At 39.1% G+C, this 125,936-nt stretch overlaps 8 protein-coding genes and 2 long non-coding RNA genes across 13 annotated transcripts; 2 read left to right on the forward strand and 8 right to left on the reverse strand.

Moving 5' to 3' along the window:
• Positions 1–1,327: 1,327 nt before the first annotated feature.
• LOC129408953 (uncharacterized) lies at positions 1,328–6,112 on the reverse strand. Its single transcript, XR_008632199.1, has 3 exons — positions 5,907–6,112; positions 2,963–3,037; positions 1,328–2,280 (listed from the first exon to the last, which is right to left on the reverse strand). It is a non-coding gene; the product is annotated as an uncharacterized LOC129408953 (long non-coding RNA).
• LOC110160485 (inactive tyrosine-protein kinase PRAG1) lies at positions 4,989–15,041 on the forward strand. The gene is made up of 6 exons (XM_020925132.2): positions 4,989–5,250; positions 7,640–7,963; positions 8,036–9,681; positions 11,971–12,113; positions 12,455–13,206; positions 13,378–15,041. Exons 2-6 carry the CDS (start codon positions 7,715–7,717, stop codon positions 14,479–14,481), a joined length of 3,894 nt encoding a protein of 1,297 aa, XP_020780791.2. The 5' UTR covers positions 4,989–5,250; positions 7,640–7,714; the 3' UTR covers positions 14,482–15,041.
• A 779-nt stretch (positions 15,042–15,820) lies between these two features.
• Positions 15,821–18,104, reverse strand: edf1 (endothelial differentiation-related factor 1). Its single transcript, XM_020925133.2, has 5 exons — positions 17,855–18,104; positions 16,956–17,007; positions 16,589–16,749; positions 16,385–16,478; positions 15,821–16,292 (listed from the first exon to the last, which is right to left on the reverse strand). Exons 1-5 carry the CDS (start codon positions 17,930–17,932, stop codon positions 16,231–16,233), a joined length of 447 nt encoding a protein of 148 aa, XP_020780792.2. The 5' UTR covers positions 17,933–18,104; the 3' UTR covers positions 15,821–16,230.
• A 3,679-nt stretch (positions 18,105–21,783) lies between these two features.
• Positions 21,784–23,103, reverse strand: LOC129408952 (uncharacterized). The gene is made up of 4 exons (XR_008632198.1): positions 22,760–23,103; positions 22,537–22,688; positions 22,240–22,332; positions 21,784–21,930 (listed from the first exon to the last, which is right to left on the reverse strand). It is a non-coding gene; the product is annotated as an uncharacterized LOC129408952 (long non-coding RNA).
• Positions 23,104–28,588: 5,485 nt separating this feature from the next.
• prrc2b (proline-rich coiled-coil 2B) lies at positions 28,589–45,305 on the reverse strand. Its single transcript, XM_020925261.2, has 30 exons — positions 45,141–45,305; positions 43,718–43,895; positions 43,468–43,642; positions 43,267–43,369; positions 42,467–42,674; positions 42,027–42,340; positions 41,834–41,958; positions 41,583–41,746; positions 41,407–41,494; positions 41,174–41,330; positions 40,549–40,888; positions 40,270–40,457; positions 38,895–39,084; positions 38,625–38,826; positions 36,574–38,550; positions 36,297–36,454; positions 36,111–36,226; positions 35,881–36,022; positions 35,736–35,812; positions 35,380–35,667; positions 35,206–35,307; positions 34,927–35,119; positions 34,758–34,855; positions 34,564–34,691; positions 34,221–34,461; positions 33,801–33,968; positions 33,639–33,718; positions 33,474–33,546; positions 31,566–31,799; positions 28,589–28,724 (listed from the first exon to the last, which is right to left on the reverse strand). Exons 2-29 carry the CDS (start codon positions 43,830–43,832, stop codon positions 31,572–31,574), a joined length of 6,438 nt encoding a protein of 2,145 aa, XP_020780920.2. The 5' UTR covers positions 43,833–43,895; positions 45,141–45,305; the 3' UTR covers positions 28,589–28,724; positions 31,566–31,571.
• A 1,008-nt stretch (positions 45,306–46,313) lies between these two features.
• Positions 46,314–50,006, reverse strand: LOC110160617 (inactive phospholipid phosphatase 7). Its single transcript, XM_020925292.2, has 2 exons — positions 48,334–50,006; positions 46,314–47,358 (listed from the first exon to the last, which is right to left on the reverse strand). Exons 1-2 carry the CDS (start codon positions 48,794–48,796, stop codon positions 46,970–46,972), a joined length of 852 nt encoding a protein of 283 aa, XP_020780951.1. The 5' UTR covers positions 48,797–50,006; the 3' UTR covers positions 46,314–46,969.
• Positions 49,981–58,362, forward strand: fam78ab (family with sequence similarity 78 member Ab). Of its 2 annotated transcripts, XM_055154177.1 has the most exons (3): positions 49,981–50,360; positions 50,986–51,289; positions 54,285–58,362. In XM_055154177.1, exons 2-3 carry the CDS (start codon positions 51,027–51,029, stop codon positions 54,808–54,810), a joined length of 789 nt encoding a protein of 262 aa, XP_055010152.1. In that variant the 5' UTR covers positions 49,981–50,360; positions 50,986–51,026; the 3' UTR covers positions 54,811–58,362. The 2 variants fall into 2 exon arrangements, with proteins under 2 accessions (XP_055010152.1, XP_055010151.1); XM_055154176.1 differs by having other exon boundaries at positions 49,981–51,289.
• A 3,701-nt stretch (positions 58,363–62,063) lies between these two features.
• Positions 62,064–80,755, reverse strand: nup214 (nucleoporin 214). The gene is given in 37 exon segments (XM_020925110.2): positions 62,064–62,527; positions 63,334–63,367; positions 63,450–63,595; positions 64,080–64,251; positions 64,963–65,115; positions 65,249–65,420; positions 65,485–65,549; positions 65,910–67,352; positions 67,433–67,485; positions 67,685–67,748; positions 67,839–67,905; positions 68,201–68,276; positions 68,608–68,737; positions 69,325–69,483; positions 69,563–69,877; positions 69,959–70,045; positions 70,128–70,213; positions 70,308–70,478; positions 73,562–73,665; positions 73,745–73,903; positions 74,002–74,151; positions 74,235–74,318; positions 74,973–75,061; positions 75,138–75,274; positions 75,349–75,488; positions 75,490–75,749; positions 75,863–76,021; positions 76,756–76,879; positions 77,014–77,080; positions 77,149–77,255; positions 78,246–78,349; positions 78,432–78,495; positions 78,569–78,639; positions 78,720–78,918; positions 79,769–79,920; positions 79,986–80,181; positions 80,584–80,755. Coding segments are annotated over 37 exon segments (5,832 nt in total). The 5' UTR covers positions 80,626–80,755; the 3' UTR covers positions 62,064–62,496.
• Positions 80,756–81,921: 1,166 nt separating this feature from the next.
• On the reverse strand, positions 81,922–104,160 carry LOC110160480 (nucleus accumbens-associated protein 2). Of its 3 annotated transcripts, XM_055153346.1 has the most exons (8): positions 103,606–104,160; positions 100,442–100,498; positions 88,643–88,824; positions 87,801–88,559; positions 86,861–87,037; positions 86,603–86,708; positions 86,286–86,383; positions 81,922–86,202 (listed from the first exon to the last, which is right to left on the reverse strand). In XM_055153346.1, the coding sequence occupies exons 3-8, from the start codon at positions 88,752–88,754 to the stop codon at positions 85,679–85,681; spliced, it is 1,776 nt and encodes a 591-aa protein (XP_055009321.1). In that variant the 5' UTR covers positions 88,755–88,824; positions 100,442–100,498; positions 103,606–104,160; the 3' UTR covers positions 81,922–85,678. The 3 variants fall into 3 exon arrangements, with proteins under 3 accessions (XP_055009321.1, XP_020780785.1, XP_055009322.1); XM_020925126.2 differs by lacking the exon at positions 100,442–100,498 and having other exon boundaries at positions 103,606–104,156; XM_055153347.1 differs by lacking the exons at positions 100,442–100,498; positions 103,606–104,160 and adding an exon at positions 89,746–90,197.
• A 1,714-nt stretch (positions 104,161–105,874) lies between these two features.
• On the reverse strand, positions 105,875–107,016 carry LOC110160619 (transmembrane protein 250). Its single transcript, XM_020925293.2, has 2 exons — positions 106,888–107,016; positions 105,875–106,649 (listed from the first exon to the last, which is right to left on the reverse strand). Exon 2 carries the CDS (start codon positions 106,484–106,486, stop codon positions 106,067–106,069), a length of 420 nt encoding a protein of 139 aa, XP_020780952.1. The 5' UTR covers positions 106,487–106,649; positions 106,888–107,016; the 3' UTR covers positions 105,875–106,066.
• Between the last annotated feature and the right edge of the window lie 18,920 nt (positions 107,017–125,936).

A 125,936-nucleotide genomic window follows, 5' to 3' on the forward strand; every position in this document is an offset into this window, starting at 1 on the left:
CCAGAACAAGTGCTCCTCAAGGACAAGGCTCAAAAGCTAAAAAAATAAAATAAAAAGTGAAGGTGGCTATGCTATATAGCCCCATGTAACCAATAAAAGACTTCTATAATATTTCCAACAACAGAGTGCCTCAGACATTTTTTGAATGTTTTTTTTTACTCTATTGCAGTAAATTTTTATGGTGGTCACCTTCACTGTTTAAGTTTTAAAATATAGTAAAGTAACTCTGAATAGTTGTATTAAAATGTATTTTGTAATATATTCTATTACAAAACGTTACAATATTTTACAATATTCTTTTTTTATTCAGTATTCTGAATATGTACATGTATTTTATGTACATTTTTTAAATTCCCAACACTGGTAATAGTAGCTGACAAATTGTTAAATATAACTGTCAGAAGTAGTAAAGAAACAGCAGCAAAATATAATTTTAGAAATTATTTAGTTAAACAAATTAATACTAATGTTATACAGTTGTTTCCTCATCACAAAGTTGTGTTTTGTTTCATTCACACAAATCCTGGATATTTAGTCTTTCCTTGTTTCCTTTTCTTAAACAGAAAACGCTCCACCTTATAATGTCATGTGGTAATGCAGGAAGTGCTCCACTGTGTATTTAGACTACATACACCTTCAGTAGAATCATTTGGATCATTGCAGTCCTGGAATTGCCAATCTCTAAAACAAAAAGTAAAAGGTAACTGTTAATTTGAAAACTACTGCTTCATGACCTACCACAAAGTGGAACAGAGCATTTTGAGCTTTGGAGATGTTACCCAAACATGTTTGAATGAAACAAAACTTGATGAGTTAACAGCCTTATAACATGGCTTAAAGATCATAGTCAACTTGTGTAATATAGGACCTTCAATGTTGGAATGCCAGTTGATGACATTTTTCCAACATTTTTCACCTACTTGTCAAAGTTCAGAATCTTTCATAATTTAGCTCGATACTCTATTGTACCATTTGAGTAATCCGGATGATGAAGGAGGATTACATAAAACCCTGTTAATCTTATAAAGGAATTATGCGTTGGGTGGATGTGGAAATGAAAAGTGGCAGTGTAGTGCACTTCATAAACCCAGATCTAGCCTGTAGGGGCAGGTGCTGGAATGTGACGAAGGAGCAGTCTCGTCATCAGTGTATGTGGGTGATTCGACTCAAAGGAGGAGGGCTTGTGTGTGCGAGGTGCGGCCTGCTGTTGCGTTATCTTTGGTTTACCCACCTTACACAGTGCCATGGCAACAAAGGGCACAAGAACAGAAACGTCTCTGTACACTGGTGTATTGACATTAGCAAATATGACAAAAATGTGGTGGTCAGGAGGTTAACAGATTTAGTATAGACAAAAATCCCCCAATTAAAAAAAGTGACTTAATTACACAAAACTTTTGCAATTCTTACTTGTAAATCTCAGCTATTGAATATCACATTGATATACTTTATAAAATAATGCAGTACTCCACTGGCTTCTTTAATTAATCAGTGAAGATTAAATATTGTATTTTATTTTAAAATTAATAGATCAGTTCTGTGTTAGAGCAAAAATGTACTTTGTTTAAGACCATTAAATCAGCAAAACCAGTTGCATTTTTTTGTATTGGCTACATTTTGGTTGAAATGTTTTTATATAGCTTGTAACTTGTTGTACCTATCTATCCTGCTATTGGCTTTGCCTTGTGTGGTCCTGACTGTCTCAGTAAATCAAAAGTGATAATTTACATGACGACTTTCCCCCTACTTTAGTCATTTTTGCAGTACAGCAACTAACAGTACTTCTTGATAATTGCAAGGCAGCTCCTTCTCCTCATAGAACTGCCACGTCGCCAAAACACCACTACTGTACCAGGCAGACAACATCATTAGATCCAGGTGGCTGGCTCTCAAAGGCATACAGTTACACAGCGAGGTCACCTTTAAACTTTAAGAGGGACAACCTGTGGAGAAGAAAGCAAGTCCTGGGGGGCAGGTGTACATTTTGGCCTTCTTTTGTCGTATTTCTGAACAGTCGTAAACATGGGCAGACTACAAACAGCTTGTATCCTTTCATCCCAGTCTTCAAATTACACTTGAACCCAAACTCTAGCCATTTCACAGTAGATTTCCATCAGAGGTGAATTGGAGAGCAGCATTAGATTTCAAATGGTAAGTCGTGAGTATCGAGTAACGAGATTAAAAGTATTCTTGACATGTGGGCCAATTGCAAACAAAGGCTTTTTGGTGTTGTGACAGGATATCTATTATGGCCCTCCTGCAGAAGAGGGAAGTGACTTGCTGAAACAGAAAGCAGAACAGAAACGTGGTTCGTCAATCAGGGCGAATAAACATAGCATGGGGCAATAGGTTTCTTCTCTTTTAATGGAAATACAGAGGGTAATAACTGGAAATATTATTTTTAAAAAAGGGTTCAGCTGACACAAGTTAAACAATTAATTGCAATTAATCAGTAACCAAAATTATCATAAAATAATGTATTAATCAAATGATTTCAGGGACTATACACAGACTGTAGAAAATGCCACATGCTGAAAGGAGATGTTTATGACTCAGACAATTACATCAAAATGAAGCAGGAAATGTATAATACTGTTGTGTTTTGTTCATATATCATATTATATCACTAATATACCAACTTCGACAGGAAAGGCTCCAGGGGCATCACTTTAGATTTATCTGTGTCAATTTTAGCAAATTCATATCATCCATCTGATTGGATATTTGAGGCATTGTAATCTTCAAACGTCAGTTGTGGTTCAATGTAGAAATACTGGGATTTTTTCAAGCAAGTACCATCAAATTGAAAACAGCTTCTGGATGGGAGCCAAAACAACTGGATCACAAAAACAGCTGAAATGCTCTCTACATAAAACGACCATTTGTTATTGCCTTTATTCATACACAGGATACCCTTCCTGGTACAACTTCCTCCCATTTCCCCATTTACCTCATGACCTACCTTAGCCTCTTTGACAATCAAAGTCCAATTTCTCTAGCAGAACAGGAAGGCTGACTTGCAGTGCACGTGTCCTTCCTAAAAATACAGTTGTCTTTGGTCATGTTTCCTGAAACTGGAAGTTAAATGAAGGCTGTTTAACTCTTGCAACCGCACTGTTTGCTTTTGTGTGTTGGAACATGTAAGAGCAGGAGAGTGAAACTAGCATCATACATCACTGCATTGCTCATATTCCTGTCTCCTGATGCTGCAGCTGTAGCAGTGCTGGCTCTTATCCAAAGTCATCCCATGTTGCAGTATTTGCTCATTGGCTCGTTTTGTATAAAAGAAAAGTTGTCTAAAAAAAACTTCTCTGATATGCATTTTTTGCAACATATCTTTTATTCTTTAGAGTTACAAAAGGGATTACAAAAGGGATTTTCTTATAGCCTACAACATGCCCTTCCACAGTCCCTTGCATTTCATTTGGCTTTTACAGATTTGATATGGAATAGAAATGATGAAATATTTGTGTGTGATTCAGAAACAAACAGTCCCCGCATGTAATTTGAGCAGAAGAAATTATGTGGTGAGAGCCTATAATGGATGTAGCTCTCGTGGCTCTTCTGTAATTATAATTCTCACAGCATCAACAATTATTTGGAGATTTCCATTTGCATTGCTGTGTTTATAAAGGCTGATTTATGTCCTGCCTAAGTGTTTGTAACCTTGATTATCATAATTATTCTCATGATGCAGAACTAAACATGTGATATGAATCAGGGTAGAACTTCAATTTATTGCATTTTTCCCTTTGTTTTTTTAATCTAGATATCAGTGCTCACTGGATCAAGCATTTGCTGTATAACACTGTTATAAATCTTCTGGTGAGTTTCAGGAAACTGGGAGGGGCTGCATATCCAATTGATCCACACACATGCAACCATGTCCTTCAGAGAAAGTGGGTGCACAGTGGGCTGATACTATCTGCTTTTGTCCTTTGCCTTTTGTTACAATGAAACTGCATCAGTTTCATTAGTCTCGGCTGTGCAATACTAGTTTTTCTGTTGTAGTACAACATTACAAGACATGAAATATCAGAGTGGTTATAAGGTTAGGGTGACCAGATTTTCAGGATAAAAAAACTGGGAGAATCCTGGTTTGTGTTGGTGGATAATAATAAAATTGTGAAACAAGTATGTAATAATTAAGGAAAATTGTTATGCACTAAGCACTAATTGGAGTCAGTATAGTCAAATTTTGTTTGTGTTTTTGTCATTTTTAAGCAGCGTTTCTGTATTTTACCTAAACAAATGGAAATTTACTGCTGACAGGTATCAGATTGGCAAAAATAGGGCCACTTGTGACATTTCTTGGTAAAACTGGGACAAATCAATGGTTTTGATAAATCTGCTGGGACAGGGGACAAGGGGCTCAAAACTGGAACTATCCCGTGTAAAAAGGGACGTCTGGTCACCCTAGATAAGCCAACAAATGTGTCCAAAATTACTGTTTTGGTAATGCTGCCATATCCACTGCTTCACTTTTAATGCAGTTCTATGCTTAAACATTCCTCAAACAAAATCCACTAATCATCTTGGCTGGCCTCAAAAAAGCACTGTGTGAGTGACATGTGGATTTACCTACTCACCAAACTTAAGTGAACTTTCAGAAGGTTTTTCTACACATTTCATGTACCTTTTAAATAACTTTGGTTGTATGTGATTCAAACGACATGAGTTAATGGGAATAACTAGGCTAATTAAATACCGTAAAACGTCTAGGAAACACGGTGCTGTTATAAGGCCTATAGAGCTAGTAGCCACTACAAACTGGCCTATGTATTTGGATTCAGCTCGAGTTAGCCTAGGTTATAGGCCGACAGCACGAATCAAATGTGTGTCCGCAGTGCTTGTATGAGTTGTAAGAGGACAACCCCGGCCGCCTGTAAACTGTGTAAACTGCGAAAGCCACTGGGCATAGCGGCGCATGGCTATCGGCTCCTCCCACCTCCTTGTGCGGCTCCAGTACGCTGCCTGCTGCTGCAGAGGAGTCCCGCTACTGCTCCGCCTGTTTCACTCACTCCAGTCCACCTCTGCACCGTGCACCAGTGGCAGTATGCCCGGGCCGACAGCTACGACCAGCCTCCTGCGTCTACTGCTGCTACACAGCGCTCAGCCAATCTGATTTATCCATTTTAGGACGCTTGAACATCGCATTGTCTACATCTGGAATTACATGAGTTTTTGGTCTTTATTTTTCTCGCTTCATTGAAGATATTTCCGTGTTGCCAGGGAAGAAAGTCCAAGCAGGTAAGCAGGCAGTTTGCACCAGGCAACCTTCAGGCTACATCAAAAAGATTACACATCCACTTCTGTTTCAGCGTTTAGTCTAAACGTAAGATATTAGGAATTATATAGCCTATAATCTTTTTTAAATTCGTCTCTGCAAGATGTTTGACATTCTTTTCTTGAATATTGATTAAACCTGAATTATCAACGTATAGCCAATAATAGATTGTTAGACGACTTTTACACTAACAATGGGACGTATACAAGCGCTCGTCCATCCAGGCTAATGTTAGGTTTAGCCACTGAAACAGGTGGTAGCTGAGCCAGCCGCTTGTACTGGGCTACTTTGTCTACCAGGCTATGCCGCTTTAGTCTATCAACTTTTGGCGGAAATCTTTTGCGACTTCTGGGGGAAACAGACTTTGACTGAATGGACCGTGAGAGTGGACTGGACAAGCGTGACAGATTTTGCCCATAAAAGAATTTGTATTCAGTATGCGTGGCTGACTGCGCGCTGATGGAGCAAGGCAAATAAACCTAAAAATCACATCCAGTGCAGTCTTCAACGTTAAATTATGTCCAGGCTGTACTTACTAGGCTATCAGGTCTATTTTCTTACGGTTTTACCAAAGTATCATGTTTTAAAAGCAAATGTTGAAGCCTGGGCGACCACTAACCTTTAAGCTGCCACCACATGGTATGTTGCTCTTGTTTTGCCTTGGCTGTGTGCACCCCCTCTGCAGAAAGACTTGGGCTGCCGTTTTAACAGCTGTTGGATGTAGATAACCTTGCTAATTAGGCTACTTTTCATTCATTGACTCTTACTGTCCTATAGTCTTTATATTACCATTTTTAAGCCAGACAATGCTTGCAATAGGCTAAACTAAATGGATTTGAGAAAGAAAATTAAAATAAAATATGATAATAATTCCTTGGTGGTGATGGTTGAATTACTGAGGACATAAAACTACTGCTGATTCTGTGATGTTTTTATAAACGGAAGTGAGAAATATTGGACCTTGAGCTTGAGAAGGTGTGGGGAATGTAGACACCGGGGTCTATCTCAGTTCAAACAAGCACAACTGAACATGTCAACAGGGACTGCAGTTAGCTCTTAAGACCTATACTTCAGTCTATTGTAGGCCTATAGATATGATATGTCTTTGAAACTAACCTGTCATCTGTTGTCGTTTTCTGCTGGGAAAGTGGAAGAACAGAGCTATGTATATCTGTCAGCGTGAGTTGGCTTTAATTTACTAAACAGACACCTTTCGGCCAAAGGGCATGCTCTGAATGACTTGACATGGTTTTTATAGCCCCAGTTCCCCCACAAAACTCCCTTCTTTCTGCCAGTCCTGATTTTTTTTGCTGTGAAGACTTTGTTGTAACTGTGCGTCTCTGATCATTCATCAGTGGGGATGACTCATACAAAAGCAGCAAAAGATGTGTTAGGCAAGTTTCCCCTGTGGGTGCAAGCAAGTTATACAAACAATGGGTCAGTGGGTGCTTCCCTGCTTTAAGTGAGTCAAACAGATCAAAGAATATTATAAATACTAATTGTCTGACAAGAAAGATCTCAAGATGTCATAGTGACTCAAGCTGTGCATTGCCATTGCAATGCACATTAATTCTCTACATGCATGTTGTCCTGTTTTTAACTTTTTCAATAAATACTTGGGACATTCCTTATTTAAGCTCTGGTCAACCCAAGTTGAGTTTGTCCCTACTTATCTCTGTATGAATAAGTTTGAGTTTAGGAGTTGGGCTAATGTTCCTTGGATGTTGTTGCAACACCTTGTTGAGAAGCAATTAAAGCAAAGCAAAGAACATAAAGTGGGATGCCCTGCCACTGGAAAACAAGGAAAGACTATGAAGTGGTGTTGATCTTTTCACTGTCAGAATGGTTAAACAAGACACAGCAGCAGAAGAAAGAGGAGGATACACAAGGAGAATAGGGTTTTTAGGTGACTGTTTGTGGAGAGAGGAGGGGGCAGGGGGTTGTTGTGGGTGTGAAATTCACCCTGGTGAGACCGGCAGCTTCAGACATTCCTGACATTCCGACCTCTAGGATGCTTGAACCTTCTTCTTATGCTCAATGCAGCGGGGGCAGTGGAGGACTCAAGAAGGACTTGCTGTTTTGGTGAACAGGAACCACATACCCTCTAATTTAGGAGACCCTGGGAACATGTAATGTAGCACCTCTTAGGTTACCAGATCTTCAGTTAACTCTGCAGAGCAGGACATGACTGCTGTGTGTAAAGGGATGCTTTAGTCACCATTTTTCATTCTTTTCATTTGAGAATCCTTCTCACTAAAAGTGCATTTATGAGCATCAAGTAATCAGTGTCAGAATATATCAATATTTCCATGTTAACTGTTTAAAATGTCTTTATCTGTCTCTCTCTTTTAGCAATGACAGGGCTTCAGATCATTGCACCATCAATCCAAAGCCTCTTCTGACCAAACGTCACCAAGTGCATCAAAGATGTCTGCCTGCAGTGACTTTGCAGAACACGTGTGGAAACCCGGCTCTTGTAAGAACTGCTTCCACCCGCTCAGTGCACACCGGGGAGGCAGTGGGCCCTCCCTGAGAAGAAACAGCCAGAGAGGTGATGAGGAGAGTGCAGTAACAGCACCTTCACCTTATAGTAAGCCGACCATTGCTGTCAAACCTACTATGATGAATCTGGAGTCCAATGAGACAATGACAGATATCAACATGAACATCGAGCAGGTGAGGATATTAAATCTCATGGTAAATATCTGTGAACTGTGTGATTAATTTTGTGTGTGTATTGTTTTCTAGGAAAGTCCCAGGAGTCCAGTAGACCGATTTGGATTGAAAAAGCTCCTTGGCCTGTCCTCACTGTACATAGATAAAAATGGATGTAACAAGGTTCCCAAAGAAACTGGTCTGCGTAGCCCTGAAAATAAATGCTTCTCTTTGAGTGCTTTATCTCCAAGTAAGATCTCTAAAGATTCAGTGCTTATCAGCAACATTTTTGTTACACAGGAAGATGGCAAAACTTGTCAGAACTTTAGAAAGAATGACATTTGCAGACAGATAAACTCTACAGAAGCTGCCCGAACCAGCAAGAGCACTTATATTGGTAATGGCGTTAAAACACACTATCAAGAACATGATCAAGCTTCACGGGGCATGGATGTTAGTGTTTCTAGTCCTACCAAAGTTCATAATGGTTATGAATCCACAGACTTGGTCATTACTGAGGCTACCAGCACTTCCTTTAGCACAGTCTTAAACGTGAACACTGATGACAGCACTCCATTGTCTTCACAGTCCCCTCCCAGTCCGTCGGAATCATCCTGCTCCTATCAGAGCAGTAATGGTTCACTTTCAGATGGTTTTGGAAGTAAACATGACCTTGGTAGACCCCAGACGCCTACAAGCTCACTATCAGTATCTAACTCTCCCACTGGGCCTCTGGACAAAGAGCCTATATATGCAGAAAGCACTAAGAAAAAGCAAAGAGCACATGAAAATTTGAAATCACCAACCAAAATCAAGAGGACTCCATGTCCTCCTGAAGGCTCGGTGGAGTGTCAGCGGGCTACCATCACTGTAATGGCCGCTCACACAGAGGAAAACAACAGGACATTTTATCTGAGCAGTCCAGATTCAGCCGTGAGCACCCAGTGTCACTTTAGTCCTTCTGCCCGAAAAGACACAAGCACCCCAACCTTCCTCTGGCCCAGTCCCAGCCGAAGTGCCCCATCTTTGACACCAGAGACAGCTGCCTGTCTCCCTGTTCTTCCCAAACCCCAGACAAGCCCACCCATTCCCCCAAAAAGAACTAACCGGACCCCTAAGCTGGGTACTTCTAGTCTCACATCATCCATTTCTTCTCCCGTGCCTCTGCCTGAACTTCCCAAACTAAGTGCCTCCAGTCTTAGCCCATCCACCTCCTCCCCTGTGCCCCTACCAGAACTTCCTATGCTTTTTCTCGTCACATCCAAAGAGTGTCACTTTAAGGTCCACACTAGCAACCAGAGCATGGCTGTCGATCGGCACAAGTCTCATCACCACATTCCTGGATGGAACTGTCGCATTGAGGAAGAGGAGGAAGATGAGGAGAAAAATGTCAAAGAAGGTGAGAAAAAGCATCCAGCTAAATGTCAGGGGACTACTGCCCAAGAGGATAGGCTGGTCACTGGTGAAGCTGCAAACTGGAAGGAGGCCAGGACATGTAAGGCCCAAAGCAGCCCTCCACCAATCACAGAGCCAGGCACTGCCCCCTTTGCTACCACCAACAATGGTCCTTGTCAGGATGTTCTGGATGGCACCGGTGCAGGAAAGGAAGGCAAGCAGAACGGCAGCATGCCAGCCAAGCAGCCATCACATGTCGGCTCAACTGAATTACTGACAGTAGGAATGGGAGCATTCAACCATGAGACCAATCCCCCGCCACCCCCACCCAAGAAGTTACACAGGTAAGAGCAAATATACACTCACAAGACAAGTGTGAATTTGGGTTATTTATTATTATGTACTTTTAATAATCCTGTTGCTAGCAAAAATGCTGGATTCAATATAAGTTTATAACTTCACCTTTTTAATAATTGAATTGAATAAGCTCTTTAAATATTATTTCATGACTCTCAAATATCTCTTATACTTGCAACCCAAATCTGTGGATCACACTGGTGCTTGGTGGTGCTCATACAATAAGTGTGTGTAGATGTACACACTCAGATCTGTTATTGGTTCACTGCAGTCTTGTGTGCAGTAACTGTTGTTTTCATTCACAGCATCATTCTTCCTTCACTCTTATGACTTGTGATCATTGAGCCTGGTTCAGTTGAGGGCTCAATGCATGCCTTGTTCTATTCAGGACAGTAATGTGACTTTTCAATTCATCATTGCCACACAAAAAGAATAGTTAGACCCAGTTTCTGCTGTGTCACTATATAATGACTGACAAACAGGTTGCTTAATTTTAACTCTTGATTTTATTTTGTTACTAGCACTGACCAGGTCAACTATTTGCTGTTTCAAGTAACACATGGAGGTGATATGTAGGTATTTTTGCGGCTAAGTATACATATGCTGCTGTCTAAGTGGGTCACTCAAATACGTACCAGAAGTGAACTTGTTACAGTTTTAAAACTTAGCTGATATTTGTGATAAGTGCTTCAGGACAGTATAACTTTGGACAGATGTTTTAGGCGAGTGTCTACCTCTCAAATCAAGTAATGGCTGATCACATTTCAAGGGTCCTTATGTTTATGGTAATTCTAGAAAGGGGCTAACTCTGCTGTTATGACATTGCAAACATTCTGCACTGATAAAAATACACCTTGTTGAGACACATGTGGCCGTACGCCTTTAGCCAAGCTACGACTGTTGTTGCCCTGTGTTTATCAGAGGGATAGGTGGTCTATCAACACATTCTGGTGATTGTTGAAAATAAATAAACAGATATTTTGATGATTATGGGTCTGATGGAGAAGTAACTTTGTACAGTGCCATAACAGTATTCTTCAGTTACTGACCGTCATGCTGATCCAACCAAACCAATTAGTTAAGCAGTTTAGTATTCATGTGGTGAACAGGTTATTTGAACTAAAAATGTTAAAGAAACCTGTTTTTGATGGTTGTAAGTAGGCACGGATGAAGACAAGCAATGATCAGATGTTGCCCATACGGAGAGGTTTTAGAGAGCAGATTGTTGCCCATGGCGACTCACAAACAGTCCCCCTTTGGCACTTAGTCATCGGCAATAGAAATACAGCACATTTATAGACGGGGCATAGATTCTGTTTCAGAGGGTCTCATTTGGATCAGAGTCTTTAATGTTTCATTGTAGGATCCTATGCCCCACCCACCACTGTGCCACTTTGTAACCTCTCTGCTACACTACAGATAGCATCTTGATGCAACTCTAAATCAAACCCCTTGTTTTGTCGAATACTATGAGGGTATTTTCATTTTGCGGACAGTACCTTAAAATACACTTATGACTCGTGTGGATGCAGGGTTGTGTTACTACTTTCAGGCTTTAGCAAAGCACCACTGTGATCCAGGGGCATTCTCAGTCTGACACCTGAACAAGAACTTTTTCTTTTTCAGCATGAGGTAGGTTACATGTATGTTTCAGATTATTTTCATTTTGTCAAATTAATGTCTCTGCCTTTAGTGTGATAATGTTTGACAGGGCCAGGCGATCTTAACATAAAATTTGTGTGTACTTTGAAATAGAGTGATGGTATAGTTGGACACCGTTGTCATGCCTCTACATATGTACTCATTCTAATATCCCTTCAAAGGACATCTGTTTTGGATACAAAACTGAAGGATCTTTTAGACTGTGCACATATTGGACTTTTAATCTCTTTAGCCTTTAGCTTTCCTCCACTGCTTCAGCACTTCTCAAGCATTTCAATATTGACATTTTAATATATACCATGTCTGTCCCTGTGCTGAGTCTGATCTATTACCATTATAAATGGACAGAGGACATCATGCCTAATACAACACATTGATTTAAAATGTGTTAATTTCATGCAAGTGTAGCGCTTGACAGTGTTTTGATACAACAACATATAGAAATTAAAAGGGGAATTGGAAAGTGTGCTTTGCCATCACATGATGCCACAGGAACTGTTTTTGTATCAGGTTTTATATCACCACCAGACAAATGTGCGCCCTAGGTTTGAAGTGTTTCAAAATGTTCTTTTTTGTTTAAATGACTTTTTTTTTTTTTTTTCTTACCTTTTTAGACTATGTGGAAGAATGAGTGGCAGTAACATGGAACTAGACCGCTGCAGTAATCCAGGGTCAGTAGAAAGCTGTGCTTCATCTCTTCGAGGCTTGGGGCATGTCAGTTTACCTACAGCCTCCACTGACAGTCTTGCTGATTCTGGTAAGTATCCAATGTTCGTTGTAAATAAACTTTTGGACAGTTTTAAGATGTGTATATGTTATATGTACCTGTTATTTTCAGGTTGAAATGTGTTTATACTCTAGTATACTGGTATAATTCTATGCTATGAGTGACATGAAAAGATTTGGAAATTTGTGTTTAATTTCTGAGATTTGCATTTCCATTTGATTTGCTTAGTGTTTTTACGCCAAATAACTTGCCTACCAAATTAGTAGTTTGTACTTTTGATGAAAGTGATAAAATGAATGTGTGTCTCTATTCCTAATAAATCTATCTATCTGAAGACAACCATAACTGAAATGTAACTTCTGCTTACAAAGGGCCCCGAGATTCTACACAAATGTCCTGCTCCTCTCCATTTCCTCGCAGCCCATTGCCATCAGCCCCGGGCTCTCCTCATCCGAACACATGTGACAGCACAAGTAACCAGCCTCCTCCTCTCCCAGAGAAGAAAATGGTCAACAGAACCATGTCTGCTCCTGATAGTGGAAAACAGTTCATTCGGTCCTATCCAAACCTTCTATTGACTGGTTCAGAAAGCCCAAGGTGTCAGCCTGAAGCCAGCTCCCAGTCCAGTTTACCATCCAGTCCTGTGGACCCAAAGTCCATGTTCTCATCAAATGAATGTCTAGAGCGTTGCCATGCTCCCCTCGGTAAACCCTCCAGATCTAGAACTTTAGATGAACCATTCAAAAGACGGCTTGGGGTTCACTGTCGAAGCAGCATTACCTGCTCCTCCTCCCCTCAGCTCAGCGGCCCTCTGCCAGCCACTGAACTAGGAACTGCTACAAATGTAGGCTCTACTCTCCAGCTACAGACACTGCTCAGTAATATCGACAGCAGGGAAGGAGTGTACTCCAAACTCGGAGGACTATATGCAGAGTCTCTGCGAAGGTTAGCTCTAAAATGTGAAGATCACTTCACTCGCTCACAGAGAAACCCTCTTAGGTTTGAAGAGAGCAACTGGTCTCTGTTTCGACTCATTTCCAACAAACCAAGCTGCAGTGGAGGAGATGCAGTGTACTATTCAGCTGCCTGTGCTTCAGACCCCAGTAACTCCTATGCTGTTAAGGTAAGCAAGCACACACTCTTTTAAATGATTGATGAGTCTATGATAGTTACCGTAGTCACATTACCTTAGAAACTGAACTTGATTTGATCTTGAAATTCTAACAAGAATTCCCATATTTTTTAAATTCCTGTTTATTATTGGAGTTTTACCTTTTAATCTCCTTGTCTTTAGATCTGCAAGAGTCCGTCTGTGGAGGCCAAGCAGGGTCATCTCTACGGCCTGTCTGTGCTGCAGAGCATGCCTACACACTTCAATCTCCAGCAGGACTGTGGACACTTCATGGCCTGTGTACCACAGAGTATGTTGCCCTCAGAGGAGGTAATCAAGCCAGCAGCCTCGTCTACTGCTCAGCCAATGGACAGAGAAAGAGTGGTGGTCATCACTCCGGATGTCCCACAACAAACTGCAGCAGATTTTGTCCGTGAGTGGGGGGCATTCCATAAAGAACAGCCTGAGGTGTACGAGAGGAGAGTGTGCTTCCTTCTTTTGCAGCTGTGTAATGGACTTGAGCACCTAAAGGAACATGGAGTGACACACAGGGACCTCTGCCTGGAAAACCTTTTGTTGGTTCCACATCACAGACCACCTCTCACTTGTGCTGACAGTGATTGCAGCCCTCTAGCCATTCAGCGCCACCTCCCTCGACTTCTCATTAGCAACTTTGCAAAAGCTAAGCGTCGTTCTGCTGAAGATGGTGCTTTCCACAGCATAGATCCTAGAACCAAACGAGACCATGCCAGACTGGCCCCAGAAATTGTCTCTGCTGCTCAGTATCGCAAATTTGATGAGTTCCAAACTGGCATCTTAATTTATGAGCTTCTTCACCAGCCCAACCCATTTGAAGTTAGCCCAGCACTAAAAGAACAGGACTACCGGTGTGAGGACTTGCCTTCCATCCCGTCTGTGTCCCTGTATTCAGATGGTCTCCAGAAGCTGGCCCAGCTGTTGCTCCAACCAGATCCCATCAAACGCATACACATCCAGGAGGCAAAGCGTATTCTCCAGAGCCTGCTGTGGGGCCCAAGGAAGGATCTTATGGAGCAACAGAAAGAGAGGCATGGCCAGGGAGCCAACCTCATGGATGCCTCCAGACACGAAGGTCTTCTCAACTGGCTGGATGTAAAGCGAGCCTTGCTCATGATGAAATTTGCAGAGCGCTCCCTGGAACCAGAGAGAAATGCTGAACTGGAAGACTGGCTCTGCTGCCAATATTTCTCCTCAGCTCACCCTCTGTCTTTGTGCCATACCGCCGAACTGCTCTATTCTCTCAAATAACTGACGTCAGTGAGGACTCTGGAGAACGTGCAGCCCTGTTATAAATGTTAAGGCTCTTTTCATCATGTAGTAAATAATGTGAATCTGCAGTGTTACTTACACAGTAAAGCGTGCCACAAACATGAATGAACAAAGACGCAAAAAGTTTTTATTGATCAAGCTGAAGAGCTGTGAATGTTTGTGGTCTGGCTCTGGCTATCAATAAGGTACTAATGTTTCACCCAATTAGTTTACAGTATGTTGCTTTGTAAATGTGCAGCTAAACCTCATGTCTTACATGACTTGTCTGTTTAAAAATGCAACTAACACATCCTCATTAGCACATGTTGTTTGTCACGTCATCTGTAAAACATGTTTTGGCTAGACTTCATTATGAAACGTCATTTAACTGAATTACACTGAAATGTAAATGTCATGACATTTGTGACGGTGCCTTTTGGTGTTTTGTATGTAACAGCAACTTTGACACAATGTAAATATATTAGTTTTGTGAAACTGGCATTTCACATTCTTGTACACTGATTTTAAGTTATAGATTAAAAGAAGATCAACAAGCCCAAGCTGGTCTTAAGTTATATCAGTATCACAGTATCACTTAAGTATTTATATTGGTTTAATTATCTGTAAGTATCAGTGAAATGTTTTTACAATCATTTTGTATTCTAGACACAGAACTCAACCAAAAAATATTATTTTTCACACCCTGTTTAAGATTGGATTCTTTCAGGTACTTTTAATTCTGGTCTGATTTAAAATTAAACTCATTTGGTGATAAAGTGCCATTTGTTTTCGTTTTAAAACAAATGTGTATTATTTCTATTCTATAATTATTATTGTTGTGAATGTTTCCAAGAAGTTACTCAGTAATCTGAGGCAGTTTGACAAAGCATAGCTTTATGCGTCACTTGTTCAAAATACTGTCTGGCCCCTCGTTATAGGTTGGAACTTTGTTGCTAAGGCATTTTGACCAATGGAAAGGCAATGCAGGTCTGTTTTCACGGAAAGAAGTGTTGGCAAGAATCCATAAAGCATTTTTAACAAAATCGGCAACTCTGGAGCCGACTATTTTATTTTCTAAACGGTGCATATTTGACGAGTACAGACGTGATTGTTTTTCAATAGGTACAATTGTGTCAAGCCGGCAGTAAACATAGTCCATTAGTTCCACAAAAGGTATAGTGGTACTGACATCTAGTGGTAATTCTAGATCAAGTCTGCCGCGTCAATGCTTCTGCTCAACTCGAGCACCTCAAAGGAAAAGAAAAATTGGATACTGGTGACATCTGGTGGTTAAATACTCCTATAAAAATATCTCATTTTAGAAAAGATAAATCACACAGTGATTTGCTATCTTTATTGTGTTGTTTGAAAGCAGAACAAAAAAATCCACCCATTGTGAGATACAATCAAGCACTTTTGGCAGAATATTAAGTATGTGATCATGAAACTGATTAATGGACATTAATCTTTAATATGACTGAATCATACAAATGCCTATGGCAAAGAATAATAGTCTTCACAAAGCTTTTCAATCTGAAAATGCATTCAATCATTCATTTTAAGTATAACAGATTTTGTCAATATACAACGAAGCACCAAGTTCTAATGCAGAACATTGGTGTGATCAGCCCAGTAGGGGGACAAGGAGGGCAATTCAGGTCAGGGTATATGGGGCAAGGTAAGGATGAGATTCAAAGGACATTAGTAGGAACAATGGGTGAAGGGAGGGCTGATTTCGAGGCTTTGTGTTCATTTCTTTTTGGGGTTTGCCTCTAGAGGTTGGCCAATTTCCCTCCCACGTAGTTTGAGCCCTGTAGAAAGATAATATTTCACAGTTCAATCACAGTTTGTAACAAACTTGAATCAATACATTTGTGAATCAGAAAGTATGCACGGTCCTCACCGATCGCCCTCTCTATTTTGCCCATAATCTGGTTGTTGGGGATAGCTTTCCCAGCCTCATAGTCTGCAATAATCTGGGGTTTCTCATTTATTTTCTACAGTGCAAGAAATAATGGTTAAGAGTGGATCAAAACATAACATTTTATAAAAAAAGATTAGTGCCACTAGTAAAGTAGTAAGTAAATTGTGATGAGAAAATACTCACAGTGGCCAGGTCTTTCTGAGTCAGGCCTTTGTCTTGTCTGCCTTTCATAATTACTTTCCCCACCTCAAGTGGAACCCTGTCATGGTGCAGCTCCTCAGTCTCTCGATCCAGTTTGGCTGTGTTCTTTGTCACTAGGTGCTGCTTGTTCTGTCCCGCAGACCCTAAATAAATAAAATAAAGCATGCTGAAACACATTCATTATCTGTGGCTTCCATTACATACTTGGCCAGTTTCAGGTAGATCAATTTTCACTCACTTTTATAATGCTCATAAACACTGAGTGTAAATTGTATAATTAAATATACTAACTTTAAAATAGACTGGGTGATTTCAACAAACAAAACAGATTAAAACTTCTGTTATTTACATTTCTTGGAAGTCTCGACCTCTTCTCCACGTCTCTGGGCAGCAGTGATTGCCTGGACACAACAGAACAACAATGTTAATATTTTATTAGTAGTCGCAGGCTGTGTGTCAATAATTGCCCAATCTATGATCACTACTGAGTGGCGCAAACCCTAGGAAACCTAGGAAAACGCGAAATCTTAATTCCAGCCTTTCAGCATTATAAATGATAATACATAATTAAACAGGAAAGTAATATAGTCGGTTATTTTTGGTTGTAACTAATGTGGAACGAACTAACTAAGTGGAAGGGTTATCCTGCATGTAACAGTTCGCGTTCGTTACAGCAAGTTAGGATAAGGATTCAATACCACAACAAATGCTGATAACTTTCTGCAAGATAGTTAATCTGAAACATATGGTTAGCCTATACTGGCTAAAAATGTGACTCGAGTGGTTCTTCTGAATAGATACGCTTAACATAAAAACCTGAGGTAAAAATTGGACTGAATAACAGGACACAGGCCGACGTGTTGTACAAACGACTGCGAATGAAGCCCATAGGCAGTGTTAACTTCACTTAGGCTTAACATGGTCGGCATTAGACTGTATGGTAGAAGTCCAACTAGCAAGATACCATTCTTACATTTATTTTTAAATAAGTGTTTTCAAACGAATCTACGGAAATAATAACTTTTAAGGCTTTTTTTTAACAACAAAACGGATTAGCTCATCTTTGGTGACTTAACACGTAGCATAGAACTTGTCGGAATTGACCATTTCAGCAGGAATTTTTCCAGTATTTTCGCATTCAGTGTAAAATATAGTTTAACAATAATGCCCGATACTTTCAAATTGGACTTAAATTCGGTCCATATATATCCGCGTTAGTAGTTAGTTCACTGTAGCCACACTGCTAACCTGTTTGGATCTGGCCTGAGCAGCGGTCGGCCCCTTCTTCCGTAAGACCGTCACGGTGTCCCAGTCGCTTTCAGCCATATTTTTTATATTACTCGGTACTCGTACAATATGTGATACAAAAAAGCTTGTAATTGGCCTGCCTAATATGGTTATTGTCTCGGATCGGGACGTTACGCCGTCCTTTCTAGAAGTCTCACCCACGCGTCCAACGCACGCAGCACGCTCGGCTTTATTTACAACAGACGAGATCATGAAAACGGTCACTTTAGCGACACTAGGTGGCGGGGAATGGTACAACAATGCAGGCCTTTTGGCTGCTCAACAGTAGTACCATGGATCTATTAAAGTAACAGAACCAAAATCAAAGATCATTACAATGATTGCTTGCCAATGCAATTCATGAATTGGTATTAATGAACACGAAAAAGCTAACTAAAATGCATTTACAATCAGGATCTGTAGGCCTAAAATTAAAGAAAGATATTGAATCTACAGAATATACAGTCCTACTACAAACAGATTTCAAAACAAACACATGCGCCTATATCTGAATGATTTTATCATGTAGCTTAGTGGGCCTAGTCACGTCACGTGTAAGTGGACCATTTCATGCTGAAGTGTTACTCCCCTGTCCTCTGTTTGCTAATAAGAAAGTGAGGAGTAAACATGTTTAATAATACACCTAAATTTAGTTTTTACTCATTGCTGATTGTTAAAAACAGAAATTAGTCAAGCTAATTCAATGTATTGCCCAAACATACATTTCCCAATAGAGCCTGCTAAAAAGTATTACTCTGACGAAAAAGACCAAAGGTCACCTGTCCAAATCTGTTCATTAGTCAAAAGAAAAATGTAAACTGTATTTGTCTAAAAGTTGGAACAAAACTCATTTCATTTTAATAAGAAAATGTGCGCATTTCTTAAGATGGCGACATTTGTGATATGCACAACTGTGCCTGAAATACATAATTTATGCCTATAAAAGGAAAATAGAAAACATGCATATATAACTGAGGCTACGTTTAGACCAATAGCCTTTGTCATGGTCCTGGAGCAAAGGGCGTCACCAGTTACTGGACATCTCAGAAGCAGCATCACTGTTCCTTCGAGTGGGAGACCAGGTGTATTCTGAGCGAGCATCATTGTTTTGGTGAAAGCGACTTCTGTGGGAGTGGTGTTTTGTGTCATGTTTCCCAGTCCTCGCACAAGGCTTCAGATTGATCTGTAAACAAGAAAGAATTTAAAAATGAAATAAGATTATAGATATATAGATATGTATTTCAGCTTCCATAGGCCCAAAAAGCTCTTTATATAGGCTATAGTCATCCTCATTTCTGTGCATTTTATCAGGGAGATAGAGGCTCAGTGTCCCTGAACATTAGTCCTTCAAAACTTAATACAATTAAAAAAAAAAAAAAAAAAAAGCAAAATGAGAGAGACACAGGACAGTTTATTCAAATATATACTCATGAGGAATATGTAGAGACCATAGACCATATGCTGTAGCATAGAACTCGTTTGTGTATGTTAATGCAATAGGGAATTTCTATTTAAACAATTTACAAACATACAATCCCAAATTCTATAATTTTAGAACTCTTTTTAAGAAACTGCTATAATCCATAGGCTATAATGTAATGAAATCACCTGAACAAAAACAGTTGTATTCATGTGAAGTGTGTCCAAGCGCTCCGACAAGTCATTTAACCAGTCCAGATGGTCTGAAATTGCCTCATTTAAGTCAGTTCTATTTGTCTGTAAAAAAGAAAAGCGGAGATCTTAGTACAGTCAGTCTATTTAGACCACTGGTCTTTAAGGCTACTACCGCTGAAAGGTTTTCCTTAATGTCTAGAGTAGTGAGGTGCACATGTTCAAGTTTATCAATCTGCTCCTTAAGGCGATCCTCCAGCTCCTGCATCATCATGAGATTTTCGTCAGGACTAATTGCACTCTTTGAAGCCATTCTGAATCAGAGAAGAAGACAATTAAAAGACAGTTAAGAGTTATTTACTGCCAGGGAATCCAAGAACAGAGGGAGTCACGATCCCTGGGGCGCACTGGGCCCTTTGGCTAAGGGTCGTGGGTAGAAATAATTTAAAGATGAAAAAATATCCTCTTTGAATGGTGAAAAGTCCTCAGAATATTACAGATAACATTATATCATATAATTTATTTATTTGAAAAGGCTGTGAAAAGCTAGTAATAGGGCAAGCAAATCAAGTCAAATATGTGCATGTCAAATAGTATACAGTAGGGTGACCAAACGTCCGTTTTTCCCCGGACATGTCCGTATTTTGCGTCCTGTCCGGGGCGTCCGGGTTTTTTTAAATAAAGTGATGCAAATGTCCGGGTTTTCAGTACCGTTCACTGGGGACATTATACTGAGCGTCTCTCGTAGCGTCTGTGACTCAGAAGGAGCGAGACACAAACAGTCGGTCAGTCTGCAACATGCAGAAACGAAATGCACATTTAACAATGGCTTGTACAAGAAATTCTCCGTTTTCCGTCCCGGTCGGGACAAGTGAGAGGCCATGTGCACAGGTTGAGGTGTGAGTACAGTGTCCCTCGTTTATCGAAGGAGTTACGTTCTAAAAATAACCCGTGATAGGTGAAATCCTTATATTTTACAATTATTCTGTCTGTTTTAAGGCTGTAAAACCCCTCAGCACACACTTTATACACTTTTTTCAGACAGGAGAGGTACAACCCTCTTTGCATCCTTCTAAAACTTATTGCGGCTGTCGTCTTTATGTTATTTTCCTCCTTCGTAACGAACCAAAGATTCATTTATTCCGTAATGGAGTCAACAGCGCAGAGTCCTGCACGGCTACATTTTTGGAGACTCCCAGTACAGTACAGCACCGCACCCGCCAGAACAGGACCACACCTGCCCGTTAACCCGAGATTATATCAAACTTTTGCGCTGCACACGCCACGGACTGAACTAAGACTAAACCAGGACTAACCCAGGACTAACCCAGGACTGATTCCAGGACTGAAAAGGAGGACTAAACCAGGACTGAAGTAGGACTAAACCAGAAGTCAAACAGGACTCACTGTTGGGACGAGCTCAGAGTTGACCGCACGAGACCGGGACCGATGGAGATCTCCGCACCTCACTGAGGTAAACGCGGCAATTGCCCGATCGTGCTTTGCGGACAAACTGCTCGGCGTTTTCTCTTTTAAGTCCAAGATTAGTCCCCCCCAAAAGTGTCCGGGTTTTCACAAATGGAAAAATGGTCACCCTAGTATACAGACATAGACAAAATTGTTGGTACCCCTCTGGTAATGAAAGAAAAATCAACAATGGTCACTGAAATAACTTGAAATTAAGAAAAACAATAATAAATGGGGGGGGGGGGGGGGGGGGATCCTTAAAAATAACCAATGAAAATCAGACACTGCTTTTGAATTGTTGTTCAACAGAATTATATAAAAAAAAAAAAAAAAAACTAATTGAAACTGGCCAGGACAAAAATGATGGTACACTGTAAACCCAAATTAGTAATCATTACTAAAACCGTGCATGGTAAGTGATTGCACTGGGATGTCTAGTTTTTACAATATCAAAAACTAAACAAATCAAGCTCTGTTTACATAAAATCTTCTGTCCAAGATAACCCATTACTAAAGAACTTAAGTTTCTAAAACTAATGTTTACAAGTAATTAACTAACCATTACTTGTGTATTACAGTAATCATTACTTATTTTTATCAGTATGTATTTCTGATATTTGAGTATTTATTGAATATGTTTATTAATTATAATAATTAGATGCAAATTATACATCATTTTTTTTTTTTTTTAATTGACATAAAATGACAATTTTTTTCTCACAAATTTATTGCAAAAATAGTGCAATAATAACATGCTTAAACCTGAATAAAGTGCAGTCTTTTTTACATTTCACAATTCAAACAAGGGGTTATAAGGGTTGTCAGCTTGTCCATAACAATTTCACCCTCAATGATGATTTTCAGGCTTGCTGGGTGAAGATCTGGTGTTGGAAGAGAGACACCTTCAGATTTACTAACAAGATCCCAATGTCCATTTGGCGAAAGGATTCATCACCATCCTAAAGAAAAACTAAAAAATTAATGCCAGAAACATAACCATTAGTGAATGAAATTACTGAACTAGAACAGACTCAATAAGAATGACAAAACATAAATTGTATGAAATTAAATTTATGCTGACATGATGACTGATAAATGTTCAAACAAATATTTGAAAATCAATAATAATCTGACTTTAAGATAAATAATATTCATGGAATGGCTGAAGCTCGTAATGTATAGACTACTTGTCAGTTTTGGCATATTCAAATTATACAATAAATGTCACATTCTAAAAGTTTCACATTACAAACAAAATGTACACTTACAAAGCTAGATTTGAAGAATTCGGTGGGACTGTCTCCGAGTAAGTAAGGAAGACCTCTTAGTGTGACTGTCCTTTTTTCAGTAGAATCCAGTGACTGTAAGACAGAAAATGGATACTGTATGATAAATTAAAAGAAATATAAAGAGACGCAAACACTTTTGTAAATATACATTTAACCATTAACATGAACTATGTATTTTAATAAAAATGAATTATCTTTTAATCCATTTTAGATTAACTGTTATGAACTTATGCTTTTACTACACATGTATTTTTATCCGGGTTACAAAAGTTTTACCTGTATTTGCTGCAAAAGCTGTGCCAACTGTCACCCACGTTGCCCCTCTTAGCTTTAAAACTTTCAATAAAATGGGTAGTGTGGTTATCAAGGGCAGAATAAAATTCCTGGTGCAGGTCTTTTCCCACAATCCTTTTGAATTCCAGACAAATCTAAAAAAAGAAAGAAATCTGTGTTCTGTAGGGTCTGAGGTTGTAACCTCTCTTATCACAGCTGAACTCACAGTATTTACAGCTCCACAGCATGTTGGGTAGTCACCTGTAAAACAGAAAATATGTTTTAGTGTTTAATTCCAACCAAAGCTTTTATGCAATTTTGTGGTGATAATCTAAAAACTTGAACTCCAAACTCTCCATTTGCACCCACGATTTTAGATTTTAGAACAATCATATAGCAAACAACGAAAACGAGTCTCGATTAAAAAAAAGGCGCGGTGCACACGGTGTATGTGAGAAGACACGGTGTACGTGAGGAGTTCTGTGGGTCCATGCGTCGTTAAACCGCCACCCGCCCGAATTTGATTAAAATAGTATTTTTCGTCGCGTCATCCGCCCGAGCCGCGGTTTAGCCGCGGAGTCCGCCTCCGCGCATCTCTACCGGGCCGGTAAAGATGCCGGTAGTACCGGCTCAGACACCGTTAACTGTTAGCATTAGCTGTTCTCTGTTAGCGGCTAACAGATGATAGCGAGCGCATCGTGACCACAAGTTAACTTCACGTTAGCCTTATTTGGCTGCAAGCGTCAACCAATGTCACCAACTATTCAGTCTCACGGGAACAGAAACCATATTTATTCACTTACCATATGATGATAAAAAAGACTGACGCTGAATTGCAGCCAACAGTCCGAGCAGAAGTCAAATGTGGTTTGGTGCAGTTTGGGAGTGTTCAGGTGCCACGCCCCTCCCTTCACCGGTAAAAACATACAAGTGTGAGCCGTCTCCACTCAGGGCCATTAGTACAGCAAATACTAGTTTAAAATAGTTTACAATTCACACTTTGTTTAGTAATGGTCCCGCCTTTTGCAAAATATTAAAAAGATTAGTAATATTAGCATGGCTTAATATGTAAAAGAAAATTTGGGTTTACAGTGTACCCATAAAAAAAGATTGCAAATAATTTGACAATAGGGACAATTGGGTTAAACTTAGGTGTGTCCTTTAATTAGCGTCACAGGTGTCCTCAGTCAGTCTACCTGTTTAAAGGGGGACATGTGTCATTGTGCTGTTTGGAGACATGATGGATACAACACTGAACATGGACCAGAGAAAGAGAAGAAGAGAACTGTGACAGGAGGTTAGAAAGAAAATGATAGACAAGCAAGTTAAAGATAAAGGCCATAAGACCGTCTCCAAGCAGTGTGATGTTCCTGTGATTACAGTTGCACATATTTTTCAAAAGTTTAATGTCCACAGGACTGTAGCCAACCTCCTTGGACGCGGCCGCAAGAGGAAAATTGATGACATATTAAAGAGATGGATCATACGAATGGTAACCAAAGAGCCCAGAACAACTTCCAAATAAATGAAATGTGAACTTGAAGGGCCAGGTACATCAGTGTCAGATCGCAACATCCGTCACTGTTTGAGCCAAAGTGGACTTCATGTGAGGACACCACTGTTGAGAGCAAATCATAAAAAAGTGAGACTGGAATTTGCCACAATATATATTGAAAAGCTATAAAGCTTGTGGAAGAATGTCCTTTGGACAAATTAAACAAAACTGGAGCTCTTTGGCAAAACACATCAGCTCTATGTTCACAGATGCAAAAATGAAACACACCAAGAAAAGAACACTGTCCCTACTGTGAAGCATGGAGGAGGCTTGGTTTTGTTCTGGGGCTGTTTTGAGATTCTGTTGTACCTTGCACAGATTCAAGACACCCTGTTCCAGATGCAGCAAAACAATGAAGGTATTTTGGACCAAAATGTGTTGCCTAGTGTCAGAAAGCTTGGTCTCAGTTGTAGGTCATGGGTCTTTCAACAAGATAATGACCCAAAACATACAGCTAAAAACACCCAAGAATGGTTAAGAACAAAACACATTTAACTGTTCTGAATTCTTCTGTGAGGCCAGATCTCAATCCTATTGAACATCTGTGAAATGATCTGAAACATGTTGTCTGGAGAAGGCACCCTTCAAACCTGAGACAACTAGAGCATTTTGCTCACGTGGATTGGGTCAAAATTAGTGCTGTCAGGTGATTAAAAAAATTGAGAGATTAATTAATTATGATCTGTAATGAATTAATCTAATTAATCTCTTTTTAATCTCACCTAAAAAATGCTGAGAAAAGCCTTCAACTTGAGGTATTTTCATTTAAATTCATTATTACATTATTATTATTACATATGAACCAGGAACACTCTAGAGCCACATCAGCTCGTTTGACATTATAATGTGTTTAATGCTGATTTGCGCAAGTCTCACAGAAACGAAACTTAAAAACCGCATGGCTAATTTGCATAAACTAAGCAGAAAAAAAAAAAAATGCTCGTGTGTCGCTGATGCGGTTCAGCTTCTGTGGGACTGAAGGACACGACTCAGTGGAATATGAGTGTTCTGACAGAGTGTTGAAGGTGAAGGTGAGTCTGTTCTGTGTTTGTGTCGTGATGTTTTCAGAGATCAGACGTGTGCAGGTTTATCGCAGATGCGGCGAGAACGAGAAAGAAAATCACAATTGTTTGCGGAAGCGATGTGTTATTGTCCCAACAACACATAAAACAGATTTTATAGTAAGGCAACTCACGTACAAAAACAGTAAAGTTAGAGATTAAAAATGAGATTAACGCGATTAAAAAATATAACGCGCTAAATATGACCGTAATTAATTAATCGCAATTAACGCGATAATTTGACACCCCTAGTCAAAATACCAGCTGACCGGCATAGAAGTCTCACAGTTACAGAAATTGTTTGATTGCAGAGTTTGCCTCAAAAGGTTATGTAACAGTATCAAGTATCAAGTAAAGGGTACCATCATTTTTGTCCAGGCCAGTTTCATTATTTTGTTTTTTCTAATGATTCTGTTGAACCACAGGTGAAAAGCAATGTTCAATTTTCACTGGACAATTTCAGTGTGTATATATATATATATATATATATATATATATATATATATATATATATATATATATATATATATATGATTTTTTTATTCCTATTGCTTTTATTAGTTTCAAGTTATTTCAGTGAACATTGTTGATTTTTCTTTAATTGCCAGAGGGGTACCAACAATTTTGTCCATATCTGTATGTAAGCCAGGACACACACACAACAAATATGCTTTCATGTTAATTGTGGGTGTCTTGATTGATTAAGAACACTGATTGTGGCTGTGGTTACATGTACAGTCAAAACCTGACTATCATCAGATCATATTAATTATATTATATTCAGACTATTAAAATGACAAGTAAAAAGCAAAATAATAATTTTTTCCTATCATGGTCCCTTAGATTATTCACATCAGATTTTTTCTACCACTTGAATAAAGGTCCAGCAATCATATTAGAATTGGATTGTGGTGTGCATGTAAACATGGCCAGTGACATAATCTAAAGAACAGTATTATGGGGACACATTTGGTTGACCAACAGAAAAACAAGTGTTGCCGGGCCAGGTAAAATTATTTTCTAGGTGTATTCCATACAAAGAGTTAGTTTACTTGGCAAAATAAGTGTACTTTAACAAGTTAAAAAAAAAAAAAAAAAAGCATTGTAAAATAAGATCCTGTATCATTTGGTTAAGGTTTCTTCATATAAACATTAAAAACATGCAAATTCTTAAATCCCCTTCAACTGTGTAATCTAAGAAAACTATAATGAGTAATAACATCAGCAGCAGTAAAGCTAGGAGGAAACGCTTATGATACCCTTATGATATAACAATAGGCTGCAAGTTGTCTACTCCTTTGGGGATTTTGTGAAAAATATACCAGGGCTCTTACTTTAGCAAATCCAAGAGTTTTAAAAGACAGATTTGTGTGGTAATCATAACAACAGAGATAAACATACCTTATTAAATGCAATGTTGAGTTTACCTTGCAACTATCAATTTAGATTATAATATACAAGTAATCCGGTATCCAACAAGCGGTTGATTTGCAAGTCCTCTGGCCGATGGCGCTGCCCAAACAAGCCTGTGTGTGATGTAGGCTAGTCTGCAACAAGAATCTTAAGAATGTCTTATAGGAGGCGGGTCAAGCCTTGAGAGATCGTGGTTGACACACAGATAACTAATACACTGGGTTCATTTCACAAATGAGAAGACTGCTTTGCTATACATTTAAGAAATCACCACTGCTTTATTTCTTTTCTTTCAATTGTCGCTTTTTAACAAGGGAGCGCAATAACCAAGTATATGAAAGGATAAAGATCAGTAGCACAGAGTGCTGAACCAGCTGTAGAAACTGGTAGTACTTTGACAATGAAATAATGAGTCTTAAAAGTACAAAAAGTTGGTAAAACATTTTGATACAATGAGAAGCATGAAGATCTTTTGCAGTAATAGAGAAGAGGCAAAGCACTTCAAGTCCCGCCCAAAACATGAAAAGCTGTCCATTCTTAAAACACAGTGACCTTTAAATGATCAATCCTTTATAGTGCCACAATATTTATTTAAAATGAAATGTGTGCAATTAGGCCTCTTCTGAACCATTCAACTGTACATTTAAGAATGCATACACAATTAGTGAAACACTGTAGAAGAGAAATTGCAACATTTTGTAGTGTCATGAAGCATTTTAGTAAGCAACATTTAAACGGTTTGACATGATATTGTGAGTTTTAAAACAAGTGATCATTACAAAACCAAAAATGATTAATTTCAACAGCTTCACATTTTGAGAGAAAAGGTTTAAAAGTCCTTCTTTGTCCAATGAAACGACACTGCTCACAAAAAAAGAACAAAATCCCAAATTTAGGTAATGCCAAACGACCGCTTTGCTCAGACTTCTTAGAGAAAGTTCCTTGGACCCTACATGTGATTATATCTAGGCAGCATGTTATTGCTTGTGCCACTTAAGAGAGAAAAAGCTGAATAAACACTGGCAGAGCTATCCTTGAAGCACATATAAAACAATTTGTTGAACAAATTCTGACCTTAAACAACAAAAAGGAAAGAAAAAGTTGAACCCCAAATTATATGTAAAAATCACATTTTTATGTGGCAGTAGAACTCCAAAAATCATAATTATGCCAGCAATTCAATCAGCTATTGTGTTTTACAGCTATGGTGGATCAGTTCAAGACCCTCTCCCAAAAACTGCTGTCACCACATTGTTTGATCACAGTATGTGGCTCAATTTGAGTTAATGTTTTTTTTTTTTATGTTCAGCACATCACATGCACACATTGTTTAAATGTCAGAGTTGTTTTCATGGAAGCAACATGATTTTGGTAAAATGTTCTCAAGCAAGCAACAGCTGAAAAGCCCCCATATCTTCAAAAAGCCAAATAACAGGCAAAAAAAGATCACCCAGGAAAAAAAAATGCATTGACATGCAAGTGTCCACAAACTAGTTTTCTGTTCTGATTAAAAATCAGTCCTTGGATTTTACAGTTTGAGGCTCTAATATCGAGCAAAATGCCCAATAAAATGTCAAAATACCTCTGCACTTTCCAGAAAATTAGTTTTGCTTAATGTTATAAATGCATCCTATGTTTTGAGGTCTAGATGCTGCAATAGTGGACGCTGCAATAGTGATATTTTGGCAAAATATTATGAAAATCCCAGTCTTTTCCCCCACTTTAGGAACACACACACAAAACATATTTTCTCTATAGCATTTTGCTCTTAAAATGACTAATAATAAATTAAAGAGGACATTGAATAGATCTGCTTAAAAGACTGTTTATTTCTATGTATATATATTTATATATCTCTATATGTGGTGTGGAATAATGTCCAGTTCTGAAAGTCTGTGAGGACATTTTATTTTTGTCAGTCCCTTGCTCTAAGAAAAGAGAGGGGGCAAGGGGCTGTGTGTTTACAGGCTGTGTAATGAGGATTTTAGGGTCCATTTTTACGCCTTGCCCTCCTCTACTTTAACAGCCTGGGGTTTGATAGCTCCAGTGCGTGCTGGTTTGGCTTGCCCTGTAGGAAGAGGCTCCTGTAGTTTGCTGGTTAATCCCACAGGTGTTGCCTTGCCTTCACCAACTGCCTTGCGCACATCTCGGATGGTTTTGGTCTATATAACAAAAACAAAACAACAAAAAAATTAGATGGAGTCATAAACACTGAAATGAGCAATTATTCTTGCAATCTCAATGGTTTGTTTTATTAACAGACTGAGCCCTGTTTCAAGAAGCTGGTAAAAGACACACATTAACCCTTAAAATAAATTTGGAAAGTTTTCAGTTTTCAAACAGAATGTTAACCTACCTTGTATCTCACTTATCTGAACTTATACCTATTCATAAAAATATGTAAGCACTCAAATATATATATAATATAATATAACATAATATAATATAATATAATATAGAGATATGCATATTGCCCTGCTTGACTTTTGTCATGGTAACTCTTGACTATTGATAATGCTTTTTGCCCTCTACTAAACTCAAGTTTAGAATCTATTATGAATTGGCTCAGTGCACAATAATAGCTGGCTAGTTCTACAGTCATCCCTCACTATATCACGGTTCACCTTTCGCGGCCTCGTGGAATTTTTTCATGCTTTTTTTTTTTTTTTTTTTTTTTTTACAGTGTATGAACGCGTATTGCGTTCCTCCTACTGCGTCCTGATTGGCTAAGGGACTCCTGTCTCCTGTACAGTACAGAATGTGTTCAGCTGCCAAATTTCCATAAATGTTCGATGTAGATGTCACTGACAACATATTAAATGGGGGACAGATCTGTGTATATAAAGATGTGCTTTTTGTGTTGGGGCTAATGCTCATTTCAAACCCCAATAAATATTTAGTCACAGTCTAAAATAATCTATACCTGAAAAAAAAAACAGGTAATTGTTTCTACAAATATACTGCTCAAAAAAATAAAGGAACACTTTGACACATCAGATTTCAATGAGAGAAAAAAAAAATATATGTTGGATTTCTATAAAAAAATATTGACAGTTCAAAACCAGTCCTGTTTTAGGACAACCCCTAAAACAGGACTGGTTTTGCATGTTGAGGTCAAGTTTCTCCCTCTTTGTCTTTTTGGGTAGTTTTCCACTAATGCTGGCTTTGGCTAGAGTGATTATCACTACTGGGAGAATGAGGACATTCCTTAACCCTACAGCAGTTGCACAGATTGCCCAACTTCTCCAGGATGGCACCTGTGATAGACGTGAGTCTGGAGAAGACAAGAAGACTGCTCTGCTGCCTGTCACATGGTTCAGCATGAGCAGGGTGGTGGTGGGTCAGTGATGGTCCGAGGAGGCATAGCAATGAAGGGACGTACAGAACTCTACCGCCTTGAAAACGGCAGTCTGACTGTCATTAGGTATCGGGTGAAATCCTTAAACCCACTGTCGGACCCTACGCTGGTGCAGGAGGTCCTGGGGTCCTCCTGATGCATGACAATGCCCGGCCTCATGTGGCAAGAGTACACAGGCAGCACCTGGAGGATGAAGGGACTGATCCAGTTGAACGGCCGTCATGAACCTAACTTCAACCCAATAGAACATCTCTGGGACATTATGTCTAGGTCCATCTGATGCCGTCAGGTTGCTCTCCTCAGTGATGCCCTTACACAGATCTGCCACGTCGTTGTCAAACATGTACACAAACACATGGGGGTCACACAAGATATTGAGGAATATTTTGAGTTGCAGAAATTAAATTTTGGCAAAGTGGACTAGCCTGCCACGTCATTATTTCACTTTGATTTTCAGAGTGTCTATAAAATTAATCCCCTGTAGGCTGAAAATTTTATTTCCATTAACATTTTCAGGACTGGCATCCTGACATTGCCCTATCCATATTTGTATAGCTATAGAGCTTGTTTCATATTGAGATCTGATGTGTTTTCCAAGTGTTCCTTTAATTTTTGAGCAGTGTACAATTTTACTATTATGTTATGTGAATAACTCTCTTAATAAGAGTTAGTACCATATTTTCCGGACTATTGAGTGCACCTGAATATAAGCTGCATCAAGTAAATTTTAACAAATTTTTAAAATTGTACATTATATGCCACACCTGAATATAAGCTGCAAGTGTCCATGTCTTCAAAAACGTTTTCAAGTTTGGGCTGTCTGATTTTCTCGCCTCTGAAAGCTTTTGTTGTTTTTTTTCTGCAGTCGCCAGAATCTCACCATTGACTCATTGATGCTGAGCTCACATGTAGCAGCTCTGTTCCCTTTTTCCACAGCCAGATCAATTGCCGTTAACTAATAGCTGCATCATGAGTGTGCTGACAATATCGTTAGCTAGTGTAGCAACTTCATGTTAACCCTAGATCCATGTGTTAACCACATAGACAGTGGCGTTTTCTGCACTCAGGTTGCACGTATCAACTGTGCTGCTAAATCATAGACCTTATATATGAATGGACAATGTGCCAAACAAAGAATCCGTTCATATATTAGCTGCATCGTTTTATTAACTGCAGGGTTCAAAGTGTGAGAAAAAAGTAGCGGCTTATAGTCTGGAAATTACGGTATTAGCACTGAGACAAAAAGACTTATAGAAGTCTCCTTCGGGATGTTTTTTTTTTTTTTTTTTCATTTGTTAAGTGTTGTGTCAGTGACATCCACCCGCAGCTCCCTGTCCACTGCCTGAATTGTCAGTATTGACACAGAAAAACCTCATAAATTACATTACAGTGTAAATGGCTGCACTGACCCTCCCTCTGACCAGAAATAGCCAGCTGCTGTGTGTGGAACCTAGTTTAAAAGTTAACTCCTCAACTGACAATTAAATTCTGGGTTGCTTAAAATGCTTTGTGAAATATATGTAGACTGTATAATCAATGGCTTTGAATACCAAAAACATAACACAGACATGCTTAGAATTCTCTCATATCGAAAATGAAATACAGAACTGATTTATATGGGAGTGGTAAAAAATTATTGAATTACCTATATTTACAGTGGGTGGCTCACCTTCATGCCATCCTCTGGCCCTTTGATGGAGGGCTCAGGGGCTGAGGGGGGTGCAGAGTGAGGCGGGTCACGACCAGGATTGGAATAAGGGGGGGAGCGAATGATGACAGATTTGTTGACCTGCATGACTGGTCTCTGTATGGGGTTAGGGAAAGGGCCAGTGGTGGGTGGGCGCATGTGCATCATCATGCTGCCCTGAGCAGTAGGAACCTGGAGAAAATTTTAAAACAATACGTTAACATTGAAATGTCCAATATTATATATTTATTAAGCAATGACTAAAAGTCATTGCCTTATCAACTTGGACAGTCCAGGTTTCTACGTGTGAAATCATTGTTGTTTTCTGAAGCTCACAGGGAGTACACCTACTTCATAGGCTTCCTGAAGCAGGCATGAATCAAATTAAATACATTTCCAAGTATGTCAATGAGGGAACTAGGTTATAAAATGGTTAAAAAGCTCAAAAAAGTAAATTATGCACAATGTCTGTCCTAAAAGGTACAGTGTGTAAAGTTTTGGTTGGGGGTCTGTCACCTGCTTGTTTCTATGGAGAAGTCATTGCTCTGCCTGGAATGTCCCACAGTATGGCATTAAACAGCTCTAGCTTACATTTATTCAATTACAGGTGGTTTAATAGCTCAAAAAAAACAACTAAAAACTAAACAAAAAAACAACAACTTAGACTTTGGTCTCCATGAAAATAGAAAATTCTAATCCCATACTGTAAAACATTTCAGACAAAGCAATAACACCATGAAGAAAAGCATTTGATGGACCATCCACCAGAAAAGTTATAAAATTTTCTAACTACACGTCGAAAAGACACAGACAGCAGGGGAAGAGATGCAGACAATAAAGGCTGTGACTGGTCCTCTCTACCACCACACTACATACATTTCTTGTACTTAGCTTTCCTTTCTTTCAATATACATTGAGTAATGTCTTTAATACAGATTTGAGCATATTTGTTTATGTTTTACAGAAACAAAACTTAAAAGCGCGTGGCTAATTTGCATAAACCAAGCGCTCAAAAAACAGCTCGCTCCTATTGGACTTAAAAAGGACTAATGGTGAGTCTGTTTTGTGCTTTTATCACGTTGGAGATGGTTCATATTACAACTTTTCACAGATTATACGTCTGCAGGTCATACACATAGACCGTATATATGAAAGGACATATTCTAGCCCCCTAGCATTTTAGCGGTGAATTACTTCGCGGCGCATAGATCTTGATGCAGATCCATAAATCAAAAACGATGGCGACAAGGTGATGACGGCAGTGTGCGTTGAGTTGACGCAGAACTATTCTTCGCCGTTTAAACATGCATGGATGACATCTAAAACCTCTTCAGGTATGTTTTAATAAAGGAAAAACTTTATAACATGGTGGAATGATATAAAAAGTCGATTTTGGTCTACTAACACTTTAAGTTCAATGCTGCACTGTGGAATAGTCCTGGCAAAGAAATACCATCTCAGTGGAAACAAACAAACAGAATGGTGTATCTATAATATTATGTAGACATTTTGGAAATCATTGTAAATCTTAATTGGTATGAAGTTTCTGTACACAACCAACACGGAGTGCTAGGACTACATCATAAGCAATGAGTAGTTTATATGAAGCGCAAAACAATGGCTACTATAGTCAACAATGTTTAACTGCATAATGTAAAGTATGTTGGAGCTTCATGACTGCGATTCAAATGACATCACTATAGGCCAATAATCTTTAACAGTATTCCATTTACTGCCCTGTTTTAGTATTATCTTGTATTTTTTTTGCTAATTACTTTTTATATACCTAAACTAAAAACACTAATGCATTGCCAATGCATGGTAAAAAAAAAAAAAAGGGGGGGAGGGGGGGGGGTTAAATTATACCTGTTGAGGAAAGTGTGTGGCCAGAGGTCCTCCAGGACCAGAGGGCTTCCCACTGGGACTTGCAGACCCAGGCCTAAAACAAAATTAGATTTAGAACATATCCTAAACTGCAAATGTCCTATAATGTAATAATAATAATTATTATTCTTATTATAATTAGCACACCTATATGTTCCTCCAGAGATACCCGGGGAATGACTGGGTTTTTCAGAGAACTGAAAATTCTTCATGTCCATCTGTGACCCCTAGGATTAAATAAACCAAAAATGCAAATATCTGCCTGTAAAATTTGACAACACTAACTTGCTGTGGGGGACATGTAGGTACCTCTCTACTACCGGGTATGACAGGGGGCTGTGAACCTGGGGGCATCATCCGACGTGGAGCACCCACAGACAAGTTCTGCCCCTGTTGCAACTGTATGGACTGGGGAAGAATCAGATGCTGCTGCGCAGATCCGTAGCGTAGCTGGGAGCCAGGTAGAGGCATGGTTACCTGCAAGATAAAGGTACTTTAAAAAGATGGATTCGAAAACATTTAGATCAATCAGACGTTGTTTCAAAAACACTGTCTAGATGAATACATTAAAAAAACATTTCTTCAACAGACCACTCATAGATGAATTTCATTAATTAAATAGGTATCCTGCTAAGAATCATCTATGAAGAAAACTACTACTAAAAAGCATATGAATAAGTCATTATTGCTACTTTATCAGGAAGTTTCTATGCAACTTTATTAACTGACCTGGATGAGTTGAGAGTCCATTAACTGGGAAGACCCCATTCCAGGACCCTGATTCATCTGGTTATCATACACCATAGGCTGGTTGCCATTCATTGGCTGATAGTGAGAGTTTGACTGAGGCTTCACCATTTCAGAAGGCTGCATACCAGGAAAACTTGAGTAGGGCCCTTTGAGAGGGGCTCCACCAGACAGAACCATAGGGTTGGGCTGGGACAGATTTGGGTGCATATAAACCTGGGATCTAAAAAAAACAAAAGCATATATGTATGACATATGGGCAACAGCAAGTGATACATGGTACCATTTACATTTCCAAAGTTGTACAACACAGGGTAAGTAGTACCTGAATGGGGGAATTGAACTGAACATCTCTTGAGACTGAGAGACAGGAAGACCCCCTCGAAGCCCCAGCTGAGCCTGAGCCTGAAGAGATGTGTGCAAAGAGATAGGAATCTGCTGGGCTGCAGCCGCCTGAAATGAACAACAAATGTAACACACTGACAAATTAGAACCATAGCTAGTTTCTAGTCTATATACCTGTTGATAAGATTGTTGTTGTGTCAAGGTTGGTGGCACAAGGCGAGGTTGGCTAGGAAATACATGACCATCCAAGTACAAAGGGGGAATATGGTTTCCTACAGAGACAAATCATTACATTATTTGTGTGAAATTAAAGATTACGTAATAATTACTTCTTTTTTTTTACCTTGCATTGACATGGAGGGTGCAACTGATGCTACAGGCATTGGAGGCATGGACACTCCACCAAAAGAGCTATAGCTGACACCACTAGATGAACCTACACTGCATGGAGGCTGAGGGCCAGAACTACTACCTCCAGGAGATCCCTGCTCAGGCAGTGACTGGGAGTTCTCCCATGCTTTACGAGCAGACTCCATCTGAATGGTAAAAGAAAACATTATTTTTTATCAAAAATTGAGAAAGGTAAATAAATAAAAAATGTAATGTTAGGTAAAACACATACTTTCAACGTCAAGTCAGCAGAAGGAAATGATAAGGGATTGAGGTTTATACCAGGCTGCAAATGGTTCGAACGGAGCATTGGGATAGTCTGATTAAGCGCAGTCTAGAAACACACATATTGGTGTATGTTACCCTTTTGTGTATAAATTTGATTTTAACAGTTTGAACCACTTACATTGTTGGTAAGTGCATCCTGAAGCTTGTTTACAGGATTTGACACAGGCACTGCAGTAGAACCTGGCTGTAGACTAAAATCAGAGTCTTTGGCACTGACACCAAACTCAATTGGAGGCACAGGCAGTACACTGTCCACATGAAGATCCACACCATTGACTGGTGTAATGGGACCACCTTCAAGCCTATCAACACCTTCTGAACCTTTGCGGTTTTTCAATGAGCGTTCATTCCCAATAGGGCCTGGCTTGTGTTGTTCTTTGCTTTGATCTGGGCTTGCATCAGAGTCCTGATTCAAGAAAGAAAACAAATTTAAGAATAAATATCATCTTTGGACAATAATTTAAAGGAGTGTACCTCAGAGTTGGGCTCACTCCCCGTGTATGAGACCTGTTTAGTCCAAGAATCTCCACCTGAAGTAGGAACGGAAAGAGCTACAAAAATGGAAAAATGAAAACATGCTCTAAGTTTCTATGCACTGTAAATACTGATATCAAACTACCTGAGCTATTGGTTTCCCAGATTTCTGTTCCAAGATTATTTGAAGAGAGTGCTTCCTCTGGGTGGTCAATTGTCACGCTTCCTTGCTTTTTTGCAAAGCGTGGAGGAATCTTAGATGCCATAACCCTGTTCTTCCCTGGTATCTAAAAAAAAAAAAAAAAAAAAAGGTAAAAATTATAAATTTACAAATTATACAATCAGATTGCCACATTGAATAAATGCTCAGCTTACTGTAGCTCCCTGTTCCTTTCTCCTCCTTTCTTCATCTTGTGGACGTCTCTGCTTCTTAGACAAGGCTTCCTGGTAACCATCTGAGCTTGGCACTGGTCCTCCTGTGTCACTTTCAACTATTGGAACACAAATGGTTAAATATACATTCTGTTATAGAATAAAAAATACATTTGAAATAGAACTCACGTTGATAGCTACCAAGCTCATACTGTGACAAGGGTTCAAGGTCGGTCTTCACAGGTCCTTGCTTTAGGTCCTTGTTTAATTTCTTCCCAGTGGACTCACACGTATCCCTTTCCTCAGACTGATCTATGCCATAAACTGATCCGGCCTCTTCTGGGGTCCTGGGTTTAAAAACAGTTAGGCTAATACATATAAACCCATGAAACATGCAATACAACAGAACAATATTGCAGAAATATGGTAAATCAAGTTATATGCTAAACAAAAGGTTAAATCTTACCTCCTACATACACTTCCATTAGGCCAATTGTCACTTCTGTTTGATGAAGTTGGTGGAGGATTTTCAGGTGTACGTGAAATTTTGTTTGTTTCCAGGACAGGTGGCTCTCCTTTTCTGTTCTGTCGATCTACAAGAGGTCTCTGACTGGAAAAGCTTCTCTTTGAAAGTTCTCTTTTCTCACTGGCACCTGGTTCACCATGACCTGGGTCAGAAGGGATATCAGAGAGGCCCTGTTGAGCTGAGCTGCTACTTCCACTCCTCTTGTCCCGCCAGTCCCCAAAGTCACTGGTGTCTGAACCAGTTTCCCATTCCTCTGCTTGACCATGTTGTGCAGAACGCACAGTATAGTGTCCACTGGGCCAGCTGTCATCTCCTTTGGAGCGTGAAGGCCAGTTTGCAAAGTCACCATTTAAGTATTCATCACTTGTCCACTGGTTTGAGCTGGGGTCACGTTCTTGCCTTAACCTTCGGAAACGTGGGGGTTTGTCTTGACGAGGTGGTCTGCGTCTTCTTAAAACTTGTCTGTCAGGGTTGTCATTGTCAAAGTAGTACTCCCCTTCACGCTCTTCTGTGCCATTTTCATTTAAGGATACTGTAAATTTAGGGGTGTATTTCACATTCTCAACAGCAGATCTACGCGAGTAAACGTTTTCATGTCCTGGATCATAACCGTTTTCTTGCCCTGACCCACTGTTAGTAAACTGAGTTCCACGGCCCCTCCATGACGACATGTCTCTAGAACCACCATAGTTTCGATTGTAGCCTCCACTTATGTTCAGCCTTGGAGGAAGGGCACGACCCCCAACACCTCTTGCTTTGGGTTTTTCTCTGGAATCAGTTGATGCTTGGTCATCAGTATACACCTTGTTTGATCTCCAAGAATCCCTGTCAGCTTTCCGGACTTCAGGTTCTGTGTATATTTCACTATTTTCGGACCCCTTCTGACGGCGTCTCTTGGGCATTTCTTCATATTCTGAAGCTTCGCTCAAGGTTTCACTAACATTGCGTCTCCTTGGCTTACCCCTTTGGAATTCTTCCATCTTTACATGATCCCTAGGGACTGCACGGCCTCTGCTTGCCCGGTGAGTGACACTTCCACTGTTGTTATTGTTGTTGTAAGTTGCTCTGAGACCATCTGCAGTTCTTCCACCTCTCCCTCCTCTTGAGTTAAATTCCCTAAAACCACGACTGCCACCTCTACCTGTGACCCTCACACCACCAAAGGCCTGCTCTTCGTCAATAAAAATCCAATTATTACGGCGATGTAACTGTGGCTCACGATTTTCATGGCCATCTCTAGGTGAATGAATCTTGCCATTCTCCCAGCTGTTGTCTTTTGGAAAGTCCTCATTGTTGGTGCACAAAGATTTGTCAGTTTTAGTTTGAGCAGGGGACTGTCGCTGCTTCTCTTCAGATTGTTTTTCAATGGGTGAAGCAGAGCGCCTGTTGTTTGCTGGTTGGTTATCTTTCTTCAAGTCATACACATTGGTGAGAACTTCTTTTTCAAGGCGATATGGTACAGGTTTCTCATCAGGCTCTGCTTTAGGCTTTTCGTTTTCCTTATCTTCTACTTTTAGAGCTTTGAGAACTGGCTTTTTGATTGGTCCAGTTCTGCGAGTAAGCATTCTTCCACTAGTCTCAGAAGGCTGTCCAACACTGCTGCAGCTAGAACTGGGTTCAGACCACTGACCATTGTCTTTCTTCAGTGAATCTCTCTTCCAAATATCCTTGTCTGATGCATCATCATGTGACTCAGCTGCCTCCCTCATGTATTTGTCTCTGTGGTCCACTCTTTGATAATCAGCGTCTCCATGGTGGGGAGGGTGAGCTGGAGACAGTAATTCATCATGGTGTCTGTTTTCCCTGTCTGGTCCTCTATTGTGGTATGAATGACAAGAGAGATTATCTTGAAGACGATCTAGGCGTTCTTTAGCTCTCTCTTCATAAGAGTCATGTTGGGGGCATGTCATATCACCTCTTCAAAAAGAAAAAAAAGAAGACAGTTAATTACATGAAAGTACAGGGTATTGGTATCAGCATAAATTATTTGCCTGTCATCGTGGCGCAAACTCTCAGAGCCTTCATGTTGTCTTTGATAGGGTGGAGTGAAGCTGCGCAAGGGATAGCTTTCTTGGTTCCACATGGTGCAGGATTCGGTGGAAGGTGCTCTCCTCTCTGGATGCAAACTTGAATGGCAACCTTCATCAGACACAGGGCTGTGATCCTGGGCCATCATGGGTTTTATCATCCCTGCTAAAAAAAAAAAAAAAAGTTACTAAAAGTAAGCTACATTCACAGTATGTGCAGTAAGCACTACCAACCTGAAGATGAATAATATTCCACAGGAGATCTTCCTTGTGTCATTCGGGGATCCATATAAGGTGGCATCATCATCCAGCGAGGGTCAAATCCAAGAACATGTGGGGGATAATAACCCCGCTGAGCATGACTTGAGCCAGTGGTGGATGGATGGCCTGATTGTTGCCAGTGCTGCATTTTGTATGATTGTTCCTATTAAAACATAAAACATGTTACATTTGTGTTTGGCTTGGCAAGGAGGTGGACCAAAGTTGTTAATGTACATGCACAAGCTTTGTCATGTGGGCTGATAATTCTCATAAGAGAAAGCTTCAAACAACACAGCTGTTCCACATTTATGTTCAGCAAGAACTGTGGACAGTGACTGAAGTATTGTCATCTCTCTCCCTCACACTTTTTAATCCAAATCCTTACGAAGAAGCGCATGTCACAGCAATATTCATGTGCCTCACAACCTTAGATATACGTCATGACACTAGGTTTATTTTCTTCACTATGGAGTTAGCATTTAATGTTAACATTGTTCACAAACAGTGCTGCATGATGAGGTCACTGGGCAGCGGGTCAGTTTGCCTGTGCCAGTAAGTACAGGCCACGGAACCCTAAACAATTATGTGCACCCTAAACATTTACTTTCTGGTCTCTGATCTATCCTTTAAGTTAATGTTATAATTATTAAAATACCACAAAGTTGACCTTATAATGACCTAATACACAGAAAGATAAGGCTTCTTAAAAGGTGGAGCCAGGGATGGTGGAAAACCCATGGGGAAACTTTGTTGGAACATGATGGATAAGTTTTGAGCATAACAACAAACCCACAACACACACAAGTGTGGTGTAAATCCATCTGACTGATAACAAAGGAAAAAGTATGGCAGGTGTGCCAGCTTTTATCTCTGTCCCCAGTCTCACACATCTTTTCTGGGTTTAGGGCAAGCCATGGCTGTGGCCAGTGGCACTATACTATGCACTCCTCTGCACTACTCTCTCTCCTGCATGTAAAACTTACATCACATGAGAAATTGACCCCTCAACTTTTCTAATGTCTAATGCAGACTCCAGCATAAAAAATGTGCCAAACGCATCTAGCTAGATGCTTTTGGACTCAAGTGTATATTTTGCCGCAAGTTAGTTTTTCTTAAACATGGTGTATCAAAATTCATGATGCGACACATAACTTCTTGAAACACAGTGTTGAGTGAACCGAGATGCGCATCCCCCATAGAATCTGCATGTAATATGGAGAACACAGGATGCACCAGAAAATGTTTAAGACACATGCTGTCGAGGTTATACAGTGAAATGTTTTTGTTCATTCCTACAGTCTTCCTAGACACATGGGCAAGAATTAATGTATTTTCTGAATAAATTCACCTGTTGCTGGTGATGTGGCTGCTTTTGAAAGCGGGGAGGAATTGGTTTAGCTGTATGGCGAACAGTATTGTCTCCTGGGGGGGAAGAGGGCTCTAGACCTTCCTCGTCACTTCCACGATAACCAGAGAAGCCCGATTCCTCTTGATAGCTATGCGCAGAAGTGTTATCAGTGGCACTCTCATTTCCATCTGTTAGGTGAATGAGAAGAAAACATGCAATGTTAGCATCAATTTGTCACATAAAAGACCATTATTTTAAAGACTTTTTTTTTTTTTTTACCCTTTGTGCTGTATTGCCAGGTGTCATGCTGGCATTTATTTTGATCTCGGTTGGGAGAAAGAGTAACATCCCTTCCCTCTAGATCTTTGTTGCTGTCATCTGTTTTAGAAGTCTGTCTCTCGATTTTGCCAAACTTTTCATCCAGTTTTTTAAGTTTTTCAGCACATGCAGCCAATCGTTCCTCCCGTGCACGTCGCTCCTCCTCCTCTCGACGTCTGCGTGCTCTTTCAACAGCTTCAGACAACTCAGCGGGCACAAACTTCCCCCTGCTTGGAGGCTGAACATGAGATTGCCGTTGGTGGTCCTCTTGTTCCCCTGCAGGGTCACCATGGTGTTTCTGCTGTGGTTAGTAATGTAAAGAATAAAAAAAAAAAGTATATATTGTTATGGCCGTATATGTTACAGTTAACAATAGGCAGTCACACATCGCTATAGTAACAACAGGGTCATCTGGCCCAATTCACAAAGGCTCAGAGACGTTGTGCCTTTCATATTCCCTTCAGTGTAGGTCTCTCAGGAATTTTAATCCTTAATGTGTTCACTCTGTGACTAACAACGTTAAGAGTTAAACTTAGACACGTTGTCTCAAGAGAGAGTAGAAAAACAAGATGCCATATGGACTGACCTGACTGTCTGCGGAGATGCATCTGCCACTGGTTTTCCTAGGAGGTTCATGATGATGTTGGTAGCGATAGTTATCTTCTGGGCTCTCCTGGGGGTGAGAATCTTCTAAACTTAGGGAGGAGTGGCAGTCACGCTGGTTTTCGTTTTCCCAATCAGTCCTGTGATATTGTAAACACATACAATTAGAACTATAGTCATGGTATTTCTTAAAACTGTTCCAAAAAAAATGTTTACCATGGTTTGTTTTTCTCACAAGGAGCATGATCCTCTTCATCATCACTAAATTTAAGTTTTTCACTATAATCCACCTCTTCATGGAGTCCTAAGGCAGATACAAAAATAACATTTGTAATTTCTTTTAAAAGTGTCCATGTTTTACCTTGAAATCACAGTTATTGTGAGAAAATTACCTGCCCATCCATCCTCACAGTCATTGTCTAGATCATCCAGATCCTTCAGGTCTTCGGGATTAATGATAGCTGGCCGAAGTGGCTTGTCACCTGGCCTGCGGATGGGTTGAGAGGAGACCCTTGGTGGTGCACGAACAAAGCGGTTCTCTCTCCTCAAGTCTCCACTGCATTCAAAAATAAGTTTCAAATTAGTAGTGCTCTATTCAATTGTGATATAATTTTCAGTCTATGAGCCATGTATATGCACTTACTTTACCAACTCTGGTTTAGCATAGTTGTGTCTAAAAGTTGGTTTACTTTCAAAACGAACAGGGGCTGATATAGTATTATGTGCATGGTCTGGTCCTGGGGCCTCCCGTGTTTCTTTTGAGCACATCTAAGAGAACAAAAACTATAAATTGTACCTGGTATACCAAAGAGCAGCACATACTTAAATGTACTTACAAAAGCAGGTAACATATCATGGTAGACCGCAGTAGAAGTATGTTGGAGCTGGTATTGCAGGGCTGTAGGGACCGCTGTTCTGCGAACAGGCTGAGCTGGTCTCAGGGAAGGCTCTTTAGGATCAAAGCTTGGTGGTGGAGTTATTGTTGAAGTGGATGAAGTGGTAGCAGTGGCAGAGGAAGGGTGAGATGAGGCTGAGAGTGTCCCAGACTCACCGATGGCAGTAGGCTTCCCCTCAGGATCTGCTGGCAGAGCGAGGGTCAGAGATGAAGGTTGAAGGTTCCTGCCACCACCTTCCCTCCAGCTTGTTACATCTAGTGAGAAACAGATTGGATAGATTGGAGAAAAAGAGTATTTTCACGCAAATGCAGTTCAGAAGAGTGAGTGTTGAATTAAGGGAATGGTTCTAATATTACTGTATATTATAAAGGAAAACCTACTCTGGGGGCGGAGGCTTGGTCCTGGCCCATACGACGGATCGAAGCCGCTTCTTTCCTTGCCAGCCTTGTCCTGTTCTCCAGCTGCTTTCAGTGTGGGAAATTCCTCGTGAGAGAAGGGTTGAAGTCGGCTTGAGCCCCTTAAACCATCCGGCTCTACTCCCTTTCCATTTAGCTGGGCCCATTGCTTTGGTCCACCTGTGTTTGTGTTCTATGGGACACAGGAAAATAATCACCAACTACATTCGTTGACAAAGTACATTAAAGATGCTGGCTTACCACATGTAATAGAATAACCAGTCCAATAACGTATCATTGTAGACAGTTTTACAAATGCATAGATACAGATTACGTATCAGGTTCTTAATATGGGTTAAAGGCTAAACCAGCTTATTAACTTTTTAGAGTTTATGTGGAACATCTTACAGTTTTCACTTAGTTTAATGTCATTTAATAAGTGGTAGGGCTGTGAAATTAATCTAATAATTTGATTAACTAATTTGAAAAACTGTAAAATTGTGAAATCAATGATTTTGAAGAAACAAGTTACTCCTGAGTTTCATACATGCAAAGCAGGGTTATTGCTCAATAAAACAAGTGACAATTGCAATTGTCCAGTGTGCAAAAACAATTGAGATTTTATTTTTGAACATATCAAAATTAGTTGGATCAGTTCAATGATGTGTTCACCTGCTAACATGATCAGTATGATCACATCTGACAATGCAGCCACCACAGTGGTCACATATAGCCATTAGGTAAACAGTATTCCACACTGAGCAATACAAAACCATAAAACACACCTCTGGGTTGGCTATTGGTGATGGTTTCTGAAGATTGGAGACAGATTTCTGTAAAGCCTGCTGCGGCTGCAACTCCTGCAGCTGTTGTATTGATACAATAGAACTGTATAAATAAGAAGAAAAAAACTTGAAAGTCTAGCACGTGTCAGTCAATTTTTAATTTCTCAGATGACACTGAAACCAAATTTTGCCTCCATTTACCTCTTTTGATCGGGTTGTTCCTGCTTGTTTGCCCATCCTGTTCCGTCTTTAGGCACAATGACCACGTTTGGATCGTTTCCTTTGTTTTCAGATTTTAAACTCGGCAGAGCAGGTGGGGGCATACGCCGGGCTGTTGCCACTTTGCCAAGACTCTGTAAGCCATGTCGAGGAACTACTACATTTTAGGTGAGAAAAAAATACTTGAAACTAATATTTCATATTTTCTGAAATATGAACAGCAGCAAATTACCTGTATTTTTAGGGGTTTCTATTGATTTTCCCTTGTACTTGTCAAATAGGCTGAGCGAGGAATACTTGCTTTTCCCATCCTTGGACTTGGTAATTTGCCCCAAACGATCGGACATTGCGATGTAATGTCATCGAGTATGGAAATTTTTCTTTTCTCCTCTTCCCAATGCCTTCTGATACTTCAAGAAAAGAAATGTACAAATGAAAAAATAAGAAATTAATAACAAAAAAGCCATATTTTTGCAGTATTGCAGTTGATTATTTCAACCTCCCAACCTCAAGTGTACGTTTGGCCAGAAATATTTCTTACTTCCATTGCCATTTTATTAATTCAGGTTCTAGTTTCACTTGTAGAAATTCAACACTAAAGTTGGCAAATGCACAACTAAAGTAAAATTGTCCAAATCCACTTGATGTGTGCCTCCATAATAATTTACATAGTTTATAATGCTATTTTTGACAAGTGAAGAGTGGAAGAAACTTGAAATGCTGACACAGTTTATTTAAAACACATGGAGATATGGCAAACTGGGGGATAGCTTGAATCACAGCGTTAAGACTGGTGTATGTGATGTAATCGAGTTTTCATATGGCTAACCATTACAAAAGGTACAATTACGCTGCTTTTGGGTTTGACAGACACAACTGAATCTATAATACCTTTACAGCCCATACAGCACTGGAAAACACAAAACATATAACATGATGTACAGAGACAGGCCCTAGGTTACACTTACACTCACAACTAGACTAGCCCGATCTGAACAGCGTTTGCTTTGCTTTTGAAACAAATGTTTATTTGAAAGACAAATATCACCATCCAATACGCTATGTATGCCCACATTATATAGTGAGCCCTCACGATCACAGCGCAAGAAAGAAGCAGCCCTTGCTAGTGGAAAATGCTAGCCAGCCAGCAGCTAGGCTAATGGAAATGGTAATGTAAACATCAGAAGCTGGTGGCTACCATTTTCATGTTCGCCATTCTAAAGACAACTCATCATGCAATTTAAGCGTACACTTCACTATTATCGGAATATAATACTTGGTCAAAATGTCACAACATGCGCCAAAGCACGCATTAGAGGTTAATCGCAGGTTGTCCACAAACTAGCGAAAGGGCATTCCCATTAAACTAGCCGCCTACTAGTCTCCCCAACAACAACCATGACAGGCCTTGGGGCCAGTGTCTTTATTTGTACGCACCATAATAAAACACACAGTGTGTTTTGGACATTTTAGAGCCTCTCCCCTTGTGACTGTTATTAACCTCAACATTAGCAAGCTATGGAGACAGAAAAGGGAATGTAGGGCAAGGCGATTAAAAATGGCTGCTGCCCAGAACAAAGCAACAATAAAACTAGGCAGCGAAGAAAACACCAAAAAGTGTATATTTCACTTCATCAACTGCGTCAAATACTTACCCAGTGAGTGACTTAGTTTGTATTCCAAAGAATGGTGGTTATATATTCCCACAAAATGCTGTTTAGTCAAAGGATGGAAGGCGATTGTAAAACCCGATCTACATAGGTTGAATTGATCGCAGAGTTGTTGCTGGGGTCCTACCCGGCCTGAGACTGAGCGGGGTAGAGTGAAGCACAAGCGGCTGTGGAAGAGCGTCATGCGTCACCACAAACGGAGGGAGACGTCCCAACCAAACACCCGTGTGGTTAAACAGAGCAAATACAGCCACACGCACGATAACGTACACAACAATTGTCACTAGGTGGGGCAATTGCTACATAAATGTCAGAAGCTGTCACGATAGATTTCTTTTACCCTCTGTTGTCATTTTAAATGGTGGCTACCTGTCCTTTGGTTAGACCTACTGCTGGAATTAAGGCCAGATTCAGTACATATATTACTACACACTGAGTAAAGAGTAAAAAGGTTTGTCATGTGAGTAGAAGGTGGAATATCAGAAAGCTTCTTTCAATGTAAATTTAAATTGTTCTGCATTTTTCACTGTTGAGCCTTGAAATAAAAGGGCTCGTCATATTTAACATTCAGTTTGATCAGACAAAATATTTTATCCTTCAATTTGGCCTCAGTTTAGCAGGTATCACAGGTACCACAAGTTATATTTTCCTAAGTTCATCCCTATGTCCCACCAAATGGTCCACTTTTATTCAGTTCACTTGGGTGTACGCATTTCTAGTATGTTAATTGTATTATATTATTTAAACTAGAAAAAAAGTAAAATAGTATGTCCTACAGACTACAGGGTCTGTCCAGGAAGATGACACTTATCACAACTGATCACAAATGAATAAGGTTCCTGACTGAACACACTGTGATTATTTCAAACATGCGTTTTTTTAATAAAACATTCATATACTTGATCTTATGAGGTTCTACACCCAACAGCAACTGTCATTGCATCAGACGCTAGGCTTTCATGTATGGGCAAAAACACTTTCTGTTCCTCATAAATTTAGCGTTTCACCATACCACTGTTTCCGGGTACATGCTTCTACTGTAAGCTTATAGGGTAAACAGAAGATGCAACAACAAGTTAAAATAAGGTAATAGAAAATTTGTAAGGTGCTTACTGTTCACATGCATCAATAACAAAATAAATAAATCAGTCATTGTTAAATAGCCAATAATTTTATTAATGCATTAAATAGAAAAAGAAAAAAAAACTATGTAAACCTGTACAGACAAACAAAGCTATACAAACACAAATAAAGCATTGTAGATATTGACACAAAAGTTTAATTTTATATCTATAAAAGAAATTTGTATCAAACATTTATTTTTTTCAGAAAAGCAAGAAAAATGCTGGATAGATGGACCTGCATAGACATTTGCATCAGTATAATTAGTTTATATTTTTTTAAGGAAAACATAACACAATGTTTGGTGCAAACTTGCATCAAGTTCCATCTGGGAAAAAAAAAAAAAAGATTTTGCCAATATGAAATGTAAAAAATAAAATGTATCTTTGCCTACTGTGTGTGCAGTGTATTTGCACACACTTTCATTTACATATCAATATTATGCAAAAGAGTTTTAGAAGAAAAAAAAAGAAAAGGGATAAGAGGCACAATACAATCTGAATAAGCAGTCTATGAGAAACTGATGAAATCAAAACACAAGCTGTTTTATTAGAGGCTCCTTGCTTTGCCAATTTGTATCGTTTGCCAGAGTGTATAGCTGCTGTATGTATTATCAATGATATACATGCAACGTAGGCATCTGTTGCAACCAGCAAAATATCAGGCAGTGTAAAGACTTATGAAGTAGGAGCTCAGGAAAAGGGACTCCAGCTCAGTGTGCTGATAGAAATAAGGGTCTGACAGGTGCTTGATGACAGCCACACAGTTTCCATCAGGCTAAAATGGAGCAGGCCTAATGCAAACCCACACACCATGTCAGTGAGGTGATGTCTACCTAGAAGCACTCGGGACAGGCCCACCAAAAAGGCCCATAGCACTAGAAGGATGCGAAGGGGCACAGCCAGCACCAGATGAGACAGAAGAAACTTAGACACCATGGCAGCCCGGCTGGCATGAGCAGCAGGAAAAGAGTATATGTCCATGGCAACACAGTCAAGGAAACCAGGGGCCATCTCCCACGGTCCTTTCCGCTTTACCAGTCTCTGAACCCCAGCTACTGTCATCACGTCCAGGAGAAGGGCTGTTGAAAAAGAAAATAAGTAAACAAGACAGTATTGGACATAAGAAAGCAGATATAATGACCAATTCTTTCAAATGCTGATTTAGAAATATAAGTTGTAAGTTTTTTTTTTTTTTTTTGTTTTTTTTATCAGACACTAAAATTCAAATTACATTTTCAAATTTTCTCAAAAATCCTCAATCCTGAGATAATATCTTCTGCAGATTTCCATACATTCCATATTGCTTTGGTGAAACCACAGAAAAGAAAATACAGTAAAAAGCAAAGGTGAGGTGACATACCGCTCTATTAAAATATTGGCATTTCCCATGAATCTGGTGCTTCTTTAATCGTAATTCCAGTTGTCAGCTTTTGATAGTTGCTGTTGTTTTTACTCCTAATCAGACTAAAGACCACCAAAAATATAAATTAAATGATTAAATAGTTGTAAAGCTGTCTACAGGGGACATGCAAAAACACTATATGTCTGAATTTCTGACCACAAGTCATTTTTAATCTTGTTAAAGATTTGCTTACAAGTACAAGAACTTTTACAACCCTTCTGACAGGCAGTGGTTTAATTTTGACTTCTGAAGCATGAATAGAAAATATTGTAATCATATACTAGGCCTACTAAGTGTTGCAAAAATAACTTCCCCATAGTATCACAATTCCGAACATTAAAAGTCATAATACAGTGTATGAGCCACAAGGAGAAAACTGGATCAGACATTCAACACAACTCGGTGTCCAAGTGTTATAGGGCAGCCTACTCATAATTAAGTGTATAGGTCTATGAGCTGTGGGAACGTCCATTGAACATATTAATGATTTCAATGAAACCTGTTCCCCAAACCTAATGAGAAAAAGTGAACACTCGTTAATACAAGTATAGCTGCATTATCCATAAGGGAAGGGTTAGCAGTGATGATGGTGCAGCTTTTGGCACAAGAGGCATTTGGTACGATGCGCGTAAATTTGTTGAGTGACATTTACCCAAAAGCAGATTGACCAGGACCTCTTGTCCGGCCAATGTGTTGCTCCTTGTCAGACACACGATAGTGCCAATAATCCACGTGATTCCGTGACCAGTGAGAGCCAAAAGGTTGACCATAGATCTGCATCCTCCCCAGGACGAAGACGTGTTGGCACACACCCCCATGCGTTTGGACAGGCAGATATCAATGGCAAGCAGAGAGTTCATCGCAATGCCTTTGAATGAGGGGTTGAGCTGCATACAGTCTTCCTCCGGCAGTTTGCCAGGCTCTTTTTTGTCCTTACTAGAACCCTCGGGTGGCTCCTCACCAGGCTGGCTTGTTTGGTGCTTGAATGGAGGTCTCCGTGTGCTACCTCCCCTCTCCGGCTGCCCTCCGCGCACGGGCTGGTTAAGGGACATAAACTCAGCTCTATTCAGTACATTGTTCCTTTCACGCGCTTTAGATCTTGCTTTAGCGGGCATTTTGCGTTCGGGAGAAAACTTGTACTGAACAATCTTCGAGCGTTAGCTGGTGCGACTTAACCCAGTCAGTGAAGTCCCTGGATAGAAAGGGGTACAGCAGTCCTCCCCTTCTGTGGCCTAATAGATATATTTAGACCCCCAGGAATGTGTGCTGGCCATGCTGTTTACCAGACCCAGTGAGGTGTACGGCATCTGCCTGGCCATCATGTGAAACCTGATCCAAGTCAAGCTATAAAATAACACCAGTGCGTCGTGTTACGCGTCAACATTGTACAAAGCAACATACAGATGCTTCACTGTAAATAACAACACGGTTTGGACAATTAAAACAAGGGCAAGAGCCTAGTTACGCTGATGTTGTGTCGCCATCACAAGCAGCCACTGGATACAAAGAAGCCTCGAACGCAGCATCCTTCCTTTCTTTTAACAGAAAGACCTACCACGTTAATCTATAAAGTGATGTTCCAGTAAGAACGTATTGAAACACAAAGGAACATGAGCTAAGATACAGGCCTCAAAATTCAATGCAGCATCTGCTTCTCCCTCGATGGTCTTACGCAGTTTGCGTAATACACGATTCCTTACTACGTTCAGGGCAGAGTTGTCCAAGGTACTTAAAAGGGCTGGCAAGAGGGGGAAAAATGTGAAGCGTAGACCTACTCCTGATCAGTAATAGCAATAGACGTAGGCAATAGCATTCTAGACGTAGTATAAAACTAGATTTTGAGGATTTCTTTTTGAAACCGATAGAGTGAAAGGTTATTAAACTAGAAAATCAGAATGCCCGAAATATGTTTGGGTAATTAATTTATTTTATGTTAGAAACTATTTTGGCCAGGAATATATAGTAGAGACTAGTTTCCTAAATCAAACTCTTTTGCTAAACCCTAGACTATTTTGTATGATAGAATAAGGTCTAAACATGGGTCTAACGGGATTCAATAAATAGGCCTACACACAGATCAAAATTTGACCCTGTTTATGAGATTCAGCTTCCAGATAGGCAACAATTTGAGAACTATTCTATATTCAAATTATATAATATTTTCTTTTCTTTTAAATTGTTAATTGTTATGGCAGGGGAAACAAATTCCAAAATGTTCATAATTATGAGATCCGTGGCCTACATTTCCCATCATACCAACGTCCTGAGCGGAAGTGTCGTCTCAAAGCCATCTATAAAGCCGCTTCCCAAGCAGCTGACAGCCCAAAGCGTAGCGGGGTGAACCTGCTGTGACGATGGGGCGCGCGCTGAGCAGCGACTTCTCGCGTGGGGATTTTTCCTGAAATCCGTCCCTCTATTCTTCCTTGTCACCGCACACAGGGGGGTGCATAGACCCCTACGGCACCCAGACAATGCACGGCAATCTCCCAACGCAACTACTTATGTTTTCGTTTAAATGTCCTTAGAATGGATGCGGTCAAATGGCTGAAGTTAACCCCACGGTGCTTTCTTTTGGATGACACAAGGAAATGCGTGCTCTCGGGCAGCGACAAAACAGTATTAACTAACGGAGCTGGTGCAACGTGGAGATAACGGAATTACCTGTGTGACCGAACAACTGTGAGTGAGACGCCATTCATTCTGTAACATCGGAACTCAGATTGAAGGAACTCTACACTTAAGCCTCCAATAGGTAGACCTTTGCATGCATTACGCACAATACAATCTACTATATGCATGTATATTATTTAATCTGAAGTTAAATTTGATCTGCAGCACTTATTGTCGAGGCTATAACTTCAAGACTGACACATTTCCACGAAACGCACCACTTCCTTTCTTGCACATTATTTAGCATGTTCATGAAAAAGTCACGTTACAAAATGAGGCTAGTCCCACATGTAACCTGAGAGTTGCCTGTATAGAGCCCTTATTACTACTGACATGAACTTCAGCGCACCGTATGGCGTAGAGCGCACGTTGGCCAGTCTCTTTCTTTTGGTGGAGCGACTCTCCACTGCATGATATCGGCTCCAGGATAACAGTTGCACAAGAAGCATGCACCCTTCACGGTGAAGATAAACCTGTCTTGTATCTGACAGTGTTTTAGGATCAAACATGCATGGCTGCTATAAATACATGCTTTTTACTATCTGAGCTATTCTTGGGCATCGTGATGTGGAGACAGCTGTGGTGATTACATTTTTTTATCTTGCTGTTTCCATGCGTCTGTCTTCCTCCCCAGACCGCTGGACGTTGTTGTGGACTGTGTTGCTATTTAATGCAATGGGCTGTATCCAGAGTATCAGGTGTAAGCCCAAAAGTTTCCGAGACAGTATCATCGTCCTGGAGGTGAACACTTCAATCGATTCCAACCCCACCAGCATCGACGAGTCGTCTAGTGTGGTCCTGCGTTACCGGACACCGCACTTCAGAGCGTGTGCGCGCGTCTTGGTGCCCCCTGTGCCTGGAAAAGAAACATGGACCATTGGCTGGATTCAAGCATGTAATCACATGGAGTTCTACAACACATATGGGAACAAAGGAATGTGAGTAACATAATTCATAGGCTAAGAATTAGGCCTATAACTAAAGTTAAAGTACATAAGACAGGCTTAACTAATTTAACGTAGGTAAACTAAAAAATGTGCACCCCATAGTTAAAAATTTTAGATAAAGTGTATTATTATTATGTAAAATTCATGTCTGCAAATAAATTTGGTTACGTTTGAAAGGCATCCCTCTATACTATCAATACGTTTTAGAAGTCAGAAAGTACCACCAATGTAACTAATAACCAGAAAAATATGAAAACCTGCAGTATTTAACAAGCACATATTTTAGTTATAATTCCAATGGATGTTGGTCTTGCCTTAAAAAAAAAAATGCTATTACTGCTACTTTTTTTTATAAAGCTCATGGGCAGAATAATGCATTTTTTTGTCACTTAATGTATCAGTATATTTTTTCACCTTCATTTCAATGCGTCCTCTCGTGTTCAATTCAAGGACAAGCAATGTTTTTCACCTCATAATAAATAGACAAAACATTTAGGAGAAGCTCATGGCCTCCTGACCATTTAGACTGAAATCATGCTGTTTTCACTTCTGCAAAAACAAGAGCTCCAAAGTTCAAAACCTGACAAATAATTTGCAGTTGTAAAAAATTGCAGACAAAATTAAAGTTTGGCTGTGTCCTCTGCATGTTCCATTGGTTTGATGTCTGCAGCTTGATAACATTTCAAAGTGAACTGAGTGTGGGACAATGTGATGGAAAATAATGATCGTGACCTTTTGGCAGTCAGTACTTATCAATAGTGTGTGATTGACTGTCATTAAAATAGACAAACAAACAAGTCCAACACTTTCTTTTAGTCTTGCATGTGTATGGATACCGCTTGGTTCAAATGTTGCAACAATAAGAGCTAATATCATGCAGCCAACCTCAGACTTGTATACCCAAAATATGCTTTATCTAGGTAGCAGCAGTGGAAGAGAGCTGTAAGTCTAAGATTAGAGTCACCCCACCACGCCCCACACTCCATAGTGGTCCTATGTGTGTGCATGTGTGTCATAGAAAGGTCAAGAGACTGTCATTCTCAAAACACTTCCAGCAAAACATTATGATTACTGACAGAGATAAACAAAGCATTATATAAAGCAAAAATACTTCAAAGGAGAATCAAGAAACAAATGTTTTTGCTTGTTTTGGGGTATCAGAGCATCTTTACTGCTGCTCATGAATAAAAACTCTATGTGAGGAAATATACATGCTTGGGGTAGTGAAGGGTAATTTGTGGTCCAAAATGTTCAGGATAACACAACAACTGCTGTAGAAATTGTAGCCAAAATTACATGATTACACATATACATCTGCGTGGGGCTGCATATTGGAAGCTTAATTATTGAACATAATTAAGCTTCCAATATTTGTGAATGTGTTTTGCTTGATATACTATAATGAGTGATTTGTACTACATCCTTCCCATCTTATGTAGCCACATAGGTCAGATATTCTCTTAAAATGCGGTGTATGTCGTAAGTCTTCTTCTAGTTTGGTGGTAAAACAAGTAGAGTTGGCTATAATTGGACAGAACAGCTGAGGATGGGCAGGATTCCTCAGATGGTTTCAAATTCTTGATCAAAATTCTGGACACATTCAATGTGTCTCACTGCCTCTGTGGTGTAAAGGCAGCAGACAGAGGTGGGCTTTTGGCAGTATTTATAAATAAGTCATAAATAAGCAAGCAATGCACTAAGCATCTGACTAAAATAACATAACCTTACTGAGGAAGTGAAAATGAAAACCACTGAATGAGGCGGACTACAAAACAAACTATATATATTATATATATCTAAATGTACATAAAATGGAAAAAAAGATTAGAAAATCATCTAATACATAATATAATGATGCCATCCTTATATTATTCCTAATGACCCATAATAACTAAATAATAACTATTGTTATTGAAACTGCTGTATTGTTTGGATTTAAATGATTAAATCAAACAAATGTAAATTGTGTGGCACATTTCGGTTTACTCAATCAGATTAGGATTGCAGCTAGGGTAATTGAAAATCCAAATGCTATAATCAGGGATTATATGGTCAAATCTCTTTGCATTTGGTCAATCTGTTCCATTTCCCAATTTGCTTTTGTTAAAGACATGCTTTGTGAGACTGTGGTATTATTTGCATTCTGCCTCCTATAACTTTTGACTGTTTGACAAATGTTTTTTGAGCCTCCTGCTTTGACAGATCAAGAGAACTGAAAGTTCCCCTTGCATCAGGTCACATTTACTAGTCATGATTGTACTGATGCCAACACAGCTCATGAGTCAAACAGTAACCAAGCAAGGCACTTTTTACTGTGAAAGTCATTTCATGACTTTCTGTGACAAAACTCACACTCTGTCTTAACTTATGTTTGTCACTATACTATATTTGTCAGTTGTACCCTGAAACCATCTAAAGAACAGGAATATTTTTCTTGAAAGACGCAGGTGAGTTTGTAAATAAAATTATGCGTATAATGTGTTTTTATGAAAATTATGGAAAGGGCCTGTGCAAACTATGCAGCTGTTTGATGTCTGAATTAATATTTAGCATTGGGGGTAGTGCTACTGACAAAGGCATCAGTCCATGGGATTATGTGATTTTGCACAGTAATGTGTGTGTTGGTGTGTGCACAGCAGTGCACTCACATTCATGGCTGACATGCTAATCTGAGCCTCTGGCGGAGCATATCCACACAAGCAGAAAGTCATGTGCTGCTGATAATACTGTTATCTGTGTGTAGTCTTCATCCTCACCTTCACAGACCCAAAGGTAAAATGTCTGCCTGCTGTGGGGACAGAATTAATTGGTGGGCACAGCAGAGGCTGAGGGCCACAAAGTCACAACATTGTTTCACAACATTGTCTAATAATGGAGTCGGATTTAGTTCATGATTCTCTTGTTATCAGTTATTGCAGTTTGAATATGTATGGGTATACCTAAAACATTCATTATGAAAATCTAACATTATACATTTAATTTCCAGGTCAAGTTGGGAGCTTCCTGATCTGCGTGATGGGAAAATCCAAGCCATCAGTGACTCAGATGGTGTCAACTATCCCTGGTATGGAAACACCACCGAGACATGCACTGTTGTGGGCCCCACCAAAAAGGACAGCAAATTCACAGTTAGCATGAATGACAATTTCTACCCCAGTGTGACATGGGGTGTACCCGTCAGCGACAGCAATGTGCCTCAGCTCAGCAGTATCCACAGAGACCAGAGCTTCACCACATGGCTTGTGGCCATCAACCAGGCTACGGCTGAGACTCTGGTCCTGCAGACCATTCGCTGGAGGATGCGTCTTCATATCCATGTGGACCCAGAGAAACCCCTGGGGCAAAGGGCTGTTCTTAAAGAACCTATAGCCCAGGAACAGCCTCAAATTCTGGGCAAGAATGAGCCCATTCCATCCAATGCCATGGTCAAACCCAATGCCAATGATGCACAGGTGTTGATGTGGCGGCCAAAGAGTGGTGAACCTGCAGTGGTCATCCCCCCCAAATACTGAGCCTAGCCTTGGATACCAAACTATAGGAACATCTCCATATTGTACTGTGTGAACTGGGATCATTGTCTGCTTTGACAGCTTTAACATTTTAAATATTTCAATTGAAGTATTTTATTTTTAAACAAACTTTGAACAAAGGGCAAAGCAAGAAAAAGGCTGTGAGCCATTGACCAGGTGAAGTTGGTTATTACTGGAGTCAACAATAATTTTACATTCAGGCTGAACTGGGTCAAACTGTGTTATTTTTTTATGGGGCTCAGAGGATTGTTTGGTCATAATTGTATTTGGTAGTTTCTGCCAAATATGTATTTCTGAGTGTGTGTGGGAATATTTATTTGGTACTATACAATACAGTATTTGCGCAGCCCTATATGCTACATATGCAAATACTAGTTACAGTACGTATTTATAGGCTGGGAGAGAGTGCATTCAGTTTAGTTTACTTTGTCCTTGTGTGATAATTGCATTGAAACATATTTGAATTTTTGCTACTTTTTTAATATACATGCAAGACATTCAGTCCATGCTGCCTTAAGATGCATTTTCGCTTCCCTCAGCCACATGTTTAGCCTTATACCAAGTGCAATGCAGTATATTTTTACTCCATTAAATCTCTTCCAGATTGTTGGTGCTGACATGTGGGTGTGAATTTAGGATAGGAAAGTCAGGTTATTACCTGACAAATGTATTAACACTGTGTGAGATGAACATCCAAGCACAACAGCAGTTGGATTCACTTCACTCTTTGCATTTAGTGAGAAAGCAATCTTCTCCTTGTAGTATCACTCCATCTCAGGGCCCCTTTATTTCCTTGACTTTTTGTCTTTCGTCATCCTGTCTTTTCTAAATAGTGTATAGCAATATGATCAGTATAGTCACCAATTTATGCATCAGAAAGTATAAATTGCAAGTGTAGTTATCATGTTCGCAGTCTATTTCTTATCTTTGTGTATTGACTTTCACCTCATATGTTTAATGTTGGTAGAAAGTAAAGCAGGACAACCCGAATGCTCATAGTATATAGCTGACCCACTTGTTGGTGTTCGTCCGATGCAGACATGCACAGCCTACTCTTCTTCTAAGGATTACTACAAGGGAATTGATATACACTTTAGTTTAGAGAGATGTTGCTTTTAAATGAAATTGTAGAGTTGCAAATATCATTTAATATATGGTTGATTGTAGGGAAACTGTCTGACCAAAATTCAACTTCCAATTCAGACTTAAATGTATACACTCAAATTCTCTTGCTCCAAAGTAGGCTAAAACAATAATTATTACAGATGACATGCCATGTAATAAATAAGATATGACTGGACTAGTTAAACTTTCCCCCCTTTAGAACAGAAAAGTTGTGTTTCAGATGACCCCATAGAAATATATATATAATATTATTATTATGAATAATAAATAGACTACAGTATTATCTATTTTCTCTAAATCTGACAATGAGAACATCCTACAATCTTAAAAGAGCTTTGCTTGACTGAATTCATGAATGTTGCCTGTATACTTCCTCTCTGCTGTGATCTGAGTCACAGAGAGGAAGCTTAAGGCGTACAGAAGACAATGTGGGGCTGTTGTCATTATAATTAGGTCTGCAATGGTGCACTTTGAGAAGCAGCAGACCCTAGACTGGAGTGAACTGTGCTACTGCACAGGATAGAGACAGAGATCCTCTAGTGGGATCAAAGAGCAGAGGTCAGGGGTCACCAACACTGTCTGTGTGAGGGGAGATATTAATGTGGATAGCTGAATGGGCACACTGAAGGCTATGCTGTAAAAGACTATACAGTATGCTTTATTATGTAAATATGTAGTGGACTTGTGGTTATGATAAAATAATAACTGTTGGTACAAAGTACATTGTCTCTAGGAGTACTGCACATTTTATAAAGCATGAGGTAAATCAGGTGCCTTTTTTAGGTCAAATTTCAGCCTAAACAACTTTTGAAATAGTAATTTTCAATTAATGGATCCCATATTTGAGTTTAAGATTGTAAGAATTAATTATATAACATATAAATACTTAAGTTAAACTTCCCCATGCAGCAATCTTTCTTATATTTGAACATCACATAATCCTGCCTGTATTTCTTCTCTCCACACCTAAACCATGTGTTTTGAGCATACCTTGCCTTTTCCTGCAGTGCGAAACTGCAATCACAGCCTGAGAGATACTTTAGTAGAGTCAAAACTATTGACCTTTTTAACAGCTGGCAGCCATGATGACAGCTAAAATAGACAACATGCGTTTGGCTGTGTTAAATCTCCAGTAGGCCTCTGGGAGAGTGGCCAATGTGCTGCTGCTGTTACTAAGTCATGACTTTATTGCAGAGGGGCAGAGAAGGTTGTGTCCTTGTCATGTAGCTCGTCCTCATAAACACTGGCAGAGGGAGAGAGGGAGTGGGGGAGAGGGAGAGAGAGAGGGACATAGGGAGAGGGAAAGAGAGGGACAGAGGGGGGACCTGCAGGACGAGTATTAGATTGTCGCTGCGGATTCCATTGACCAGCCAAGCTCACGGATCCCCTAACACGCATTAAAGGCAAGCACACAGCCAGTTTGAGTTTCGGGTTTAAAAAGAGAAACAGTGTCCATACGTCTACTGTTTGTATTTTTACCAATGGGCTTCCTTTTACTAAGAAAGTTGCACAGTTTTTGATAAGCGAATAGTGCCAAAATGGAGCAACGCCAAATCTATGCAGTGGGACCTGCACTGTTTTGTTTCTTGGCTTCTTCTAAAGTGTATGTTATAATTTGTATGTATGTTTTAATGGGACTAAATGTATTTAATTGTACAGTGCTGTGTAAATGTCTAGTTTATCGAATTTCTATCACAGAAGAAATTATCTAAAACTATTTCCCCATTGATAAACATTGACTCAAGGATCAAACCCTCCCCCACCAAAAAAGTTGTGCAGTGCAGCTTAAAAATGTAGAAAACAGTAGTTGACTTGAATCTTTTAGACATTTGCACAGCACAGCATGATGTGCCAATCAAATGGACAACTTCCCTAAACCTAAACCCACACCGAGAGAGTTCTTCAGGGAGCTGCTACTTTGTGATGCATAAACTTTTTGTTGTTACTAACTAAACCGATGCTACCCAAGTCCAAGACATCTGCCTTTGTACTGGGTCAGACCTCTGCTCTTTTTTCTTTTCTTTCTGCCGTTCTTCCTTGTGTGTTTATTTTCCATACATATAGATCAAAGAGCCACAGTGTTGTCCTTATATTTGTTTGTTTTTTACTGCAGCACTGGAATACTTCAAGGTGTGTACGATTTTTTTTTAAATTTAAACTTTGACTTAATACTTGAAAAGTGGATATGTTCTGTTGAATATTTCTAACTGTGAAATGCACAATATTGGGAGGTTTACCCCAAAAAGGAAAATAAAAGTTGTGTTCATAGACCACAAATGCTGGAAACGTACTGAATGTATTTATTTATAATAAATGTTAACAAATGTGCTTTTGCAAAAAAAACAACAAAAAAAAAAAACAAAAACAGTACTAATACTTTTCACTGTAAAAATAAACCTGTGAGTATGATTCCTTTATTTTTTATGCCTTACATAAATAAATACCAATAGCAAGATACAATTTTGATAAAATATTTGAATCTTAAATTATAAGATTGTTATCAGTCTCAAAATATTTACATTTCATTTTTGGACTCACAAAAAACTAAATTGTGGGTAAATGTCTATTACTACAACAACAATAATTTGTTTAATGTCTCATTGCAGCTTTCAGTATATATTTTAGTATCATACTGAAGCCCTTTCTTACGTGTTACCCTTGGGCGGAACACACACCACTGAGCACATGACACACTGAATGAAATGCACAGAGGAAGGGGACGTCACTTATAGAGACCACAAAAGAAGTCAAAGGAAGCCTTGTGCACTGACTGTATGCAATAAAACTGACCTCCGGCTAACACATTTGTTGCAAGAATATACCTTTGTTTATTATTATTATTATTATTATTATTATTATTATTATTATTATTATTATTTGATTGCATTTAAAACATGCATCCCTACTGTGAATGAGCTTGCATCTCCACAAATGTCTTATTTGACATGGAGGAGAATCCCCACCCTCTTGTCTTTATACTCTATACTACTTAATACTCTACAGTATGGCATAAAACGTATCTATCTCCATGGAGAATGTTCTGACATATGTTTTTAACTTTCTATTTCCATGGATTTGTGCAGTCAAAACAAGGATTGTACTTGCCTACAATGAGTCTGTTTATTATTACTCTACACCAAAAAGAGTTATCCTAAGAGCACAGATATCATTTGTTTAACATATTGTTGGATCCTGCTGCTTATATATAGCCTGTGTGTATGGTTCTATCCTGGTCACATTCTTGTCTCACATTCTCACTGCTATATTTAAAGTACATGCTATTCATATGTGCACCCACCTGTCCCAATAATCACTGATACTGTATTTCTATCCCTGGGTATTACAGTAAAAGCTCTTAAGGTCCATTGTTACATGGTTTGTCTTTATGATGAGAGTATTACTGTTGTGATTCCAGGGATCGACTGCTTGGGCTATTCTGGCTGGGTAAGCATGACCTTTGTCCAACAGTATTACTCAGTGTCACTCCTGTAGCACTTTGCATTGTATTAGTTAGTAGATCTGTGCGCTCAAGGCAAAAACAAAAAAAAAATCTGCTGGTGACAGCCATAAGACACCAAACATGCCACTATAGCTCAGATTTGGCTAAATTAATTTATGTGTGATTGCCAGACACCGGACAGCTAATCATTTAAGTCTACGCAAAAGTCTCAAATATATTGCACTATTTAAATAGAGAGCTGCATACTAAATTAGAAAAGAAAACACGACTATGTTTTGAGGAAAATGTCAGTATGAGGTGTGTGATGCATTTGGCAGTTTGTTTCCACGTCATTTATGGAAGTGGACTGTCGTGACTGGTCCTTCTTACTACTACGCTAAAAGTAACACATCTCAGCACTTGCCATACTACCTTCCAAAGTAACTAAGCCACCCATATAAAAATGCTGAAATGCAATCAGTTTTTCAACATTAATAATTATCTATTGTTTTGATAAAATAATCAAAAAGGCAACGTCATCAGAGCATGAATAATGGTTTTGATGATTTTATAGACAGGTTGGAAAGCAATGAATTAAGCAACTCAATGAGGAACAAAAATCTTGTTGGTGAAGTAAAATGTCCTTTATTGTGAAATCAATGCTACCTACATCTTCAAAGCAATTCAAATGTTCATAGATTCATAGAGTAATTTATTGTATGAGGTCTGACTTCAACTGGTGTAATGCATTGGCGGAGTCCTGCCCAGTTTATAATATTCTCTCACAAATTGCTTGCTTTCAGAGAGTGGCAAAACTGATTTGTGGTGAGGCTTTTTGCTGAAAACAGAAAAGCAGTGTTCTGTACTGGGTGTAAGAATCAGACCACCAAACCTGAAGAATCTCTCACCTTCAAAGTTCAAACCACACCTGGATGAGAAATGTTGTCCTGGGAGACATTCGAGGATGTATACATGTGACACAAAGAGACAAAATCCTGAATAACAGATTAAACTTTTGTTTAGGGCATGTAGGTAATCTCAAGTATCATTCAGTGAAAAAAACTAAACAAAACTTGTTACAGCAGGTGTTTCTCAAGAAAATAAAACTTATATGAGCCAGGCAGTGATAGAACAAAACTAAGAAAGTTAAGTACTAAATGCTGTCTGAACCATGCACTCTTTCCTTTGCTTTTTAAAAGGGAACACATTACGTAAAATTAGTTTTCCCTGTGCTTATTGTGTGTTGCAATAAACATGGATAATGATGACAAAGATAGTCATAGATTGTTTTATTAGAAAAATACAAATTTTTCAAGCAATTGTGTAAGTGCGAGTGATGTTTATGTTGTGATGGGTAAAGCTCAGAGTCTTGTCATGACACAATCCACTATTAAATCCTGTAAGACTTTAAACCATTCCAAGTGTAATACACTTAGAATGTAAAGTGTTTAATAATTGTTGGTTTTGCATCAACTTTCAATAGTTTTCAAGAGTGGTGTTTTTTACATAGGACAAAATCTGTGAATATTGGCTTCTGCTGAGCTAATGTAGTGATAACTGAAGTTTGATTGAGATAGCAAATCTTATCATGATAAGTGAGTAAAGTAATCTCTATCAGTTAGTTAAAGGCAGACAGAGTGAGAGAATGAAACCAGTGAAAATCAGGTAATTAAAGTCTATCTGGTAACAATGACCTAATGTTGAAAGCAAAGTTCTTTCAGATTAGATTTGTTAAATAAACAAACAAAATGAAGGCCCTCTTTAGCATGCCCTGATTTTTTTTTTAATCTCTTTTTTGCAAAAAAGTTGAAGTTGTTAGTAAATACCACCATGATAATCCCCTGCTTTTAGTTCAGCTAAAGCATCACTGAAATACCTCCCCTTTCATTATTTTCTAACTAGTCATAGGCAGGAACAAAAAAAGTAACAGTTGTGAAGTTTATTGGATTATGCCCATCCACAGTAGCCCATAACATTATCAGCAAGTAGGAAAGTCTATTGCTTGCATTGTGTTTGGGCAGTGTAGGTAGATATGTAGACTAAATATGTGGCAAAGTGGTGCAGATGATAAATGTGTCAACATTTCAATGCAGGGTATGCTGAGAAATGGGTGGAGGAGAAAGAGTTCGGGAGGGGGAGGTTCTAAGGGGGCTTTTGACCAATCTATTTTTATCTGAATGCCATGAAGACAGCTGCCGAAGCACGGGTGAGACTATCTTAGACTTTTGATTCTAAAAAAACAGTACCACAACAACTCACCGGTCATTGTACGGTTGGAGTTACCATTTGTTCAGTAGGGTGGGCAAGGACATGTCTCAATGTGGCCCTGACAAAACAGTTCCACTTCTGAGGCTCCAGTGCTCCCTGACCAGCCCTGTGATGGCTCTCAGAATTGGACAAAGTGACACTGGCATAGTGCATATGCCTTTTCCAATTTTAAGGTAGTAGTCTAAGAAAAGGGCAAATGCTTATTTTATCTTTTATTTTTATAGCTCAAGTCCAATACTGGATGAGTCAGTGTCTTTTACTCCATAGTCCAAAGATTCAACAGCGAGCTGAATATTAAGCATGATTTAGCATCTGACTTTTACCAAAGATACAGGGATCGTCCATGAGCCTCACGTAAAAAATGCAAACTAACACAAAAGAATGTTTATGCCAAGGAGCCAAAAAGTTCTAAAAATTAAGACATGGGTTTGTAAAGCTGTGGTTTTATTAAAATACAATTATTCTAGGCAACGTTTGTCTACATTAACATGAAAAAATGTAGCAAGAATAGAAAACATTTTTTTTTTTTTTTTTTTACAATCAACATTATATATCTGAATGAAGTACTTGATCCAAACAAGTGCCACATGAAACAAAATGTTACATGTTACACTATAAGTTTCACAAAAAGAAAACCAAGTTTGAGAAATGAAAAACACAAGTAACTATTATAAGGTAATTTTTTCAATATTCTAATTATAGTGACAGAGATAAACTTCTTGTTTTATGGTGTGTACTGGGCTTCACTGTTGCATGATCAGCACTTAGGTCAACTGTGGTTGTTTTTAAATGTGCTGTACAAATACATTTGGCTTGATTAATCTCGTTTAACCATATTATCTCCAGCCACTGAATGTTGAATTTGATCTGGAAATGAGAAAACCACAAATGTTATATACATTAACAGAAGGCAAACTTCAAGTGCTAACTATTCAGTGCCTTAAGGCATCAATAAATATGGGTAGGCAATAATGGAAAAAAAAATAAAATTTTTCTTTATTATCCTGATGGAAATATTCAAACATGAGAATCCTTTACAAATGTGATAAAACACACCTGTAAATGCTGTGGTTGAGATTCATGTGTGGGAAAAAAAATAAAAATAAATAAAATCACATGAACCCTTATTTGCAGCCTTTTTTTCAATAATTGCTATAATAGATGATTTGCTCAATATTCTAATTAAACATTTCTCCAAAAAACAGATTTACAATATTATCATTTTTATGTACATCTCCCACCCTTCAATACACATGCATATTGAGGAGTCTATTCATTTGAATACAAGTATTCAAAATTAATCATGAAGAGTAAAGAGGAACATAGCCCCCATGCTCAATGAGCCTCATTTGTATACTCCTGTCCTCCTCAGAGTGCACTCTACCGAGAGACAGCCTGAGGACTTCTGCTGCCATGTGACATGCACGCACGTACAGACACACACACGTGCACGCGCACATGTGCACAGACGCAGATGCAGACACATACACAGACACGCACAGTCAAGAAATCTTATAAAAACATGTAGTTTACAGCTTGCCATTGAGACAGTCTGTTATATTTTTAAAGGGGGACCTAAACAGAATCAAGACAATGGCAAGTAGGAGCAGTGTTGTGGAGGGAAATCTAAAGATCCAACAAAGGAGGCTACTAATTATTTATCAACTACTTACTGATTAGATGATCCAAAAGCGTTTCCAGAAAACCCTACAATATATATTAAATTAGTAAGTATTAGATGACAAAGTACAACAAGTTCACTTAAGATGACCAATTGCAATATTCTCACCTCCACTTTGTTGCTGCTGCCCAAAGCCTGAAAAGCCACTGGGCTGAGTTCCAAAGGTGGACCCTTGCTGGGATAGAGCCCCAAATGAAGGGGTGCTCTGATTAGCTAGTGCACCGAATGTGGGGGCATTAGAAGTGCTGCCAAATCTGAAAAGGTTTTAAATTTAAGTCATTTGCGTAATATACATAAATGAATAATAATCACCCAATAAACATGATCACATTAGAATCATATTTGGATACATTTGGATTCTTCTTTATTTTTGATCCAAGGTAGACAGTGTTCATATAAGTGTGTCTGTGAGGGGACTAGAGGATTGAGAAAGGGGGTTTTAGCAATAATCCCTTCAGGAGGACCCACACCCTCTGCATAGAGAGAATGTAAGGGATAGCAGGCCAGTGTAATCTGCAGGCAGAATGCGCTCTGACAGATTATCTGAGTGGGATAATCTAGTCCTGCTCAGACCTTCATAGATTTTGACTAATTTCCATAAAGAAGATGGTTTAACGTGGTGAGACAAAGGGTTAAATAAAAATAAAAAATAACAAATTCTATCTCTTATGAAATGTTGTAGTACTATTTGTAACAAATATGGACAAAATTACAAAATAAATATAACTGATCTCTTACCCAAATCCTCCCATGCTTGAAGCAGCTGTTCCTTCCCCAAACACTTTGCCAGCAGATGACCCCAGAGGGCTGCTAAAAGAGGGGGCTGTCCCAAAAGTTGCTCCACTGCCAAATGCAGGTGAACCGCCGAAAGAAGGAGAACTACCAAACACAGGTGCATTGCCAAAGCCACCTGAAAGAAGAGGGTGAGAATTTATTGAAAAGAATACATATAGATAAACATTATGTTGCAACTTCCACAAGTAATAATTTGTCCTAGAGTGTTTAGAGTCTTGAGCTAGCATTAGACATTGCTGCCACAAGCCCAAAGAGGAGTGGACACTGTGCGATGAAATTACAGCCCAAGCATTATGGCCCAGTAAATAATTGATTGAGCCAAAGTAATAAGATTACATTCCCTCTACAATGGCCAGAAATAGGGCATTAGTACAAACTGGTACTAGGTTTCAACAGCTGCTGAAGACAGACAATTTTAAATAATTTGTATACTTGCATACAGCACTAGCAACCTTAAAATGAAGTACCACATAGTAAAGGGGGATATTTTTTCTTTATATGCAATGCTTTAAGCTTAAACAATGACTAATAATTACAGTATACGCCTTGATGGAACGTTTTATTGCAGAAATACAGTAGGTCTAAATATTATGTACCAGAGCAGTATTATACAACACATTTACACACATATTAATAGATGTATGTCAGAACAGAGGTAAAAGTCAAATAGAGACCAGTCTCAGTCTCATCAATTTCTACTGTACTTGGACAAGGAGATAATTTGTGTCATTGCACAATAATAAGATGAGTGCCATGCTAAAAGACATAAATATTTTGCACCAAAGTAGCAGAAACAGTGGTTGCTAAGCTACTCTCAAATCTGTACCTGGTTTTGTTGGGGTAGAGAATGAACCGAAGCCTTGTGCTGCCACACTTCCACTTCCTGCAGAAAAGGTCCCAGTAGATTTCTGCTCTCCAAAAGCAGATTGCGCAAAATTGAAGCCCTTGGCTCCACTGTTCCCAAAGAGGCTGTTGTTCCCTATCATTTAACATTTAACAGAAAGTATGTTAGTTGTTTTAAATGACAAGTATTAAACAATATTGTAAGTTTCAGTGACTACAGATCAGAGTCAGAGTGGAGTCGAAGTGCAGGTAGAGAGACTAAACAGTACCTGTCTGTGCAGGTTGCCCAAAGGCTCCAGTGGAAGCTGTAGAACCAAATGGGTTCTTGTTAGCCGCATCTTCACTGGGTTTGCCTCCGAGCCCGCTGAAGAAGCCTCCACCAGAGGAGCCAGTAGTGTTGCCTGTGGAGCCGAACAGGCTACCGCCAGAGGATGCTTGCTGCTGAGAAAAATATGGCATTGTCATTAAGATGTAATCAACTGTAGTGTAAATGTTCAAATTATACCTGTCCAAAAACACTGCCAGTGCTAGCTTGTTGGCCAAAAGCAGGGGTGGCAGAGGAACCAAACCCTGTAAAATGAAAAGTAATATATTATTAATAATAGTTTTTAAGGAAAAATTAGTCACAAGACTGTCTTATTCTACCAAACTGATCCATGTGTCCAGACTTATGTAAGTCAGAGTTAAAACAACCATAAATCTGTTCATATTCAACTACAGTGACACTCCATCACGTGCCAATTTCACATAATTTCCCCAAATAGAAATGTCTATAAAGTGTGAAGAATTTAGAGACAGTATAATAAATTGTCTCTGTTTTTTATCATGCAGTATGTTTCAGTGAATGACATATATATATATATATAATAATAGTAAAAAAACACCTGTAATAAATAAAACAAGCACTGCATTGCTGTGTGTACCACTCACCTGATGGTTGTGCAAAGCTGAAGCCTGATGAGGACGACGTTGTTGTGTTGCTTCCAAATACAGACGCCTGGCCAAACCCTGAGCTCTGACCAAAAACTGGAGCAGTTGTGCTCTGTCCAAAAAGGCTGGTGCCTGTGCTGTTAGCGGTGTTAGCACTGCTAGCTGTGTTAGCACTGCTAGTTCCGAAGGAGAAGGAGCTCACACTGCTTGCTGTAGAACCTCCAAAAAGACCACCACTGGCACTTGTGTTTGGACTTGCACCAAATGAAGTCTGACCAAATGAAAAGCCACCAGATGCTCCAGAGCTACTGACAGGTTGACCAAAGCCACTGACTTGGCCAAACGCAGGGGTTGCAAAACCTGAACCAAATCCAGCTGAAGTGAAAGATGTGGGCTGTGCTGCAGTTGAGGGCACAGAGGCGGCTGAAGAGGCAGGTACAGCAGCAGGTTGCCCAAATACAGAAACAGGTGTAGTGGTGGTGGCAGTGACTACAACAGTGGGGGTTGGTGTGGTTGCTGTATTGGCAACAGTATTGATGACTGGTGAAGCTACCACAGTGGTACTGTCTGTGGTAGCAGGTAGAGGCTGGGTGAATATAGAGCCAGGTGTATCAGAACTAGTCATCTGTGAGGGTGTGGTTTGGGCTGCAGATACAGGAGCAGGATCTGATGTAAGAAGCGCTGGAGTAGTGGAAGGCTCCGAGGCAGGGGAGACGGAGGTCTGAGAGGCCTCTGCTGCGGGGGGTGAGGGGCTAGGAGCTGGATTGTCCGGCACAGGAGCAATGGCTGCAGCCTCCTGGGTTTCTACTGTCTCAGGTTCAGCCACCGCAGGTTTGGAAGGCTCCACATTTGGTGTCTCGGCTGGTTTCTCAGGGGGCTGTAAGAGCTCAGGGACTGGGGCCAGAGCTTTAGGGTCACCTGAAGAAGACTCTGAAGAAGACTTTGAGAGCAGACTAACTAAAGATGTTGGTGAAGATGTGGATATAGAGCTTGACTGGGGAACAGAGAAAGCCTGTTTCGTTGTGGAATCCGGAGGCTTAAACAGACTGTCCTTTGGTTGCTCAGCTCCAGTAGACTCTTCAGTTGTCTTCTGGATGGTTGCCCCAAAACTAAGCTGTGTAGCTCCCTTTCCTGTTTCAAGTCCACTGTCGCCAAAGCTGAAAGCAGGTTTACTAGGAGTATCTTTAGCTTCACCTTGACCTAAACGAATATCCGTAAAGACACCCAGTGTATCCCCAGTTGTCGTCTTGGGGTGTTGTGGCTCTGTGAGAAGTGCTGATAAGGAGGAAGGCGGTTTGGCCACTTCCACGACGGTGCTTGGGGTGGATGAATTACCAAACGTAGGAGATGTGGACTTTGGGGTGAGAGAAAACGGCTCCTCAGATGCTGAACCAAAGACAGTTTTGCTACTTCCAAATGAAAATTTACTGGTAGTTTCTTTTGCTGGAAAAAAAAAAAAAAAAGTTTAAATAAACATGAAAGAAGAATCTTAAAAACCTAAAGATATATTAGTGGTAGTTTACCTTGTGAATTTCCATTTCCCTGTGCAACAGATGTAAAACTGAAGGGTGTAGAGCTGTTAAATAATAAAAGGGCTATTGAAACAAACCATAACCAAGAAGAGACTTTTAAAGAACAATGAACAAATGATTTTATCAAATACTATATAAAACTGTAAGTGCTGATGAAACTAAACAAAAAAAAACAAAACACCAAAGCTGTCCTCTAGAAAACAACAATTGTGAAACAAGGAAAATTTTAGTAAAACTACTCACGGCGAAGTAAAGGAGAACCCTTTACTGTTGTTTTGCTCTGCTGCAGAAGTAGTTGTAGACATCCCTGAACAAGCCAAAAATATTCAGACACCAACTAAAAGAGTGATTTTAGGCATGTTATACAATCTAAATATCAAGTGTTAACAATGCTTACCAAAAACAAAACTCATCTGTGAACTAGCCACACTTTCAGTTGAAATCTGGGAAACTTGGGCTGGTATCTAAGAAAATAACAAATTACCACATGTTAAATTATCAAGAAGCCAGAGAACACCATCAGTCTCTATTGAGAAACTGCAAACTGCTTGAATGGCCAGCAGAGGGAAGAAGAGTTGATGTTTGTGTTTTGTGACACTAGCAATTTAGTTGGTTAGATTTAAATTCCAATTTGCAATAATTATGGCGGAAATCTTTTAGTGCAATTCAAACCGATGGTCTCCAATTCAAAAACACAGTAGTAATGAGATCACAGTAACACAGTAAATTATACAATCAATATACTTTATAAATACTCACTCTTTTCACCTGATTAGAGGGCACTGTAGTCAAAACTTGCTGAACCACTTGAGCTGCTGGGTTAGGTACTGATGATCTGAAACATTTCAGAAGATCATCAAAATTAAACTACTCATTCAAGTATGTAGCAGTTCTGTTACATTTTATTTTTCAAATATATTGAGTTGGAAAATGGAAATTTAATGAAAATAAAACAGTACTGATAACTAGTATTCAGCCGCTTGTTTGCAATCTTATTTTCTTTTACTTCAAATGATTATGTGTATCACATTTAAAATAGATACAGATGTACAGATTTAATTCAGTCCAATTCGACTACTACTATTACTTCCGTAGACGCTCCTTTCCAGTGCCTGAGAATGAAACTGTATTCAAACACAAAAAATAATACAAAAGTAAGACTTTACCCAGTGACAGAAGAAACCGGGACAGATCCTTTGTCTTTCAGTTCTTGGACATTTACAACCTGAGGAACTGTCTTTAGGGTAGATTCTGTCAATGTTGCACTGCTTGCAGGTATGGGAAAAACAGAAGCATCTGTCAAAAAATTAAAACTGTCAGAAAAACATAACTAAACTAGAAAAGCACTCAGAGAGCGCAGACCTCCGCCAAGGACTACCCCCATTTTTTATATAAATTGCGATAAAATCAGTCTTCTGGATCAGATCCGGATCAGCCTTTGGAATATGAAAGAGCATCCCATTGTCAATCCCTGAGTCAAATTTCATTGGGGTTTGGTCAATAATTAACTGAGATATTGAGAAACAAAATTTTTGGCCCCATTTATCACAATGTTAACTAAAATTTCAAAGTGATCCAGAATCCAGGATTTCTTCCGGATCACCCCCAAAATTAAATCAGTTCTTCCTTTTCACATTTCCAACAAATCCTGAAAATTTCATCAAAATCGGTCCATAACTTTTTGAGTTATGTTGCTAACAGACAAACAAACAAACAAATAAACAAACAAACGCCGGCAAAAACATAACCTCCTTGGCGGAGGTACAAGGTATACAGGGATTATACCGGTTACAAATGGAATCCTGTCTCCCCCTACTGAGTAACATGCAAAAGTGCATATTCTGCCACCAACACGCTTTAACGAAACATTATAGCAAACCCACCTGGCTTTTGAATGGCCATTTGTCTGCGCATAGCAGCAGTCCCTGCAGCCTGCTGGGCAGACATGGCGACAGGAGTTCGCTCTACTGGGAGATGTTTGACAGTCTTTGTGGCAAGTGCAGTACTTTCAGCTCCACTAAGATTTATCTTATTACTTGGGACTAAAAATAAACATCACCAAAATAAGTTACATTGTCACTAATTACAATTGTATGGGAAATGATGGGATCTTCTAATTACCTGGGCTCGGAATAGGGCTTAGTCCAAAGCCCATCGTCTGCAAAGACTGAAGCTTGGCTAAAGGAGTAGACTGAATGGCACCAAAGCCTGGTTGGATAGAGGGTGTCCTTACAACCGTGGGGTGCCGGGGAGCTGACAGTGTGTGAGGGATAACAGGTAAAGACGCCTGCTGCAATTCCTCCTCTTCCTCTTCTTCCTCCAGCTCCAAGTGACGTGGGTTAGGATCCAAGTACTGGGACACAGAGGATGTAGAGCTCACATCATCCAGGTCTTCATAGTATTTTGGTGAAAGGAAGGCTGAGCGTGAAAGATTGGCTAATAATTATAAAGAAGGTTAGTTAGTTTGCTGCTCCTAATTTCACTTAACAACTTCAGTAAATGTTCTAGAAATTTAACCTGGTGCAGTTGAGCGGACAGGTGGCATTTGACCCTTTGATAAAAAGTTGCGCAGTTGAGACTGTTTCACAGGTGAGATCTTGGCCGCTGTAAAAGATAAAAGTTATAAGTTGTTGATATTTTATTTGTACACATTTTCAATATAATTAATTTAACTTACACTTTTTACCTGTGTATTTTGGAGTGTCTTTAGGGGAGCTTTCAAGTTTAGCTTTTAAAAGTGCATCCCTTAAACTGTCTAGCTCATCATCCATACTACAACAGAATATATAAACAAAGTGATGTATATATTAAGACATATAAATGTAAAGCTTATTATGCATTTAAGAGAATCATAACCAGTACTCACGTAGATGTAGCTGCTGATGTGCTGCTTGTTATAGATTGTGACTTATTGTAGAGATGCAGTGATGTCAGTTGTTTAACCAACTGATCCAGTCTGTTCTTCTGCTGGTTTATAATATACTGATTGTTAGACAGTGTAGTGAAAAGGCTTTCACGCCCTGGTACAACCATATGCCTGGGGAGAAAAAAAAAAAGTTTTATAATTTTATTTATTTATTTATATTAGGACTGGGCAAAAATAAATTTTTAAAATCGCGATTAATCGCATGAGTTCAAGCGAAAAAAGTAGAGTATAGCGCTCTTTTACTGGAAATGTAAATGAAAGAGCCATACATTTGATGTGCAAACAGCATTTCTTTCACAGGGGAACCCTCAGAGCCTTCAAGGTTTTCAGGGAAGGCTCAAGAAAAAATACTGAATGGACGTTTGTACTACTAATATATTTATTGAATATTTTTTATGCTGTGACTAATGAACACTACACTAGTAATAATTTCTAGATCAGTGTTACAAACTTGGACTGATATTTCTTAGGAAACAAAGGGTTAATATAATGGAATGGAAATGGACCAATCAAATTTTTTCTTCCAATGGTATCTGGGTAAATCAGTTACTCCAGCACTGAACTAATGAAATAAGCTCAGCTCAGAGCACACGGTTGGTCCGGCCAGAGCCGGTGCCCGCGGCTGAACCCGTGGCTGAACCCGCGGCCGGAGCCGCGACGGGAGTCGGAGCCTGCGGCCAAAGCCACGGCCGGGCCCGCTGCATCTCACGTGGTCAGAAAAAAGTGTAAAGAAAAGACGTCAAACGCTCGCGGTGGACTTTTCAAAATAAAAGCCAGTGAGAAACAGACGTTTACAATAAAATAAATAAATAAATAATAAAAACTGCGTTAACGGCGTTAAAATAATTGTCGGCGTTAATGACTTAATTAGTTAACGCGTTAATGTGCCCGGCCCTAATTATATATATGTATATATGTGTGTGTGTGTGTGTGTGTGTGTATATATATATAATGTATATATGTGTGTGTGTGTGTGTGTGTGTGTATATATATATAATGTATATGTGTGTGTGTGTGTGTGTGTGTATATATATAATATATATGTGTGTGTGTGTGTGTATATACATGTATGTATATATATGTATATACATACATATACATTATTATATATATATATATATATATATATATATATATATATAAATATATATAATATAATGTATATGTGTGTGTGTGTGTATATATATATATATATATATATATATATATATATATATATATATATATACATGACATACACGTGTGTGTGTGCACGCGTGTGTGTGTATACAGTACTGTGCAAAAGTTATAAGCAGGTGTGAAAAAATGCTGTATATTAGGAATGCCTTCAAAAATTGAAGTGTTAATCGTTTAGCGTGACCACCCTTTGCCTTCAAAAGAGTATCTTTTAGGTATACTTGCATACAATTTTTGAAGGAACTCGACTGGTAGGTTGTTCCAAACATCTTTAAGAACTAACCACAGACCTTCTGTGGATGTAGGCTTCCTCACATCCTTCTGTTTCTTCATGTCCTCACACACTCGATGTTGAGGTCAGGGCTCTGTGGGGGCCATACTATCACTTCCAGAACTTCTTGTTCTTCTTTACGCTGAAGATAGTTCTTAATGACTATGGCTGTATGTTTGGGGTCATCTTCCTGCTGCAGAATAAATTTAGGGCCAGTCATACGCCTCTCTGATGGTCTTGCATGATGGATAAGCATCTGCCTGTATTTCTCATCATTGAGAACACCATTAATCCTAACCAAATCTCCAGCTCCATTTGCAGAACTGCAGCTCCAAATGTTCAAGGAACCTCCACCATGCTTCACTGTTGCCTGCAGACACTCATCATTGTAGCGCTCTCCAGCCCTTCGATGAACTGCCTTCTGCTACAGCCAAATATCTCAAATTTTGACTCATCAGTCCAGACCATCTGCTGCCATTTTTCTGCAACCCAGTTCCTATGTTTTTGTGCATACTTAAGTCGCTTGGCCTTGTATCCACATCGGAGGTATAGTTTTTTGGCTCCAATTCTTCCATGAAGACCACTTCTAGCCAGACTTCTCCGGACAGTAGATGGGTGTACCTGGGTCCCACTGGTTTCTGCCAGTTCTGAGCTGATGGCACTGCTGGACAACTTCTGATTCCGAAGCCTAATAAGCTTGATGTGTCTTTCATCAACTGCACTAAGTTTCCTTGGCCGACCACTGCGTCTACGATCCTCAACTTTGCCCGTTTCTTTGTGCTTTTTCAAAAGAGCTTGAACAGCACATCTTGAAACCCCAGTCTGCTTTGAAATCTTTGTCTGGGAGATACCTTGCTGATGCAGTATAACTGCATTGTTTTGTTGCTGTGCTCAGACATTCCATGGTGTATGCCCTGTTACATGAGACTGTCTTCCACAACCTCACCTGGGAAGCAGAGTTTGGTTGTTCCTCACCAAGTTTTAAGCCTTCTACACAGCTCTTTCTGTTTCAGTTAATGACTGTGTTCCAATCTATGTGTGACACTGATGATCATTAGCACCTGTTTGGTATAATTGGTTGACCATACACCTGACTATAATCCTACAAATTCCCTGACTTTGTGTGTACCGCTTTGTGTGAATTGATGTTGGTTTGAAGGCAAGAGGTAGTAAAACCAAATATTGATTTGATTTAGATTTTTCTTTTGCTCACTTTGCATTTTGTAAATTGATAAACACAAACAAACAAACATTATTTATATTTTTGAAAGCATTCTTTGTTTACAGCATTTTTTCACACCTGCCTAAAACTTTTAAACAGTATTTTGTGTGTGTGTGTGTTTGTGTGTATATGTGCATACATGTCCTGAAAAAAGTACATTCCAATAGTGGGGTGGAAACTGGGATAAAAGAATTAGTGATTGTAATGCACATACAACAACTGGAACAGAAGTTACTTATGTAAAGCCAACAAGACACTAAAGGATAATTTGCCTGAATTAGCACCCGATTTGTTTCTCCCGGACATCAGGGAGGCGTGATCTGAACTTGTGTCTTCGTATGAGATGTTGAAGCTGAAGATTAAAAATCTCATATGATTCTCCTCGTGTCTGTGGTAGGCGCTTTTTTAATTGCGCTTTTAAATATAGTTACCGTAAACTGAAAAATCCTGTAGTGTGTGGTGGGTTTTGGATTAATGAATTTGTACAAGATCCCTGAAAACTAAAGAATAAACTAAACAGCTTACTTTTGCTTTTTCTTCTTTTCCAAATGTTTCTCCCATTCAACATCCAAGACGTCATTGACATCTTCCACCGCAAACATGACATACTGATACAACCGACGGATTTCCTTGTTGAGATGATCACAAAATGAATTAATTAGAGCAGTTATAATAACTCTGTATTATGTGCCTTTCACTGTCTCTAACCTTCAGTTGTTCATCACTGCGTGGATCTAGAGGTCTCTTGTACAGAAGATGTCTGTAATGTCGGCCTTTGCTCAGTTCACTCTGTGCTTTGGCCTCCTCAGCTCCAGCAAATCCTTCCAGCAGTGTCGTTTTCAGCATGCCAATATCACCATGCAGTGACTGAAGGAAACACAGAAAAGTGTCTTTGGGGCATTAGGACTGCAAGCACATTTGGGCAGAAAGTGGGAATCTGTATGTATTATGAATATTTGTCTTACTTCGGTGGTTTCTTTTATCTCCAGAGTAAAAATGTGCATGTTTTCAGACTCCTTCCTCAGCTCCTTCATCTCTTCATTGGTGCCAACCTTAAAGTCACCTTTTGCACTTCTCGCTTTAAGGTCGTCAAGTTCTTTTTGAAAGTGTGCAATCTTAAGATAAATATATAGAATCCATAATGTAATTATAATTAAGAAGATCATGTTGTAATGTTAAAATACATGAGCACACTCACCTCCTCAAATATGCCAGCCATTATTGGATCAGAATCTTTCTTTGGCTGTAGTTGCTTTTCAAAGGATTTTACACTAACTGCACCCTGCAATAGTATGTCGTGTTAATGATAACAAATTAAAACTTAAAATAAGTTAGGAGCAGTTAGCCTCACACTTAATTCTTGTTGCTATGAACAACCAACAGTGCAGACTGTTAATGCAGTTTTTAAAATTGTTGTCCATATTTAGACAGGAATGACTTTATCCATGTATGGTATTTATCCATTATCCATTCCCATCCATTTTTAAGAAATAATAAAATATATATAGATACATATTTTATATTAAAATTCCCAGTCAACAATTTGAGAATGAGAAATGACAAATGTTTTAATTCTAAGTTTTTTAAAGAAAAGTAAAACAAGAAATTTTAAACTACTGATACACATTTACTACAAGCTAATTAAGGAAACATGCTGAATGTTTGTTCATACAAAGATCCCATGATAAAATTTTAAAATAACAGCAGTACAATAGTAAGTGAATACTATAGCTTTGTCAATCTGATTGCTACTTGCATGGCACCCACCTTAACTGACTGACAAGTACTCAGTTTGATGTAACGTCACCCACTTACATGTGTAAAAGTATCTTATAAATGTTAACGCAATTTGCTTTGAAAGTATAAATATCCCCTAAATAAGACCATTTAAAACCACAAACAATAATACAGTATTGTAAAATACATTAAAACAAACCTGTGATGTCTGTACTGGGGGTTGTGCTGTTGGCGTAGGTTTCTGGACAACAGTGGCAGGTGTACTGGTTTGGACTGGCCGCACAGGGGCTATGACATGGTCAAGTTAATAAAGGAAGTGTAAAACACCAGGTATGTTTTACGAACCTAAAAATTTTTGACTTACCTAACACAGCAGGTGGTTTGGGAGCTGGCATGGAAGGGGCCATGAAGTTACTGGAGTTAGAAGCAACTGTTTTAGGAGCAGATGATATGAATGAAAATGGCTGCAGGGGTGGAGTGGTTGCCTCTAGTGATGAAAATCTGTCAAAAAACAGTGAATTGCATCAAAATGTGTTACAACCTTAAGATAATATTATATCTGAATTAAGCTTTACCTTTCAGTAAGATTGAGTTTAACAGCAGGTGGTGTAGCAACAGTCTGGGGTGTAGGCGTAGAAGTGGTCACAGACAAAGGTTTAGTGGAGGGGGTACTAAAGGAGAACGCAGACAATGCTGAAGGTGTTTCGGAAGGGGGGTTTAGAGACAAAGGAGAAGCTTGGGGCCCCTGAACCAAAGGCTGTTGATGCACCAAGTGAGAAAGCAGAGGGAGCAGAAGTGGCACAAGTCGAAGGAACTGAGAATGTGAAGCCTGAAGATGACACAGGAGCGTCAGGTGCAGTGCTGAAGGGTGCAGCAGGGGGCACTGCAGGGGCAGGAGGAGTCAGTGCAACAGAGGCTGTAATTGTTGTTGGGGCAGATGGGATTGATGGAGGAGTCTTCTGAGATATAGTTGCAGCTGCAGGCAAGACATGGCATTACACTATGTTCACATCAAAATATTGCAAGTCATTACACCGTTATACACTTTTTTTTTTTGCTTTTGTTAACTTATGGAAAACACATTTTTACCTGGTTTAGGTGGCCTTTCCCCCTCCAAGGGCAAAGGTGTGGGATGAGATACCAGTTGCTTCATCCCCGGGTTCAAGTTTAGCAATGTGAATGGGCAGAGTAACCCATGCGTAGATAGCACCAGCATTACAGGTGCTGGAGGCAACGTCTTTTCATCAGCTAGAATATAAATAAGGGCTTGAGTTATTTAATAAAAGCATTAAACCCATCCAGACAATAAAATAAGCAACACAGCTGTAACACCAAATGTTGCACTAATGACTTGACTAAACTTAACAGCAACAACAAAGCCCCATGAAGCAGTTTTAACAAAGTAACTTCAATGTAGTACTGAACAGAGATGGGTATGTGGAAGTGTACACGTGGTTAGCTCATTGGCATTCAGCAGCAGGACTGTCTGGACTGTGATGTTGTGTCCTTCTATCTTATCAATTTGAACAGCAATAAACAATTCTATTCTTCTAATGTTAAATGGCAGATATAGGTTTGAATAGACAAAGTCTTGTTTCTGAAAATGGAGGTGCATTTTCTGCTGTTAAGAATGAGAAGAAAGATGTTACCAGACAGCAGCAGCAGCTCTACGTGAATGTCTGTCCGACTGGGCCAGTTTAGATAACAGTGGACTAATCACTATTCGTTACACATCACATTCTACTGCAGATGATGCTGGAGGAACAATAATAACTAGAAGAGACTAGGTTAAATAAATGCCCACACACACTGCATATAATTTCTCCACATTTCTGTTTGTACACTAATATTATATGACCAGCCCCACATCGATGTGACTGTAGTGGATAATGTTGGAACAGTGACAATGACACTTCGGGAAAGGTTTAACAGATAATCATTTCAATCAATAAAAGTGTTTATTAATAAAAAATGTAACGTACATATGCGAATGTCCTGTTGGTTTGTAAAGTCTATTGCCAAGCCAAGTGGAAAGGTATCTTCACTGGTTTCAGTCACCGGAAGCTCTGCCCGACTAGAATCCTCAAGAATCCACAATTCCCAGTTCTAAATACAAAAGTATATTAAATTAAATATCAGATACTATTTAAAAAAAAATATTGAAAATATTCCTGAAAAATATCCACAACAAAAACAAAGCATAACCTTTACATAGAGTCCTAGAAAGTAACACAAGTTACCTTATCATCTTGCCGAGCAATGGGACAGACTTCAAGAGAAGCTGCTGAAGCTGCAAAAAACAGGTCCCTAAAAGGAACAAAGTTTTTTTTATTTAATCTAATTAAATAAAAAATTATTATGAATTAAACGCTCACCATTCCTCTATTTGGCTGAGAAAGTAGTGGTGCTGCCTCTCAGTGCAGCTTCCATAAACAGGGTCAGTGAAATTAAGATATTTTGTCTCTTGCTTCTCCTCCTTTTTCTGCAAACATAAAATGTTACAAGAGCTGAGGTTTGCCGTAAAGAAGTAGGTTATTTAAACTTGGAGGCCCTCCTGGAAGTTCCAGAATTGTGTTTTTAATGCCATACACCATCATCAGCTTTACTTCAGGCAACCATTGAATCAATTGCTTCACCTCACAAACCACCAGGTGGTTTAATTTGTTTTTTAATTTGTAATATTAATAATAATAATATGACTGCCACACACTACAGGATTTTTCTGTCTTACGATTCTTAAATCTGTGACAAAAAGTGCACACCACAGACACGAGGAGAATGTGATGAAATTTCTGATCACAAGGACTGCAGCGGCATATGGCTGCGTACCACAGGCTATAAAGTTGTGAGTGCACCTTGCATCAGCTGTTAGCTGTCTACAGTAAAACCATGCACTTCCAGTTTAGATTCAAGACAAAACTGTGTTGTTATTATTATTTGTGAAATGAGGTGCAATACTTCAGATACATGATTTTTAATGCACAGACAGCTGGCGATAAAGTACACAGTAAGTAGAGTCACTATCGCTAATCTGCAGCTTCAACCCGATCCGCGCCCTGTGTGGATGTAAACAGACACACGTGAGGAATTACTCTCGCCTTTTCACTTTTAAAGAACACTTTAAACTGGATTAAGAGCGCAGTTTTGGGGACTGGGTGTCATTATTTGCGGAGGGCAAATTCTATGGATAATGTGGATGAGATGCTGCAGTTTGAATTTAGAACTTTACTAGAGGTGAGTAATAAAGTCATCTCAATATTTTTGCTATATCCCGAGTTTGTATCTTGCACCTCTATGTTCGTCACTCCATCTGCCCCTGACAGTGTTGCTCATGTTTGGTGGTTATGACATGACAGATTTCTAACAAAAACACAAAGTCGGGTCATACCTCCCCAAACTCAGGAAGAAGCAAATGACAGCCAAAATTGGGCAAATTCTAATGTAGTGTATGGCGGCTTTTAGGCATACTTACTGGCAACAAAACCACCACAAGATCAGGTGGTGTTTCAGGGGAACCATCTGCAGCAGCATAAACCACAGCAAACACATATGTTCTCAACCACAACACATCCAGAACTATAGCAAAAAAAGGGTTTGTTACAACACTTACAATGAACATGAACTGCAATTATAGCTCATGTTGTGAAAGCATTCATACCTTTGACAGGGTTGTCAGGGGTATAAAAGTTTGGACAAGGAATTCTTTTCTTTTCTTCCAGGGTCTTTTCCAATGAAAAATATTACTTATACACTCTTATAAACAGTAAACAAAGTATCTTATGTTAATTTCCTTACTGGTATATATTGACAGACTGTGGCATCCATTTTTCCAGCAGCAATTTGTTTTCCTTTTGGACTCCAACAAACTGTAAAATCATACAATTTAAGATGAATTTCGAGAAGAATCAATTAAAGTTATACAATAGATTAAAAATGTGAAACTTACTGCTTGTAATGCCTGTGGAATTTGGCAAGTTTGCTTGCACTACAACAGTGTCACCAACATCCAGAATCATCAGGCTGCCATCAGAAAGGCAAACTGCCAGCATAGATGCTGCAACTGGGTTCCATCTAAGATCCTGCACCAAAGTATTTGATTGCACTGTAGGCTGTAGGAGTGCAAATGGTAACTTCTGGGCTCTGGTCTAAAACAGAAAATACAAAGTTGAAACTGCAATTTTAGTATCATTAACTATTTTAATATGATTAGTTGTTGGAACACTACTTGGAACACTACTATTGTTAAAATCGAATTTTTGTCATGTCAGAAATGTCATAATTACAACATTATGATTCAATTAAATTATAAAAGGTATTTACCACTGATGGAAAACACCTTAAAAGAAAAAAATATATACTTAATGAAGTAACAGTGAGAGTAATGTTTAAATTTGACTAGTGATAAACTGATGAACAAAATAATCAAACAGGTTAGAAAGATGTCGCTTAAAACCTCTGTAGTGTCAAAGGGTAAGTTAAGTATTTGTTGTATGCATATGATTCAAGTATGCATTTTTATTATTATAATCTTGAATAACTTCAGGTTCATAGATATTTTGCAATGAAAAATAATGACTGCAAATTTGGCATGTGGAAAATGTACAAATTGTAAATGAGTGAGACATACTTGTTGTTTTGATACTCAGCTTTACAACACTCTAAATTTCAATATTTCCCCTTTACGTATAAGGTACACTTTATTGTCCCCTAAGGCAAAGTTGTCCTCTGCATTTGACCCATCCTTCAAAGCAGCTGGGGCACCTTATCAGGAGCAGTGGTTTTGTTGCTAGGCTTGGTCAGGACCACCTTACCTGGGTGTACCATATCTTATATATTTTTTTATTTGTATATCCCTGCTCCATATGCAGTACAATCTCAAAACATTTAGTAGATACAAATTCAATTATTTTGCAGCGGTATTTTTAAAATGCATTTTAGTTTATAATTCTAATTTTAGAATTTAGAAATTGTACAAAGTATATAATGTAGTTATACCTGGTTAATGAAGGTACGGACATCATAAAATGTCAAAGACAAAATTTCGTCAGAGATTCCACAAACTGACAGAGTCAGTTCATCACAGCTAAGGGCTATGTGATGTACGGTGAGACCCACGTCGACCTCTGCTACTGCAGCAATTCCTTCAACTTTAGGGGGAGAATCAGAGTAGTAAAAGAGAATGGAACAAGGAAAAAAATCACTTAAAACTTACTTATTTCATTAGCATTGCCATCAGACTTGTCAACGGCAAGGAGGTCTTGTGTTAGAAAAACTTTTAATGTTGAGCCAAACCCCACAAAAGTCAATCCAAACTTGTTTGAAATTGTGAGGAGACTGGCTCTATCTTTTGGCAATTCCTCTGGTGACTCAAACACACGGATTTTCTTCATTTGACGAAATTGAAAATCCTGTAAAAACAAAATACAAAAACTTGCATGAACTCAACAGATGCACAAATCTCGCGATTAAGAGTTTGTCAGAATGTTTTTTTGTTTTTTTTTTAAATCCTCGATGGCTAGTAACAAGGCAAGTGTTACGCTGTATGTAAATCATGTCTTTAGTTTTGGTTTCACTATTTATTACAACAATTTCAAAAACACAGGTTCTAGTTGCATGATACTATTCAATACACCAGTTGAACGCAACTAATCTAAAGAAACATAGATCAAAACAAAAGACATATACACAGTAGCTCCTGAAACATAAACTTAAGCTACCTTATTTCTAGGGACTATGATAGAAAGCGTTGATCTAAATTATGTTAGCAATGCTAAGCTAAGCCGTCAAAACAACAGAAAAGCATAAATTACTTTCATTTCCCTCTCTGGGGGAGAGTCTGTGTCGTCGCTCATTTTGAATCAACCGGTTGTTGGCCAAACTGTTATAGTAAAAATTAAAAAATTTGATGTGTTACCAAAAAAACACATTCATCTCTAAAAAACCCACACCGCGCTATGATATGTCGTCACTAACTCGCGTCATTATCCTACGTCATCACTCTGAGACGAGAACAAAAACGGTATTATTGTTTTTTAATACGCAGTATTAATACGCAGTAAAGTATTAGCATATTATGAATAGTTATCTTAGCATTACGTTATTACTTGTTTTGTTAGAACTGCGTTTTTATACAGTACTCTGGGTGTAACCCGTAAGCACAGAACTGTAATAAAATCTGGAAGAAGAATTGAAAGTAGCGTCGTTTTGTGTTCAATGGCCTGTACCCATTGTATGCATGGATCATGGCATGGATCTATAAAGTTCTATGATTGCATGGCTTAGTGGCGCATAGTTCTATCATAGTTCTATGGGATTTTTATTTCCGCATCACGTCCATGTCCTGAATACTGCCTTACGCCACAAAACACAAGACGTCATAAACGTGAAGTTCTGACCAATCAGAGCGCTAGCTGCTAGAGCGAGGCTGCAAAGCTGGAATTTAGGCGCTTTTTTTTTTTTTTTTTTTTTTTTTTTGATATTGTAAAAATATATTGTAAAAATACAGAAGAATCCCTACAGAATCCGACCTTTATGGAAGCTACTGATGCCGTGTCAACCGAACACGGGCAGTTTGATATAACAAAAAAATGCATTTTGCGCTCAATGGAAAAACTGATTCTGGGCCGGACCTCCCGGGAGCTGCAGTACTTGGAGCGGCCACTAAACGATCTCGCTCGCGGACCGAGGGGGCGTGTCTTATCCAGTTCTTACTAAAGACCCTTGCCCTTAGGCTACAGTGTGTTCTCTTAAGACAATTTTTTTCCACAATTTTTTTTACTTCCTGTATTGCTAATTACTAATGTAACTGGGTTATTTTCATGAAACAATTGCATTTAAAATTTTTGTACAGGGTCTGTAATATTCCAATATTTGCAATATCCCACTTACCCTTCTGTACCTTTTGTCACCTATTTTGTCATCTGTTATTTATTTGCATATTGGCTTTAATATCAGTTTATCAACAATCAACAGTTTCTCACTTCACAGTCTACAAAAGCATCTTATAAACTTTGTTTATTTTATTACTCAGATCAAAATATAGAGGCTATACAATAAGCTGAAAAAAAAAGGTCTGAGATAACGCAGCAATTTCAGACTAGGCCTATAAGAAAGAAAAAAAAAAAAAAAGAAAGACAGACATGTCAGCGTAAGTTAATGAAGTGAGGACCTTTTAATATAAAGCAGATCTTTATTGCATGTCAACAAATCATATACTGAATCACACAACTGAAAGTGATGATTGCAAATACCATGATGGGAATGAAAGATATATGCAACATCAAAAGTGGCAACTTGCATTTCAGTTGTATACATTATTGAAGCTTGAGTCAAAGGCGCATACACAGTTCAACACTTAATTTGAAACATAAAGCAGTATCAACATTAAAAGTGTCCCATTCTAGTTTTGCTGGTCCAAGCCCTGTTGATAGAGAAGAATACCTTAATCAAAATGCAGTTTGCATGATAAGTTCATTTATTAATAGACTGTTGTCCATGAAGAGGTTACCAGTAAGTCCATACTTGGGACCAACATTGGCCCATGCTTACCAGAGCATTGCAGATTTGGCCTATGTCAACACAGGCAACTTTCTGAACGAAGCACCAAGGTAAGAGTGTCATAAGTTATCCTTGTTGCAGAAAAACACTCCTTCAACTAAGGAGGCTGCATTCAACTCTATTTGTCTCACCATTCTACTAAAGTAGGCAAGAAGCTATAAGGAAAGCAAGCTGGAGAATGACAAAGCAAACAGCACTAACACAGTTCATGTCAACTCTCCCAATAGTGCACTTGGGGTCACATCCTTATTCTGATTGTCAGCGCTCTGAGCACATGGCTTTAAAAGTTGCTTTTGTCACTCCTAAATCCTTGACATGTCTTTCATTTATCTAAATTCTAAAGTGCTGGCATTATATTCAAAAACAAATGTACGTACACATAAAAAAAACGTTTAGTGCATTTTAAAAAAGAAATTGCTAAAGGTTCCAAATGCACACTCACTGGGTAGGTAGGTATGATATTTGTAATAAATTGCTGTATTCTTTACAGTAAGCAGAACTGAATGCAAACATTCATTTTGAAGGCCAGGGTGAGAGAAAACACTGCCCTAATCAATGCAAGAGTTCATAGCCTTTGTTTGCAAACAGTGGCAAGTTTTTCAGCATTATAATACACGGTGCATAAGATTCAGAGGTTTCATCGTGTTAAGAGTGGCATCTGAAAGGCATGCATTTTATGATTACAACTGTGAGTTTGCATAATAATGTACAGTTTTCAGGTTAAACAATGTAAGTAATTGAAGCGGTCCTGTTACATATCAGTCTTACTGTATTATCAGATGAACTGCGAATGTTGTGATAAAACATAAGAGTTTATTTGCCAAGGCAATCTTGTCTATAAGTGTTTCTTCATTCAACAAACGTGACCTTTCTGTTACATTTTCTCTAAAGTCATTTTCTCTGTTGGTATAAAAATGGCAAATGTTACAATAGAAAAAATACAGGACAATATAAAACATGTTTACTTATTCTGACACAACCACATCTAGCTTATCCTCCAAGGACTAGTCAAAACACATTCTCTAAAAATTATTAATTGTATAATAACAATAGTGCACCACGCTCCTTGAACCTGGGATACAGAGACAATAGAGCTTTAAATATGATGGTATAGTAAATGTTGTTATTCAGGTAGCAGATTTGTTTATTCTTTTATATATACCACAGCAATATAGTACTGCCGTTATCCATTCTTGTAATCAAACCCATCAAACCCATTTTCAGCTTCTTTATAATGTATCTTTTTGTATTGAGCATGTAGTAGTTTGTGCACAACATATCCACACAGTTACAATCTAAGGCACTGCTCCACAACCCACCTCAACAGGAACTTTTATTTTTAATAATTTTTGCTTTTTGGTTTTACTGCAGTTGAACATTTTAGATATACTGGTAGTGCGTGTTATTTATCTGTATGTCTGTACACTGTGTTGTTTGGTTTAGAGAAATTTTGATTCTCAAATATTTTGGGAAGACAACACTGATGTCAAGTTATATTTCAGTGGTCTGACACTCATGGCAGTGAGACCATATATTTTAAATATTCAATAAGATAAGAAACAATCATCTGCATTGTCTCACTTCCCCCAAATGTATATATAAACAAATATTACAATCAATAGGAAAGGAAAAAAAAGACTGCAGTTCAGCCACTTCTGTTTGTCATATAAATCTCCCTGGTTTTAACCGCATTGGAAGACCTGCACAATCACAAAAGCTTAGAGCTTTACAACTGTCTCACAGTCAGATGTACAGAAGGGTTGCAGCCCTTTTTCAAAAAATAAAATGTAAAAGGTAAATATAAAAACAGATTTCTCATTTTCAATAGTGAAATCACAACACATATAACCTTAGTGATGCTACAGTTTAACTGAACAACACAATAGCAGCTCTTTCCAGGCCTTTTAAAGGGGTGGTCACTTTTTAATTCTGTAAACTTTTCTAATGTTATGTGCAATTTACTTTATGCCTATTGTGCATCTTAAAATCCAAAACACAAACATGATCTATGCAACAACCATGCAACTGGCCTGACCTCCAGTTTTCACATACAAATGCATGGTGTCATTTCATACTAACCTTGAATAATTATGCTTTCTATTTTAACCAAGTTAAAATTTGTTGACCAAACACACACCTGATAATCTCAGAATCGAATACAAATGACTGTTATCTGATTACAAAGAAGAGTATGATAGGGGAGTCTCTTTTGTTTTCATTTTCTTATTACCTGCCATTTAAACAATTACAAATTCTCCTCATGTCAAGGTTATGTGAGAGAATCTTACAGTCTTTATAACCAATATGTCTTGCCAAATCATGTTATTATTTCCTTGAGTGCAAATGGAAGAAGCCAGCAGAATAATTGTACTTAATAACTTACCCAGCCTCCTTAGTCTTAGACAAGAATAAAGAAAAGAAACAAAAAAATACAATGGCGCCAACCACTTGCTTCCGTACATCATGTGAAACATTGCTTCACTAACGTCACTTAAAGTAGTGCACTTTCTGACACTACAGAATACAGTATTTTGACAAAAAATAAAACATAAAAAATCAAATAAAATCAGTTCACAAGTCCCATTCTATGCAGACCTCATCTCTATGAAATGAGGCTGAGGTCAAATCCCAGTGAAATTAGAAACTTTCTGCATTAAACTGCTGCAATGACCAGCATCTTAACCTGTAGTTGTTTTGTGGCTTTGTTTTCTCTTCATGTTCTTTTAATGTATTCATGCATGCAAGCTTCGGTTTGGTGTATTCTTGTTAATGTCTTGTTATTTATGTCTCCCAGGATTCTTACAGAAGTTTTAAAAGGTAAAAGCCATTGGTGCATTTTCATTAGAAGTGTTTAGGTTTCTGCAGTTGCTCAGAGCACAAAAAATGTTTGTATTTAAAGTGTGGTTCAGGAATAGGAATGGAATGAAGAGGACACAGGCATCACATTCAAATCCAGTACAATTTTGTATTATCATTGTTATTAATTGTGATACAGTTAAAAAATTGAAACAGCATGTTTTTGAGTGATCTTATGTAATGTGGTCTGTTTGTGCACTTTTGCAAGAGTATCTTATTTGCACGAGTATTTTAAAAGGAAAGGGAAACATATTTGATAAACCCATTTGGGATGTCATGCCTGTGTCTACTTTTACAATCAGGTTTTTATTGTTTGCATGAGTAAGTATATGCATCATGCATATTTTTAACGGAACATTTACAGAGGGTTCCCAAGCGCAGACTTTAATTGTTTCCATAGAGGAAGCACAGGAGAAGAGAGTGGTGACGATGTTAAGAATAAGCAGAAAGAAATGCAGATTTCACAATTTGGATGGCAGCCCGAAAGTATGTTCACTGTCCATTCACTCTCAGACTTTGCGCGAAGCCTTCCACTTGCTGTTCGGATGACATATCACCACCACTGCTGGCCTCAGCCCCATTGACCATGGTTGGCACCCCCAGTGATCCATTTGCTTCACCTATTGCAGCCTGCTCCTCTTCGTCATGTTCACCATGGGCTACTCCATTAGCTTCAGATTCTGCTTCTCCATCAGGCACTCCAGAGCCAGGACTGCCCTCCGTTAGAGCAGTGTGAGTCCTCAGAGGTTCTTTGCGCTCTGGATACAACCTTTGCTCTAGCGTTTTGAAGTCGGGGTCAAAGGGAAGTGGTTGTTGAGCTGCTCCTAAAGCAAGACCAAGACCCAAAGCTGTGGTCATGCCCATTCCTGCGCGATACACCTCCATGCCATCGGGCAGCATGGACTTGATCTTGGGCAACCATCGTTTTCGAACACGCCTTGCATTGGTGCACATGTCAGCAGCAATCACATTCATTTCACTTTCTTTGAAGTTAGGGTTGAAATTCTGACAGTAAACTGCAATGAAAAAGAGTTCATTATTTAGAGATAGTCCAAGAAATGTGAAATGTAAATAAAAATGAATTTCAATATCAACATACGTTTGACAGCATTGAGGACCCTGCTGTCAAGGGGTTTTCTACTTGGATCACTAGTGGATGAACGGATGCCTGTCCCACAACTGTTGGCCAAAGTGTTTCTGTAGGAACACAAAGTAAACACCAGAGGGCAGCGTGAACAGTAGGCATATATACTGGAGTTGAGAATAATGGGCAGACACAAATACTGTACTGAAGCTACACTACACTGCACAACATGGCCACAGATGGAGTGTGAAAGTGCCTTTGTGACAGCAGCAGTAGCCCCAAACACAACTCAAGTGGTGCTTTAGAAGGAAACAACATAGATTGTGGCTCACCTATCAAAAAATGTAGCCAGAAGACGACGAAGCAGGACTTTATGTTTGATTCCAGCACAGAGATGACAATTCATCAACTGGCCACGAGTCATGAATACTTGGGTACCTGTGGGGAAGAAAAAAAAAAAATAATGATAAGTGAAGCAGATTTTTATGCAAGCAGATACACAGACACAGTTCATTACAGCTATGATTTCCTGATTTTACTTAGCAGATGTGTGACACCATACATCATTCATTTTATGTGTATCTTTGTACCGGCAACAAGCTCCAGCTTCTCTCCGGGGTCCCCCTCGGTGTACAGCTTCGGGTGGCAGCGGTAGCCTATCTGGCTGATGAGACTTGCAGGCAGAGCCACCAGGTCCCTGCGGATAAGGACACAGTTGCGATTCTCCAAGGCCAAGGGCACCGCAGCCATCTCAGGCTTGTCCTGGACTGATGATGAAAAGAGAGGAAGAAAGAGGTAGTGTAAATCTTCCAAACATATATTATATGAGGAAATCAGAGAAATACAAATAAAAGTAACCCACACCTTTGATTTCAGAAAGAAACCATAAATTAGTAAAACAGTAACTTTTTTTTATTTTTTTTTTTACATTTTTTGTTTCATAAATGTTTTAGAGCATTGCAGATGTAGCCCAGAAAAGTCATGATGCTGCATCAGCAATTAGTTTGGGAGAGGGACAGTCACTGTATATTACGTTACTCCACACACGGAAAAACATTTAAACTTTTTTTTTTTTTTTATTACAACAAGGTAGACAAAAAAGACCTTAAAAACACACATCCTCACAAATGTAGGAAAGATGCGAAGTGAGTCTCAAATAACCCACAATGTCACCCTGGGGTGCTCTGAGTGATAGCAGATAGAGTGGATTTTATAAATATCTGTAATTCTAGATTTTGACAAAACAGTGATACATGCAGCAGCACTTCTTTGAAACAAAGCAGTGCTTTGGCTAAAATGCATGGGCTGTAACATGAGTGTTAAGGTAGAAAATAATAATAAGGCAAAAACAAACTGTGAAGTTTGTAGTTGGTCAGCCTATTTGCCCTCTATGAGATATACTTAACTAAACACTCAGTAGTACAGGGCTTAAAATTAATTCATTAAACTTTAAACAGCATGTGATAAAAGATGTCCTTTTTTGGGATTTGCAATTATTTTAAAGAATAAGTGTTTATATACAGTACTCACTGTTGTAAGAGTTGGCAGAACGTCCATAGAGACTATACGGATCATCAGCCATCCCATCATATGGCTCTTCCTCAAACTCCTCGTCCTCATTCTGGTAGGATGTGGGGCTGTCAGTAGTGGGTAAACTGGAGGCTCCAGGGCTTGATCGCTCCGCTCCTGATCCAGCTCCAGCTGCAGCTGCCCCCTGCAGGAGGAAAGGAGGCATACCCGGTATGGCGGCCCCTCCACTAGTTGTATAGAAGAGAGAGCTGGCCCTGGCCAGTCGACTTCCCAATTCTGAGGATGACATCTTGCTTTGTGTGGAGGGAACTGTTAAAGGAGTAGGCTCCCCTGCCTCAACTTTAATCTTGCGTTGTGGCAAAATGAGCGATTGTGTCCACCCGGGGTTAGCCATAAGTGATGCCATTGTGAGACCACTGATGTTGTTGCTGGGACTCTGTGGCTCTGACCCGGTCTCCTCTAAAGTGCCAGCCGTCTGTGAGTCACAGTGAGGTGAGTTTGCCTTATTGAACATAAGGTCCATACCCTTTTCAACTATATGTTGAATTTGGAGGTAGCCGGCTGTGTACATAACCACCAGCTGTTCACTAGCTGCCATGGTTAACTTCCCTGTGTAGCAGAAAGAGAGGATCTGCTCAAAACAAGCAGGTGTGACAGAGGAGGGCAACTCAAACTGGGTTTTGGTGGAGCTACTGAAGAGGTCTCGGAAGTACAGGCTGCTGGCTGCAAGAACGGCTCGATGGGCTTTGAAGGCCTGACCTGAAACACAAATTGAAATTTATGTGAGTTCTAAAAATGTTTGTAACTACACAGTATTTATTACAGTAACAATAAATTCTCACCTTTGACCAAAATGGAAACATCGCAGTAGTGTCCCAGCAGACGCTGCTCATTTAAGGAGCCCAGAACTGTGGCCCCAAAGTTCGGGATCTCCACATGAAGCAGCTGGGACATTTTGGATGCAGACGAAAAGGAAGATGTGGCTTCAAATATTCACCGCACACTCTGCCAGTGAGTGAGGCATCTATAAAAGAAATACAGAACAAGCATTTGTAAAGCATGGGGTAAATAAGTCCTACAAGTGAAGTCAAACAGAAACATAGTGAGGCAGAATTGAGGTGTATGCACAGAGATGGATATGCACAGATTAAGTGCTAGGTTTGCTAGGAAAAAGGAGGAGCCAAAAAGAGCATTGTGAACCCTTAAGGCAATGTTGTTTTACATGACTTAAATTCCAAGAACCTTCCAAGAACGTTGCAAAATGCACCAGAAACAATAGTGCCAAAGAAGCCACTGCCATGACCTCTAAACTGGCCTTGATGTCCAAACTTAATCACTAAGATGCAACACTCACCATATACAACTGGCTAATCAAGTGCTGGAGGAGTTTTTTTTTATTCTGTTGACAGTTACTTATTATATACATCCCATCTAAGTGTTTAGACTTTTTGTGAACTCTGGAAAGCTAAACAGAACAACTCATGCTCATGACAAAGAGTATTTTAAAATAAACTCTCACATGTATTGTACTCCTTGCACCTTCTGTCCTGTCCACTGAACATCTCCTGCTCCACAAACTCACACAAAAAGACACACTACATGTATAGTACACACCAGTTTCATTATTGAGCAATACTGCAGAGCAGTTTCCAGGAATACAAACAAAAAAATGTCACCGCCTCTCTTGCACGGTCTCTCTCTCGCTCTGTCTGTGTCTCTTCATGCACTCGGTATAGACAGACATGCACCCTGGCATACTTACAGAGAAGTGTGCCTGTGGACCCACAACGGCATGCGGCACACGGGCGGCATAGGGAAATGCCTGTGTACTCTGGCATGCTTGCACTCACCTGGAGAAGCCAGCAAATGCCTGGGCACAGCTAAAACACACTTTCCCTTTTTGTCAGACACAGCCATGCAGAGTGCTATCCCGGACAGTTCTGACCTGAGAGAGAGAGCCAGTCTTCTTTGCCTCACACATCAGCAGTCAGGAGCGGGACACCAGAGAAGAGTTAGAGATGGAAGGACAGCTTTTTCACTTGAAGTGTCATTCTCTGTCTCAACACTGAGTCTGGGTGTCTGGCTGCCTCTCCAACTTCTATTTTCCCTTAGCTTATCTTCTATCAGTCTGAAGCCCCATTCTCTCTGCTGGCTGTCCGCTCTAGCGCTGTCTCAAAACCTCCCTCTGTCATTATCTCTCTGTTTCTCTCCCCCCTCGCTCTATTCTCCAAGGGTTGAATTCAACAAGTGCCGCTGTAAAGGGTGTGTGTCTGTATGTATGTGTATGCAGGAGTGGGGGGAGAGAAAGAGCCAAGCAGAGCAGAGCGAATCAATGATAAAAGGAGTGGGAGGCTGAGTGGTGGAGTGTGCGTGTGCATGTGTCTGCGCGTGTGTCTGATCAATGCAGTATCTATACGTCGCAGGGAGTGGGAGGGAGAGAAAAACACAGGCTACAGTTACAGACAGAGACAGAGACTGGGCCGAGCGAGAGAGAAGCAAAAGGGGAGGGGAGGAAGGGAGAGTTGAGACAGAGAGAAAGTCATCTGAGGACAGTACGAGTAGAGAAAGACAATTAGGTTGAAGCAACTTCTGCCACTTTGCCCTGGACACTTATATGGATGGCAAGACGATGAGGTGACAAAGACAAAAGCAAGATGAAGAAAAGGCTTGCAGAAGCTTATTGTTAATTAGCAAAAAAGCAGAGTAGAGGAACTTCAATTCCCATTTGACACAAGTTCTGTCGGTCTAGGATGACTTTGCTAGATGCCAGAGTCCTACTTACACATAAACAAGAATAATGTAAAAATGTTTCAACGCTTCTTTTGTAAGGTTTGGATAACAATAGTTTTTTTTAAAATCGTTTCATGAAAGTGTGATTCATGCATAGGCACCTCTTCCAAACTCCTACACGACAAGTGCGGTGAATTCTTCACACAACACTATTCCAACACAAATTGATAAATTAAATGATTAATTTACACCTCCACTTTGGCGCTTGGACACATTCAAGGGCTGTGTCATTTTTATTAATTTTTTTCTATTGTTGCTTTCGGGCCTTCCTATATTCTTTGACAGTGAAGGAGAGGAGCCAGATGTCACAAGCTGTAACTAAGAAGGAAACACAAAGCTAACAGAGAGAACTTCCAGAGAGAGCTGCGTAGGAGGGTATAACTGTATGATTGCTGTGACAGATGACTATGCGCATATGTACAAGTGTAACAATACAGAGTAAATTTTCCATGCAAAAAAATAAAACAAGCTCCCACTGACCTCTAAGGTTGGATTTCAGCTAGGCAAAAGGATACAGTTCAGATCATAATACCCAAATGTTCACAATCATTTGATATACCTCGCTTTAGAAAGTATCCAGACACATTTTTGGTAGCTCAAGTGTAGAAAGTTTGAGCTCAAACTTTTACTCTTCAGCGGAAATGAAAGGGAGGCTATCACAAAGCTATGAGTCAGACTTTCAAGCTTTGGCCCAGCCTGCATGTGATATCTGCATGGTACATATAGGCACACATGAGTGAGCACATACAAAAAGAGCTCAGAGGAAGCCAGCAGTGACACAAATCTGCCAATAGACTAATGCAGAACACCGCATATGCCCAGTCTACTCCCTGCCCAACACGCCCAGACTTTATTCTATGTGATGGTGTGCACACTCAGCGACATATATGCTATTCCTGTCCTCCTGTCCTTCTGTGAACCCAGTCTGTCCGTGTGTCCGTCCATCACTACAGTGTCCTCATACCGCCTCTCGCTCCCTCCTCTAGTCTCTCTCTCCCTCTATGCTTCCCGCCCTGCATACCACGTACCCACTGTCTCACTGCCAATTAATGCACACAGGGCTGCATTGCAGTGAGGTTGGCGCGTGCCAGAGCAGCAGAGCACAGTACAGAGTCTACAGACATGCATGTACGTGCCAGCCGGGCAGAGAGGGATGGGGCGAGTGAGGGGGGAGGGGGAGAGAAAGAGAGCAAAGGAGAGTGAGCGGCGAATGTGTTGAGTCAGGCAGACAGGACGAGTGTGCCACGCTACCAATGTACACACAGGCTCTCCTCTGCATGCTCATCTTCAAGTGAATGTAAATGTGTGCGCATTTAGGAAATAAATAAGGCTGTTTGTATATACTGAGGATTTTGTAGGCGGATAGACACGCATATTCAGATTGCAACTCTATCCAACCTGCATTAAATATAGACTTTGTACATCCCTGATCATAAATATAAGTCTCACACCCCTTATCTTCCTTATGTGTCAAAGAGCACTTACAGGTATTTGTCAAAGTTTTGTACTTAAGGTGTGTACAATGTGGTTAAGTTGTATATGACAATTAGCATTGCATACATGTGTGATATTGAATTTGACAGGTACAAAAGCAGTTTTGTGAGTCGAGAAACTCACATATTCACTGATTACTGTTGTCTGAAACGTGTTACCTCCATTTTAATCAAGAATTCATACCTACGCATAGTGTTATTAACTGTAGCAGCAGGTCCAGGCATATTTGAATAATATGAAGAAATGAGATGATTCACCAGATGGCACATACCAAAAAGACACACAACAGTAAAACACATCCGGACATACTTTACATAGCATGTACATATATTTGAATTACTTTGTCAATAACAAAGTTTGTAATTAATTTTAAAAATATGCTTTAAGTTTTGTGTTGTACCAAGACAGACTACTATTTTTGTTTAAAATAAATTACAAAAGCTCCTGTAACCTTGAAAGTAAAAGTTATTGAATTTGCTGAAAAAAGGTTTCAAAAAAGTTGTGTACAACCCATAAACCAGACGATGGGAGGCAGAGGCAGACTGCAGCAGCACTGCCTCCTGCTTATGATGCATCTATACAATCTCAATATGAACTGTCTCGCCGTTATAAATATTCAGATCCTGCAGTTGTTCTCATGTCTAAAGTGTACCAGACAACAGATTCTATCCACGTTGAGACAGCAGCGCTACCCTGGCAACAGTTCTACCAATAGGGACGGAGCGGGCGTCTGCCTTAGTCTGTCTGTAGTATTATGGGATGGCGAGAGGGAGAGAGGGTGAGAGAGAGAGGCTGCTGATCACTGTTCATAATGCAACATCATTCTGTGTGTATAGACCCCGCTGGGTGAAGTTGTCTGCGCATAGTCAGGATCAAAATCATTGTTTCTTTAGAAAAAAAAAGAGAGAGAAAAAAACCCTCATGATTCACACAGTTATGTAACAACCAGACAACTCTGAAATGAATTGTTGTGGGCTGAATATTGTCTGGTATCTTTCCACTTTATGTTCGCTCAAGGTGCACCAGTAAAGTTATTGCGTAGTGTAACTTTGGGGCACAGGATGTGTATTTTATATTTATGTACTTTATGTACTTTATGTATGTATGTATGTATGTATGTATGTATTTATGTATGTATGTATGTATTTATGTACTTTGTGTATTTTATGTATGTATGTATGTATGTATGTATGTATGTATGTATGTATGTATGTATGTACTGACTTAATGTTTTGTATGCATTATGTATGGACTATATGTATGTATGTATGTATGTATGTATGTATTCATATTTATATATGCATGTAATCTATGTGGATTGTATTGTAATATTGTAATATTGTTGCATATGTTTTGGCAGTAGGCCAATCTACATGGTTCGATAGAAAATCTTTGTATGTTTAGTTTATTCCTGTTGCTTATAATGCTTAACCCAATAGGACAAATCCAATACATTCATAGTCGCTGTAATTTTCTTATGTAGCGTAGCCTTTGTACTTTGTGGCAGTATGCAATCACTGAATGCACATGCAGTTTTAAATATTGTTATCAAGAAAATGCTATGTGCATACATGTATGTATGCACATACATATGTATTTATATACATACATGTATTAATGCACATATTAATAAAAGATAAGTATGTAGCCTACCTGACACCTTTTAAGTGTCACCAACATTGCTTGGGGTGGGATGAAGCTAACTGAGGCACTGCTCTGTCAAAAGCTTTGTTACTCAAGTTAGACTTTTGAACTTTGCTTTCACAGTCTGACCATAAAGAACCAACATAGTTGGAACTACAACTGGTTCATCTCAAATAACATTATAGTCTTAAACAGTGCTTTTCCAGATGCTCAAATCACGATAAAATTTTGTGCATTATTCATTCATTCTATACGCAGTGATGGCAAGCTACTATTGTGGCCACAGCTGCTGTGGGGTAGACTGATGGAAGCAAGGCTACCAGTCTGTGGCATCAGCCTCTCCGACCACCAACACTCACACACACATGCACACACACTCACACACGCACGCACGCACGCACGCACGCACGCACACACACACACACACACACACACACACACACACACACACAACACACACACCCACACACACGCACCCACACACACACACACACACACACACAAACAGTACATTGATACTAGGAACTGTGGGTGAAGTATCTTGCCTAAGAACATGAAGACATAAAGTATTGTAAGTATAAAGTAATGTGTTTTAGCTGGTCATGCTCCTTGTAGGGGATGTGGGGGTGAAGTATAGGCTATGTGAATGAGAGAAAAGGGCCAACGAAGAGCATGTGTGTGTCCTAAGGCTAAGGCATGGCTAATGGACTCCAAGTGTCAGTGGGAGGTAAACAAACAGTAGTGGGGAACAGTAACAAACCCAACTCAGATGACACTGGGTCTGCAGTTATTACAAAGAGTAGGTTAGTTTAGTTATAACAATACACAGCCTTAATTAAACACACGTGATGATGATCATAATGTAACCAAGCTAAATGTCAAAATACAAAATAGGAAACAAAGACATAAAAATACAATGCACAACAATAACATTAAAAGTTGTGTTTCATTACTTCATATACAATTACATTACATCAGATCATCATCTTGAAAGCCACAAATAATCAATATTAATATACATAGATTATGATTAACAAATACACTCATTACTTGATGGAGAGGGATAGCTTACTCATCAAAACTTTTCTACTCAGAAGGCAGTATACTGTAAGTTCACTAGTTACATTCTGTGTTGTCACTCGAAACAGATAAAGCCAAGTGATGAGGACAAAACGACACTTTATTTCTGATCATAAGAAATTCCACCTCCACATTAGTAACTAACTCCAAAATGTTGCCAGAGACACTTCCCAAAATGTCATTTTCCAGGGAGTGAGAACATTTGAAAGTGTATGACGCTGCAGAAGATTTGAAGGTTGCTTTTTGTGAGCTGTGTTCTTGCAATAATTGAGTGTAAGAGTGAAACAGCAAGAAAGCAAGTTGCGACTCACGCAAGACAGTTTTTTTTTAAAACAAATACTGACACAACTTCAAAAACTCCCCACTTTACAGTATAAAGAAAAATGCAGGAGGGAAGAGAAAGTTGGCCTATAGGGACTTATGATGACTGTCTATCATGTGATTTTGGACACTTTTATAACAATAGGAAATCCCTTCACTCAGATAAAAGAGCAACAGCTCCACAGACTGCTATCAGAGCTTTAAAAAAAAAAAAAAAAAAGATAATGAAGCACAATAGTCCCGCCCACTTTGAAGCCCACCCAGCAGGAAGCAAACTTCCTATTAATTTTCATTTGACTTTTTCTAAAACTTTTTACTCTTGAAAGTTTAGATCTAACCTAAGTATCTGGAGCATTAATTAAATTGTGCTACAGCTAAAAGGAACAAATTATCACAAGTGATTGCTGTCATGGTTTAGAATCAATCTATTCATCTATTTTGAACATGGTTATGTATGGAGGTAAGACATGGACCTTACATGGTATTAATGAATCTGTATGGTGGTGTTAAGCCATTAGTTAGACCTGAAACAGTTATTTATTTATTTATTTTTTATAACTAAACACATGTGCAGCAGTTTGGAGTGTAAAGGTTTATACGTGCATAACATTCCCTCTAGTCTCCTCTCCTATGATGACCCTGAAATAAAGAACCCAATTGACCAAATGGGTCCTTATGTAACCTCAAATATTAGCTGAGGCATGTGAACCTATGCCATGTGTAACTGGTGTGACCCAGGTTCTCAGATAAACATTTAAAGTCAGTCAGGCACATCAGTTCTGGGGGATTTGGGCTGATTCCTCCACCTTACATGAACTTTCTGCTCCAGTTCATTTATATAGGATTACGACCTAGACTCAATAGACGAGAGCAGGTTATTACTTCAACAACATCTTTGTTCAAGTGAAATGTAGTCCAGGTACAGACTAGTTTTGTGAAAAGCTGTAGCATACAGGGTCTCTATATTTATTTTGGGATTTCAGAAGACTGAGCACATGTCCATACTGCCCATATGTGTTGAAAAACATTGTTTGCAGAGCACCTTTAAAAAAAACACACACACTCCAAATAAAGGCAGAGCACATAACTGAACACTTAATGTCCGTTAGATCTGATAGAGTTCTGTTTAAAAGTCACATCTTTGCCTTTGGCATCACATTAAGTTTGCTTTACACTTGCCTTGTGACTCTGCTCAGACAAGAATGTTAGTATATTCTTAAGTCAAACTTTCAGACCATCTCAAATGAGCATAACATGCAAGAGCTATACCGCTTTTAAGGAGATAATTTATTCTATTACTGTACCTGTTTTTCAAAAGTTTTAATGACATTGCTATTTTCTTTCTTGTTTTTTTTTGGTTTTTTTTGCAAGTTTGTGTGGATGATTTTCTAACTTGATCAGTCATAGAACTAGATAAAAAAGACCTTACAATTCAGAAAATGCAATGTCAGCATCATCCTTCTAGGCATCATGTTCCTCTAGGGATAAGAGTCTGTCCGTAGGCCTGCTACATGTCACCCGTTGTCAAACTAGGACAACAATTAGGTTAGATTGCCCAAGAGCTCAGTCCAGTCTGTTAGTGAGTGGATGTGAGTTACACTGACACACCCTATGCATTTGTGCCGAAACAAATGTAATTGTGACGGTGCATAAAACAGTAAAACTAGAGGAAATAGGATGTAAAAGCATGAAAATAAAGCCAGTGTGAAGATGCAGATAGAATCTTTAGATGTCTATTTTGTGTTTTAGACTGATCAGACTGTATAAACCATCAGTTATATTTCCTAAAATAACTGCAAAACCCTCAAATCTTAGAGGTGAACTAAAGCCCTTAACAAATGTGATCTCATGGTGTCCCCTGGCCCTGACCCTCCTCTGAGCAACACATACATGTGCATTGCATTTGCACACACAATGAGCATCCTAGATCACTACACATGGACCCACTCCTCCTCTGTGCAAACAGCCAACCTACCCGCTCTCAGCGATAGGGCCCTGGAAGTGCCACCTCGGGGAGGGAGATGTGGGTATGACTGTGTATAAATAACCTAGCACTCCACACCAAGATCTGTCGGCAAATGCATGTTTGTAAAGGGTTTATTTAAGTTTTATAGGCCCCCCCACCTGCTGAAAACGTTATTGCTTTGCCTAGAATGGTCCATAATAACAAATGTGCATATATTTCATGTATTCAATTAAAGGTGTCTTTATTTTGAAAAAAAAAAAAATCTTTGTGAGTTACCAGGTTGTCGCCATGAACATTGTTAAGTTGTATGCCATTTCGTCAAACACTCCAGGCAAAACAACTTCTCTATGGAGTAAAAAAAGTTTCAGACCCTCCATCTCAAAATTTACACAGTTCTCCTTTAATATAAAACACAAGACCGAATCACACAAAAACCTACAAACACTTAAAGCTGCATCCCCTTCTTTCCATGGTTGTGTTTAGAGAAACACTCACCACAACTACAAGAGCCTACTACTCAAGTAGTAGTAAAAAGGACAGTGTGATAAAACTTGTTAAGTAACTCAATAACTCATTATTTCCCACCTCTGAAAACACAAAATACAAAAGGCACACTGTAAAAGTATCCCAATTTGATATGTAATAATAATGATAATAATAATAATGATGATAATAATACTACTACTACTAGTACTACTACTACTACTAGTACTACTAGTACTACTACTACTACTACTACTACTACTACTACTACTACTACTACTAATAATAATAATAATAATAATAATAATAATAATAATAAATAATCAACTGCTTTTTCACTTGACATGCTTTAAACAGGTGGTAAGTACCAACAAAGATAGAGTTGTATAAATATAGATGCAATGCAGAGGGCTATCCAAGGTGAGTAGAAGTTGAAAACATATAAGTGAGGTTATGCTCTGATTGGATTGTCACACTTCCAAGTGTGAAAGCAGCTTTTAATTCCTCCAACTAAATACTTTCATATGATCATAGGGCACTGCTTTGTATAAACAACTTGGCAATAGTAGGATGTCCAACGAACAGTATGGTAAAGTTTTCTCCAACAACCCGAGGAGTTACAAAAGTAGAGTGACACATGATAAGGGTGTGATCTGACGTAGATTATCTGGTCATTTGAGTCTTTGTACACAGGTGACATATGCATGACAGAGTACTCCAACATGGCGGCCAGAGAAAATGAGGACACATCTTTCAGCATCAGTGCCCCACTGTCTACAGACTGAAGTAGACCACACAGTCATCCACACAGACAAAGACATACAGAGATAGACCGTCCTCTCAGTAGTACCCTGCGTACATGTTTCAATTAGCAGACCGAATGTATTAATCCACTCTGCTGCATGAAAAGAAAGACAGGGAACAAAATGTTTGATATCATGAATAGGTGAATTAAAAGCAGTCTCATGACAAGCAGCAGAGATCTCTCATGATAATCAGTACAATGTAATCCAATGTTCTAATGTGTTATAAAATAAAGGCCTGATTGTTCACAGCAATATATACACATTTATTTGTAGAGCATAAACACCATCCCCCAGCCATGCCCTCCACCTACTCACACACTCACTTTACAGAGACCTAAGAATCTGGCAGTCAGCAAGAGCCCAAGCCAGCATACATGTACTCAAATAACGTCACCTTAGATAACCTTGCACTAGTTTGTTCAAACCATGGAGGTCCTGTGTAACATAGAAAACCATAAAGGCTAGAGATTTAGAAGACTGCTGAGTACTCGTAATATTTTTAACAGAGTAAATAGAGAGGTTATATTTAGGGCATCAATACTGAGGCAAAATAAACCTCTGTAAACTATGAGTGTCAAGACAAAGTGTTAGTGTAGTTTAAACTTGCATACAACCACTTTTAGGCACAATAAAATATATCATATTTATAGAACTTCTGTTATTAGTACAGCAATCCATGACTAAGTTACCACTATCTCACACTATGTTTGCATTAAGCAAGCCACAAGTACGTTAGTTGCCAACTATTCCAGTCTTTTTCCACTGGCCCTTAAGTGCACTGTGTCAGGTCACATATAAAGCCAGGTCAAAACCACACTAAGAGCATCTGTGGGCATTTGTATTATAACTCTTTTAGGTCTACTTAGTAACCTTTTCGCAGAGAATTAAGTTCATACTCATGATAATAATTGTAATGTGTTTAGTGTGATACATTGAGGCAGGCATATGCTGTGTGCAAGTGCTCAGTCAGGTTCTGTGTTTGCATGATTTCCTGGAATTATTTATACGTTTTTGAATATGTGTGTTTGTTCACATCGGCATGCGTCATTTGCTAAATTATAGGTTGGACTTTCAGAGTAAATCGGTGTCCCTTCTCTGTAACCCACTCGGTCAGATCTTAAAACACTCCTCTCCAATTAGTCCTCTGTTACTGACAGGTTTGAGAAGTTAACCTGAGGTTATGAGATTTTGGGAAGAAGTCAAAACTTGTGACGTTTAATTTTGCAGAAAGATGGTTCTTTGAGCAAACTCACTAATCTTTTTAGTGTGTAAAATAAACTCTAAATAATGTAAAGACTAAATACTGTACTCCTAATAATGTACAAATTTCACAAAAACAGCTTTATGATGCAAAACTGCTAACAATCTATCCTGTTTAACAATACAATCTCATGAGAGAGAAATCCTGGTCATATTTCTCAGGATTGAGTAATGACTACGTGCTCCCGTTAATGCTCAAAATACTTGGAACAATCAAATGTGCACATGCCCTCTTTCCTTTACTTCATTTCTCAAGTACTAATGCACAGATACGCACACAGAAACACACCCACACACACAATCTCACAATGCATTCACGACACTCATGCCATGTGATCTTGCTAGGCATTATGCCAACAGCCAAACATGTCACTTACCAGAAATCTCTAAGACAATGTGAGAGAGCGTGGCAGTGAGAGTGTGTGAGAGAGATTCAGCACATTTGTCCATTTGTGAGAGTCTTGTCAAGTGTAACAACAGTACATAGTCAGGGAACATGAAATTTAGCAGCTACAGTTATCTGCAATAGTGTGGGGGCAGGCAGTTCTGAGAAAAAATAGACACGTGATCATAGAGAGCTAATGTGGAATTGTTCTGCGGAACCTGCCATGTTTACTGTTCATTGTCTAAATTCTTGGAAGACTTCCTAAAAAGCATGTAGGGAGCCAGGCAAATCCAAATGAATTAGGTTTGTGGAAGGCTTGTGGGGGTAGTCAAATTTCTTCATAGTTTCACTGCTTTTGTGTTGAAGTGTGTTGTGAAAGTCTGAGGGCTGATTATCTGCGTAGATTTCCTACCTTACCAGGTGTGTACTTTCCAAGAGCAAAATGGGTGTGCCCAAAGCAAATGTATTCCTAGAAAAAAAAAGAAGTCAAACTAAAGGTGTGGAGCTTTCTAGGAACTGCCCTACTTGTTGCACAGGTTTAGCAAACACAATTTGACAACACAAATACGGGAGTTCTTTACTAGTAAAAAAAAAGTGTGGCTCCAACAGTAGATTTCCTCTCAGACAATATTGCATATTGACAAAATTGACTGTTACTGTATATTAATCAAGGGGTACAGAGGGATCAGTGGTTATGTAGATTTAATTTTCAAGTAAATTTGTCTTTTGAGGTAATTTGCCAAACTTGTTCATGGCATTCTACTGGGTCTGACTCCCAATAAATTTGGATCTGTTAAGCAGATTTGTAGCAGGAAAATGATATCAAATTAACTTAAGATTTTATTTTTAGTGAAGTGGGTGTGTTATAAAAAAAAGTTAACATGTCAAAAGAGTGCTTCACTTCTTACCTAACAATAATGAGAAAGTTGAATGACTTGCAGCCACCATTATTATTGTTGAAAGGAATTCCCGTAGCTTAGTCAACTAAAACTTTTTGACCTTACACAGTGACATTGTGTTGCTAACTTGGATTTCACTGAAAGATAATAAAATACCTGGATGCCTTGGTGTGTCAAACTTCAGCATTTCCCCATAGTCTAACCTGAAAAGCATTTACAAATTGCACTACCAGGAGGTTCCTATCCACGCTGGCATTAAACAATAACCAGAATTCTCCGAAGACTACTGTACGTGGAAAAAGGCAGGCCGCATACATGACTGGTGTCACATATCATCAATGGTGAGTCATCTGTAATAAGTGAATAACAGACTGAAATGCACCAGAAAGACCAGCAAAAAACTAATTTGATTGCACTTAATAATACATTTCCAAACCAAAACCATTTGTACACTGTAAACAGACCATTTAAAGGTACTGTAAGTAACTTTAGTAATGGAGGATCCGCCACCTGCTAGTGTCTATGGTGATGCCATTTGCCTGGAATGTGCCACAGTATGGCATTAAACTTATCTATAGTGCATTTATTTGGTTACAGGTGTTTTTATTGTTCAAAAATACTGTGATCTGCTTTGCCTCCTCACAGACATGGCCTGTAACTCTCCATTGGAAATAGATTTGTTTAATGCCACACTGTTTAACATTGGGCAAGAGAACAACATTTCAGTAGAGACAAGCCTGCGGCGGACCTTCCACCAGAAAAGTTACATAGTGTACCTTTAAGTCATAAGTGAAACAGAATCACATCATTGCAGTCATATTTGATTTAAGTTTCAGTGGGAAAGCACTGCTCTGTTACAAAAAGGAATGCTAAAAGATACAAGGCTATTTACAAAAAAAACGTAATTGGAAATATGAAAGCAAGACAATAATGATGATAATGATGAAGTTCTAAAAGACACAGAAATGTGCTACATGTATAATTATTATTTCAGCTGAGGTCTATTATGGTAAATACAGAGATATTTTTACTGTATAAATCCAGACCCAGATTACTCACTTTAGTTAGACCTATCACGCTTTTTCTTACATTACTGCAGACAGCCATGCACTTTTTTCTCAGTACAGCAGAAAAAAAACAAAGCTCTCCTAATCTATATGAGGTTAGCCTTATTTCACCCACACTGTTGGACCTCTGCATCAGTCGCATTTGAAACAGTACATTGCCGTTTCTCTCTTTCTCTCTCTCCTTGACACTCCCCACTAGCACACAGCCCCGGGCCCCCTTGTGGAATGCTGTATAGTGCGGGGCGTATGGAAGGAAGGGCATCCCAGGACACAGCTGTAACACACAGAGGCTAGCACATGCAAACATGCACACACACGGACAAATACAGCTGTTGAGAGCCATCACAACCCCCTGGCACGCAGCCAAGTCAAAGACAAGTGGTGCTGGAAGGCCTCCATTTAGGGAGAAAGAAAAAAAGTCCTACATTTTCCACGTATGTACCATTTAACACTGAGGATTGAAACTTGGCAGCACAAAGCCACATTACCTAGAATTGATAGCTCTGCAGAGGGGCGGAGAAATATCATAAAGCAGATTGAATAAACACTGTCCTTGTGTTACCTCAGTTTGGCAGGTAAGACCTATGGATTCATGAGAACGCACTTACATAATACTGCAGAAATATATGACATGTTCAAACTCAAAAGATAAGTGACAGTTCACAATAAGGTTAAAAGGCGGAGAAGGATTTAGGAAACAAACAAAACATGTGGATGCAGGGGAAATGTGAGTTAGTTTAGGATGGAAAGAGAAGACAATGTAAAGGCAAGTAGCCTAATTAAAACTACACACTGCATTACACAGATGAGGCACCACTGTAAAACAAAGATCTCCCAGAGTTTAGGTAAGGTGAACTAACAACTCTCCAACTGTCATTTAAAGCTATCAGCAAACTGCAAACACTCAAAGTTAAGCTTAAAATTGTGCTACCAAGAAACACTTTATGGTCCTTTATGAGAGCAAAATTATTATACTTTAAATATATCCTCAAATTGCCAGTCAGCCTTTATAATGATGTTATTAGTTCATATGAATTTATGGATATCCATATTTTGTTCAGTTCAGCAATTTTAATCTAGGCGACTTTACATGAATCAGTCCACTATCCATTATATCCATAGACAACGTATAGGGATACAAAACCAACCAACCAACCCTATAAGAGCAAGCCAACTGATTTCAATGGAGGACAAATACTTAATGAATATTTAATAACCATTACTTCTTAAAAACCTATGCAGCATTTTAGACACTTTGCATTTATAAACATATGGAGCAATAAGGGTGGAGAGGGTGTCTTGGACCATGACGCACAACACATAATTTCCTACTATTTACAGGTTTCGCTATCCATCATTGTAGCCCCCATTCAAATTGCCCTATTCATCACACATTTAACTGTAACTGTTTGGGAAAGTTCAAGACTTGCGAGTTTTCGTCACCATCAAACTGCCAGTTAAACTGTGTGGCTAAGCAACTCGCTGTCTCTCCGTTCTACCTATAAGGAGCCATGAGCAACTGGAATAACGCACGATAAAACCTATGCGTCATACAAACCAGACACCATAAACATTACAGCAAGACGGGCAGAGAAGGGGGGTATATTTACCAAAAAAACGGCGCTATCCCATACACAGCAGTCTGTCAGTGGTCGTTGAGGTGGATGTGGCGGTGCTGTAACCTATAAAGTTTGTTGAGGTGAAAAAAGCAGGCCCGCTTTCTCTCGTCCGCTGGCTCACTCTGACACTCTTTCGTCCCCCATCTCTCTATCTATCCCACTGCCTTGCTCCGTGTGTGTGTATGTGCTCGCTTTCTGCCTCTGTCCCTTGCAGGAAGTGAACGGCGCTCACATGAACAATGTTAATACGGACATCGCGCGGTAGTCTGACATCATGCACCATTCCGTAAAGTGCTCTTTTTAAAGACGCAGACGTTTTGCAGGGGCATGCCGGGTTACAGTCAGGCTTTCCTCGTGGCTCACTCTAGTCTGCGCAGCAAATGGCTTGGTTCATGTGTGCACTTTCCGGACACATGAACTCGTTGCACTCCGAAGGCTTAAAGGTGTAGCCTAGTGGACCATTGTATTATACAGTTCGTCCTAAAGCAACTTATGAAACACATATGGGGCAGCAGACGGGATGGTACCGCCTCCCTCTGACTCCAGATACAAGTTACATGTTACCTCACATAGACTATTAAGACATTAAACACAATGTGCGCATGTGCTCTCAATTATGCTAAATTTACAGCGCAAAGTGGCAGTGGGACTTCAAGTCTTCTATTTGCTGCATGCACCAAATTGGTTGGCATTTAATATTACTATGCCATAACTCTCTGAGTCAATCCAGTAACAGCCTTTAGGCCCGGGTAAGAATGTTAAGTTGTTCTGTACACTATTTATCTTTCTTTTTTCTCTAATTCCAATTAGCCTATGGAGACCAACATACTTATGGTGTTCCCATATTATAATAAAATATATAATATGTAATATTGTAGGCTATTTGTTTGAGTTTCTAGGATATCATAAGATGCCATATGTCACATCAAACTGTACTCTAAGGCTTATACACACACAAACAGACACAAAATGTCTTGCCCAAGGACACATTGTATGGGATCAAACATCCAATCTTCTGATTACTGAGGCACATCTGTACTCGTTTTCTTCTCGTCTTCTTTCTGTACTGCAGAATTATCTTCAAGTACTCCTGACCAAGATCTTGACTGAAACTCCACAGAGAAGAGTCTTCTGAGGTCTCCATGGGAAAGAAACAGTCAGAATTTACATGTCTGACTGTAACTAAATGTCTGTTAGTCTTTACACCAGCCAATACCAAAAGGTAATCTGGACAATGACTCTAAGTAGATAAAAAGGAGAAATGAAAACGATGACATAAAGTATAGCTGGTTGCAACTGTAATTATGTCACAAGACAGTCAATGTTCTCTTTTCCCCTCTAGTTCATCTTAACTGTCTGATGGCTCAAGCTCATGAGTATGAGGCGTATGATGTGTTGATTATCAAAACAGAAGTGCACTGTAGCGCATGGTTATCCATTTACTGCCTGAAGCTATACTGATCTCAAGCATGTCTCTCATAACTGTCTAACTCTAAATGAGGAGAAACAAAGCATAAACAACTAAATACATTTAGATATATAGTTACTTGGATGTATGTCTAAGGTATAGATTAGGAGGATCACAATATCACTGCCTTTAAGTGCCAAGAGGCAACCAAACCATGCCCTCCATCTGATCTTAGTCTGTGCCATGTGACAAGGCTATATAAGGTGATTGCTCCACAGCCATTTTGATTGTTACACTTGGCAGAAGCTACAGTCTAGCTATGGTGTGTGTGTGTGTGGGGTGGGGGCAGACCAGGGGAAGCTAAACAGAGAAGTCTGTCAGAGACTCTGAAAGCATGTGAAGAGTAACTGAGGAGCATTTGACCCAGAACCCTTCCCAATTCAATCTGTCTCACTCTCTTATGACACAGCTCAAGGGCTGACATCACTGACATCATGGCTGTCAAGACAACAGTGAACATACTTATGGAGTTAGTTTATTTAAAGAACAAATCTACAATCTTGTTTACAAACAACAACATTTGGAAAATGTAGGCTACATACATGCTTAACTTTTCCCACATCAAGACTGTTTAAATTACATATTATTGTTTCTGTGCTATCTTGAGTCTGACATTTACAGTATAATTTTACAGTACAATTACAATATAAGGCAAACTCAGACATTTTTGGCACAACAGTTAGTTTCAAGTATCCAGCCAAAAACAAACACAGAAAAAACACACATTCACAGTGTTATTAATTAGATTTTTTATCATTGTATAGTGTTAAGATATAGTGATTAGAGAATAGATGGTGGACTGATTTCTTTTATAGTCTTATTAATCAAAGGAAACCTCTAACCTTACATAACAAAATGCAGAGGGAATTACACAAATGTTACACACTTAAAAAAACGTAAGAATTTTCTCATTTAAGTGAATTAATTAACAAGGCAACTATGTAGTAAATGCTCACATCACACATTTTTAAGCAAGAATAACAGCTACATATCAACAAAAACCATGAAGCACCAGCCAAGTCCACCCAGTAGAAACATGGTAATTTGCATGCTGTAGATGATAAGATCGTTCAGCACCCCAAAATCCAACCTCCTGTGTCCCAGTAAGAGAAGAATGACGGATAGTTTGTACTGTAGCCGCAGGAGGACACGGACACTGACGTACTGTATGAAAAACAGGGTGGATAGCGCCACCCAGAGCAGAGAGGTTAGCAGGCTGCATCCAAAATAGAGCAAAAAACGGAGGAAGCTGTACATGCACCGAGACCGCAGGTAGAGGTCAAAGTTATTGTACTTGGTGCGCACCAGCTGGGTGGAGTGTGCCGACCCACAGGCCGAGTGCATGCAGGTCGTGTGAGGGCCATGGAAGCTGCGTACGCGCCGAGGGATGGGAATCACAGGCATGAGTGGGCTACTGGAGCCCAACACAGTGCAAAGGAGTCCAGCAAACAGTGACACGCCGCGTCCTCCGCGAATCCTGCCTCTGACGCACGGTGAGCTTCATTTGGAGGTAACAATCGCCTGGATCAGATTGGAGCTGTGCATGCACGGAACTGTGGTGCCAGCTCTAAAAGGATAAAAACATTTAGTGACAAGCATATCACGTGTTAGTTGTACATGCGTATTAACACTTGTTGTTCATATTAAGACTATCACAGTACTAAGAATACCGGTTAAGGTGAAAAGAGAAGTTGAATTTGTATGGTATTGCGGTAATACCAGTTAAACAGTTAGCACTGAGATCACAAAACGACCCAAATTTAGCAGAACCAACATGCAAGTAAATGTGTCTTTCATTCCCTTACCATCTAATAGCGTCATACAACTGAAGCATCGTATTACTCCGCTAAACTGGTGCAGAAACGCTAATTATCAGAAGTTTCTCTCGGTAACGTATTTTTCACCACAGTGTTGGCCGTTTGTTGGTACCAGGTTTACGTCATGTCGCAAAGTATGGTCGTGGTGTGGTGTGTTTTCATAGACTGTATTTTCCAGTTAATGGTTAAAGGAGACGCGCATCCCGACCATTTACCAGTATCCTAAAGCAAGCATAGGCAAAATATTTACTTTAAAAATTATGCATTTATACTTGTTACAACGTTTTAGACTACTGTAAGTTTATCAAACGTCTAGACACAAGCACGTTGTTGTGAGACAGACTTGACTATAAAACTGGCTTCTACCTGTGAGATTAAAGACCATCCAAAAACAAAACAAACAAGAAAAAAATAAAAATAAAAATCTGATCTGAATACGCCCACTGTTAAGAAAAAGGAAAACTTCATTTTTTTTTTTCCACAAGAGGGTGCCATAACTCCATGTTATCCTGTTTGAATGCAACCAAGTAGAGTAGTACAGTAGTTTTATTGCCAGTAGTCTGCTGCCCGATTGCAGTAGAGTTAATATCAGGTAGTATCGGCGTATATCTGGTAGACTATAGGTCTAAATGTAATTGCACTGTTACTTAATTGTTACTTTTTGTTACTTTAAAAAAAAAAAAAAAAAAAGCCTAGATTTATGTTTACTGATGAAATCATTTTGTTGAGTACACTTTTCTTTTACTTTCCAATGAAAAGTGAGTTTTTGTATGAGCTCAGAGTATAGTTTATGTTCCATCTCTGGCTACTGGCGTGTGAGACTGTGCAGCTGACAAAATATTTAAATTTTTTGTGCTGTATTTATGGGGCCATACAATATGTACAGCAAGCCATTCAAATAAAATTTGCCGGCAAAGTGTAAATAGTCAAATGAAAACACAAACTTTTACCATAGTAAAAGTATCACATCAGAATCCTCTTTAAGCCTTCTAAATAGGCCTACACTCAAGTTTAATCAATTAATTCATTAACTAAGTAGAGGTCATTGCCAGTAGAAGCAGATAAGACAAATTAAATCAATTAGTCAGGCTAATAAGATGACAGAGGCTTTAATTAGTGAAAGTTTAATCAAAGGCTGTTTTTCTTGTGCAGTACCAGCAGCTCATCTGGTAGATCTATTAGGGGTGTCATGGGAAAAGTTTGGCCACATAGATTAAAATTAGACATCTTATAATTAGAGTCCCACAAACTTTCTCCCATTTGTATTAGTTTAAAACATTTAAAGATAAATATATCATAGTTTTCTTATTCTTCTCAGTTTTTGTTTACCAAATATAGGCCTAGTTAATAATTATTGTTATTCCATGCACAAATTCACAGTTTGTGATAATCCTTGGCATATGATTAACGGATGTTGAGATACTGTGACAAAAACAAAAAAATAAATATATTAGTATCAGTCAAGAAGTATAAAATGTGTGTAAAATTTATAATGAATGAATAATGAATAGGATGTTTGCTTTACATATCCCATGAAAATTTGTTTTTTTTTTTTATGTCCATAAAATTTGGAGTTAGATAGTTAGTTAGAAAGTTAGATATAGGCTAGTAGACAACAATTTGATTTTTATAATTCACAATACATTCCAATTAATAATTAATTAATAGATTTGTCTTGATCCAACTTGGTTTATGCTGTCCTCCGTAGCATCATTTGTTGCTGCATTGACTCCATTAGATAGGCAACTCACTGTGTCCTCCATTGGATTGGGAATGACATACATACATATTTCTGTAATTCAGAGAGCAAACTGAGAGCATGAATGACGGCCATGCTAAAGATTACAGGATCAAACCTACCATCTCATTAACTGCTCTGAATTCCTCTAGTTCATTATATAAAGTTATAAAAACACACCCCAAACAAGATTTCTGACAGTCGAGGTAGATCCAGGCTTAAAATATTTAAATACATTGCAAAGAATTAAAAAGTTAGTCCATGCAGTGTTATGAAAATTGTGAGGGGCCATGTATGCCCTGCACCTGACTTTAAGTAGAGATTAAAAAAAGAAAGATTAAAAAGAAAGAAAGAAAAATGTTTGTTGTATGTTGTGGAACAGCCACTTAGCCTTTTGATGTCCCATTTTAGGCAGTTGGACGAGTTGGACGAGAGCATTCTGGAAGTAACTCCCTTTGACTGACACTGACAGTTTTTGCTCTGTCATGGTATACCATTAGTGTAGGAGAAGGCATGGAGGTAACAACTGAAGCTGAAACATGTTTCTCATTCATGGCTCACAATCAGATACAGGGTCTTTTGGTAACATGGTGATTCTTGAGGCTGTAGCCTGCCTTCCTGACAACATCCTTTGAACAGCATGCTCTCTCTACCTTTTCCACATATACAGAGTACTGCTCTGCTTTAACTCAAAGTGTGTTTCAAATCAAACCAGTCATGTGACCATTTTTAACATGTCCTTGTCTTGTACTAAGAATTTCACCATTTCATCCATGGTGTATCTCTGTCTCTCTGTCTCTGTCTCTGTCTCTCTCTCTCTCTCTCACCCTCATCCAGCTCAGGTCCTCTACCAGAGGCCTGGGAGCCTGAGAGTTCTGCACAGTATCTTTGCTGTTCCTAGTACCGCACTTTTCTGGACTGAGATGTCCGTTGTTTTTTCCGGTATCTGTTGTAGCCACTCCAGTTTGGGGGTTACGACTCCAAGTGCTCCGATCACCACAGGCACCACTGATGTCTTCACTTTCCAGGCTTTCTACAGCTCCTCCTTGAGCCCCTGGTATTTCTCTAGTTTCTCGTGTTCCTTTTTCCTGATATTACCATCGCTTGGTATTGCTCTGTTTACATATATATGTATGTATATATATATATATATATATATATATATATATATATATATGTATGTGTATATACACACACACAGATAATTGATTTATGTAAATTTTATTTGGAAAATTACATTGATTGATTTGGTTGGATTGGATATGATGACTCTGCTTTTTCATTATCACATCTTTTGCTTTTCATAAATAGTGACTTTAAAATCAGAGGAAAAAGTTGAGGGCAAGCAGCAATTTCAGGAAAAGCTTGGGCCAGGACAGGACAGCTCAGTATATTATAGTGTAATAAGTGAAGTGATCTAAAGGGTGTTGAGTTTAACAAGCATTCAGAGGAAGGGAAGAGGTCAGCACTAACGAGGACTCTTCAGTGAAGAGAGTGCCAATACAGGCTGTTAAAACTCAGATAGGTTAGGAACCCTGGTGCAAGACTGTACCAGACACTTAGTAAAACACACAAATAAGGAGGTGCAAGTGAAAGGATACTAGAGCTAAAGCTTCAACCACTAGTCGCCATTAGCCTGATTGGCCCAACAGGTCAGAGAGGTCAATTGATAGGTCAATCACATTGTCGATTTGTTGACCCCAGCACATTGGTTTGGCAAATAGAGGCTTGAACACTGGACAAGCTTTACCCTTTTCCTGAGTTATAGTGCATACCACAACCATGTTACATTAACACAGAAAAATCTATTCGATCACTTATACTGATTTATGTTTGAACTGCACTGCCCTGTCAGCCCCATTGACCAACACCAAGGAACGGTTTTAATACAAGATTTATGCCACAAATGACTTCAGAGTGGTAGAATATCAGCTTCGAGGGTAAAACAGTTAAACAGAAACCTTTTTGGAAACTCCTCTCAAGGAAACAGGATATTCTGTGGCAGTCACAAAACATCTGCTTGCTTACTAATAGGTATCAGTCATCAATATTAAACCCAGACAGACCTACATGTGTTCTGAACCAAAACGAGGCCCAGATCACAAACACTAGAAGCACGCATCAACTTTCAAGACTGAACTGTGCCAGGGGACCTGTTGTATCATTGCCCCATTCATAATACACTATACACTTAAGTACCACTTTTACTTTAAGTAGACATATTTACACTTGCCCAGACCTAAACCAAAGAAATGCCTTCAAATGATTCAGGGGGCAAAAGTCAAAGGTCAGGAAGGGAGGTGAAAGCATCCAATGTACTAATGAAATGCAAAGGGAATGTTTTGTTTATAACACGTGTTTTTATTATCCACCTATAAAAATGTAAATAGTCATGCTGTACTTCTAACCATGTTTTGTGTCAGCATTTTAGTCTCAGTCACCAATCAAACTAAAAATATGCTTAACTGTGGAATTGTGTAAGTAGTAAGTGTTACATTTCTCAAAATTATAACACCAATATATATGTCTTGAAAACAAAAACATCCATAGTGTGTTTTGCTTCATTAATTTACACATGTTTAACATACAGACTCTACATATTTAAGCTGAGTTCTTCTCTCAAACAGAAAACCTCCTTGTGATGTCATGTTGTGATACAGGAAGTGCTCCACTGTATCTTTAAACGCCATATGCCTTCACTAGAATCTTTTGGATGATTTCAGCCCTAGAATTGCCAATTGCCAGAACAAAAATTAAAGGTAATGTAGCTATCAGCTTGAAAAGTACCACTACTTGACATAACAAGGTGAAACAGAGCATTTTCAGCTTTGGAGATGTAAACAGATGAATAATAAAGGATTACTCAAACGTGTGAATGAAAGAAAACACAATTCTAACATGACTTAAAGCTCACAAGAGTCAATTTTTCATAATATGGAATTTTTAAATCAATTCATTTTTGCAATGTAGCTTACTTGTGGAATACTGACTACAACAATTCACCTTGTTTACAATATTTCCTCTTGATAGATTTTCCCCTTTTATTTGTGCTGCATATCAGATGTCTGGCCTTACACTCAGTGACCCCATACAGGTCTGATGTTACCTCAAACTCCTTCAATATTAAACACAGACATCTATTATCTGGAACTGTTCTCCCTTTACAGTGGGACACGCACAGACCCATTTTCCTAGACACTGGTTTGTCTGTGTGTATGTGTGTATGTGTGTGTCTGTGTGTGTGTGTGTGTGTGTGTGTGTCAGCTAAGGACGGATGGGCTCTTAATAAAATATTTAGAGAGACCAGCACATGGCCTGTTAGGTGTTAAAGGTCACATAACGGAGAAACTTCAGGACAAAAGAAGGGATAGATGATGGTACACTTATCTGCTTATAAAGTTATGTTGTCAAATGAAGCTCACCAGGCTAGCAGTTACAGAGACAAATTTGGCGTCAGTTCCTTGTTAGGAGTAGGAATTTATTTACTTACAAAATAGTTATATAAAAAGAACAGGAACATGTAGAACTGGTCAATATGAACATTTTAAGACCAAAATAACTAGGCTTACTGTAGCAGTTATAGAGATTTTTCATTGTAAAGCCTGTTGGAAACAGAGTTGATGCTGCCCATACACACTTCCTATCTGGAACATGGCAGCTGTTGGGTTAGCCAAGTCCATTTACATATAGAGTCTATGGTCTGAACAAACTAAAAAAGGAGAATGCATATTTTGAGACAAACAAATAAATTAGAAAAATGCTTTGGAGCTTAGACCCTGGCAGGGAATGACGAGTGATGCATAGCAGGTACTGAGATAGGACAGACTGCTTAAACACAGGTGGTGGTTAAAATAAAAATACCTTTAAAGTGAAACTGATGAACCCTCTGTTGGGATGGAATAAGGGTTGTGTTGACTGGACAGCTGGCCAAAGTTAAAACATGGTGATAGGGAGCTAATCAGTGATGGGCATAGCACAGAAGCAGATTGAACACAATGTTAATGAGCACAGGCAGTGGTGGGGGGGTCTTTCAGTCTAAACTTTTGCTCAGCTCTGTATGACTTTTTGGAATGCAAAGGGGCATCTATTTTTTAACTGGCATTTGTTTCATTTGCCAACATATTTTCCTTTCAAATATCCCTGTATCATTAAAAAATAATTCACTGGCTTCTTAATAAAAGTTTTGTATACTTTCTTGGTCTAAACAAAATAGAAGGGGACAGACATTCAGCAAATGATTGAATCAATGTTACAACACATGGTGACATGTTTTCTCCTCTCACTGATCTGAACTTAAAATTATTTTGATGAGACTGTGATGAACTAATTATTTGCTTGCACACAGACCTGTTGCTTGGAGCTTCAGCTGCCTCACGCTGCCCAGGTGGGGTTTTGTCCCAGTCAGTTTGCTACAAAGAGCGTTTAGCCTCTCCTAAATAATCCAATGAGAGCATCCGGCAGATGGGGCCCTGGGGTTGGAAACCTGAGCGCGACATCTGACACAGACCCACAGTGGGCCTGGGACTGGATGACTTTGGTGTGGCTCTTCTGTGGCTTCTGGACATGTCACCTGACCCACAGCTCGGCTCCCCCTCTTTTGTCCAGGTCTAAATAGGGCAGAGTCAAAGTGGTTGGATAAACGCTCTCTCACCTTCACTACAGTCCATATATGCAATAGAGTATGGAGGTCTCTAACAAGTCCCTGCACACTGTTGTTTTGAAGTGTCCAATAAGAATCCTATAAGCACAACTCTAAAACACAATCAGATTTGTCATGGATTTACTAGATTTCGTTTTTATTTCGTAATCACAGTCAAGTTGTGACTGATCAGCTCCAAGTCTCCAATGAGGTTAATGTACACTTTATTGTCCCTCTAGAGAAATTTGTCCTTTGCATTTGACCCATTAGTTCTACTTCTAGAGAGTAGTGTGTGGTTTTAACTGATAAATTTAACTTTTGCACTGACACGTTTTCGCTCAACAACCTAATCTAATTTGTCTCCCTCGAGAACCTAGAAGAGCAGCTACTTACAGATAATACCTGTGGGGATATGGGTGAGCACTCAACATAATTTCAGCTCTTTTGCCAATATCTACTGAACATAAGTTAAAGTACCTTTTCATGACATCACAAGGTACAACAGTGCATTTTAAGCTTTGGAGATATGGACAGACTAATTATTCACCTTATTTCGGAAGTTGCTGTAGATGCCACCACCATCATTTGGGTTGTATTATTTTGTATGGGGCTGCTGATCGAGAGGAAATAAGTTCAATGTGGACTATAAAGCAGTTTCAAAGCCCCTCAGAAAATCAGTGCAGTGTTGACTTGTTGGTGCACACAAACCTTGAACAAATAAACAAATAAACTGACTTTATGTCACATTAAATCTGCAAACTTTTCTCAAATTCTCCATTGAAATGAATGGGATTCCCGCTTAACTGGAAGTGCCACCACAAGTAAGCACATTTTAGGAGCATTTAGAGATAAAAGTGGGTGAGACAGAATAATGAATAATGGGTTACTCAAACATGTGTAAATGAATCAATTTTGTGTAATATAGGACTTTTAGAGTGTTTGCCCAAAAGTGGTTTGGTCCCATCTCGGAATCATGCTGTTGGTTGTTATGTCACTAGTCAGGATTGATGATGTTTCAAATTTACTCCAGGATTATAAAAAAAAAAAAAAAAAAAAAAAAAAAATTCCAATAATATTCCATTTAATCAAATACTACAATATATCAATAAAAAGCTTGGAATCTATACCGCCAAATTAACCAAGATATATAAATTTTTCAGATGTGTAAAGGGTCATAAATCTACACATCTACACACAAATCTGCAATATTCCAAAGAAAATGCCAAATGATTAAAAACTTGCACTACAGTTAATAGTTTACTGTAAATAATGTAAGAAAAAGTTTCAAATTGATATATGCCATACAGTATATGTATTCACCCACCTTAACAAACTCATCCGAGTGATTTCACTAAAGGCTGTCCTTCATTGAAACATGCAATCATGTTAGATTTTAGATTTTTTAAATTTATTTATTTATTTTTTTTACGTATTTGTTTGCCTGTAACTTTTGGTGGACACACCAGAGTGACATTGGGGTAAAGATGGGAGAGACAAACTGTGAGGAATCAATTTCATGATGCTGACGCTCAGGGCCAGTGTTGCAGCCTGGGGCCTAAAGTGCAGCTACATATTATATTTGTGTATGCAGTGTAAGCAGTGCAATTTGGAAAGAGTGTGATTTTGAAAACAAAGTGTGCTTGTGACACACCCTAATGACATATTTTTTATTAGCAAATACCTGTTGAGTAAACAAATAAAACATAAAAAATGAGTGCCCCTGTTACTTTGATAGATGCAAAGTTCCACTTTTGCAGCACATTTTCCTCTGGGGCCTGTCTTAATGCAGCTCAGTCATCGCACAAGTTCATGTCCCACCTGTCAAGCCATCACAATTACTGTGTATTTGTTGCTTACCCCTGTGACTTGCCCTGCACACTTTTCTCAGTAACTTATCGGCCGCGTCCCTAACCTTTCTGGGCAGAGGGGGCATCCATCATCTTAAAGTGCGATCTATTCCGGTCTACCACTCATCTGAGCCAGCGATTGTGCGTGTGCGCCAACACAACTTATGGGCTGTCAGAGCAAAGTGCAGAGCCTTGCCGGAAACTGACATCTACAGAATGACTGACAGTGACATTGCACCATTATGCTCTATGCTCTATACGTGTGTGTTTTCTTGTGTGTGTGTGTGTGTGTGTGTGTGTGTATGTGTGTGCAGTGCTGTGCACAGCCATTGCATTAAAGACCCCCTTGAGTTATAATTCTTACCTCACTGCTAAGCATTTTTTCCAGCCTCACCACATAGTCATGTTTCATAATGATATATATACCACACTTATCATGACAATGGCTTCATTAATGTCACCAGCAAATGTTGCAATGCCAAATTAGACAAAGCTTCTTTTACTTTTGAAATGAATTAATATAATATGATGCTATGAGATCATATTAATATTATATGCTGATTATGATTATATAAAATTACCTTATAAAATAAATAAACATTGTTATTTTAAAGTGTGTCAGTCACCATGTGTTGGAGTTTCAGACCACTGAAGCTTATGAAATAATTCATAATCAGTGTATTATCATTTTATATTGCCATGATTTAGGCCAACTTCAAATGAAAAACATGTATAAATATTCACACAGAGTGATAAAAAAGTAATCCCCCTAGATGTTTTGAAGTTATTAACAAATGTAAAAATAATGGATATAAATTGTACCAAGTTGAACTGTTAAGCTCATTGAGCGGTGACCCTTTCTTGCCTCCTCAATCCTTTCTCTTTTTTCCTACTTTTCCCCACTTGGTTCTAATCTCCCTCCCTTTGCTGATCTGGGCTCCTGCTCTCCTTCTTTCCTTCTCCATGTTATCCCTCTCTCCGTCTCCAGCTTGACCCTCCTCTTTCCCATCAGCACCCAGGCTGATGAATGCGTGGCCTCCTATTGATCGCGATGGGTGATGGATGATGGCTGCGAGATGAGTGATGGGGTGCAAGCAAAGGTGCCAATAAGGGGGCAGCCCGAGGGTGGGGTCTCCGCTACTGGTGCTAATGGGAGAAGACTGGAGGAGACGAGCTCGTCGGTGAACGCCTGGCCCCGCCCCTGCAGCCTCCAGTACAGGACAGGGCCGCATTCCTACCCGGCATTTTCTGTGGCTAAAGAGTCACTTTTATGTTTGCAATAAGCAGCCTTACTGTTGGTGTAATTGCAAGAGGGTGTGGAGGGTATGTACGGCCTTAAGTTGTTGTTGTTTTGTGTGTGTGTGTGTCGGGGTGTGTGTGTATGTATGTATGTATGCGTGTGTGTGTGTGTGTGTGTGTGTGTGTGTGTGTGGGGGGGGGGCCATGGAAGTGTACACATGTGTGGGTGGCAGTGGCATTGGAGGGGTCTGGGAGGGGTGTGGAGGGGGGCTGCTGGGAGGCTTGAGTGGCTAAGTGGAGGTTAGTGCAAAAAGATGATGGATGATGGGGCAGGAGGGGAAGACTGCTTTCCAGCTCCAAATTGATATCCCGGCAAATGTTTTTGTCTGGTGTGAAAAATGGTACCGCAACTCTCATCTCCACTCTCACCCCCTCCTCCCTCTCTCCTCCCCCTTTTTTTCTTCTCTATGGGCCGCTCTGCAGTGAATCACTAACTGCAATCCATTTCCAGCATTCCGGGCTTTACTTCCCTCTTCTCGTTTATTCTGACAGTGCCTGATCATGCCAGTGGCCTCCTGATTTCTGCTCACTCAAGTACCCGGCTCTCATTTCCTTGTTTCCATAGTAACAAACTATAGATTGTAGTGTGTCATGCCATTCATTGGCTTGTTCTGGTTGGCACATTTATTCAAGAGCTATAACAGTATATGGAGAGGAAGGGGAAAAACAAATGTCTTAAGGGAGAATATGGCTCAAAACTTTAATTGGGGTTTTCAGAGTTCAAAGTCAACATTTAAAGCAGAATTACCAGTGTTTTCCCTCCATAAAGTTGATTATAAAAGTGGACATTATTGTCAAAAATCAGACCACTGCATGCTGTCTCCATCACAACATGTTTTTTGCAAAGTTGTAAGAAAGAGCCATGTGAGTCTCTTTGACTCTGACTGGCTGTCATTTGGTGGTCCACCCTGCTTTACTTGATTGTCTAAAAAAGCTATTCTAAAGCTGTATTAGTGGCCAAAAATTAATGGCCAAAATGTGATTTGCCAAAGGATAAACTGGAAGTTTATATATATATTTTATATATGTATATATATTTTAATTTTGCGCCCCAAATTTTAATTGTTTTAGGTAAGAATATGCATTATTGTAATGTTCAGATTGTTTCATACATTAGACAGGAAGATTTTTTTTGCAATCATTTTAAGATACAGAAAGCAGTAGCCTATTAAATATAATGGATTTGTGCTATCACCATAAATTATGTTAACTGTATTCTAAAATGGCCTTTATTATAAAATACACTAAGTGGGTTCACAAACACTGCACACATACTAGTACGATGATCTGCACCCAATTAGATATAAATATGGCTGAGCAAACTAAAAATACAAATCTTCAAATAAATAAAGCTGAAGAAAATGAGTACCGCTGTTTGAGAAACCGTATTCTGTATATAAATCACTTTACAACAGGTCATGATGGACTCTAACATTCCTGCAATATAAAACACTGTAAGTGTCATGTACTTAAAGTTTATGGTACAAATGGGGCTGTGAGGATGAGAAATGAGAATGTAATGTGGGCAGAAAGGCTTGTGCAATTTGCAGGATAACAGGAAAAACAGTGGAGCTGGGATGAGCTCACTTCTTGTGCTGTGCTTTAAGGAGAAGACCATCTGCAGGAGAGATTGGCCCTCAGATTAGTGGTGAGGCAAAGCTCCAGTGGAGAGGATTATGGCTGCAAAACACAAGCAACACCGCGACAATCCAGCTGCCCAGAATAAGCTCTGCTCAGCACACACACACACTCCACAACTGCACATAAAGAAAACTTACAACATCAACTGTAATGTAAAAAAAATCCAAATTGTACTAATTTCTTTCTAGACTTGTGAAGTAGGCTTGTGAACACAATCAGCGCTTGTGTGTAAAAGACTGCAAAATCATGGAGCATAACACATTTTTTACTATGGAGACTACACTGTAAAACTGAACAAATAAAAAACTGTGAAACAAAAATACCCATCAGAAGAACTTGAGTAAAGCAAATAAATAGATGATTGAACATAATAAATTATGTTCAGATAAATGACTTATCCAAACCAAGTGAACTTAAGAAAAGGAAAAAAAAAAAGTAACAATTTGAATTGGTTTGACTTAAAGGGCCTGTACCCATTTCATGTCTATTTGAGTTAAGTTTGTCTTGCTCCAGGACAGATATGTGTTTAAGCAAAAAAATAAATCTGTTATGTGCTGTCTGCATTATAAAACAATGCCAGTTGTTAGGTTTATCATAAAAACTCTGGTCTCTGAATGTTTTTTAAAATGCTTGTAAACTCAGCACAGGTGGATTATTCAAATGCTCGAAATGCATACGATAAGTAAGCAATACATTTAGACCACTGCAATCCATTTAACATGACCTAGTTCTGTTATTCACATTTTGAAAACAAAACTCTGGTTCAGCCCCTAGGTATTTGTTCACTATCTTTGCCTGCCAACGATGCAACTCCTTGCAGAATGGTATATTTTGATTAAAAGTTTGTGTTAATTTAAGCAAAAAATACGCTTTCTTTCTTTCACACTGCAGTAGCCTCGATCTGCATCTCAAAGAGGGCTATGTCCGGTGCCAGAGATGTCATAAGTGTAATCCCAGTTCAGTGACCGGGCTGCTCAGTCCAGGGGCCAAGAAGCCTTCTCCCATAAGACCAATCTCTTTGACATCTGGGCCTCTGCCTTTCTCTGGGTCCAGACAGATGTTGGAGGATTGTTAAGCTCCCAGAGATCTTGCTGCAAAGTAGTCAACACTGGAGGCTTTGTGACTGTTCTCAACATGTGACCCATGTGTCCCTTACTTGTCTATATATATATGTGTGTGTGCGTGTGTGTGCGTGTGATATATATATATATATATATATATATATATATATATATATATATATATATATACACACGAAGAGAGAGAGAGAGAGAGGGAGAGAATGTAGTTATTTTAATGTTATGGCAAATAAAAAAAAATAAAATAAAAAAATAAATCTGATCAGCTATTTTTCTTGTGGTAGTGTAACCTTAGAGCTGTGTGTGACTCATACTTTTTTAATAGACTTGTTTGGCCACATTTTCCTTTATGGACTGGATGGTGCAGCTGCAATTGCGGAGAGAGCAAGGGCAAATAAAGAGGAGCCCAAATGTTCAACATAGTGGCAGCCAAGTTTCTCTGCCTGATAAGGGATAAAGTAACACTACAACATCCACTCAATATAAAGTTTTTCATTATATGGGATATATTATGTAAAATCTACTCAAACCATTTAATAATAGTGTTTGCCCATCATGAACTTACTCAGTGTCATATTTTGATTGAATGCTTCAGTAATCCTGTTGTCTTGCACTTGAGGCTTGAGCTCAGAAAACTGCCATTTTCACTTATCGCTGTTTACAGCAAACAAAATTCAATACAATAATCTATGGAATTTTTTGATTAATATTAAATATCTGGGATTTTTTTAACAACAACTTTCAAATCTAAACACTTCTCAAGTCAGTTTCCCTTTCCATTTATTTATTTATACATAGTGGCCTAACAAATGACAAACCATAAACCTCCCCGTGTTCACCCCATAATGTCCAGTTGTCTCTTTGTAATGGCCATGATAGAGTTTGATTGGTGGATTAAATACTTATCCCACCCCTGAGTCCGCCTTATTGATTTCCCCCTTTATCCCCCCACACGCCCTCCCCTCCCGACTTAAAGGTGAGCTGGACTCATGGCCTGATAAATGGCAGTGGATTGATTTGTATTTAATTAACAATTTGCTGAAGACTCTCTCCCCTCCACTCCCCCATTCCACCCCTCTTCTTCTCTCTATAAGGTCTCAGAAGGCTTGTGAGACATGCAATGAGCGGAGGAGAGGTGATGCATGGTTAATTTATTGTCTGATCAATAAGTCCTGGCCTTACATCTCACAGCCACAGGATATGAGGGCCCCCAGGAGTGTTGGAGTTCACAAACAGGGGAGGAAGGTGAGACAAAGGAAAGAAGTAATAGGAAGTAAAAGAACATAATCTGTGAAAGTTTTATTTTTCAGGGAATGAATAAAGTTTTACATTCTTTATTTTTGTGAAATGCTGTGTGGCACACTTGAGAGCACTTACTTTGGTGGGGGTCGTAACTATCAGTGATGTCATATCATTACTGGGGAGTTGTTGTTTAATAGAAGAAGTTTAGTTTTGACCAAAAACCACAACAAAATATTTAACAACAGCAGCACTGAACACATGTAAACACATAAGCATCACACATAAGCTCAAATCACAGTGTTCTTCTGTATTCTGAAGAATTTAGGTCAAAGTATATTATTTACCTGAACCCATGAATGTAAACTAAAGTGTATTTAGTATTTATATATTCAGGCCTTATCTCACCATGCATTTCTGCATAATTCCCATTAGGTGGCATTGCTGAGTCTACACCCAGTTCTATAACACTGTAATTTAGAGCACTGCAATAACGTACTGAATCTCTCTGCAGTAAAATAACCCACATTATGAGAGAAATAGGAAGCTGTAAACAGCTACCATTAAAAGTCATAATTTCCCCAAATTTAAAGATGTGCAGAGTAAGATGATTACCTTAAGTAACTCCACAGAAACTTGTGCCAAGGTGAGCACAATGACAATTACACAGTCATACAGGTTCTTAATGTGCCATGAATGGACAGGACTGGACTTTCCTGACCCACTCACACACACAGAGCCTTTGGCCAGTGCTCCGCTGAGGGGGCACTGTGTGGGATGAGACTGCAGCATTTACAACCTCTCCATAAAAGTGTTTTATCACATATCTTATAATGCAACACATTAAGCAATGCTGTTGTTATTCAAGCAAGGTCATTTTTCCCTTTCTCCCCATCTCCTGGTCAATATTGTCCTGCTATGCTGATGATCCCTTCAGATTCATGTCTTTAGTATCCTGTATGTGCTCTTATTTCATGACATGGTCATATTATTAAAGGGCTGCAACATGGCAAAGTTACCAACAATTTATCTGCAAGCATTCATTGTGTACTAATCCAGTTACTAAAGGTACAACTGAAGAAAATAGATAGATTTTTAGGCCACTTTGATACAACACGTCTCAAGAAAGTTATGACTGGACCAAATAAAAAACCTTGAAATATTACTTTTTCTTCCTTAATAATGTGAAACTTTTTTGAGAAACTAACTGTAGCAGCACAAGAATTTTGTTTGTATTAGAAATCTCTTTATCTCTACATGGGACTTCACCTCGAGGGCCGTTGCTTTTGTGTCAGACCTACTTTAACTTCTTGAACACTGCAGTGTTTTTCAGACCTTCTTCTCATCTTTATAATGAACAATGCACATCTATTCATAGACTGTAGATTTTTTTTTTTTTATCCCTTCTGTAATATTTCAGTGCCCAGGGTTTTGTGGTAATCCTATCAGTTTGGTCTTAGTCCTGGTTCACCGCTCTTCTTTGTAGTAATAAAAGAAAAGCATAATCCACGTGTTTAGAAATATGTGATTTTCTGGAATCTGGAGAGCAATGTTGGATTAAAAAAGTGGTTTTGGCGGGTTCAGGGTCACTTCCCTGTTGTGATCACGCCTTTTGTGTAGGACAATGGTCTAACAAGAAGTCAAAAAACAAAAACATGTTTTTAATGGTAGCTGCTGGATTTGATGGCAGTAATACCTTAAGGGCAAGAGAAATAAAGAAGCCATTATTCTTGCACCCACTAACATTTCTTTTTTTAATGTTTTTCCTTCTTTTTGTACTAGATAAATAAATAAATAAACAAATAAATAAATAAATAAAATACAATAAAATACCAATAATTAAATGCAGTCCAAATTATCCATTGCTTTCACAGCTGCTATGGCAGAATAGGTCAAAACAAACCAGGAGACTTTTTCCTTCTTTCTTTGTTTTACGACATGTCAGTTATTTCAGTCAGAGGCTACCCCCTAAAATGCAAATCTGCTAATGTGCCAATGTGAATTTTATGTAAAACGTTCCTATAACTCTAGTCCATGATGCACCATATGACTCCGTTTCATTATGTAAAAGCCCTCTGCGGGGAAAGCAGTCATTATTAGACCAGCCTAGTGTATGTGAAGGCTGGGTTCAGGGAGCATGTGTGTCCTGAGAAATGCAAATGTCTGATGCATTAAATAAAGGGTCCTTCATAAACAAAATAAGTTTTTTTTTTTTGTGTGTGTGGACAGATTTTTATCATTGCACAGAGGCAATACATATGAGTCTCAAACCAAGGTCTTATCCCAATCATCTCTAATGTAATGTGAACAAAGGACTGCTCTCCATGAACTATTGGAGAAACATAAAAGAATATTAGAAGTCAGTGTTGTATTGAAGGAAGACCAAATAGATATTTATAGCTCCACAATCCTATTTAATCAGTCTTAATGCAAAGGTTACTTTATTTTATTTCAATGGGTTTATTCTTGTTTTTTCTGTTGTTTAACAAGATTTTGTTTATGGGATTAAGAAAGTTGTGTTTTGACCTTTAAAGCATTTAATCTGTTTATAGTACACGACATATAACAAAATATGCATGCAGTCTTTCAGGTCAAATTTTGAGCCTGAATATATGATCTTTTTTTTTTTTTTTTTTTTTTTTAAGTCAATGTAAACCTTTTTAAATATTTAAAATCCATTTGGCTACTAAGGATTTAAACCCATCACCTCTTTTCTGAAAATGAAAACTGCTATTGACCATCACTTCCCAGCTAGAGTATGCAAGCTATTGTTTCATCTGCTGAGTACTAGTCTCAGAATTTCGAAACTCAATGGTTTTATTTTTGTTCTTGCATTACCACAAAGATAGTGGTTAAAAAGATTATGTTCTGTTTTCACTATTTCTGCCATTAACCTTTCCCTCTTCTTCTTATTATTTGGTGCACTTATAGGGCCTTCAGAAGGCAGTGATTCAGTGGACAATAAACACCATAAACAAGTGCATAGGTTCATATTGATTTGTTATTTCTGGCAGTGCACTGCACAGGTCACATCATCATATATTTGAACACATATTTATTTGTGTGAGTGTTTTTATACGTCACTGTGTGTTGGCTGTAGAAGACACTCCAGTCTATTGGATTGAGATTCATTCGCTATTTAAGGGTCAGGGTTCGGCAGTTGCATGGCTCACTGATCAATACCTCTACCACACAACCTACCTGACCCCAGCGTTTTGTCACCGTAAATCCACCCCCCACCCCCCTCCCACTCCTGCTGCACTGGCCTCACCCCCCTCTCCCCATTGCAGGTCTCTTTTTGCTTTTGAGTCATTTAAAGAAGTGATGAAGTCAAAGGGGTGACACTTTGTCAGAGCTAAATACATTTCATGGAGACACTCGATGGTGCTTTGATGGTTAATGCCGTACAGGGCTACTCTCTCTGGAGGTTTGATCAGATGGAGAAGTTGATTTACCAACATGTTATAACTAACAATTACATCATTATCATTTACTGAAAATTTTATATTTTGAATAGTTTTTCAGGAAGTCTTCAGAATAAAACATCAGGACAATTGTTTATAGTTGACAATTTACTTATTGCCCAAATAATATTCAAGAAGATGTGGTATAACTCATTATAATAGTTTATAATAGATAAAGAAAAAAAAAAATCATGTATTTTATGGCATGTACATATGCAAAAGCTCCTGTTAAGGCACTACACACCCTCAATGTCCTTCATATGCCCTCGAGCCTCTCCCATCGAAATGCAAACAGTGTGCCCCTTCACCCTCGTCAGTGCTGTTCTACATGCCTCCTCCCTTCCTTGCTTCCACTTCCTCCCTTACTCCCTTCCTCTTCCTCCATCTCACGTCTGCTGTGGCAGCCTTCATGCTGCAGACATGTCTGCCTGTCGTCTTTGATATAGTGCTCTAAGGTTTGCCTGATCACCAAGGTCAGGGACGTACAATCAATTCAATCCACTCATTATTATTAGGGCTATACATAAATTTGGATGGAGGACTGCACCTTGAACTTTGAACTTTTACTCTTTGCACAAATGTATCTTTTTACAATTTTTCCCTGTTGCTTGGTGACAAAAGGTGTGTATTTCTTTTCTTGTATGTGCACTTCTGTGTGTAGTAAGTGCATGTGTGCAACAAATCCATTAAGTAAATGAGATGGCAGCAGCCATTTTACATATGCACTATGTGGGGAAACAATTCCTGCCATGCAAAGTGTTTTTTTTTTTTTTTTTTTTTTTTTTTTAAATCTTGTGTTCTTTTTCCTCAAATTTTTTTCCGATGTCAAACAAAATGAGACAACTCCAGATTGCATTGCATTTATTTTCTTATTTATAAAATGACACATTTATGACATAAGAGAATGTATTACAATTTGTTCTTTAAGTTAACTTTTCTACATTTGTGTATGGAATTTGTAATGGAAATGCATAGAAAGAAGTACTAGTTGCTGGTCTTGCTCCTTTGAGGTGCATAAACCTCTTGCATATTAAATCCTCCTCTGTACTGTATTCTGAGTTGACAAAAGCTAAGCACCTTCTACCTCCTGTGTCTTTGTCCCTGATCTCTCCTCTCCCCCTCTCTCCCTCTGACCCCCCCAAAACCAAATTATAAAATCATCGAGAGCATGATGAGATTGCTGCTCGGTTATTAATCTTCAATAAATACATCTTGACCCAGGGATTAAGTGTGTGCCCTCTCCTCCCACCCCCGCTCACACCCTCGCTCATCTCCACAGGTTCCTCTGACATGAATTATGAAAAAAGAGAAATGAAGTAGCAGTGGGCTGAGGAAAGGCTTCAGTGCGGATGGAGAGTTAAGGACGGATGACTGCAACCTTCATGTGTCCCCATAATCACAATGGGATTACTTGGTAGGGCTGGGGAAAAGTAATGGCACAACTGGACATAGCAAAGAGTGAAAATAAAAAACGGACTTTAGAGGATCAGGGTCATTATCTGGTAGTGCACAGTTTTTGTTTTGTTCATACAGTTTAAGACTTTAGAGTTATGGTGGTTATTAATGATTCACATAAAATATTCTACACAATGCCATTGTTTGCCAAATGTTTCTATGTTGCACCTATTCGATTACAGGTATTTTTATTGCTTAAAAACTTGAGATAATGGTAAATGGTCACATTTTTATAAAGTGCTTTTCAACCTTCAAGGCACTCAAAGTGCTTCGCATGTGTATGCAGGCACTAGGGGCAAGGTGGGTTAAGGGTGTTGCCCAAGGACATGATGACAGCATTCGCTAATCTTCGAATCAGTAGACAAACACTCAACCTACTGAGTTGCTGTCGCAGCCAATAAGTTTACGCTTAATGCTGTACTGTTTACATTCCAGGCACAGAAATCCTCTCCCAAATCAAGACAAGTAGGTTCAAAGCCTCCCCCAGAAAAGTAACATAGTGCATCTTTAAAGTTAGGCAAACATATTTAACAACGTTTTATATTACTAAATAGACTTCTAGTCCTTGTATATGTTTTTTTCAGTCTCAACAATAAAAGAGCAGACAGTCATGACATTAGCCCCACCGACCACCAA

This window comes from Boleophthalmus pectinirostris, unplaced genomic scaffold (genome assembly GCF_026225935.1).
Source record: "Boleophthalmus pectinirostris isolate CB_2022bp ecotype Guang Dong unplaced genomic scaffold, ASM2622593v1 HiC_scaffold_18, whole genome shotgun sequence".
Lineage (NCBI taxonomy): Eukaryota > Metazoa > Chordata > Actinopteri > Gobiiformes > Gobiidae > Boleophthalmus > Boleophthalmus pectinirostris.

What these genes read in the sequence shown, in the direction of transcription:
- LOC110160485 (XM_020925132.2), top strand. Translation starts at nt 7,715, where the DNA reads ATGTCTGCCTGCAGTGACTTTGCAGAACACGTGTGGAAACCCGGCTCT. An exon ending in CCACCCAAGAAGTTACACAG is followed by an intron (nt 9,682 to 11,970) that starts GTAAGAGCAAAT and finishes TTACCTTTTTAG; the next exon opens with ACTATGTGGAAGAATGAGTG. An exon ending in GTAACTCCTATGCTGTTAAG is followed by an intron (nt 13,207 to 13,377) that starts GTAAGCAAGCAC and finishes CCTTGTCTTTAG; the next exon opens with ATCTGCAAGAGTCCGTCTGT.
- edf1 (XM_020925133.2), bottom strand. Translation starts at nt 17,932, where the DNA reads ATGGCTGAAAGCGACTGGGACACCGTGACGGTCTTACGGAAGAAGGGG. An exon ending in GGTCGAGACTTCCAAGAAAT is followed by an intron (nt 16,750 to 16,955) that starts GTAAATAACAGA and finishes TTATTTATTTAG; the next exon opens with GGTCTGCGGGACAGAACAAG. An exon ending in CAAAATAGAGAGGGCGATCG is followed by an intron (nt 16,293 to 16,384) that starts GTGAGGACCGTG and finishes ATCTTTCTACAG; the next exon opens with GGCTCAAACTACGTGGGAGG.
- prrc2b (XM_020925261.2), bottom strand. Translation starts at nt 43,832, where the DNA reads ATGTCCGATCGTTTGGGGCAAATTACCAAGTCCAAGGATGGGAAAAGC. An exon ending in GCATCTCCGCAGACAGTCAG is followed by an intron (nt 40,889 to 41,173) that starts GTCAGTCCATAT and finishes TACTAACCACAG; the next exon opens with CAGAAACACCATGGTGACCC. An exon ending in CCACACACTTTCCTCAACAG is followed by an intron (nt 31,800 to 33,473) that starts GTATAATTTAAC and finishes AATTTTCTCCAG; the next exon opens with GTTCCTACTGCTCAGGGCAG.
- LOC110160617 (XM_020925292.2), bottom strand. Translation starts at nt 48,796, where the DNA reads ATGCCCGCTAAAGCAAGATCTAAAGCGCGTGAAAGGAACAATGTACTG. An exon ending in CCTGGTCAATCTGCTTTTGG is followed by an intron (nt 47,359 to 48,333) that starts GTAAATGTCACT and finishes CTTTTTCAACAG; the next exon opens with CCCTTCTCCTGGACGTGATG.
- fam78ab (XM_055154176.1), top strand. Translation starts at nt 50,964, where the DNA reads ATGCGTCTGTCTTCCTCCCCAGACCGCTGGACGTTGTTGTGGACTGTG. An exon ending in ACATATGGGAACAAAGGAAT is followed by an intron (nt 51,290 to 54,284) that starts GTGAGTAACATA and finishes TTTAATTTCCAG; the next exon opens with GTCAAGTTGGGAGCTTCCTG.
- LOC110160480 (XM_055153346.1), bottom strand. Translation starts at nt 88,754, where the DNA reads ATGTCCCAGCTGCTTCATGTGGAGATCCCGAACTTTGGGGCCACAGTT. An exon ending in CTGGCTACATTTTTTGATAG is followed by an intron (nt 86,384 to 86,602) that starts GTGAGCCACAAT and finishes GTGTTCCTACAG; the next exon opens with AAACACTTTGGCCAACAGTT. An exon ending in GGTCCTCAATGCTGTCAAAC is followed by an intron (nt 86,203 to 86,285) that starts GTATGTTGATAT and finishes TTTTCATTGCAG; the next exon opens with TTTACTGTCAGAATTTCAAC.
- LOC110160619 (XM_020925293.2), bottom strand. Translation starts at nt 106,486, where the DNA reads ATGCCTGTGATTCCCATCCCTCGGCGCGTACGCAGCTTCCATGGCCCT.